The 142399-nt window shown below is 36.7% G+C and overlaps 2 protein-coding genes across 2 annotated transcripts; both read right to left on the bottom strand.

Moving 5' to 3' along the window:
- Positions 1-20712: 20712 nt before the first annotated feature.
- On the bottom strand, positions 20713-60299 carry LOC139122724 (BLOC-2 complex member HPS5-like). The gene is made up of 14 exons (XM_070688384.1): positions 59801-60299; positions 58061-58967; positions 55351-55560; positions 53415-54094; positions 53025-53139; positions 52512-52667; positions 50424-50546; positions 46203-46316; positions 45117-45232; positions 44568-44877; positions 40131-40296; positions 38707-38786; positions 27309-27385; positions 20713-25338 (listed from the first exon to the last, which is right to left on the bottom strand). Exons 1-14 carry the CDS (start codon positions 60297-60299, stop codon positions 25271-25273), a joined length of 3621 nt encoding a protein of 1206 aa, XP_070544485.1. The 3' UTR covers positions 20713-25270.
- Positions 60300-60565: 266 nt separating this feature from the next.
- On the bottom strand, positions 60566-80554 carry LOC139122725 (BLOC-2 complex member HPS5-like). Its single transcript, XM_070688385.1, has 11 exons — positions 80504-80554; positions 76965-77101; positions 73011-73121; positions 67396-67457; positions 66631-66814; positions 66029-66159; positions 65295-65418; positions 64702-64784; positions 63557-63631; positions 61953-62044; positions 60566-61149 (listed from the first exon to the last, which is right to left on the bottom strand). The coding sequence occupies exons 2-11, from the start codon at positions 77073-77075 to the stop codon at positions 60566-60568; spliced, it is 1557 nt and encodes a 518-aa protein (XP_070544486.1). The 5' UTR covers positions 77076-77101; positions 80504-80554.
- Positions 80555-142399: the final 61845 nt, after the last annotated feature.

Below are 142399 nucleotides of genomic sequence, written 5' to 3'. Positions count from 1 at the left end.
GATATGTTTTCTGGAAATGTTGTAGCCAGTGTTTGATCGCAAAGAACTCCTGACAAGTGCATAATTATTAGTTAAAAATAAAAATATTTTGGAAAAAAAATCCCTGCCGACCTACCTATTTTTGAAAACCATGTTATCGGAACAGCACAATTTATTATTTTTTGGCCTAATTGAAGAGAAAGAATGACAATTTAGACACGGTATACACGTCTTCTTGTGCGGTTTTACACGTATGGACTCAACTTAATGTGATTACACGGCTCCGATGCAGTACTAGCTTCACATGGAACAAGAAAAAAAGGCTCGTACATAAAACAAGGTTTAATAGCAGTATTCTTTATTTTTTTCCTATATTATAATGGGCCGTTCTTGAGCCCCTGTGGATCGACGACGCATTATCTAAACACTCCCAGAGGGTGAGCTACAAGAACTTCTGCGAGGAATGGATTGACTGGTACTTATACAAATTATGTATGACATGTTTTCTTGATTTTTAATTCCCGTTGGATCGTGATCTCGTTATGTTGGAATACCATTCGAATCACATCCAAATTTAAGGTACTCCCACGCATGCGCGTGATATAGAAAACAACATTAAATTTTGTATTAAAAGTGTTGCTGTTGATTCCATCTAAGAAATGATAACCTCGAAAAAGTGTATGCCAGTGTATACCTACCGTCATTGAACTTCACTGGTCGAATTAATGATTGACTAGGCCCATCGGGTTTTTAAGTTACCGACCTATTTACATGCATATCTATCTATCTATCTATCTATCTATCTATCTATCTATCTATCTATCTTGTATATACGTACGTATCTATGTATGTGTGCGAGCATGCATATAATAAGCATAATTCGATGTTGCCCCCATAAGATTCAGTGTCATATTGACGCACTGATGGACAAATGCGTAAACTTATGTGCACAAGCAGATGTTCCAAGTGTCTGTGTGCGTGCACACGTCCATGTGAAAGTAACGCACTGTTCGTCAAATTAACACCATATGGGTGCGTAGGAGTTTAATAGTGATCTTATCATCTAAGCGCCTAGACACTGTGAACAGTATAAAGGTATCGACGACATACGTCATGAAGCGATTCACGAACGCATTGGAGATTCGTCTTAAAGAGTAACGTCATGAATGACAGGTCAATCTGAGATATCGTCAGATGTGCCTTTATCAGCCCTGCCGATCGGTAGTTGTATTTTCCTCCCAGTGGAACACCTTCAAGTCACTGTGTGTAGAGAAGGAAGGATAGCAAGGGAGCTTTGCTTCAGGCGGGTACACATTTGGTCGTCATGGAAGTGAACGACACGGCTGTCAATTCGTCATTAACTACTAATGGAGACTCGTCTTCTTCATCACACACAGAATACGTCATAGCAACCGTCATTCTCACATGCATTTGTGTTTTTGGTATTCTAGGAAATGGAATAACAATTTGTCTTTTCATATGGTAAGTTTTAGCAGCTTGTACAACACAAAGACAGTTGAAGGAGATCGTATATACAGTGTAGAGCTTGCGTGTATGCTTCGAATTATGTCCAAACCGCAGTAACGCAAATCTCTTGGCATAACGTTTGCTGGTTGCAGATAATACTCCCTTGTCATGGTTGTCATTTCGGCGATTATTGCCCATATGCTTTTTGTCTCTCTCCCTCTATTTCTCTCCCACCCCCATCTCTCTCTCTCTCTCTCTCTCTCTCTCTCTCTCTCTCTCTCTCTCTCTCTCTCTCTCTCTCTCTTCTCCCATATCTCTCTCCCCTATCTCTCCCGCTTCCCCCCTCCCTCTCTCTCTCTCTCTCTCTCTCTCTCTCTCTCTCTCTCTCTCTCTCTCTCTCTCTCTCTCTCTCTCTCTCTCTCTCTCTCAACTGCTCTAAAAGCCCACATGCCTATTTTTACATTTATTTTAAAAGGCTTTTAGGTTTCAATTAAACGCCGATAAAATGTTGCCAAGAATGTGACCAGACAATTTGGTATATTTTACGGAATAACATGTGTCCAAACTATGCGTAGAAGTATGATGTAAACGTACATGGATACAAAGATCCATACATGCATGGATGCAGGCACATACATACATACATACATACGTATGTATGCATGCATGCATGCATGCATGCATGGATGCAGGCACATACATACATACATACGTACGTATGTATGCATGCATGCATGCATGCATGCATGCATGTATGCATGCATGCATGCATGCATGCATACATACATACATACATACATGCATACATGCATACATGCATACATACATACATACATACATACATACATACATGCATACATACATACATACATACATACATACATACATACATACATACATACATACATACATACATACATACATGCCATTACATAAACTTATAAGGCTTGAAAGTGCCAAGTGTGAAAACGTAATAATGTGGCATTGCTGAAAAGAACGGTCGGTGTGATGACAGGTGTGAACGCAAGAGTGGATAGAAGGTGAAAGCACAGACGGTGTCAGTATTCAAGCCATCTGGCTGAAACGTGACCGAATGTCCATTCTCATTAACGCTTTGAGTGCTGTAATTTTTCCCACCAAAGTTTATGGAATTTTCTGTATTTTTTTTTTATAATTTTAGACCAAACGGACATAACATTTCCTTGGCTACAGTTTTTCATCAAAATTTTGGCAAAAATCTGAACAAATTTGACTGGGGTACATTCTACAAAGACGATAAAAATTGACTTTGGCGTTCAAAGGGTTAAAGTGCAGTGCTACACGTGCATGGGCTAGTATTATAGTGGTTTCACAACATGACGTGTCTGGCCAACATAAATTAATTGTCATTGTCCTCACTCGATCGAGTAAATTACTCATAATGACGTACACGACAGGTTGCCGCCTCTAACTTTGAATTGTTCGCCTGCTGCTGTGCTGATAAAAGTGTCGGGGTTTAGTATAATATTTACGATGAAAGCAACGAGTAGCATTACAACGGTGAGACAGAGCTTATACGAAACATTTTCTTTTTCAATTTAGATCAGAATGTAAAGCTATTAGCGAAAAAAATCTTCGCAAGTCGTTAAAGGTATACTGTCACCAGTTCCAATTCCACACTTACCATTGAAAGAGAAAATCTAACCAATCACAGATTTTAAGCGGGTGGCCGCTTTTTAAAAACAGCGCCCTCACATGGGCATTTTGAATACCAAGGAACGCGCCTTTGACCATATATGGGCATATTTAGATTACAGGTGACTGTTTACTTTAAGCCGTCGGATGATAGTCGGAAGGGACAGACGTCGAAAAATTACATGTTATTTCCGAGATATGTCCGATAGTTCTTGTTACGGAGTCTGTCAGTCTAGAGATGTCCTTGACAATGACAACGTCTCGAAAGGAGTCAATATGGAGGGATTTTACATAAGCCTCGCTCATAATAGTTATATTTCTAGACACTTCGCCTATTGCAGGCAATTTTTTTATAAAAGGCATACGAAGACGTCACTTTGACTCTTCTAAACGCTGACCGGGCATTTGATGTTAAGGACGATAACCAAGGCAATAATCTACTCCAATCCAAGCGAGAGATTGCTTATCAGAACCAGATATGAACCGAAAACGCTCACGTGTTTCAGTATATATTGCAGTTGTGTAAATTTAAACTTTTGCTACATGTTTGCAACTCCATTGAAAGTGTTATGATCAGCGTCATTAACACTATTGACCATAGATTAATTCAAAATGTCATTAAGTATATAAATATGTAATTAGCTGAAATAAAAATAATAACTTTCTTTAATTGCTGTCATTGTATCACCACTAGGTGTAATTGCCTTTGGTCAAGTCCTTCAATCCATATATGCCAAACTGTGAAAGCTCATTAGATATATAAATTATAAATTAGCTGACATGAAAATGCAAAATATCTTTCTCTAATACAACACAATTGCATCATCCATATACATAGCAAGTTTCAGGAATTTTTTAGAGTCCTTCAAGTCTTATATCCCTAATTGGAAATTTAGTTAAAGATACAAATTAGTAACTTGCTGACATCAAAATGCTAAACAACTTTCATTAATACGTTATAATACTTCTTCAACGTACATAGCAGGTTTCATCGACTTTGATTAAGTCAATCAAGATATATCCCTGATTAGAAAAGTTCGTTAAATATGCAAATTAGTAATTAAAGGGTTAAAAAAAATCAAAACTGGCCTTTTTGTAATATTATATCATAATGTCTACAATGTACATACAGGTTTCGTCAACTTTGGCCGAGTCAATCCAGATATATATCGCTATTTAGGAAAAGTTCGTTAAATATGTACATTGGTTATTAGCTAAAGTAAAAATGCTAAATGACTTCCATAATGTTTTATCGTAGTATCTTCTATGTACATAGCAAGTTTTGTCAATTTTGAACAAGTCAATCGCGATATATATCCCTAATTAGGAATTTTCATTAAATATGCAAATTAGGAATTGGCTGTAGTAAAAATGCTAAATGAATTTCAATAAATTTGCGTAATAATATCTTCCATGCACATAGCAAATTTCGTCAACTTTGATCAATTCAATTCCGATATATCCCTAATTAGGAAAGTTCATCAAATATGCAAATTAGCGATTACCTTTATATCTTTCACGGCGAATAAGTTTTCATGTGGATCAACATTTGTAGCAAATATGCAACAAATGTGCAGCCGTTCTCTATGTTTAGACACACAGACAGACATCGCTGTGACATTAGCTCACATGTGTGAACAGTGAGCTAAAACAGTAAATTATTATGGTGATACAGCCACATTCTGCTATGAGTTGGTCTCAATCCATAGTTGAACTAGATCTGTCTGACGATTGCGGAGAGGAATGAAACTAACGGCACAGAATTTATATTACTTTGTATAGGAAATTACTTCAAGTACAAAGTAATGATATCTGTTACTTAAGTTTCATCGAGGACATCTGTATACTTATATATATATATATATATATATATATAGAGAGAGAGAGAGAGAGAGAGAGAGAGAGAGAGAGAGAGAGAGAGAGAGAGATTTAATATATGTTCTTTCTCTCTACTTTGACGAAATGAAGCCCCGAAAAAACAGGTAACTGGGATCCTTAATTATGCTCACAGAAAGCAAAGCAATGAGAACATCCTACCTCTACTGAAAATAGCGAAAGTTCGTCCGTATTCTGAGCTTTCCTATACATCATGGCTTATCTACCGAGCTGATAATTGTAATTGAATAAGTGAACAGATGGAATGAAATTGTGGTCTTCTCTTTTTTAACTGTTATGAGTTTGCTCCAAGGAGAATGTATAATGTTAACACCTATCGCCCGCCATTAACGAATTCTTTAATGCTAGGTCTAACTACAATACAAGAGTAAAACTTGATGTGAAAGGTAAATTAGATTCTTGAAATCTTTCTCAATGGCTCTAATAGAGAAAAGAAATAATTTCAGCTGTCAATCAATGAGACACTACATCACGATTGGAACTAATTTGGAATAATTGGATGGTGAGGTAATGTCGGTTTGATCTGCAAATGTAGGCTCATCTGCTTTTCTCTTTACGTTACACACTTGTTTTTACGAGTAATTTGTAATATTGCAACATTCAGCTATAGAGCAGTTAACACTTTTGATAAATTTGAAAAATATGAAGGTCCAATCATCCCAAATTAGTTCCAATCGTGTTCTACGAGAATACGAGCATATGGCGCAGATATGGGCACACTATTATATTATTAGAGCATAATCATTTCACTTTCTATAGAGTTTTTATCATTTCTTTTAACAGTGTGAAAAGGCTGCGATCTCCCAGCAATACGTTTTTGTTCACTCTAGCTGTGTCTGACTTTCTAATGGCTGCGGTTGCATTTCCTATGTCGTTGACAGCTGGTGTACATGGTAAATGGGTTTTTGGAGAAGCAGGTTAGTCACATTAAAAAGTTTTTAATTACTTGCATTGTTGAGTTTTCCTTTGTATTTTTTTCTTAAATTCTGCAAAGTGCTTTAGAAATCATGATAATAGTCTAGCGTAGTTTGGAGGTGATTTCAGCTCACGTGTTCACAAAACTAATATTACACCGATGTCTGACTGTGCGTCTTTCTGTGTATCTGTCTGTTCTATCTGTCTGTGTATGGGCTCGGGTATTTCAATAGCGCCTGATAGGATTGAAATCAAATTGGGAAAGTAGATTCTGTTTGGGTAGGGCAGGAAGTGATTAGTTTTGGTGGTATATAATTAATACTAATTTGCATGACTTTTTGTTAGAAATGAGATTTTCTCAAAATGACAACATCATATCTTCTAAATCTTGTTACAGATATTACAGATGTCAATGACACTGCTCATTTGCATATTTAATGGACTTCCCCAAATAAGAATATATATATATATATATATATATATATATTATATATATATATATATATATATATATATATATATATATATATATATATATATATATATATATATAATGCCGAAACCTGTAATATACGTTTAAGATACCATGGTGTGAAATCGTTGGAAGTCGTTTAGCACTTTAACATCAGCTAATTACAATATTACATAATTTATGAACATTTTGAATTAAGAAATGAAACCTGAAGAAATCAACGTTGATAAAATTTAATATAAATATTGATGAAATTATAGTAAAGAAGTAGTAAAGGCATTTTGCATCATCACTTAAGCTAATTTGTAGTTTGCATATTTAATGAGCATTCACGATTTAGCTTATAAAACTTGTAAGACTTCGCCAATGGCGATTAAATTGCTGCATAATTAAAGTAATGATACAATGATATATTCTCGGTGAAAAGCATTTAGCATTTTTGTTGCAGCTAATTTCGACGTATGCTAAATAATAGATTTTAGTGAAACTATGCAATTTGAATATTGCTAGTGATGTTTATCATAATATTTTGGTGAAGTTGAAAGTTCATGATCTAAATGATAACAAAGTGTGAATTTACAGAAAACTCTAACCTATACTGAGAGAAGGGAGCACTTTCAGTCCGTATCTGTTTTATTATCTCTCACGTTCATGCAAAGATACAAAAATATATGCATACTTAAATATATACTTATATACTTGTAAACTTAAATGCAAATATACACATACATACATATATACACATGCATACACAGGCACATAGACACGTACATACATACATACATACATACATACATACATACATACATACATACATACATACATACATACATACATACATACATACATACATACATACATACATACATACATACATACATACATACATACATACATACGAACGTACATTTGAAATATGAGGTCATATTATTTAAATAGGACAAATCATTTTACCATAAAGGTAATATGTGTCGTTGCCCAACAACTGTTGCCTTTGATACTTGAGTTTAACTTTGGTCCAAGAATTTGGAAAGAGTGCTCCTATGACAAACAAAACAACGAAAAAAATTATCTTGGCATTCAGAATTATTCTGCAGGAAGAGATATTATTGCTTATGTAAGATGCAAGTTGTACCTTATGTGGTGTTATAAAATGAACATAAGACGTTGAAATTTAGGTCGTGAATACGATTGAACAAAAAAAGAAACATTTAACGGCTTAAAGAAACTGTTCAGATGAGCGTTCGGTTTGCTCAGAGAAGACCTTATTATCAAAGGAACGTTGATGATATGACTTCAATTTTTCACTGATGCATCCGTTGTTGAAAGAGTTTACATCTCAGAATGTTACATATCCCTAGCTTTTCGCATGCATGCCCTTATTTGAACTCGCTGTCACACACTTTCTATTGGAGATTTATGTCATCTACGCTCTGTAAATGTAATCTTCTTACATTGAGACCTTGTAACTGCCACTAGCAGCGTTCATTTTTTTTTGTATTTTTGTGTTAAAAACCGTGCCAGATTAGTTCGTTTGACTTAATTTATAGTCCGTGGGCTGAATGGACCTATCGTAACCTCGCGTACACCTACTACACGGATATTTTTTTGAACCTACTAAACAAGAAAAATGATGTTAATATTGAATATTTTGAGATGCAGTTTCTGCGGGATTTTGTTGTGCTCATACCTCTCTGAATTGCAAAAAATGGGTCGGGACAGGGGGTACTTTATCCTCTTAGATTAAGTACAGCGTGAAATAACATTAAACTTGCAGTTTTAGAAAGCTCAGACGCTATTCTTTACAAGAAACTTTAACTTTAGTAAAATGAATGTGCGTATGTAGAATAGAACGATGTTTAAATAATTTTTAGGGCAACTTCGAATTTTACCCCGAAATACCCGGATTCTTAAGAGGCAACATTGAGACAGCTGTATGCAATTCCTACATATGAAACAAGAAATAACTGTAAACATCAGATATTAACAATACACTACTTCTCTTGCGTCAATATTGAGCTGTGTATATCAAATAGGGTACACATGGGGCAGAGGTATAGGGATACGATACCTTTCCTGGATGAAGTATACTGGCTTAAATTTGTTATGCAAATTATATATTTAGAAAGTTTAGATACTAGTATTATAAGTTTTATTTTCAAAAATGAATCATTGATAGAATTAGATTACTAAAAACGAATTTTTCCGGTTATTTAGTATTTTTACCAGAAGAAAATGTGATAACTATGGTTTCCTTCTCATGGAGCCAATAAAACAGATTTATATATTCCATTTACTAATTTTAATGTGCTGACGAAGGAAAAATACGTAAAAATGTTATATTTCATTATGCAGTGGTTATTTCTAGTCACTCAATTACTCATTTTCCCATACCACTATATCGTTGGTATATATTTGGTATGTATGAGCATTTGAGTCGCTTGTGAAGGAAAAGAAATTCACATTTTTAAAAGTAGACTAAATCTGTATAATGCGTCAACGTAATCAGAGTGCACTTTTTTGTCCAGAAAGTAATATGGACTCTCAATAATCGCCTATTTTCATAAATATGCCTTTTATGTATCTTTTCAGTAATAATTTCGAAAAGACCTCTTTGAAAACTTTCTTACGTGCCTTCCTTGTCTTCCTGATACATCTGGCTTCACAGAATTTTTGGGTTTGATGTGTATGTTATCGATAGAGTTGTGAACACAATTTTCTCGCTAATTACTCATTTTTTTGTTTTGTTCTTGTTGTTGTTGTTGTTGTTTTAGGCTTCGATTACAGCAAATGAATTCTCGTTTGTTATATATATATATATATATATATATATATATATATATATATATGATATATAAAAACTGATGACTATATATATATATATATAAATATATATATATATATATATATATATATATATATATATATATATATATATATATATATATATATATGATATATAAAAACTGATGCATCCGTTGTTGAAAGAGTTTACATCTCTGACTGTTACATATCCCTAGCTTTTCGCATGCATGCCCTTGTTTGAACTCGCTGTCACACACTTTCTATTGGAGATTTATGTCATCTACGCTCTGTAAATGTAATCTTCTTACATCGAGACTTTGTAACTGCCACTAGCAGCGTTCATTTTTTTTGTATTTTTGTGTTCAAAACCGTGCCAGATTAGTTCGTTTGACTTAATTTATAGTCCGTGGGCTGAATAGACCTATCGTGTACTCGCGTAAACCTACTACACGGATATTTTTTTGAACCTACTAAACAAGAAAAATGATGTTAATATTGAATATTTTGAGATGCAGTTTCTGCGGGATTTTGTTGTGCTCATACCTCTCTAAATTGCAAAAAATGGGTCGGGACAGGGGGTACTTTATCCTCTTAGATTAAGTACAGCGTCAAATAACATTAAACTTGCATTTTTAGAAAGCTCAGACGCTATTCTTTACAAGAAACTTTAACTTTAGTAAAATGAATGTGCGTATGTAGAATAGAACGATGTTTAAATAATTTTTAGGGCAACTTCGAATTTTACCCCGAAATACCCGGATTCTTAAGAGGCAACATTGAGACAGCTGTATGCAATTCCTACATATAAACAAGAAATAACTGTGAACATCAGATATTAACAATACACTACTTCTCTTGCGTCAATATTGAGCTGTGTATATCAAATAGGGTACACATGGGGCAGAGGTATAGGGATACGATACCTTTCCTGGATGAAGTATACTGGCTTAAATTTGTTATGCAAATTATATATTTAGAAAGTTTAGATACTAGTATTGTAAGTTTTATTTTCAAAAATGAAACATTGATAGAAGTAGATTACTAAAAACGAATTTTTCCGGTTATTTAGTATTTTTACCAGAAGAAAATGTGATAACTATGGTTTCCTTCTCATGGAGCCAATGAAACAGATTTATGTATTCCATTTACTAATTTTAATGTGCTGACAAAGAAAAAATACGTAAAAATGTTATATTTCATTATGCAGTGGTTATTTCTAGTCACTCAATTACTCGTTTTGCTATACCACTATATCGTTGGTATATATTTGGCATGTATAAGCATTTGAGTCGCTTGTGAAGGAAAAGAAATTCACATCTTTAAAAGCAGACTAAATCTGTATAATGCGTCAACGTAATCAGAGTGCAATTTTTTGTCCAGAAAGTAATATAGACTCTCAATAATCGCCTATTTTCATAAATATGCCTTTTATGTATCTTTTCAGTAATAATTTCGAAAAGACCTCTTTGAAAACTTTCTTACGTGCCTTCCTTGTCTTCCTGATACATCTGGCTTCACAGAATTTTTGGGTTTGATTTGTATGTTATTGATAGAGTTGTGAATACAATTTTCTCGCTAATTACTCATTTGTTGTTGTTGTTGTTGTTGTTGTTGTTGTTGTTGTTGTTGTTTTAGGCTTCAATTACACCAAATGAATTCTCGTTTGTTATATATATATATATATATATATATATATATATATATATATATATATATATCCTCGTTTCATATTTCTGTGTCCCTCTTTGCCCATAAGTTCATTTTGCTCAACACTGTAAGCCTATTCTGTCACTTTATTTAATCATAGAAAAATATGGCATTGTTCTATAATGATTACATAAGCTGAAAGTAAAATTACCTTTTGTGCGCACTTGTAGAATTGAATACGAAACGAATCTGTCGATCTGTAGGGTTATATACAAATAAAATATGATAAAACAAATGCTAAGTCCATGGTTTATCTATATGTTCACGACAACATATTTTTCCAGGTTTACTAACGTATTATATTTCTAATTAACGATGGATCGAGTCTAGAGAAAATGATTGTGGTACATGGGAGACGAAACTGTAAGACAGTACAGTTTCACAGTTTTTATTAAATTCATCTTTTTCTAATGGCCGGTATCTAATCTGTCTAAAATATTTAGTGAATGGAGTTTCATGCCAGTTAACTTCATCAAGGTAAGAACAGCGTACCTCTCACCCCTAGCTAGTGGTACGCCACAGGATATACAAGACAAAATTGACTCCACAGACATCATTTTTCTTGTTTGGCAGGTTCTAAAGAAATCAAAAATACCCGTGGGCTATGGAAGGGGTGCTCAGTGGGTCCCTTCAGCCCACAGACTATTACAATAGTTTTCTCATTAATTACACTTTCCTTTACATTTTCTCTAGGCTGTGTATTTTATGGTGCCTGGGTCACATTCTTTGGGCTACTTTCAATCAATACTATGACAGCTATCGCCTTGGAGAGATATTATGCAATCTGCCGCTTTTACCATATCAGTAAGACCTGTGAATCCACCGTGGTTGTAATGCTTGGGGTTTGCCTGTACACTTTCATCTGGACCTGTGCTCCTTTAACGCCGTGGAATCAATACGTGTTGGAAGGAATCCATATAAGTTGTTCTGTCCAATACACCACATCTTCGAGATTGTACAACTCATTCATCCTGGCCTTTATGATCGGAGAATACTTCGTTCCACTGGTCATCATGGCAATTTGTTATTTGAAAATAGTCAGGGAAGTAGGATCAAATAAGATCTTACTCGGAAACGTCTGGCGGGGCAATCGATTGTATAGCATTAAGAAAAGGATTTCACGCGAACGTAAAGTAGCAAAACTTTGCTTCAGGATTGTGGCTGTTTACTGTCTGTCGTGGACACCATATGCAATTGTTATACTCATTTTCCTGTTTGGCTTGGGTCATTGTCTATCACCATTCATGGTTTCTCTTCCTGCCTTATTCGGAAAAGCATCCGTCATTTACAACGCTTTCATCTATACTCTAACACACAACACGATCAGAAGTGCCGTAAGGATAGAACTCGAGCGTTCACTGCAAAAAACGACTCGTACAAACATTAACTCGACTGAGAATTTGTAATCCAATTATGTTAATAGATTTCTTAAACTGATGTCTATTTTTCATATTGTTATAGTAGCTGGCAAACTGTTCTTAATTTTTGCTCATCAGTAAAACGAAATGAGCGCATGAATTTGTATTGGTATGCAGGCTCTCTTGGTGCTCCCGCCTTCAGTGCCATTTTTATATTTTACTGATATTTTCTCTGCATTGTCACTGTCCATGAACCTCGTACAGAAGATATTTCTTGGGCGTTTAAATGTTAGCATCCGAACAAGTATTTGGTATTTTTAAGCAGTTTTTGGACTCTGAATTTCTAGCCTGGAGTAATACGGTTAGAAGGCTTACGTAACACACAGAAGTCTAATCAAGGTTAACATGCTGCCAAGGAGATCTTGATTTACGTCCTAAATGAATCCAAAACCGGTTTTGAAGAGATGAATGTAATACCTCCGGAAGCAGGGCAAGCGGCAGAGGGAATCGGCCATCTGGCGCAATAAGTGATATCAAAATATTGTACAATCTGCTACAGAAGTAATATTAATATTCAAGCTGATACTTCATTGTGCCGTAATTCAAACTGTTGTGATGTGATCAATAAGTAGGATTTATGGAGTTTGTACACTACCTTTGTTCAGTCCTAAAAGCTTGCAGCAAATAATATGGTTCCGTTCACGAACGTAAACGCCGGTCAAGAAATTCAAATTTGCAATGACCAAATTTTCGATTATCACACATTTACTCCAAAGCAAGAATCCTCTTATTTGTAGTTTTAAAAATTACGATTCTTATTACTTGTCATCCTTTTGGACACACTTTAGAAGGGTCTTGTGCAATCACAGGGAACTAAGGCTCCTTCTTTGTTTGTTTATTTGTTTGTTTGTTTGTTTATGAGTATTTGTTTTTTACTTATGTATGATTATTTCCATATAATAAAGAACCAAAAAAGAGTTGTATATTTATTCATGTTTTTTAATAAAGAACGGTGTTTGTTTGTTTAATAAAGCATAAAGCATACCCCGCCTTTGCCATGAGGACTAAGCACTCATGTGTGTCCACCACTCTCTCTGAATACTCACCTTTCTGTTTTATTAGAAAGATGAGTATTCAGAGAAGAAATTTGAAGTACTGCTGGACTGAAACCGAAACGCTTGGTTGAATTGATGCCGTCTCAATCTCAGGCAAGCGACGCCAGCAGTGTGTCCTGTTGGCATAGTACCACTCGATACTGTAGACGAATTCTGAGAGTGATGCACACGACGGAAAAAACTAACGTATTTTTCTTGTAACATCGCCGACGTTTATTGGGTTTGTATTTGTATTCAACCAAAACTGTCTGGATTAGGATTTTCTGCAGAAGTGAGTACTTATCTAAGCTGTCGTCTCCAAGACGATGCCAACATTGATTTGCATTCATTGCATTTATGGCCACTCCCAGACCCCGGGATCGCTATAGGGTGGGGATTTAGCCGAGCGGTTTTGACTGTGACGTCGTCGCCATGGGTGACTGGGTGCCGTACGATGTAAGTTGGAATCCCCTCTGGAATTACCAGAATTCTCTGAACAGGGTGCACCTGGGGCATGGGAAGAATGAAATGAAATGACTCAGATAAGGTTTTGAACAGTAAAGTGAAGTAAGATGGAGGGGAGGTACTACCAGATATCTCGAGACGGTACTACCAGATATCTCGAGACAGTGAGAATTATGTGTGAGTACTAGGGAGTTGTACAGACAACAAGAATATGTTTTGGGACAAAATAATACCCGAGTTTCGAAAAAGGAACCAGTTTCGGGACTTATTTGATTGCTAACTTTCTTAAAGTGAAAGACTTTTGCTCCAGCTTTCTATAATGACGATTTCGTCTTACCAAATCAGGCATGCAAATGAGCGGTCATGGTGCAAGTTTCCTACGGAGAAACAAAATATCTAATATATACTATTATTTGAAATTCGAAATGGTCACCATCGCGATGTTAACTCTAGGAGGAAAGAGACATTTTTGGATTCTCGAAAAACTATATAGTAACAGACTGCAAAAACTGCAAAGCTGAGTCCCAAAAGTGGGAGATTAGAAATTAATTGTAAACGTTTTAGGATCCGAATATCCGCCCCAGAGCTTGGCGCATTCTGCTCTAATGTGTGACTTCCAGGATGAATCATAATCAACACGCATCAGACGCATTTCCATGAAAATAACATAATCAGGCTCTTAAATCTTATGAGTTAATGTCGATATGAGCAGTCTTACTGAATCGAAGTTTTGAATAAGTGAGCAGACGAATATTTTCAAAAGATAATGGAAGTCAAATGATGCCTGATCACACAGTTCGAGTGGTAATTCTAAATCTATCTGATCCTAAGTCTTAATCCCAACTGGCAAACAAAAATGGTTCTGTTTCTTGGCACTGTCGTAGGAAAAGGGGATATTTGATGTAAGACTGTTTGAAATTGAACAGATCAAAGGTCAAAGTTGCCAAAATGGACGTAAGCCAACTGGCTTTATTCTTACACCATCTAAACTGAACTTGAGACTAATGATGTCCGTACCACATAGTCTGATGTAAAATCCGTCCCACCTCAGTCAACAAGGTTGATCGAAGGTCAATACATTACCCTGGTGTCAGACTTTTTCACCTTGTGGAATCATTTTATTCTTGGAAACGAATTTGCTGGGGACTAGATCGTCACAAATCTACCTGTAACCAATAAACCCTGTCTTAATCAAGGTCTAGATCCCCTTAGACAGGAAATTCTCAGTTTGTCTCCTACATGTGCAATAAGTTGACCCTTATTAGAGAAATCTTCTAAAAATACAAAAATTGTAGAAAAACATATCGAGATGTTGACTCTAAATGACACCTTTGTCAGCCTGATATTCGATTTGGATTCGTCAGTTACCCATTGTGGATTTGAACCCTTAAACTTAATCAACTCATTCTAAAGTCGGACATTTTCTCGTTCATATGTTATTATACTCTATGCTTGCCTGGCAGGGTTGCAGATGCAACTGAAACTTCATAAAATTCTATTTGTTACCGTACCAACGCTGGCATTCTCATATTAGTGTAAGTGAGGACCTCGACCTCCAAATGTCTTTGTTGGTGATGATTGGACGATAAAATATCATGTTATGCTGAAATACTCTGCCTTGTCCCTTAAACATTTAGCTGTTAACTTAGGCGCCATGCATTTGGTAAACAAGTGAAAACTACTGTGAAAGCTGCAGTCAAATTTTAACGCTATTTGGCCTTCCTAAATGTGTCCGGTCCGATCATAGTTCCATACTTTATGTCCAGAGTTTACCAACAAGTCATGGGTCAGCTAGGCATTGAACTGTATACCGGTAGGTCCTCAGATCAAAACCTATTGTTTTGATACCGAAAAATACTCTGATTCATTTGAGCTTTTTTTTTTTTTTGGACAGTACTTTGGAAAGAAATTCTCATCTGACGAAAACAAATATGGGAATCTTTGTAAAAACATCAGAATTTCTTGCTTAACTTGCAAAAGCATGCGAATTGTATTGGCCACAGAAAATCCCAAATCATGTCGGAAGGCTCTGAAAGCTAGAGACGATAAAAGCACAAACGGAAGTTTGATATTGGTCAAAAAGGTACTTGCTCTTCGTGAGGGTACGGGAAAACAATTCTATGTCTTTGGTCCGTATCACCATGGATGTAAAAAAATCTATTTTTTACATCCATGGTATCACATTGATGGGCAATTCAGTTATCTGAATTGCATTTTGATAACTCCTGACAGGCGGAAGCCAAACCAATTATGCCACGCAAATATCATAAAACCTTGCAAATGGCAATAATCCTAGAAATACAGTTTCACAACCTGTCAATGAAGTTAGCTCAAATCGTTGTAGAGATATCAAAAGTGACTCTAACATTTGTAAAAACACTCTAAATTTAAAATTGAGCGGGGCCTGGCTTCAAAAATCAGTAATTCTAAAAAAATCCGTGACTCTTATTTGGCACACCTCCAGCCTTAAGGTTCCAAGCCAAGAAATTGACCTTTTTGAAGCTAACAATTCTGTAGTGGTTAATAAGCTCAGAACCCCCGTAGATTATATATTTTCGGAAAGCCTAGATATAGGGGAACATTTTGGTTACAATAGTGTCACTTTCTGGCGTAAAATTTGTTTAAGAAGGTTGAAAAAAATTCTGAGACACACTTTGGAAGATCCTTAAGACAGCTTGCACTCACACAAATTTCGGCCACATATCTCAAAGTATTGAAACAAAACATAGGGAAAACCTATTTTTGAAAGGTTATGCAAATAACCTGTCACATGATAGTTATGTACATAATGGTGACACTATTGTAACCAAAATGTTCCCCGATATCTAGGCTTTCCGAAAATTTATAATTCACGGGGTTCTGAGCTTACTAACCACCAGAGAATTGTTAGATGAAAGAGGTCAATTTCTTGTCTTATAACAAGAAGAACTAATCAACGAAAATGGACACTTTTTTAAAGATGTTACAACAAGGACAGATATCATTCATTATTCTCTGCCATTACTGAGTCTTTTTCACTTGTTTGGTCAAAGTAATGTTGAAAGTCATGATCAATTGAACTTTGTTATGATCATAATTCCCTCATTTTCCTGCAGAAATTAAAACTTGGTAAAATCGATCAGAGATTATTAAGATGGACTTTGACGTTGCAGAAATGTAATAACCTTGACACCACACAAACGAAGGTCACCGACATTTAGTTGAAGACTGTCTCTCTCGTATACAGAGTCAATGTCATTGTATACACTCTAAATATCACATGTGCTTTAAAAAGGTTTTCTTGAAAAGTTTCTACTTGCTTTTTCATTAAAAAATAAGTCGATGTTAATTTCGTTACATTTTTTGCATATATATAAGCTTAATCTAAGAATTTGTAGGAAGCCTAATTACATGTAAATTTTCTGCTTCTTCAAGTTCGAGTTAAAAGATAGATATTCTGCACAGGGGCCATATATAGGTTGGATGGTTTAATTTCCTCGCTAGTTTTTGCAATTTTAAAAAAGAATTGATGCCGATATTTTGCCCGTGCATCATCTCATGGGATTGTTGTACTTCTTACTTTGCAAGAACGCATCACAGTATAATACCTTTGACATGCGCAGAGACTAAGTCTCCTCTGTTTTCCTCCATTTAAGTTTCATAATTTGTATTCAACATTCGCTTTAAACTTTCGAACATATATTTACAGACAAGGTCACATTTGCTTGAAATGAAGTATCGTTTTACACCATATAAAGACTCTAAACCTAGGATTATACAGACTATAGCTTTCTCCCCTGTCATACCCTCGTCGCATACACTTCCATTCGTGTCTTTAAGTATATTCAATATCTGAGTATGACCACTTTTATGGTTCGTGAATAACAACGGCCAATTGAAATTCGAACACATTGTGAGACTATGTAATTCCCCCTTTTGACGTTATTTTGAATGATGAACGGATGTGCAGCAATCGAACTCTGTACAATTTTTAGTACAACATTTACATGCTTGGAATCAATCGAGAATGTTGTACATTGGTTGCTTCTTTAAAAATTGTTCCCAGTGTGTAGAAGAAGAACAATTTACATTACATAGTAATGTATTCGAGGCTGTTAGTCTTACATTTATTTTGTCGTCAGGATTTGCAAACGTTTGATAAAATTTGCACCACAAGCAGTTCTTAAAATACGTGTCAGTCCTTAATAAGTCTTGTAAAATCTACTAGTATATGTCTACTTACAAGTATTGTCCTGCATTCCGATCAATTCTTCAGTATTAGGTAGAGACGGATAATATTGCTGTCGAGGCTTTGCAGTGGAATCAGCTTTCATTCGTTAACACACCTACGCTATAGAAGATGATTTGTTTATTGTCAACTGGCATAGATGAGCTATATTTGCCGTGGATTCACGCCATTGCAAAGACTTTGTTTTATTCCCGCTGTGAGAACTAATCGAATTAGGCGGGTTGATGACTAGATGACTTACTTTACGTTTTGGACAGGATATAACATAAAACTAATGTTACATCACTTTAATGGCCTCATTCCGAGGCATTTTTCAACGTAATCCGTACAAGCTGCAGTTGGGCAATTAAAAGGGGGATTATGTACAGCTGTCCTGAAGATTGTTGCGGATAGAAATAAAATGGAATATGCAGAGGCTTTGAAAGCTGTTTTCAAAGTGATTCGTCAATGATTATTAACCAGCAAAGAACCAGTACATTCAAGAATCCTAGTAAGAGTTGCTCAGTGACCAAAAAATTATGTGTGGCGTACGTAAGGAGACCAATGGTATCTCACCCGATCTGTACGAAATACTTAAGTATCATTCTACTAGTATCAAGAATGTAGGCATATTTTGTATGGCAGTACTTGGTTTTAAAAACTGCATGGTTACTCTAGGAATAGTTAGTCGGCTTTGTATACCTTATCTGAATGTCTTTACTTTGCGGCTGTAAGTCATAGCAGGGCAAGGTCACAACAAAATGTTGTAAAAGGCTGATTGCTCTGTCATGTCAACTAGACCTTGAATGTTTCAACTGGAGCTTTTATAGCTGTATCTTTTGATTTATTTTTCTCCAAAATGAATATGGAAATACTAAGTGTTAGCCTGTTGTATGTACAGCAGACAATGCTATTGTTGTTCGCAGAATGTCGACAAGGCTAAAATTTACTGGTCATAAAATTTGACACCACACCTTGAGGCAGTCTTATGGTGAAAACGGAGTCAGCATGGACTCTCTGTTGTGTCGCGCAAAACGCCGAATAGTGGGCATTTGGTGTGGTTTCGAGAGTACACAAAGATTTCGCTAACATGGCAGAAATAATTGAAACATTTTATCACAGTTTTCGGCGAGTGGAACTTTACAGTCCATTGCTATCCCAATGATGTCAAAAGTAACACAAATTATCACCTTCCGACAGTTTCACTGCATCCATACATTTATCAGAAGTATTCCTAGCCGATAAATGCACTGTTTTTAATTATTTTATATTTTTACTGAGTGAATCAACCAGCTAAACGAATAACGCAATAACTGAAACATTCTTGCAAGTGTGAATACCTTGGTAATCATATGTGTTTTTATAGAGTCAGTGTTTTCAAGTCACATTCATATGACCTTGGGCGGCAGATGGACCATTTCTGTTGGAAGTGGGCATGATAATTTCAAAGAAAGGTTCTTATACAAGTTAAACACTGGGTGTTTTCCTTCAAGTAGAGACTTCAAAGGGCCAAAGTCGAGTCGTTTCAAAATCACAGAGGCAACTAAAAACGTTTGTCTCGGGGTCCACTTTTTCAAGCTCCCCCTTCACGCCAACTCCTTCAACCCTTAATTCAAAGATATAATGTTTACATAGAGACTGGATATGTCAGTGAAATTCTGTGACTGAAACGGTGATTCACTCTCACAACTCTGCTTAATTAAAGTATTGTATAATGCACTTTAGTTAGGAGGCAGATTTTTGGGGCTGTCAATTTTACAATGCTCAACTGCTACTGCATATAGACTCATTTTCGAAGCCTGTGAAGCCGACGAAGTATTTTACGATCTTGGTGCTTTTGTGAAAATCGAAATTCATATTTTCTGTTTTTTGCGTTCACACTGGCATATGAGAACTGGGGCATAAGAAGTTAAAATATTGGGAAATTTTGTTCAAATTGTTTCCTAAATCTCAACTTTGCCCAGTGACCCCTAATGATTTTCATTATTAATCACAGGAAAAAACCTGAAAACAGTGAAAATGAGACAAAATTGTTTGACAAGACAATGTCGCTCTTTCTTGAGTTTTTCTTCATGAAATTTGTATTGATATGTAAAATTGTTTGGCAACTGGAATACTTGGGCAACTGTACACAACCTCCACTCTGCTTGGAACCAGACAAAACTTAACATGCGGTGAAATATTTTACGACCGCTACCAAAAATATCAAGTTCAATGTACAACTCTCACCAACCATGGGTAAATATACACTGTTAAGTTTACACCTCGTTCAAGCTTTGGTATGAGATCTTGACTGAAGGTGTCTTTAAAGGAATCACAGCTTTCCCTTACATTTGAAGCAATGTTTATGTGTCACAAAAAACAAATTTGTGATGGCATTAGGTCACAAACAGAATCATCTCTTTGCATTTGCAAAAGGGGTAACTTTTGACACTCGGTGAATTTATGAATGAATTCTATGTATTCTTGACATTATGAAAAGATCAAGAGAAAGTAACTGTGCCCTTTTAAAGTCACCTTCAGAAAAGCATTAGTAAACATTTAAAACTGTTTTGAGGTATGTATCACTTTAAAGTCTTGGTTTTGATGTGAAATAACTGGAGGAAACATTTATGATAAAAACTATGATTCCTCGATATTAACTAATCCAATGAAATGACACTGATGCAAATATTTACATGTTTTGAATTTCTCTTTATTGCACTTTCACAGTACATATGATAGTGGGGGTTCATATCATTCCATATCATACTTGCACAATGCATATCAAATACCATCATATTGCATGGTACATAACAATTGTATCACAGTGCACATCTCACACCCATGTAATATTTCATATATTGTACAAATGTGTTTAATTTGGATCAAAATTCTAAAAAACCAACCCAACCTCAGTGTTACGTGTTCTCGGTAACAACAAAAGCTCTTGCATTTTTGTACACATTAAGAAATTGTATCATTTTCAGAGAGGCACAATGGTAAGATCAATCAAGTAGGATGGAGTTCCTGTGATTGCAGTAAACCCTGGCAGCTCTGACAAATTCTGATTTGTGAGGAATACTATAACAGGAGCTTACTTTGTCAAAGTGCCTTATGAAATCCATGATGAAAAGAAATCTGCCATACATTTATCTTTGGCTTCTATTTGCACAATAATGCTTGAAGTCAGATGGATGTACAAATAGCACCATATATCACACCCATGACAGAAGTAAAAAAATACCGCAATTATATGGTGTCGCTCAAATTTGATCAGAATTGGTACATACCAAAGATCAACAATAAGTGTTATTTCTATCTGTTCAGTGCAGGAAAATTATACGTTGATGTTATGACAATTTCTGCACAGTACAACCAGAAAAACAACAAGAAATATTTAAACCAGAAAATTAAGAATGACAAAAGTAAATAAGGTCTGAAACTTTAGATACTGAAGGTCAACTTTAGCAACATGCATAGCAGAGAATCTTTCTACCATGGATGTACAAAAATAGACATCCATATGGTTTCAGCAGATCTGTTAATATGTCACAGTTCATAAACAATGACAGGAAATGAACAATTAGCTGTTTCAGTTACTGCTACCACTCCCAAACATAATAGGTACCCTGCATACAAATAGGTTAAAGGTCAAAATCCTCTTGTTCAGATGTGTGGGCTGATTCAGTTCACTGCCACCACTCCTGCACACTTGCAGTATTTCCCTTTTTCTTACCTCATTTGCACATTTTTGACACTGATGTGTTCATTTGAACAAATTCACATCTCAACCCCTACATCTACCTGTACACCAAATACTGAGACGGTAGCTTTGGCGGTATGGGAGTCTTTGTGTGTGACGGACATACATCCGCACACACCCACAAATATACAGACATACAGATGCCACTCAGACTCATCATATAAGCTCTTTTTGGTATTTATATATAAAACCAAATATGAGCTAACAATCCATCCCTGGCTTACCTTATCCTGAATACTACTCAGCAACAGATCTTTGCTTTAGTTTATGAGTTGTTTCAATCAACAAAAGTGTGAATACATTTACATTGTATTTTCAGTTGGTGCTGTACAGTAGTTTAATGCAGAGTTTGGTCAAAACATTTTAATTGTAGACGCTGTGCATTGGCTGTGAAGGGCCTCAAAGATTATGCTAATTTTTTTTATCTAATTTACTGTAGGCAGAATGTTTTAGTCATATTTTTATCATATTACAAATTTCTTCACATTCCATTAAATTCTCCTAACCTGACACATGTCTTGTAATACTCATGATAAGGAGGACATTCTATTGGGTGTGTTAATTACCCTATATGTTCAATTTGAACAAACATACACAACATCCATGATCAAAAATAATTCCAGTAATTTGTTGTATCATTGCAATTATCTTCTGCTAAATTGATGTCAAGTTTTTACACTGCTTATAGCAATTATATGAAAATGAAAGCTTGAAGTTCAAAATACTGAGACCTTTTCTTGCAGTCTACGCAATTTTTCTGCTGGCTTACGAAGAGCACAAATAAATGAATGAATGAATGAATGAACGAACTGACAAACGAAAAATGTGTTGCCAATAGCCTTGTTGGCATGGAGACTCTCTGAAAACAAGATTCTGTACTGCTTATATGTCAGGCAGAAGAAGTACTGTATATTATATTTTAGGACACAACAAGTCTTTACAAATTAAGTGAAAATGAGAAACCCTTTAGATCAGGCAGGAAGACATTTGATAAGAAAATATATACAAATTCAAAACTAGTTATCAAAAGCAAGATGTTTTCAAACTGTCGCCTATGTTGATATGTGAAACAGCACGGTAACATAGAACTGAAAAATATGTATGTGCAGACTTTTTCAGAGAAAGTCCAACAAGCTTTGCATTTTAAAAGCTTGCAGGGATTGAAATTCACAAATAAGTTTCATCAGCCTGGTGGGAAACTTTGTCAAAAACTTACAATTGCTCATTTTAGAAGTGAAATAGGTTTAGAATAGAAAAAGTCATCGTTGATGACACAGTCCCCACTTGTTAATGGGTACTTTGATTACAGGTCCTCAGAGAGGATAGAGTCCTCTTCATTAGGTCTGTGATAAAAATACTTTTGAATAAATTCGCTTGATACATGTCTGAGTTGTAGTTCAGGACATGAAAAAATCGTAATAATATGGCCGCCTGGCGGCCATATTGAATCGTATCACAAAACAAATCGACGTGAATATGTATGACATTGGTCAATGTCCTTGTACTAAGTTTGAATAAAATCCGTTGAGATATGCCTGAGTTATGGCTCTGTACATGAAAAAAATCGTAAAAAAATGGCCGCACGGCGGCCATATTAGATCGTATCACATGAAAAATTGACGTGCATATCTATGACATTGGTCAATGTCCTTGTACCAACTTTGAATAAAATCAGTTAAAGAATGCCTGAGTAATGGCTTTGTACATGAAAAAATCGTAATAAAATGGCCGCCTGGCGGCCATATTGAATTGTATCACAAAATAAATCGACGTGAATATGTGTGACATAGGTCAATGTCCTTGTACAAAGTTTGAGTAAAATCAGTTGAGAAATGCCTGAATTATGGCTCTGTACATGAAAAAATCGTAACAAAATGGCCGCCTGGCGGCCATATTGGATCGTATCACAAAACAAATTGATGTGCATATCTATGACATTGGTCAATGTCCTTGTACCAGCTTTGAATAAAATCGGTTGCAACATGTCTGAGTTATGGCTCTGTACATGAAAAAATCATAATAAAATGGCCGCCTGGCGGCCATATTGGATCGTATCAAAAAACAAATTGACGTGCATCTGTATGACATATGAAGTAATCCTTGTATCAAGTTTGAATGAAATCGCTAAAGGCATCTCTGAGATATCTGCGTGAACGGACGGACGCACGGACGGACGCACACACGGACGCACGCACGCACGCACGGACATGACCAAACCTATAAGTCCCCCCGGACGGTGTCCGTGGGGACTAAAAACACACGTTTATGAAAGTTTCCAAAAGGTAACATGTAATACAAACTTGTAATTTCCTTATCCTGCCATTGTTTTAAATGACACTATCTCTGTTTGCAAAAAATCAAATCCAACAATTTTAATTACACACAGAGGGTTGTCATTTTGCCTAAGGTTCTGAAACAGTTATCGTTGCATTACACATTTAAATCATGACATTTCTCCTCATGAAAGCCTTGAAGTAATGTTAAATTTTGCAGTAATTCATCACTCTGTGCATTTTAGCGATGATTTCAAGTTCCCTGGGAAAAGGTTTGTATTTTCTTGGCTTAACCACTAAATACCGGTACTTAGTGACATAAATATTACGGGACTTCATTAAATATTTTACTGAGCTGAAGGTAGTTTGTTCCTAAAAAATGAAAGACTTCAACTTTTGCTTAAAGTTTCCTCAAGCAAACTGTCAACCTTTCTCTTTCAAAATGCGGGGGGGGGGGGGAGGGGGGGGGTGTCACAATGCAAGTAGATGGTACTAGAGAAACAAATTGCTAAATATTTACAGATTGTGAATTTCAAAATGGCTGCCATCCCTGTGTTACTCTATGGGAAAATTAAAATTCCCGATTTTTGCAAAACTAAGCCAGTGAAAACTGAGGCGTATTCTACCTTAACCCTTTGAATGCTGTAATTTTCTCCCGCCAAAATTTTATTGCAAAATTTTACCAACTTTCATGAACTTTTCTGTAATTTTTTGATAATTTTGGACCAACTGGACATCACATTTCATTAGCTACAGTTTTTTCTCAAAATTTTGGCAAAAGTCTGAGAAAAATTGACTGGGGTTTATTTCATAAAGGAGACAAAAATAGACTTTGGCGCTCAAAGGGTTAATACATTTATAAGTGCTTTTTTCCATGAGCATGCCCAGTTTTGGGAACATTTTGGTCAGTGAACTATTATCCTTTATTGTTCAATGCCATCAGCCGCTATAAAGATATCAAAGACAAGCATTATTGCCATCTCTCTCTAGAAAGAGAAATTCCACAACACTGTAACGTAAATGCTCATGTACTGCCATCGCAGCAGATAGAAATACAAAGGTATCCCTATCTTGACAGCAAAATACCATATACTGGCTTGCCACATTGATGACCCTCTTTCCTGATGAAAATTAGTTGACAGGTCCCTTTAGTGAAGTGAGGAATGTTTCACATGTCTGCCTATCTTGATGAAGAATAATAAACTTGTCTCCCTTAGTGCGATGAAGCATAACACACTGGGCAGGCTTTGCTCGGAAGACACCGTTTATGGAAAGCATGTCCTAAAAACAACAGAAAAATATGAAAATGGTAAAATGAAAACTATTTATTGTTGCCAAGGGGACCATTATGCAGTTTGAAAGTCACCAAAATTAAACACTGAATTCTTTGTAGCTAATAGTCCCTGTCAAATCAGAGGTAAAAACTTTTCAACAAGAAAGTTAATAGCACTGCTGATATTCTCAGCCATGGTACAGAAGATAGGAAAAACTTATTAATTTGGTGACCAACCTTCCCAGAAAGATACAGAAAAAAGTTGTAGAAATTATAGTGCTCGATGTGGAAAGCAGAGCGTTACAAATAATAACACAAATTACTTCAAGTACAAAGTAATAATATCTGTTACTTAGGTTTCATGCATCCTGCAATCTTCAGACAGATGAAGATTGCAGAATGCATATATGTCATAATGTCATATATATCGCAAATGAGTTATGGAAATCCGCACAAATAGATGAGCTCTATTTCAGGCATGATGACATACCAAATACCAAAAGACACACTTGTCATTGTCAGCCTATACATGATACTGACAGAGACAACCTGGTATGCACGCATTCAAACACACTGACCATCCAACACACTATCATACCTCCTGTAGTCACATATTCTGATAAAAAGTTGGAAAATGATGCTATGTTTTCATGTTTCTGGATTCTTTTTATTTTGCACTGCCCTGATGGAGTAAAATAACAGCACAGTCAGGCTGGAATGATTCTGAGATTTCAATTAAATGTCGCAGTTATCAAGTGACGTCAGTATTAGTCCAACAAGCCACAGTCATCCTAAGTAACGAGATTATGAAATGCATGCAACACTTAATGAGGACAGTGTACGATCAGACCACTCATTAGAGGTGTAACAATGTGTCTACAAAAACCAAGTACATCCTGCCAGCATGATATAAGGACTACACAAGATATTCCCAAGAGAACTAATCCTATTATGCCATTTAATCCCTGTAATGACAAATATACCCCGCACCCCCAGCCTTCTCAATCATCAGATACAAAGACAATGGTAGAGTAAAACAGTATACACTACTGATTGATGAGTCTCTGGCTGTAAAATTTATAACTATTGTCATCAAAGTGAGGATGATAGAAAATAGTTTACAACTATGGAATACAGCAGTTTTTAAATCTTTCAGTCGATTGGCATGCCACTATTGAAGACTGCTGGTCAATACTCTTATAAATATTATCAGTTTCTCGAAACTTTCAATGACATTTGGAAAGAGAAACTGCATAAAAAGTGTACAGTTAAAATGTTGTCCCTAATGTGCGAAGTGATAACAAAATCACAAAACAATGAGAAAATACGCTCTTATGGCACTGTGTGAGTTATTGTCTGATGAATGTATCAGTTTGTAAAATTCATTACATAGTCAGAAATCCATATGAAATTGAATATCATTTTGTTTTCAAAGTTTTGGAAAGCTGCATCGAAAGGGAAATACTACATCAATTCTCAAAAGGTCCTTGACTTGTCTTGTAGCTTGAAATTTGTCACCTGGGAATATGAGCTTAATACAATGAATAGTAAATATTACCATAGAAACAGCTATCCCTTTAGGAAATATTAATATTTCTCACTATTTTACATCTATAGCAGTGTTTTCTCTCAACTGCGCGATTGCGCAATTACGCATTTCGAGCCATTGCCTGCCCTGGAAAAGTTAATGATAGCGCAGAAATTGCGCATAAAGCAAGAAAGACGTCCATATATTGAGAGCGACAACTGTGAATCAACAGTGACTGCCCCCTAAAATGTCATGTCTGCACCCAAATTTTGGTGAGCAGGGCACAAGTGCCCCTTTTAATGAACATGCGAGAGAAAACACTGCTATAGATTCAAATGTAACTATAAAAGGAAGTAGTACTTGGCCTATACAATATTCATATTCAATAACATTTCTCAAGGATTACACAAGAAAATGGGGTTTACAAGCTTGATACTGGTGAAAACTTACCACACCGTCCAACAATAACTGAACAGTCCATGTGAAGATCCAAGCGAGTCAATAACAAGCCACATAAATGACATTCACTGCAAATAAACAGAAATACCAGTAAATTTGAAGAACCCGTAACATAATGTTGAATTTTTCACAAGTGAAAAAAACAACTTTGAAAAAATAAAAACAATCGGAAAATCGCTGTGTTTGTGGCAACAAGTTTGCTTTGTTGATGTAATACATAGGTACATAATTAAATATCTTTCGAGGACTTTAATACAATGAGCATATTTGTTAGCCAACATGATCACTGAAATTGTTTTTGTTTTGGTGGTCTGTGTCTAATTACCTAATTTTACTCTAAATTTTCTCTAAATCACACCAAATAACCCCTTTGAGAGCCAAAGTCAATTGCTGTCTCCTGTATAATTCTGGACACCATGACATTGGCACTTTAGGCATTACTGGATAATACTGTTCAGTTCTCTAAATTAGAGTCTGATGTTAGAAAGTTTTAAGAGTGCTGATGCCCGACATGCTGTTTTATCAGATAATATCCGATAGAATCTATAACATCTTCTAACTTCTAGGTTAGAGTCTAATATTATTAAAGTGGGTTGGTGGAAAATGCCTATTTAAAATGTTTATCGTCTAAGTTAGAATCCAACATTAGAAGGGTTTGGAAGTGGCCAAAGCCCGACATGCTGTTTTATCGGCTATTACATCATACCAGTATATTGATGGTGCAAATACAGCGATTTGATAGGTCGAGTATTGGCGATATACCACAGCTGGCATACGCGCTAGCTCACAGCTTGAGGAAAATTCCTTTTACGACGTTCACCGCCAGAATTTCAATATACTGTTATGATATAATAGCAATAAATCACACCCAGCGACAGTATACCATTCGATTTCGACCATTTCACTTCATATATGCACTCGCTATCGCTCATGCATATGTCGTGTGTCGTGAACTGGTCACAATCTTGTTGTATACCATAGCTGGGTGTGCTTTATTGCTTAAATATCGGATAAAGTTGAATATATCTAACTTCTAGGTTAGAGTCTAATATTATTAGAAGTGGGTTGGTAAAACACGTCCAAATCACTGTTTTATTGGATAATGTTGATAATATTATCCATGTTAGAGTACACCGGTCTCGTACTCCTGGAACTCTCTAAATTTGACAATCTTATATGAATTGTCACCTTAACCCTTTGACTGCTGTAATTTTTCCCACTAAAATTTTAATGTAATATTTTACCAATTTTTGTGAACTTTTCTGTAATTTTTTTCATAATTTTGGAGCAAATGGATATCACATTTCATCGGTTAAGGTTTTTATCAAAATTTTGGCAAAAATCAGAAAAAAATTACTGTGGTATCTTTTCTAAAGGTGATGAAAATAGACTTTGGCACTCAAAGGGTTAATACAATATGACTCACACCATTTCTTTCTGGTTCAATTTTATTTTAGACCTTTTCAATTATTTTGCTTAAAAACTATAGCAAATAGAACGTGATGTCCATATGGTCCAAAATTGTTGAAAAAATTACAGAAAAGTTCATTAATCTGGTAAAATGTTGCACTAAAATTTTGGTGGCAAAATTACAGCACTCAAAGGGTTTATGAACTGAGAGAGAGCCTGCCTAGATAAGAAAATTAACTGTGTAGTGATATAGCATGAGCTTTCAAAAACACACTCAGTCTCCTTCATCAGATGCTTGGGCTGGAATGAAGCAACCAATTTAGAGTTATAAATGGTGATAACCAGTGATAAAAGTGAACAAGTAGGTATGAAAATCAAACAAAGGTGTCAGACAAAGCAGGTGGATGAAAAAGCACACTGAACTCTGAAGTTGTTTGTTACGTGCCAAACCCTGCAGTCCCTTGAGACCTATGTTTACATAGTCAAATTTGGTAATGTTTTCAAATTCTATTTTTGCTTTCATTTTTAGCTCACGTGTTCACACACGTGGGCTAATGTTATAGCGATGTCTGTCTGTCCGTCCGTGTGTGTGTGTCTGTCTGTGTGTCTGTTTACATGATAACTCAAAAACGCCTGAACAGATTCAAGTCAGATTTGGTAGACAGGTACCATATGCTACTTGCAAGAACTGATTAGATTTTGGTTAGTGTGGCTTGCATGTTAATGAAGTTATGCAATATCATTATTTTCCGTACAATGGTTTCCCTATGGAGACGGTAATGACAGTGTAGACATATATCAAGAAATACTGCACAAAATTTCATGAAACTTTTCACAGATGACAATCTCAGAACATTATGATGGTACTGTGAGTGTCATGTCAATTATCTGCTCATTTGCATATTTAATGAACTTTTGTATTTAGTGACATAACTCTGAAATTCCTGCACCAAATTTGATGATACATGCAACAAATATTGATCTGATATATATCTAATTGTACTGAGAAGCATTGGCCAGTGCAAGTTAATAAATAGCTGATTTGCATATTTTATGAAGTTTTGTAATTAGTCATATAACTCCGAAATAACTGCACCCAATTTGATGAAATCTGCTGCAGATACTGATCCAACAGATATCTAACTGTGGTGTAAAGCATCTAGTACTGTGAAGTTAATTAAGGGTTCATTTACATATTTAATGAACTTTGTAATTAGGTATATAACTCTGAAATTATGGCACCCAATTTGGTGAAACCTACTACAGATATTGCTCTGATAAATATCTAACTGTGCCATAAAACATTCAGCAGTGTCAAGTTAATTAAGGGTTCATTTGCATATTTTATGAATTTTGGAATTAGTGATATTACTTCAAAATTACAGCATTGAATTTGATGAAATGTTCTACAGATTTTGATCTGGTAGATATCTCATTGTACTGAGAAGCATTAAGCAGTGTCAACTTAATAAATGGCTCATTTACATATTTTATGAAGTTTAGTAATTAGTCATATAATTTCGAAATAACTGCACCAAATTTGATGAAATCTGCTGCAGATACTGACCCAACAGATATCTGACTGTGTTGTAAAGCATTTAGTAGTGTGAAGTTAATTAAGGGTTCATTTACATATTTAATAAACTTTGTAATTAGGTATATAACTCTGAAATTACTGCACCAAATTTGGTGACACCTGCTACAGATATTGATCTGATAAATATCTAATTGTGCTATGAAACATTGAAAAGTGTCAAGTTAATTAAGGGTTCATTTGCATATTCAATGAACTTTGTAATTAGTGATATTACTTTAAAATTACAGCATTAAATGTAATGAAACGTGCTACAAATGTTGATCTGATAGATATCTAATTGTTCCATGAAGCATTTGGCAGTGTCACGTTAATAAACAGCTTATTTGCATATTAAATAAATTTTTGTAATAAATGATTTAACTGTGTGAAAGTTGATTAAACCTGCTACATATAGTGAAATAACAGATATCTTATTGTTCTAAGAAGCATACTACTATTAAGGATGATAAATACCAAATCAATCATTTTTCTGTCGAATTTTCAAAATTCTCTGAGAATACGCATTAAAGCAAGGCCTATCATTGAGATGTGTCGCTAGTTCAAGATAAGTAATGGTTTCCGTGTAATTCACGATTTTTAAAAATAAAAACAAATGCACGTGGCTATCCCATGTCAAATCGGGAGGTTTTGTAAACATCGTGGACACATTTGCATCTCAATTTGCATAATCCATCTTGAGTGACACAACGTTGCGTAATTTATATAGTGACGCTGTTGGGCTTCTCCAAACACCAGGATTACTCCCGCCTGTCAACAATAAACCGTAACAATAATGTTTGTTGAAGCACAATCCCTCCGAAGCCTGGTTCAATAAGTCAGTTTTGAAATACAGAACTGTTTCCGCTCAAAACGCATTGCGGCCAAAAACTACGTGTTTTACCAGTATGTTTCACGTCTGTCCATACCCTATAGACTGTAAGATATGACAACCAAAACTGTTCTCCATCCAACTTAATATTACGACCGAAACCCAAAACTTCTGTTAACATTTTACATGTGTTTCAACACGCAACAAAGTTCCACACTAAAAACATTCTTCGATACTGCTCCTAATGAAATTAGAGCCGAAAAAAAACAACCAAAAACCATGACATTTTCTGGTATATAATGTCGGTCAGTACAATGTCTGACATTAAAAAACTGTTCCCAGACTCCCAACCTATGATGCCGAACATCAAATTATAATGTCCGTTTCTGATTATATTTTGTATACCTGATATAGTCCGACATCCAAAATTGTTCCTGCTCCGAAATAATTGTAACCGAAAAAAAACCGAAACATCTTTTTTCTGATGCAGTGATTGTTTTAAACATCGGTCAAACTCGGTAAAGTTCGCGTGGTAAGCTTATATATACTGTCCTCAGTGCATCTGAACGTAATGAGATTAGGGCTGAAAAAAAGGAGGTACGGTGGCGCAAAGCTATGTGTTCTTCGTATGTAGTAATTTCTCCCCGACTTAGAATTTCTCTCCGACTTTAATATGTGTCAGCATTCAATGTTAGCGTCGCATTCAATTGTTTCTCTCTGACATGTGTGTCCGCATTCAAAGTCTGCATTGCAGTCAATTGCGTCTCTCCTACATGGGCGTCGCAGTCAATGATTTTTGTCACCAACACATGAGGGCGCTGGCAAGTTTTGGTGAGCGTGACCCTCGCTCCATGACCAATGATTGCATCCGGAAAAAGTATCACTCTTTCAGTCTTCGTGATCTCGAAAAGCTCATTGATTTTGAAGGTAAGTGACAAAGTTATTCATTGTATTGTAAGCTTATGGGGTTAATGATCTAGCCACCGTCTAGCAATGGATATATATTGGCAGCTGTGGTACAGGCTGCCGTTTTACATTCGGACGCTCATGTGGGACCCATAGGATGCGTCCATACTGGTGAGCAGTATACCCCCTTGGTTAATTAAATTATATTATTATAGTAATCACAGTGAATGAAGATCACATCCAAGTACCTCACCAAGAGTTTCAGTGTCGTTGTATTTTGAAAATGATTGCGATGTCATACAGTTTGAGTCAATCGGGCAACATCCCCCCCCCCCCCCCGAACTTGTATTCCCCGAAATTGTGCGCAAAAAAATACACTGACCTCTCCTCGGACCGATCGGGAAATGTTGCCGGGTAACACACGTCGACTTTTCTACATGAATGACCTTGCTTTGGTTTGTAATTTCCACCGACTGACCGGAGCTAGGAGCAATTCAAAAACAAGACCACGGACCCTTATTGGCAGACGTTTGCAGCATATGCTTGTACCAATGATCAGATGATGGGTCAAAGGCCATCTCGATTGTATAGTATCACAGAGTAACATCATAGACAGAGTGGCAACAGCTATTGTTTAAGGCGTGAAGCAGTTACGTAAGCAATCCATGTTTGCCTCGCCTCACGAAGCTCTTGGCTCTCTTTTCGAAGAGTGCCGACCATGCACCCTTCGGTAATTTTGGATTTTCACCAATTGCTAAGCTAAAGTTTGTGTTGTTGTTGTCGTGTGGTGCTGATCGGAATTGATGTGCTGGCAAAAATGGGAGTGTTTTGAGCTTCAGGAAAGTGGGTTTTACCGTTTTAAAAATTCCTCTCATATTTTTATGAATATATAATGAGTGTGTTTGAACCAAATTGAAAGTCTTTTATCGATACTGTCTGGTTTTACTCAATGGTTTACGGTCAGTCATACCGTCTTTTACACGTGCGTCAAGAAAGGACATGTTTATGAAACTGCTGGCGTGTTATGTTTTGATTGGCGTGAAGCAGTGTTTCTGGCCTGAGAGCTCACAAAGTAACTATGGTTGCTATGCGACTGGCGGTACGATACCATCTCGTCGTATGTTTCGCATAATCTCGTGTAATTATCAACCACAAACAAAACCTCCAAAAAGTTTAACACCTTTGAAGCTCATTTTAATATGAAAAGCCAATAGTCTACCGAGATGACCATGGAACAAAGGGCATGCAAGTGTTGCCACTCTGTGATAGTATGCAATAATTTACAATCCAAATTCGTGTCCATATAATCTTTTTAAAATATTTCCAATTTTTGTTTGACGCAATTTTCAAGTATGGCAAGACTTTTATAGGAACATAAACCAAACAAAAATACAAAAATAATTACATTAACTCGAAAAATTACATCATCGCCGAACTTGCCATTTTAAATCGACCACTGGTTTATCGCATAGATGAACTCAACCAAGCTGAGAAATACTGCTGGCCTATCCACTGCCCTCCATACCTCAACGCAACGGGCAGCAGTCGAGAACAAACGATGCCATTTCTGCTTTCAACATGTCAAAGGTGGTGATATTTTAGTGTTGAACCGAAGTGCACGACCCGTATTTCATTATTTGTACAAAATTAACGTTGTGGGTTTTTAAGGATAACGCATTCTGTTAATATCCCCGTGGTCACAGACTCGCAATAAACTTTAAAAACAAGTTACCTTTGTAACTCTCCGAGACCTGCAATCAAATTGTTGTTTGACTAAACGTGAAATGTCGGCGTATACATTTTACAAGCCAAAAAAAAGACAGATAAATACATTTACACGAGCCACACAACAAAATGGTTTTCATCATACCGCTCCAGACAAGGCCACGTTCAGTGATCGTTGTCTGGCTCAGAACACACTTACAAAGCCAGAAAAATCAGACAGTAATTAGTAACTCGTTTTTTTTAACGGCACCGATAAGTTCAGACTGTTTGCTACAAAGTTGTTATGATATGTGACCCTTCAAAATAGTGGGTCACAAACTTTCCTTTGATGCAAAGGTGCGTAGAGATTTACATGCATGAATAAATGACACCCCTAGTGAGACAAATTTTTGGCCAGTCTACAGCCTAGAAATTATATGGCTAAAAACTTAGGTTGTGTGGCTGGGACAGTTATCTCTACATAATTTAAATATACATGTTAATGGAGATTTATAATGAGCTGTTTGTTGAAGGCATGATAAAGTTGCTGCGCTACTCGTCAAAAAACGGAAACATCAGTCGGTACCAACCATGGAAATCCTAATTATACATGTAAGCTTATATCTCGAAAATACCCATAGTTATGGTTGTAGTAGGAGGTTGAACTCGCCGCTTTGCGGTATTTGACGTCTTTTTCATCATTTATTAGATTACTTCACAACTTGTGAACGAACAATTAGTCCGATAGTATCACGTCTACGTGGCGTTGCAGTGTTTATCTAGGGAATGCACGCACGCTGATTTACATATGAATTTCGGACACGCACGATTACAGTAATGACTGCTGACGTCATTGTTTTTGCCCGCTGAAGCCATTTGCTGTAGCAACGTGCCGAAACGAAGGCTCCAAAAATTGGTAGTTTTCCGCGATTTATTTTATTTTCCTCAGACGTTTTCTTTGAACATCTGTTATTCCTGGTTGACATTATCACTAGATAACAAAATATGCTCGTTTTTAGGTTAATGCATGTTTAATTATCAAACGCCATGGCGTTGAAGTAACAAAAGAGTTTTTTTGCATTTTTCTCGAATTCAATGTGTGAATGAGGTGGCTTTCTTTGGCACCTTGTCAATTCACGCTCACAAACACTAACTGCTTGAAGTTCACGCTGTCCATTGGAAACATAATGAACTCAAAATCCGTGTCGGGGATTTCCTTTATGTGCTTTTGTTTTTTTTGTTATGCGCTCTTGAAGGTGTTAGACTAAGGTGCTTTTCAAGGAATTGTCACGCCATATAATTTGAATGGAGACGCCGAGAAAAAATCGCAGACACGGATTTGAAGGGTATTGTCAAGGCTTGTCAATGAACAAATTTCAACCGGAAAGCTTGCAGTGTGTTCGCTAAAGGAGGGGAAAACCGTTTTCTTTGGAAGGTTCAGCAAAACGCTTGTCACGTGACTCTTATGCAAATAATGACCGTGTACTGTGCTTGGTCGGATTTCTCTATAGCAGGGCTTTCAGAAAATATATACTTTATTGGGATTTGGGACTTCTTCAATTGAGAAAAAAATAAAAATCTGAAAGTGTCTAAAAAGTATTTATCATCCTCAATGAAACTGTTGTAAAACATGTGAGCACATTCAGTTCACATCTGGTTTTTGAAGTTTCCACTTGTTAAGGTTGCAACACCTGAAACTGTTAATACAATCTCAAGGTCTATTATATGTAATAAACAATCATTCTCTTAGTTTATGGTATCTTACATTGAAAATCAACAACTTACACCTTTCTGTACCTTTTTATGGTCAACATCAACAGCCAACATATACTACATAAGAGTTGGTCTATCTCAACCTAGAGCTGAAGGTAAAGTAAATGCTAAAAAAATCACACCTGACATTTAGAAAATGCATGTCGCAAAGCTTCCAGTCTCATTAAGTTAGGCAAAAAAAATTATAGGTTTGTTTCTGGTCATTAACATGTGGCAAAAATGATGCGGTGACGCAATTTTTTTCAATTTTTTTTAAATTTTTGGTGGAATTTGATACATTATTCCTTTTTTCCATAGGGGAAAAGGAAAAACAGGAAAAAAAAGAGTTGACGCGCACACTTTGAAATGATGCGCGCCATGACCAGAAACAAATCAAATTTTTTTTGGCCTTATATAAGCCTCTCTTCTCAGATCAACTTATCCCAATCCCCTTTTTATATTCAAGCACAGTATTAAAATTTGTACTTAAATTCTGCATGTCGGCAACTATATTGGAATGCGTCTGATGACATCATTCAGTCATTCCAATTTATCAATGAAGTCTTTGCACACATGTGATACTACGTATCAAGCCGATACTAATCTTGGGGTGAATTCAATGAACAAGCCATAACTTTAGAATCATAAAATGACATTAATGCCACAAAGGATTAGCCACTGAGGCTTAAACTATATTGATGCATTGTAACTTCTAAGCATGCTATTTTTAATACGGAGAGCCCGCCCTTGACCGTAAATATTACGCAGAACATGGGAAGAAGATCAAATCAGTTTGAGGTTCCAGAGCAGTCTGCAATTTTACGGATGAGTGAATTTTAGGCTTCAAATATCATACATTTGGCCTTTGTACCCTTTGAACCCTTTGAGTGCCAAAGTCAGTTTTTGTTGTCTTTATAAAATATACCCCTTCCCAGTCAGTTTTTTCCAAAGATATATAAAATTTTGATTAAAAACTGTAGTAGATGAAATGTGATGTCCATTTGGTGCAAAATTATCGAATAAATTGCAGAAAATTTTATGAAAATTGGCAAAATGTTGCACTGAAGTTTTGGTGGGAAAAATTACAGCACTCGAAAGGGTAATCTGACAGTGAGTTGATTCCCTAGAATAGTACTACAAATGTCCGAAAAAAATTAGATATCTTTGAACTTGAGTATTGACAGTGCAATGCTAACAGCTGACATCAAACCAAGATGTTATAAACTATAGGTGGACACCCTGTCTTTCAAAGAAAGTATTTGCCAGTAAAGTGGAATCATGATCTGACAAATGAGAATTTCAGAATTAAAGCTATCAAACTGAGGAACAATAAATATCAGTTTTGAAAGTTACAAAAACTGCTCAAAACAGCATGCAATGGTGAGCAGAGATCATTTCAGGGGAGATCAGTCTACATACCAGAACACAAAATGGCACCAGGTAGATGCATTTGGAACAATATGCTGCATTATTATTACCAGATTATCTGATTATTTAAATCATAGTGATAATAACCAGTTGCCATGACCATCATACTATTAAACTTCCGACAGCTGTCTATTAAAAGCATTTCAGAACTAGTGAACTCGCCCAGAGAGGTGAGTTCAATGTGCAGATAATGAACATCTTGTTCAGATATGTACATGTACCATTAGGCAAATTATACATGACTACTATCCCCCATACAGATTTAGACTTGGTGAGCATGACCTATTAGGGGCTAATCAGCCATACCCGCCACGTATATTCAGACTTGGGTTTACTTTTCTTGTTTGAAATATCACAGTCAAACAGTCAAAATTAATAAAATTACTTGTAGTTAATAAAGATGGTTTGGAGTTGAAATCTTTATTTGAAATATCAAGGTCAAAATTAATAAAATAAAATAAACTGTTGCACAAAGAACCCCACCCCTCATCCACCCAGGGGACTGATAGCTGTGCCCTGTGCTCAAACGAAACTTTGTAGTAGCCTAACTGCTTTTTTGTAGTTAAGAACTTATTTTAAGGCAACAGGATGTCTAACATTAATGCTCCACAAGCTGTTTCTTTTCGCTATTTTTTCAGAACTTTTGTTTTGTGGTTTCCCTACATTTCTGCATTGAATCCCTGAACTGTAATTTAATGCCAAGTATTTAGCATATCAACACAACCTATATGAGTATAATCTACATTGTTATTGTTGGCAATTGTATTCAAGTCCGGACTAAAATTCATTTGTAAACGATAAACAATGATCACTGCACACATACAAGCTGTGTTGACAAAAAGAATACTGGAAATTTAAGCATGACAAACGGATTAGGGTCAGACATGATATTTGATATACAGAAGCAGAATACTGAAAAACTTGCCACAAGTTACAGCTTATGTCCCTTTAACACCTGATCATTACAGAGGCCTAGCGGTCATTACAAACAGTGAGAGCGGCCATTTTACGTGTTTTGTGAAAGGTGTCAAAATCATTGGGCTGTTCTAACATTTGGGAATAAACATAGAGAACAGTAGTGGATGTTTCTGTGTGGGGAATAGTTGGAATGTTGCTGGCCCTTCTTGTCTTGCCTAGGATAATTATAATTTCCTGTACATTTTCCACAGTAAGAGACAGATTCACAGTCACAGCTCTGGTCATTTATGTTCTGTCTGTTTATTCTGAAGCAGCTAAGTTCCAGTAAATTGAACAATTTTTGGCCTTGTTCTCTTTACTTCTTCTTTCAACTGACCAGAATAAACAGACAGCTTACAAGTAACCAGAATAAACCAGAAAAAGAAACAGACAGAATAGAATAAACCAGAGTTATGACTGTGATTTTGTCCTTGTCTCATTTCATGATTAACAATATGATCATGCATGAGTCATCAAGAAACGTTCAAAATTAGAGAAACAAGTTACCTGAAATTAATTGAAATTTGAAATTCTATATGACTGCTATGCATTGTATTAATTCTCAGAGTGAAAATAAAATTCCTCAGATTTCCAAAGAGGAAAACTTATTTACTTCATGGGTGCAAAAATATGAGTTCATAAAAGCAACAGACCAGAAGCATCATGAGTGTCTAAAAACTGAAAAACTGTCCCACGGGGCATTCCACCTTGAATTTCTTTCAATTAAAAATTCGATGTCACTATTTATGCATTTGTGCTCAATGCAACAACAGCACCAGCAAAGCCCTAGGATGAAGCTAGATGAAAAATTGATGAGGACTTCATACCTGTCTATTTGAACCAGAACTCCGATATGAGTATCCGCATCTTCCAGTGATACATCTAAGGTTTCCAGTGTCTGCTTACACTGTGAAGGCAGATGTACAATAGTTAAATTTCCAAATAACAAATAAATGGAGAAGACCGTCTCCACTGGATGAAACTAGTAGTGTCAAGACACACATGAAATTAACTTGAGTGATTTCCTGTTCCTAAGTTATCATGCCAGAGCTGTCCATGTAGCTTTTCCTGAGTGAGTTAAGATACATGGATGGAAAACTCTCAATTGCAGACCATAAAAGACAGCTTTGAGCTGAATTTCAGAATCTCCCACACCTGTGACCGCTGGATTTGCAGACAACTGTCACCATGATGAATGTATGCATCTTGTTGAACTTTGACTTTCTTCATCCGTAATAGCCGAGAATTTTATTGTGTATATCGTATAGTCTGGCACAAACACTGTATTTAAGAAATCATTTCAACATGACAGATTGCTTAATGGGAGAGTTAATTAGTTGTTAATTGGTGATTCACCTCCAAATACTGCAACTCTTTGAATTTGACTCACATTAAGAGTACAAAACCGCCTTTCTACTTTATATAATTATCATTACATGTATGAGACTCAAACTGCATCTGTAGAGACATGTTTCTCACCATACAAATGTTTGGCTTCAATTTATGGTTTTTGTCCAAAACAATATTTAGTCCCTTACAATAACTGATGCGTTTTCAACATGGCATTAGATAGACTAGGCCAATGCTACACAGACACATGTCTTCACAAACACTGTGGTCTGACTCTTTTGTTCGACTCAGTTGATTGGCTGTTTTGTTCGCTTATTAACGATTATCAAGACATTAATCTACCATTGTGGAAAATTTACGCAATGGCGGTATGATGTAGATCCATGGTTTATGCAAAGATATCTTGTCATGATCAGAGAAGTAAGCACATCAGAAACTCTTACATTTGCAACTGTTTTTCTTCATTGAGATAAAAATCCCAATTACTTACACTGTTTAGTCAATTAAATCCACTGTTAACTTTAGGGAAAATATGAGAACTAAAAATACTGAGACTCACAAATGTCCTCATTTCAGTTCAACTTTGTCGTGACAGAGGTATCTCCACTGAGATCAATTTCACTATTTATTCTATCAAGTCAGGTTTTAACTTGACAGATAATGTTGACACTAAAAATAGTGAGCTTTATAACTGATCTCATTTCAGTTCACCTTTACCATCGAGATACATGGCTGTTTCTCTTTCTATATCAATTACACCCAAAACTACAATTTTTCTGACAAAAGACTATTCCAGCCATTGTTCTACAGTTGCGTAACAAAAAATCATATCAAATAATATCTATAAATCATGATGATACATTCTCAATTTGTATTTCACTCCCGATGAAAAGATGCTTACCAAAGGTCGCTGAAGATACACATTAGTATCTCTCTCAGGCCCAGTAAATGGTGCAAGTTGCTTCATTTCAGTCAAAGCATGGTTCAATACACTGCTGTGTACCACATTCACTCGCTTTGACCAAAGATAGGAGTCAATTTTCTCAAGCATACAGTTTGCCAGATCCCTGTAAAGAAAAGGTCAAATTACTGATTGATACAGAAAAGTAGTAATCAGAACATGTGTTTTGATTCATCACTTTTCCAAATGACAGTAATATTGTATACAAGGATAAAATACATCTGACAAAAAAAAAGGAAAAGAGAGTCCTTGGATTTTAATTTTGCCAATTTTGATAATAGATCAATTTTGATTTGGCAGTTTCATTTTAAAAAGCAAAAGGTAAAAATGATGAGACATTGTATTGGAAAATGTTTTGGGTGAATGAGTCAACTCAAATTAAAGTCAGAATGACACAATTTGTTGAAAAGAATATTTCTCTGAAAATTCAATCTTTTACAATCCAAAAATTAGTTATTTATACAGGCTTTATTGAAAAGCCTTCTCTCCAGGTAAAAGCACCAATGAGAAGTTGACTTCTGCCTAATACTGAAAGCAGATATGAAATCAATAGAAATTTCAATGTGACACGATAGCAGTAAGTAATTAAATGAAGAGAATTTCAAGGTATATGGAGACAACAATACTTGTACATGTATCACACAAAAAAGGAGAAAAGGGAATTTCTACACATGGGGTTCTTCAAAATGGGGTTACAATGCCTTTATCCTTTACTTTTCCCTGCTCGGTCGATCAGATTACTTTGAATCTGCCCCTCATTTCATGGAAAGGTTTGATAGTTTCCTCTCTAACTAGATGTGACTATATTTAATATGCAGGGAATTCTGAAACCATCATGGCATTTGGCTAAGAGTGACCACAGAGGTTTTCAAATCGACAGGCTCGTTGAACAGAAACTATTTTTGTTGCCAAAAGGTTAAATTCTTACTAGCCTTAGTACTTACTGTAGATGTAATATGGCTTTTTTACTCTGTATTATGCGTCTGTCAGCTCTAGACATAAATTTTAATCCATCCAATAAATTTAATATCAGAGAAAAACTTGATAGCTAAGATTTGAAATATTTTTGTAAAAATCAGTGACTATTTAAACTTAAATGTATACTGTAGTCTAAGTATGGCTGTAGCATTCAGTGTTGATATTAGGAGTTACAAAGCACATGAACATTGTAGCATCAAGCATGAATTTCTGCAAAAACACCCCCACAGGCACTCATCACTAACTCAAACTGTCAATGGACTTGCCCGCAAGAAAAATTAATCATTAGTCAAGCTGGCATGAGGATTCGTGCCGCTGAATGTTTTAAAATAGGAAAATTGAGCTCAAGGCTACTGTGGTGGCCTATGGGAAATTAATTAGTGGTCTTGTGCCCACTGTATTCAAAGGCGATATACACTGGTAGAAAATGGTTTGGACTCAGAGTACAGGGGTACAGTGGATTAAAAACTATGCTGATTTTATGGGTGAATTTAAAGAGCTTGGGAAAGACAGTTCTATGGAGAATATTAAGAAAGGTAATATATCATGCTATTCCGTTAGAAAGGATGTTTAAGTCTGAGGACAATCAACGAAAGTCAGAAAAAAATAGGTACAAAACCACAAAGCTTCAAACAGAATAAAAATCCACTTAAGGCAAATTACTGTTCCTGTCACAGATACTGTGAATAATACAGGGAAAGCAGTCTATCTGCCATCGATTAAAGGAATTCAATTCTCGCAAATATTGCCCGAGGCTATTAGAAACATTTGATCTTCACAAGGATGTGAATTGATCAGTTTCTAGAAAGGAAGAATGCCTGAATTCTACGAGATCAATTTTCAAATGCTTTATCTGAAGGTTGATTTGCCTTAAGATCAAGACGATGACAGATCTGAAGCAGTAGTGGCTGCACTGATTATTTCAGCAGATGGTCTGAAAATGATGGCTTCTCAAAATATATAAACGCCTATAATATAATCTGCCATAGAAACACAAGATATTTTTGAATTTGAAACCAGTGTGGTGATTTTTTAGCACACCATGAAAAGGTTTTCAGAGGCTTTATCTGAAGATTGATTTGCCTGAAGATCAAGACAATGACCGATCTAAAGCGGTAGTGTCAGAACTGATTATTTCAGCAGATGGTCTGAAAATGATGGCTTTGTAAAGTATATCAACACCGATAATCTTCTGTAGAAACACAAGATATTTTTTAATTTGAAGTCAGTGTGGTGATTTTTTCAGCACATCATGGAAAGGTTTTCAGTCATTATTGGGACAGCAAAGATGATTCATATTCATCCTATAAAGCTGTTTTTTGGATTGAAAAATTTCCCTATTTGAGGTGTCATGCAGCAATCTGGTTGACCAAATTATTCAAAAATCACATTGAAATGACTCTTAACAGCTTGTTAAGTACATGTGCACAAGTATTTTGGAGATAATGGTACTTGGAACTTGTCACTGTACCGGTATGTACAATTTCTTTTCAGATAAACTGCACATTAAAGGTATACTGTGACCTGTTCCAATTTTGCCAGTTACCATGGAAAGAGAAAATCTAACCAATCACAGAGTTTAAGCGGGTGGCCACTTTTTAAAAACAGTGCCCTCACATGCGCATTTTGAATACCATATATGGGCATATTTAGATTACAGGTGACTGTATACCTTTGATCTACTGGCGTATTAGACATAACATGTTCAATCACAGTCACTCAACAAAGTGACCTTGGTTCAATGCTTTGTAGACCATTAAGGAAATTTTGTAAAACATGCAGGTTTGTCCATAGAAAACTTCAATATGAATGCATACTGGCCAAGAATATGCATTTGGATTCAGATATGTATGAAATATGTAACAAACAGTATCAGTATAAACTTAAGAAAATATCATCTGGGTTGTAACTGTCATCGTTGCACTAATTGGTCTTCTGTGTCACTGTACAAAGCAAAGTTACTCTCACTGTTATCTTACATAAAAAGAGACTATTATTTGTGACAGTGGCCAACCCCAACTGTCAATTAAAGTGACATTCAGAATGTAGCAGGACATAATTGAGCAAGTCGTAGTACTACTCAGTAATTGGCAGCTCCGTGGGGAATCACCCTTGACAAGGTTAGTGAAATTAAGTTCTACAAATGTTAGAGAGAATATAAGTATACTGTACGCAGAACTTGTTCTATCAGACCACAAAATAACCTTATTGACTATGTTATGATGACCAATTAGCTGCAGCTACACTTATTTTACACTCTTTATTTCTGTAAATGATCAATGAACATGACCTTGAGATGTATCAGTGTTTCCGCAGGTCTGGGATCGCATCACATTAAAAGTTGACAGGCATTGTGAATGTGATACATGTAGTATAATTTTGATATTGTTGAATATGCAAATTAGCTCAAAAAGGCCATTTTTGGTAAAAAATCTTCTTCTTCATAACTGCTGGTCAGACAGCTTTGATACTTGGTATAAAGGTCCCTAGGGATGCCCTTACTTAGATTTGTTCAAAGTGTGATGAAATATGCAAGTTTGTATTTTTAAGGCAATTATCGCCATTTTTGGTCAAATACTTATTTAATGAAAACCCCTTGTCTGACAGCTTTGATATTTGGTATACAGGTTCATAGGGATGATCAAAATGTGATATATCCAACATATGATGAAATCTACAATTTGTATTTTTGGGGCAATTTTTGGTCAAAAAATTTGTTTCTCAAAAAGTACTAGTCTGATAGCTTTTACATTTGGTGTACAGGTACCTACAGATGAACTTAACTTGATATATCAAAATTATGATGAAATCTGCAATTTTGTATTTTGGGGCAATTTTTGCCATTTCTGGTCAAAAAATTTGTCTCTCAAACACTGCTCATCTGATGGCTTTGATAGTTAGTACACAGGTTTGTACGGGTTATCTTATTTATGATGCAGTGAAATAATGATGAAATCTGCAATTTTGTATTTTTAGGGCAATTTTTGCCATTTTTATAGGCATAGATGGCAGTTTTCTATGCTGGCTACTGATGAATGTCTGTGTTTATAGGGGGCTCTGTAAGAATGAGCCATACTGAAACAATTCTTCTGCCATAAGAATACACTGTATTGCAAAAGAATCTCTGCACTCACTATATCTGGTATTATGCTATGTACGTCTTCTGTACCATCTATATTACATGTAGCTTCAGGGACATTGGCCCTATGTTTTATATCATGACCAGTCATTTTGCAAACTTTTAAAATCATGTGTGACATAAATTTTCCAAGATTTTCCAGGACTCAATTTCATTTTTAAGGACTTTCAACGAGGCTTAAAAATTCAACGATTTCCAAGAGCATCTAGATAACCCTGTGTGCTTTATTAGCAGTAAATGAGAGAAGTAAGAAATATTACCTCTGGTGGCGCTGTATAACTGATGACAAAATACATGCATTGTAGAATTCACCAGGCAAGGCATTGTGGGGAATGTCAACTGACTGCAGCAATTCGAGTGCTGTGCTTGCATTTGTTGACTTCAATAGCAACTCAGCTAGGGAGCCCCATGCTAATGTTGGCGGAGATGGAGGGTCACAAACGTACGGCTCCACTGTTTTTCTGCATTGCAAGCAATAGTAAGTCCATGTCTTGTCGACTTTGCATTGGTAGAATTGGTTGAACAACTTAAGCAGCAACATCCAACCATCAATTGTGAAGTTCACTTTGGCTGTAAGAATAGAACAATGACGCTACAACTTACAAGATGTTGCACTCAAGTAAAGTGCGACAGTCTGAAACAGCAAGCTTTGGAAACTTAGATGAGAAGATCTGAAAATAGTTGTAAAGATGATTAATATTATATGATAAATCGTTAAATTCAATAGCTTTGATACTTCCCTTAGTAACCTTTGACCTCCACTTATGCATCATGGGATAGCATACACAGTGCTCATTGGAACTACTTACCTGGATCCCGTATGGCATTTTCAAGCAGATCAATGTCTGCCATTTGCACCAAGTATTCTAACCAGGTCGTCTTTGGCAACACGTGGCAACCAAGAGTCACGTATCCATCCCAATACCTGGAATCAAATTGACAAACAGAGTTTGTGAGTGTCTTAATACAATTTTGTTCCAAGTTTAGGAATGTAATTTTACATTATGAGAAACCAAGAAAATCCAACACACAATATGATACAGTAACAGTGTTTCATGCTGGCATTATAATGTAATTTTCTTGAGTTAGAATCCCAAGAGGCTTAGAATCCCAAGATGCTTGACAATAAGCTATGACAAAGCAAGGAAAAAATTCTGTAACTGAAATGGAATTCACTTTGTAATCATTGACAACCACCATGATATTAGTTATTCCAAAGACCATTGTTCTGCCAGTTTTGCAGGCAGCACAGGTTTCCACCATTATGGTCCAAATACATGCAGATCATACATTTTAATCATTTTTGCTGTTAATTTCTTGCAGGTCAAAGGTCAGGTAATGATATACAAAGATGTATCAAAAATTCTCTTAAGGTAATACACGCCTCGATACTGGAAGACTTAAACTTTTGTTCAACCTTTCCTCAATGAACTTTCAACAATTCTCCTACCAAATCAAGAATAAACATCAGGGCTCACCGAGCAAAATAAGGTTCTAGAGATACAGATTACCTAGCATTTACCGTATTTGAAAATAAAAAGCCACCATCCCTGGGTTCAAAAAGTCTAAATATGAGATGGCGAAAATTGTATCGACCAAAAAGCTTCAAAACGAGCCCGCACAAGTGGTAGATCAGAAAAGTGTTGCAAAACTTTTAGAGTCCAAAAGTCTACCCTTGAGGTGCATTCTACCTTAAAACAAAATATAACCAGAGCAGACAACTAGATTGAGCCTATACACAATAATTGATGTGGATTATTTCAGAATAGGTACATGTTTTTGCACAGTCCAGCTCCGATTAAATATTTGTAAGAGTCATAATGATACAATAAAGGCTGCTCCTACTACCGAAGCCAGTGTCAGACTGACTGACACAAAATTGATTCAATACGTACCTGAACTTTTCAAATGTCGATAAAAGCTTCTCCTTGTGTTCAGGGGTTGATGTAGAGGTAATTATGGCATCTATGATCTCTGTGTTTATCCATGTGAACTTGTATGATCCCGGTCTAAAAAGGGCAATGATCATAATTGAACAGCAGAAAATTAAGCCATGGTGTATAGGAGATTTACACATGATCAAAATATACACAAGCATTGAAAAATTTCCTGTATAATTGTAAAACTTGATTATTTTATGTAAAATCCCCGATGAAATTTCAGTTACTTCTTCATCCAAATGACTTAAATTACATGTACTTTGGAGTGGCATCTCAAATTGGATAATCACTTATTCTAGTCAAAACACTGCAAGAAAATAGCGCCAATGGCACTTGATCACAACTGGCACATTGTGAAACTACTCTATCTCTGGGTACACCTGTACATGAAATACTGAATGGGTAGGTGCTGCGGGTTTGGAGTTTGTCAGTAAATGCACACAGAAAACAAAGTCCCGAAGTAGCGAATTCCAGCCATTTTCAAACCACACTGTTTGTCAGTGGGGTAAGCAATATTCGCAAAAATCACATTTCCAGGCTAATAGACTATGTTTTACAAAATCACACGTCCTTATTACAAAATAAAACGATCTTTGTCTTTAAATCAATGCGCCAGTAAACAGGTCCAGCAGCTAGTTATGTCATCAAGTCTGTAATGTTACGGGTAATAACAAATGTGAGAAATCTAAAACATTAAATATGTTGTTTTTTATCAATTTTATTACCAAAAGCGCATGAAAATCTCTGATACTTTGAATCAGCCATCCTGCATATTTGTAACATTCATCAAAACCTCATTTCTGTTCCACAACTCATTAAATAGTCCACAATGCAGGATTGGTGTACATTCCAAAACTACATATATGAAAGACCCCTAAAATCAATTAGTTAAAGGGGGGTTAGAAATTTCCCAAAACTATCTAACCGCTGCTCCGTTTGGCTCCATTTTTCGAATCGGAACCTTGGAATTAGTCTGAATATCTCTACCAAATATCAATGCAGTCTGTTCAGTGGTTTTTGACTTTTTGTCATGTCGTTTACGGAAAATGGACACTGTCCACCACCGGTTGAAGCTAACCCTATATCACAACTTCCAGATGTGATAATGACCTATGGTCATTATGTTAAAAAATACCGCCAATGGCGCTTGGACATAATGACCTACTAGTATTATCGGCATTTATCAACAACCACACTCACTGTGAATTAGAAAGACCACGAAGTCAATGAGCAACATATAGCTGAAAGACTATTTTTCACATTGCGATTTTAAGCTCATTTTTATGAGACAAGCGACCTAGCGGCCGATATAGCTCCGCTGTGTTTATGAAGAGAATAACTATTTTTGACACATGTTGATGAAGAAGGAGGAAATCTTTGATAGCTCAATGCAGTGGCCAGAAAAAAGTGGCTAAAATAAGCTGCAAAAATACACATTGAAGATTTCATCATACTTTGAATATATCACATCGGATCATCCCTAGGAACATGTCAACCAAAGCTATCTGATGAGTAGTGTTTTGAGAATAAAATTTTCTGACCAAAAATGGCAACAATTGCCCCCCAAAATAAAAATTGCAGATTTCATCATAATTTCAAAGATCAAATTTAGTTCATCTATAGAAACCTGTATACCAAATTTCAAAGCTGTTAGACCAGTACTTTTTGAGAAACACATATTTTGACCAAAAATGGGAAAAACTGCCTCAAAATTCAAAATTGCAGATTTCATCATTATTTCAATAAATATCATTTAGTTCATCTATGGAAACCTGTATACCAAATTTCAAAGCTATCAGATGAGCAGTTTTTGAAATACACATTTTTTTGACCTAAAATTGCAAAAATTGCCCCCAAAATACAAAACAACAGATTTCAGGAGAAATTAAATATATATTACTTAGCTCATCTGTAGGAACCTGTATATCAAATTTCAAAGCTATCAGACCAGTACTTTTTGAGAAACACGTTTTTTGACCAACAATGGCAAAAATTGCCCCAAAATTACAAAATTGCAGATTTCATCATAATTCAATACATATCATTAAGGTGATCTGTAGGAACCTGTATACTAAATTGCAAAGCTATCAGATGAGTACTTATGGAAATACACATTTTTGACCAAAAATGGCAAAAATTGCCCCAAAAATACAAAATTACAGATTTCATCATAATTTCAATACATATCATTAAGGTGATCTGTAGGAACCTGTATACTAAATTGCAAAGCTATCAGATGAGTAGTTTTGGAAATACACATTTTTTGACCAAAATTTGCAAAAATTGCCCCAAAAATACAAAATTACAGATTTCATCAGAAATTCAATATATATTACTTAGTGCATCTATAGAAACCTGTATACCAAATTTCAAAACTATCAGACCAGTACGTTTTGAGAAATACATTTTTGACCAAAAATGGTAAAAATTGCCTTAAAAATGCAAATTTGCATATTTCTTCACAATTTGAAAAAATCTGAAATAGATCATCCCTAGGGACATATGTACCAAATTTCAAGGCTATCTGACTGGTAGTTTTGAAGAAGAAGATTTTTAAAGATTTTTTTACCAAAAATGACAAAAGTGCCTTAAAAATACAAATATGCAAATTTCACCACGATTTGAACAAATCTGACTGAAGTCACCCTAAGTAAACTGCATATTAAATTTCAAATAAATCATACAAGCGGTTTCAGAGAAGAAGATTTTTTTGCCAAAAACACCAAAAAATGCCCCAAAAATACAAATATGCAATTTCACCACGATTTGAACAAACTTAAGTGACGTCACCCCAAGTGAACTGCATATAAAATTTCAAAGCAATTGGACTTGCGGTTTCAGAGGAGAAGGCAATTGTTGACGGACGACGACGACGACGACGGACGACGACGACGGACGACGACGGACGACGACGGAAAATCAACCTATTTGATAAGCTCCGCGTCGCTGACAGCGGAGCTAAAAGAGACATGTATATGTATATGGAGAAAAAGCAGAAGACATATTAATTTTGTAAATTGTTTGTTAAGTGACAATCATATATGCATCTCTTGAAATTTTGTGGTTATAGGTATAACAGTAGTGTAAGAATAATGAGGTATGAATAAGTTAGTAAAGCTAAGTTGACAGTAATTAAGATTACAAATTATACACTAAGCTGGGGAAATCTGATTGAAATAAATGTTGAAAAGTAGCAAAGTCATGGTCATCTTTTGTCTAATACCTTGTGTAAGTTCATGAACTTTACATAAATCTTGCTATAGATTTGTTGCTAATGGGCAATAACTGTGTTTCAGATCATTTGAGAGCAATCTATCCATGACAGGTTTACTAGTAAATTGTAATATACTTCTATTTAAAGGAGAGAAACTTCTCAAATATTTTTTTTCCCTGTAATTTGCTGTGAGAACACATGGACAGATGCTCAGGACTGTATTATATATGCTGGTGCTACCTTGATAACTAACCTACAACTTGTAACGTCATTGTCTAACCTGTTCACCCCAATTTCCTGTAGACAGGTCCACACTCTCCATTGATAACAATGGGTTTGGGCCATACCATTGTAGTGAAAGACTGTAACATGTGAGGTTGTGGATACTTAATCTCTGGAATGTCAAAGTCTGTATATTGACTCAAGGATGTTTACTTAACAAATGCCTAGGGTCATCTCAAAAGTGAGAATCTAAACTATGAAATATGTTTTTTTTAATGCTTTTGATGCCCAAAAGACCATAGAAATCTCTTATACTTCGAATCAGCCATTCTGCATATTTCTAACATTCATCAAAACCTCATTTCTGTTCAACAACTCATAAAACAGTCCACAATGCAGGATTGGTGTACATTCCAAAACTACATATATGAAAGACCCCTAAAATCAATTAGATAAAAAGGGGGGTTAGAAATTTCCCAAAACTATCTAACCGGCGCTCCGTTTGGCTCCATTTTTCCGAATTGGAACCTTGGAACCAGTCTATGTATCGGTATCAAATATCAACGCAGTCTGTTCAGCAGTTTTTGACTTTTTGTCGTTTACGGAAATGGACGACATCAAACACCGGTTGAAACCACCTCTATATCACAACTTCCAGTTGTGATAATAAAAAATCACATTGAAATATTTCATAGACATTAAATCATGACAAAGGTGGTATACTTCATATTTCACATTACCTTGGCATGCCACATTGACAGGCTAACTTTGTAGGATCTTCAGGTGCATCCTGGGATAGAAGACAATCCACTAGGTGACCTTTCACCCAGGAGTCACTACACAGACCAGCAATAACAGTTTCCCTATTTTGGAAAGTAAAGTAATTTAGCTATTTGTTTTTGAGACAAGCTTAGTGCAAAGGCTTTTTAAAGTTCCTTTCAGTTAAAGATGTAGGAATATTTTACATAAAAATCTAAAGAATTTTGAGAAACCTACATTGTACCAGTGCATACAAAGTAATGGTTAGCAGTAAGTTTTATAATGCTTTTCATAGAGTATATTTTATGCTTCATGGCGACATATGAATTCAAAATTCAATGTTTTCAACAGAAATGCTCCTCTACTTGATAATCCTTTCTCTAATATTTACAGTGGACTTAAAAGAATTGCCAAAACATAAATAACTGCTCATTATCTGAATGTAAGAATAAAATTGTATCAAGGAGAGGGACTACAATAACAAACCAAAATTTTTGATAAACTCTTGTAATTTTATATATAACATAATGATTATTGAATCACAACCTTGTTTTTTTCTCTTATCAGGGCATCAAACCCCCTGTAACCTCCACAAATGTAATAATCTCCACAAATGTAATATCAACCACAATTGTAATAAAATGCACCCATAAATGTAATATCGCCCATAAATGTAACAAAAATCAACCATAAATGTAATAAAAACACCAACCACAAATGTAATAAATGGTAACCATAAATGTAATAAAAAAATCACCCATAAATGTAATACTTGTCAACCATAAATGTAATAAATCTATTTTGTCGTCGCAATTGAGAAATTAGCCCTTAAATATTGATCTATGTAATAAGGAAAGCAACTCCACACATTATTCATTTCTTACTTGTTTGTGTTTAGTGTGTTTTGCATATTTGAAAGTGTATTTTACGTTTCCCTGTTTTGTGTACAGAACTGATTGGCCATGGCTAGGCACAGCTGTAGTCTGAACGTCAGTGCAGTCTCTACTCCAGAGTGGGGAAGACTGTATAACACTACGATCCTTTAACGCCGTTTTTTCGAAAATTGCCGTACTTTCTTAATCAATCGCCTCAAATTCGTCTTCAGTGGATAAATTGTGTGGAATAATCGATAGATTGTCTGTATTCCTATGTTGTCCCACTTGAAGTTTGTTCCTTCACTAGGGATGCCAGCATGTCTAATTTTGTTCTACTGTGTTCAAGGTTGTGTTCGTATTGTTTTTTACTAGATTGAAATATATGTTCTCGTCAACATGTTTTGTGTCGTAAGTTTCTGTGATAAGGTTTTATATTTCTCTGTTATTTGTTCTGAGTCATCTGTCATAAACTTTGTGTGGTATCACTGGTGATGAGTTATTTTGACGCTTCCTTATTATGTAATTATCAGTGTCTAGAACTGCTGTTCCACTTCCATTATCTAACGGTTTGATCAGTACCTCGCCGTTTTCTGATAGCGTTCTCAAAGTATTCTATTCTGTGTTTCGGAAAGGAAACCTAGTTTCAGGAAAGTATGCAATAACATTACACTAGTCTTATTAAAGTTATTATTTACTCAGGGCATTGATAAACAAATGATCACATATGCAAGTTCAAGTTTATTACATTTATGGTTGAGTTTTATTACATTTATGGTTAAGTTGTTTATTACATTTGTGGTTGCGGGTTGTTACATTAATGGTTGACTATTTTATTACATTTGTGGTTGATTTTATTACAATTGTGGTTGATATTACATTTGTGGAGATTATTACATTTGTGGAGGTTACACCCCCAAGGTTTTACTGGGCATTGAACATATTTAGTTTGCTACAAGCAGTTAACCCTTTGAGCGCCATAGTCGATTTTTGTCACCTTTACAGAATATTACCTCAGTCAAATTTTCTCAGATTTTTGCCAAAATTTTGATAAAGAAGCGTAGCCATGGAAATGTGATTTCAATTTGGTCAAAAATTATCAAAATTATTACAGAAAAATTCATAAAATTTAATAAAATGTTGCACTAAAGTTTTGGTGGGAAAAATTGCAGCTCTCAAAGGGTTAATGTTTCTTACCTTTTCCTTGATTCTAACAACTGTTTTACATATGACATGAACAATGGCCGACAGTCATCTCCTTGACTACAAAGAATTGAGACTTCCCATGGTGCAATTGTTGGGTACTGGTCTACACAGAACTTCACAGCAAGATCAGGGTCTGTCTTGTACAGTCTGAAATGACACAAAGACCATCAACTCAAAAACATGGTTTTGATATGAAAGCTTCGCTTCTAACATAATATCTGATATCGTTCTTTCAACACCTTTATAAGCATGATTCATTGTAATATTTTTTATGGAATACATGACAAACTTAATTCTAAAGAATGACACACAAGTAAACATATGCCACTTGAAAATGGTGATGCATGATGTTTTGTAGTTCATCGAGTTGTGAGGACAACATGTGTAGAGTAGTTCACAACATGATCCATGAACAGATAATTTCAAACAGCGCCCTCTACATAGAGCAACACGTAAACACTGCTCACTGCATGCATACACACACATGACAAGCAAAGTGCCTACCTGTTCATGTGACTGCACAGATGTAAGAATGGGATTTCAGTACCAAGATGTGTCTTTACTTTGTTAAAATCTGTCTCTCCAATCCAACTTGGCTGTTCCATGCTTTCAGCAATCTCTGCACAAAGAAGTGGCATGATAAACCAGGATATTTTTACTTCTTTCAAAAGCGCAGTGGGATAATACACAAACAGAAGATCGGGGCTGAGAGTGGTAATGGGAATACATCTTTTGAAAGACCATGATAATTACCATGTTTGATGTTTGCTGAAAGAAACGTGGCTGATAATTAGGAGAATGAAAAGGATCTCTAATTTCCCATATGCTTTTTTTGGCTCCTGTAACTGTCAAACAAGAGAGTAAAAAGATTACTGGTGCACAAATAAGACTGACCTTGTGCTTTGGTGACAACTGTCAACCATGTTTGATGTCTGGGGCCTTTCCAGAAGCTCAAAATTTTGCGAACTCTTTCAAGATCGAGCCAGTAGCTATATTTGTGGACAAAAGAAGCTGTAATACCATCCCTGGCTAGATATTGATTGCTATCATGAAATGCAACATCAGCCTCTGTCATCTCACTGAAAGCTGATGCTTCCAGCAAAATATCTGTTCCTGCTGACGTGATATTGCTCAAACTCAAGTCCTGTAAGTATCCAGTTTCCATGGTAACCTGAGGTGGAGTTGATGAAGAGACACAAGTCTCAAGTAGACTTGTGCTGCCGTTGTCTTCCATCTGATAACCTGTGTTCTCATCAGCACTACTCGTTGGTGTAGTTATGGCAACATCTTCATCATCCTCGTCAGCCCCTTTCATCACTTTTTCCCCAACCTCCTGTGATGCCGCGAAGACTTCCAAATCAACACACATGGTGGCTAGGAACTGGATATCGGCTTTGCACCGAGGTTGTACTTTGTAGAGTTCATTTGTGAGTTCACTGCACTCCGTTTCCGGCAAACTTTTCCTACAGTGGTCAATCTCCTGCTGTACATCATCTAAGTACCTCAACCATTTGGCAAGGATCACTTTGATTTTATACACATCCATCAAAATTGGGATCTCTGCTAAGTCCTGTCTAGATTTCATAGATAAGAAAAGGTGACTCAATAATTTGCATGAACAAACTTTCCACATCCCACCAGTGTTGCAGCCAGGAATTTTAAACCAGGGGACACTGTGTCCCACTACTGTTTATTTTTGGGAACAGTTTGCATATTTTTGGGACAACATGCATCAGTTGTCTATCAAATTTTGTATTGTTTTAAATCAAATTATTTTCACAGAACAAAATTCAAGCTACCGGAATGGATGACGTCACTATGCTTAAATTTTACGCAATTGTAGTAGTATACTACATGTATATCTGCTGACAATCAGAGCTCAGTCGGACTACAAGAAAGTTATGATATGAAGTGCAATATTTTAATTACTTTTAACCATAGATCTGAATGTATGTAAGTATAAGCCTGAAAATAATCATGCAAAACAAACGTTATTGTTAGTAACAGATATCACGTGCAGACTACACCGAACATAGTCTACTCATGAGTGCATCCGAGGTGACCGCAGTACGCGAGAATGAAGAAAACACGTTCCGTTTTGGGGACATTGTCGCAAGTGCGCGTCCTGGCTGCAACACTCTCCCACATCTTCACTGACACATTTCCAAAATAAAGAAACTTAGTTTTTTTTAACAAATTTTCAGTAATAATTACATGTATGTTACAAATGGCATAAACGTGGGAGCAGTTTTACTATTTTTTGAACACTAGTTCTGTGAATCCTGAATTTTTGTCAAAATGCTAGATGGTGAGGCCTGATAGGTCTAAGCCAAAGTAGTGTTTATTTGGAACTTTTAAGATAGAGTGCACCCTGGGGACAAATTTAAAGGTACTTTTCTGGTCTAACACTTGTGGGCTTTGGTGAAAATCAGAAATTTTGTTTCCCCCATAGAGATCACACAAGAATAGTAGCCATTTTGAATTTCAAACAAAAGTAAACATCCGATAATTTGTTTCTCCAGCACCAAAATGGTGACGCCCAATTTTTATTCTTGATTTTGAAAGAGAATGGTTGAAGGTTTGCTTGAGGAAAGTTTGATCAAAAGTTCATGTCTTTTATTTTTGAGACGTGAACTACCATGAACTTTTCAAATTCCATCCTGCCACTGATAAGTTTTCTTTGCTGAGGTCAAACTTCTATGGCGGGCTATGGCGGGAAAAGGGAACAAATGAGAACAATTCTAGTCAGGAATTAAGTTGCTATCATACACCAAGTCTGCACTTATCAGCACAGCCATTACAAGCAAACAATTATACATTGTTGTCATACCTGGCTATCTGTGTGGCTTCTATAAGAGCACTGTAATTAATCAATGTGCTTTCTTCTGAGGGGGTATCTTCAGACGCCCTGGAGACTTCACTTGACATCTCTCCTTGGTGACTGTCTTTTGGTCTGACACCAATCAACTCTGGGGTCTTATTTGTTAAAATGCCACTGTTTTGTAAGAAGGCCTTGGTCTTGGAAAGTTTAGATGATATACTGGAATGTAACACATAGGTCAAAATCGATTCATTTTTCTGCATTATATTACAGTACATGTTATATCTTTATAAAAGTTCATTGGTATTTCATCATGGCAATCAAGGATTGTGCACTTATCATATACATTTTGTTGTGTCAGCGCAAAGTGGTGGTTACTGACAAAAATGTCTTAGAGTAACATATGTTTGACGAGGTAAAATTCAAACAAAGTAAAACCTCTATATAGGTAGGGAGGCCAACTGAAATTTTGAAATGTTCAATCTGCATTTTAATTAATGTAGTTTTTTAGATTTCAATGAGAGAAGCTAAACATTTTTTTAATTTTCGAAATTGGATGAACGGTTACAATTTTATAGCTTTTTAAAACATTCACTTTTACTCTTTCTGTAGAAAGACAATACATATAATAACAGTGGGAACAATGGGACAAAAATGAAGGAGTTTTAGCTGAAATTTACAGTAAATTTGCTGTAACTTTGTTAATAAAACATCTTTTTGTACCAAATTTGGCATGGAGATAGATTTCAATGGCACACACAAATGTATCCTAAAATTACGCGATTACGATGGTAGCCATATTGGATTTATCCATGGCAACGGATGAACGACACTTAACGAGAAATGACAAAATGAAAATATTAAGCTCAAATGGCATAAGTGATATACCAAATTGAAGGTCTTTTTGAGCTGATGACACTTTTGAATAGCTCTACTGCATTAAAACTACCTACAAAAAGTATTTTATCCAAATAAAGGCTTTCAAAACATCACAACTGGGGCCATGTGGAGTTTTGACATTATTTGGTAAAGGCTTCTTCAATTTTATCAGTGTCTGAACAATTTGAAACTTAGAATTTAATTTAAGGATTATTGGTTAAAACTATGTTCCAAAATTATTGATCATCTTTAAAATTCAGGAGTAAATTGAATGAGAAGTCGATGTTTGGAGGTGCTAAAAATTGCATACTTGTCATGGTAAAGTTATCAGCAACTAAGATGGTCTCATCATACCACCTGTCAGACATGCAAATTTCCTTTGTTACAAACATTTAAAAAATCAATACCCTTTCTTTTGCCAACACAGATGCAACTTATTCCCTTAGTTTCCTTGAAAATATTGTGTATGGCTGTCAAAAATCTATGTCGACAAAATCACAAAATTGCTATCTCCTCTGCGCAAAAGGGATTGATCTTCTCATTATTCACAGTGAGAAATTAGAGAATTATGATTATCAAAACTATGGTCCCAGAATTCTGATATATGGACCGAGCTGTTCTGTGTACAGAAGAAATTTGCTCCAGTTTAATGAGTGATCTCCGTGTGTACGGATCATGGAGAATTGTGGGTAGCCTCACTTACTGTGAAGCGTGGTCAATATCTCCGTCAATAAATACGTGAGCTGTTCAAAATTTCTCATTTTTCTAGCAAAAATTCAAAAGAAATAATGATAAACTGCGTACTAGAGGACGTTTCACTGAGAGTTGGTCGGGTTAGGTCTCGGAAAAATCGCTCTCAATTTTTTGTCTTGGATTTGGTCATATACACTGCCCTATGTTGGTGAAGAACCTTATATCGCGAGAAAGAGCGAGATCTGGGCTTTCAAAAATGAGTATTCGATGTAAGGGATGTTTTGATTGGCTCACCTTCAAAAATGCGTTTCAAAATCAGCGATGTAAATATTAGGTGCTGCCATGTTTCAGATCGCCGTTCCCGGTACCGTTTCTAGCTCAATTTTGCAGTTTATTCAAAAAGTAAGTAGTTCATATAAAGAAATAAAAAACATATGAGAGAATAGCTGCATTTTTAATTTTTAGCCTCATGTAATTTTTTCCACAATTTTCTTTCCCGTAATCAATGTTTTTCAATTTTGAACATGACTAAGTCACTGGTGATTGAGTGTCAATTCAGCACGTCCTGGGCGACCTGCTGGCCTCCCTAATATAGGAGCAGTTGTTAATATTTATCAAGACATGTTTCACATTCATATTAATTACAGCTACACGTATTATTACAAAATCAAGTTTTTCTGGGGAACCAGCAGAAAACAAAAATTTGCATGGTACGACTTTTATGCACTGACATGATGCTTTATTGATGAGTAATAATACAAATTGTCAGCAACAGTTCTGAGTTTTATGTGTTATCAGACAAAGCTGGTGTTTATGTCTGGCAGTGGAAAATGAATACAAAAAATGACACAATCACTAGCACTATGGATTGTTATTTACACATATCTATGTTCCGGGGACAACTGTTTACTTAAAATAAGAATGGAGAATGCTGTGTCACATGATGCAAACAGACCAATGAAAATGTTTTTCAATCAGAAATTTTCAGAAATCGATGTAACAATATTTCTGCTTGATCAAACAACACTGTGAACAAAAATCTTGATAAACCAAAATCCTAAGATGCAAGGTTTGTTGACAAGGTCAGGTTCACTTTGGTAAGCATACATGTAACACAGTACAAATTAAGCGGTTTCAACACACTTACCTTTCTTTGACCTCCGACAGTGACGGCATATGAATCTTTGGGGAACTGCTTGATTGTGGAGAGGAGCTCCCAGTGTGGTAAGGAACTCCCATGTATCTCACCATGGATATAGCCGATGTTAAGTGATGGGTTGGAGAGGAGCTTGGAGATGGGAGAGGGGATGATGGTTCAGAGGATGATGATGTCACTGTCTGGCCAGATGATGTGAGCTCTGAGGTGGCAGAGCCAATTTGAGAGACGCTTTGAGTTGGTGAGGATGATGAAAGAGATATGGAGTCTACTGGTGTCGAAGTTCTGCGTGAAGTTGGTGACCCTGTAGGAGATCCTTGCAATGACTTAGAGTCAACAGACACTGGCGACCTCCCAAGTGTTGGGGAACTTCCACCTACAGATGGTCGCCTAAATGACGAGAAGCTTCCAAAAGTAGAGGATCGTTTCAAAGATGGCGATCCTTCTGGAGTGGCAGGTCTTCTAAATGTTGGTGATGCTGTATCGATTGAGGATGATCTTTTCAATGACGGTGACATGTGCGGAGATCTGCTTCCAGTGGTCTCATCCTGTAACACAGATGGATGACTGCCTGACATTGGTAAGGACGATCGTCTATCTAGTGAAGTGGAGTCTGTCTGCCCTGAAAACGACTCATGGTCTACAGAAAGAAATGACCCAGGGCTGGATTTTCCTGTCGGACTGTCCCCTACTGTCAAAGATGCAGTACCATGGAAGTCAAATGCTGAAGTTGACGATGATGAAGATAGAGCACTGTATCTTGGAGACTGTGGTATACTTGTCAGTTGTGAGGGTAGCTCTTGCAGACTATCTATGGAACCAATGGATGGGCTTCGATGTCCAAGCAACGTTGAACTAGTTACGCCTACGTTATCAGACTCTCCTTGGGAAGATATAGCTGTGAAATGAAATAGATACTAGTGATTAATGTTGTAATAGTGTAGCTTACATATCGCTAGAATGTGTCAATAAATATGGTTTATACACAGGAACAATGTCATCAATTGGTCAAGAGATTAGCAATGCCGATAGTGTCATTAGAGTAGGAGAGAAGACAAAATGAGACACCATGAGAATAAACGTTATGAAGAACACAGCTGCTGTGGAATTGAAGATGTCTAAATTACTATCATTATTTTAACTATAATGGTCCAATTTCCAAATTCAGGCATTATTCATTACGAAAGGGCGGGCACCTTTAAAATAAACACAATCCTTTAAAGTAGTATGTGCATCAAAAGTGAAAGACTTAAACTTTTGCTGAAACTTTCCTCAAATAATCTTTCAACCATTCTCTTTCAAACTCAAGAATTAAATCGGGGGTCACCGTGCAAATTTTGGTACTAAAGAAACAAATAACCCAAGATTTACCGATATTTAGAATTCAAAATGGCCGCCATCCCTTGTTGACTCTTTGGAAAAAAATAAAATTTTCCAATTTTGAAAAACGAAGTGAAACTAAGTGAAAAGTTTTCTTACACTAACAACTTTAAAATGAACCCCTACAAGAGGTAGATCAGAAAAGAATTGAAAAAGTTTGATAGTCTGAATATGTGTCTCCGAGGCACTTTCCACCTTAAAACTGAATGAAAGCTTACACTGCATTTACAGGAGATCGCTATTTTCAAGTAACAGCTTTTTTCCTATTCAAAATTTTGTCACATTTTGGGAATTTTCTTTCATTTGATGAAAAAGTACACAACATATATAATGACACATGGCCACACACACCTGGCGATTGCACCTTCTTTTTTTTTCGTTTCTTTTTTTTACTGACTGTGGTGTTACCAGATGTAATTGCAGATGAAATTACTACACTGTCATCATTTGTCTTGGCATCTGGTCCTACGGCCGGACTTTCCTGGTTTTCTGGTCTATCAGGATTCTGTTCAGGCTCTGTGTCACTTTTCCTGCTCACATCGTCTTCAAGACAGCTGGCATCCTCCGCTGGAGGTTGGGCAGGCTTACCTTCCGTCTCTCCACCGTTTGACTCTACAGTCACATCAGTGTTTCCTAATGTGATTTCTGTCATAGAGCATTCTCCATCACTCAAAACAACTTTGTGTCCTAGTGTCGATGAAACTTTTTCAACGTTATCCAATGCATTGCTTTCATTGCTTTTTTCTTTCATTTCTGCTAAATCTGAGTCTGCACATACTTCACTCACTTCATCAGAACTTTGTGCACCTTTTCCATCCCTTTGAGAAGTCTTCTCTTGTTCTGAGTGCATTATGTTTGACTGCTCACTAGATTTTTCACTGCTAGAACATAACGATGAATCCTTGGGTGAAGTAATTGAGCCAGTGACTATGGTTGAAATATCAGCAATTGTGACTTCAGAGACAGAGCCTGAGGTAGAGAAATTTCCCCGTTTTGTCTCACTGCCCTGACCATTGGAGAGAGTCCTGGATAGTACTGGCTGAGTTGCTTGTTTTTCTTCTATCTCACAGTTTGACCACACTTCAATTTCTCCATCGTGCAAATCTTCAAGATTTGTCACCTCCTCTTTTCCTCCGCGCCATGAGCAACAAGTTCAACATCGTCATAGTAAAGGTCAGCCTCAACGTCTTGGGAGACGAGCGATGTTCCAACCCTGCGTTCTGGCACCTGAGGGTTGCCATCGTTAATCTCAGATGATTCAGTTTCAGTCACCAGATCATCATCATCTGATTCAACACTCTGTGTGTTTGCACTCACTTGGTAAATACCCGACTGCATCCGGATGATTCCCTCAAACGACGAAATACTGCTGCGCCTACTGCTAGTTGATGAACTCGCGTCATCCGCATTACTAATTTCAAGGTCATTGAGTAGTTCGGTTAACTTATCTACATATTCCTCCTGATCTTGTAAATGCTCCTGAATATCAGTTACCATGGTAACAGGTAAATATTTCCTAGCCCTGGCAGGAATTGCTACATCCTTGAAGTAACAGCAGAGCTGAGCCGACTGGAGCCACAGCTCATGGGTCGTTAGTTTGGCAATACATTTCTCCACTGAAGATAGAGCTAGTATCTTAACACTGCTGTCAGCCAAGAAGCAGTACAAATCTGCTTTGTAAATAGCAACCTGCTGAACGTCTGTAAGAAAACGTTGTAAAAGTAGTAAACAGGTTACAGTTCAACACATGGACAAATACAGTAACTGCAGATAACGTATACGATTTCATATAGATGGTAACCATGGATATAGATTGATTTCAACTGCAAACTTTTGCTAAGACGTCTCCCTTTTGCCACCTAGTTGGCCATTTTTTTACTTCATTGGCTTCAAGTAGAATTGATTGCACTGAAAAGGAATTCATTTTGAACAGGAAGAAACATAGATGACTAGAAACGTGTTTCACATTGGACGACTTTTAAAGATGGTAATTATCAAACAACATCAATAATAGTCCACGTTTGAATTTTGTCATTATGAAACCAAAGGCCAACAAAAGATGTTGAAACTGAAAGGTTTTAAGCATATTGCTGTGAATTGATATATCATCTACAATTGTAGATCTTGTTTTTTATCCTGTTTTTGACTTTCACATATTGTCCTGTACATATCTTTATTTGATGCTTATTCACTGTGCTTGTTATGTTCTTTCTGGTCAAAATATGAAATGCCTTTTCCTCTTGAAATATCACTAAACAATAAAATCTTAATGTTTCTGAGTTATTACGATAAGTGATTGTTATGTAGGTCAAGAACTTTCAAACTAAAACAATTCAATTTTTGAGTTGAGAACAAAATTCTCATCATGGATATGAATAACACAGGTAGTATTGTGTCAGAGTTAAACTTGAAATGTGATCAATACAGAATGTTTCCTTTTCTTTTGACAGATAAAAATCAATCTCTTTTGTACAGAGACTGTGATAAAACAGAGTTGTCTCACCTTGTAAGTCACTTGTCCAAAGTATAACCCTTTCATTCAGTGGATCAAGAATGTACACTGCTTTCATTGTCCAGCTTAGTAAGTACTGCTCCCTAGATGCATAAAAAAAATTAATGACGGTGGAACTCTCAGTGATAGTAAGTATTTACACATTCAGTGAACTTTGCAAAAGCAGCATGAAATGCCAAAAAGCTGATTTTTACTGTGGTAATGCTTGTTTGCGTTGCTTGATATCACTCCAACAATTTACCTTGCATAAACCAGACAAAGTCAACTCCAAAGAAACAAAAAAATTGCTATCACAACAGTTAAACCAAGTAGGTTTGGTCCCAATGCCTCCACCTTCCCTCTCACCCCCACCCCAATTTTTCAAAAGGAACACATTATCACTAGCCCTACAAATAAGAAGATGGACAGTTCTTCTTATATTTTGAAATGCTCCCATGATTAATATCATAATCTCTACCAGCGACAGGTTGTATGGACATCAAACAATGATACGGAAATTGTGTTTGACTTCAAATCCCTCCTGATTAACCAAGGTGAGTATGCATTGACCAGATGAAGGTTACAGCAGTACAAGTTGCATAAACAGCAATCAGGTATCTGATAGAGTGTATATCTTGACACACTTGAATATTTACCTATAACTAACTCAAGTATAGTCAGGAGGACCTTATATTGGCCAGATTTTCACACAAATATGATTTCAATGAAGCAGAAACTGATGTCCTCTCACAGAATAAAAAGGTACTGATGTTAAGGTAGTAAGGTAGTAAAGTGAAAGACTTAAAACTTTTGCTCAAACTTTCCTCAAGGAATCTTTCAACCATTCTCTTTCAAAATCAAGAATAAAAATCAGGGGTCACCGTGCAAATTTTGGTACTAGAGAAACAAATTAACCTAGATTTACCGATATTTGAAATTCAAAATGGCCGCCATCCCTGTGTTAACTCTACGGAGAAAAATAAAATTTTCGATTTTCCAAAGACTATGACAGTGACAGTGAAAGTTTTTCTTATGCCAAGGGCTTCAAAATGAGCCCCAACAAGTGGTAGATCAGAAAAAAATTGGAAAAGTTTGAGAGTCCAAATATCTGTCCCCGAGGCGCATTCTACCTTAAAGGTAAAATGCATCTAAATTCGCCAGATTTCCACACAAACATGACTTCAGGCACATACAGAAGGACATCATCTTACAACATGAAGATAACAAGGTACAGATGATGAAGGTCAAATGCACATACAAGACCAGATTTTCACATGGACAGACGGAATGATATCATTGCATAGAACAGAGATTTAAAAGTACAGGCAATCAAGGGAAAGTACATCTACATCTACATTGGCCAGATTATTACACAAAGTATGCCTGAAATACTGTAATACGACCCTGATCTTTTTATACATCTGGTATGAAAATAAAAGGAAGGTAGGGTAATTCACCGTATCTTCCTTAATGATAGCTGGCAACTTAATCTTTCTTTCAGATGATTTGGCAAAGAGAATGGCAGCCATTTTGAATATTAAAAGAAGGTAATTTTTGATCATTAGTTTCACTATTAATGAATAATTGATGACACATTCAAGCAATGTCATACTCACTTTATTGGAAGTAACCGGGGAAAACTGACAGACTGTGTTGGAAAGGTCTCACTGTACAGAAATTCTGGACTGTGACTACAAGAAACGAGACAAGTAATGTGAGATGCAGGTATTTTGAATGAGGTAAACGTGTATTTACAATATTTTTATGTTGTAAGAACATATCACTATGGATACTATTTATACATGTATTAAAATCATTCTTAGAATCATAAGCTACAATTCGGGCATTTTACAACATTTTCTTTAAATACTGATTAGACTTAATTATTGACAAAACAAAAGTCTTTGATCTGCAGGCATACAGAAATACTTAGTATTTCACAAGTACACTGAAATACTCAGTATTTCACATGCATATCAGAATACTTAGTATTTCATATGCATACTGAAATATTTAGTATTTCACAAGCATACAGAAATACTGAGTATTTCCCAAGCATACAGAAATACTCAATATTTCACATGCATATCGGAATAGTTAGTATTTCACAGGCATACTGAAATATTCAGTATTTGACAGGCATACTGAAATGCTGAGTCACTTCACAAGCACACTGAAATACTTGAGTTTCACATGCATATCAGATACTTAGTATTTCACATGCATACTGAAATATTTCACTATTTCACAGGCATACTGAAATACTGAGTATTTCACATGTATACTGAAAAATTGAGTATTCACATGCATACTGAAATACTCAGTATTTCACAAGCATACTTAAATACTCAGTATTTCGCAGGCATACTAAAATATTTGATGTATTAAACAGGCATACTGAAATATTGATTACTACGTAAATACTTTTGTTTGTTTTGCATCAGGGGTGCATACCACTTGTATTTGATCTGCCGTGCAAATATCAAAAACATTATGTTATTTCCTGATGCCAGTAAGTATTAAAAATTGCGGAACTATATTTGTTCTCTCAGCATTTGATGAAGCCTTTCCATGCATTTCCTTCAGGCCGCAGTTACTGACATTTGTTACTTGATAACTACTGCCACATGAAAAATCCAAGGCCTTGCGGGATGACACTTTGTTGATGCACAATTTTGTTTCTGATTTCTAGAACTTTTATGCTAGAATGGTCTTCACATGGGGTGGAACAACTGTAGATCAAATATCTTTGATAACCTACCCGTTTCCACAGATTGGAATAGACGGAATTGCCAACATCTGTTTGAACTGGTGTGTGCTAACCACTTCACCATAAATATCAGCCTGAAAGATGGAATATACGGTAAGCCAAGATTAAAGGAAAACGGTGCCTGTGCGAGTTTCTTATATACAAATTATGTATTTTGTGCACAATACCTAGATGCACCTCATCATCATAGCTGCAACATGTAAATTATACGATGTAGATTATGACAGACATGTTTTCACCATCGTACCTTGGATACAGTGTTAACGTTGGTCGTAGGGGTCCCTATCGATGTTTGAGCACAGTTCTGATGACTACATGTATGTATACATGTACATGTACATAGTAGAAATCTCACCAGAGCACATACTACACATTGGTATGGACTCAATACAGTACCTTTTCTTTTCTTAAGTGAAGGAGGACTCCTTGTTTCATTGAAGAAGTTGTCAACAAAAGTTTAGGTCTTTCATTTTCAAGGCTCATACTACATTAATACTGTGTCTGAATTTTGAAATGAATACCCTTCATCTCAAATGCGCAAAATAACAATGTTTTTCCAAACAAAATTAGTTTGTTATATTTACCTGCCATAATCTAGACCCTGGTCTGGCACAGTACACAGTTGATGGTTGGTCTTTGCCATTGTGAATAAAACAAGCACCATATTCACCATCCCTGAGTTTTTTCCCAATTTGCCAGAATTTTTCTCTGAAAAGAATCGTAGGTAGAATTTGACTTGCAAAGTGTCACCACTGTTTTTAGAAAATGGCCATTCATCATGCATTGGCATTGATGTGGTATCCTTGGAAATAAGATTTGTCCAGAAACTACAATATTTTCATTATGGTAGATCGCGCCTCAGGGACAGATATTTGCACTCTCAAACTTTTACAATTCTTTTATGATCCACCACTTGTTGGGGCTCATTTTGAAGCTCTTGAAGAAAGAAAAACTTTCACCGGCTGAGTTTTTCGAAAATCGATTGAGTTGACACAGGGATGGCAGCCATTTTGAAATTCAAAGATCAGTAAATCTTGGGGTAATTTGTTTGTCTAGAACTAAAATCTGCACGGTGACCCCCGATTTTTATTCTTGATTTTGAAAGAGAATGGTTGAAAGATTCCTTGAGGAAAGTTTGAGCAAAAGGTTGTCTTTCACTTTCAAGGCGCATAATACCTTAACATGATGAATACAACCAACCCGACAAGTACATGTACACATTGGCAAAATTAGCTGATTCCCCAAATCACAAATCTCATCTCATATTTTCAAGCATGCACAATGTCCCCATCAATAGCTTGGCAGGACCTTGACCTACCTTGCTGTACTGCAAAGATAACATCGTGTCAGTGTTGAAACCAGAAGCAGCTCATCACTGTAGTCCAACTGTACTATTCTAGAATCTCCATTCAGAATCAGTTCAGTTGGGATTTTAAAGAACCCTGCAGCCTGCAACAATGCAAAAATTAGCACAAAATAAAATTTATGAAAGACAATATGATGAATTCCACTTTGGAGGTTTCCTGGAGTTTTCATCTTATGCTTTCTTTTATCTCTAGCTATTCATAGCTACAAGTATAGTATCGGTGTAAAGTATATGCATACTGGTAGAACGGTATATAAATTTGGATATAAATATACTGTGTCTGTCTGTCTGTCTGTCTGTCTTGTCTTCTGTATGTATTTATGTGTGTACATATGTTATGTATGTATGTACTGAATGTATATCTTTACTATACATGTGAAGACGTTTATAAATTCTAACTTCTTATCTACTAATTTTAAAGCTAGACGATACTTCAAAACTGATATACGTAAGTTTTCTATACATGTACATGTACATGCACATCTTTAAGGCAGAAAAAGATAAATTTTGACAGAAGAAATCTTGTAGGACTCTGATTTGATTAGAGTACTAACCTTGGAAGAAGGGACATTCAGTGAGGTAACTTTTCCTGTCTCATCACCAATAAATACTTTATTACAATTGTTGTCCCAACATAATGCCGTGATAGTACTGTTTTTGTGTTCTGCAGACTGTGTCAGAATTTCTGGCTTGCTGCGTTTCTCCACATTCAACTCCCACACAACTGTGATCCCTCGACTACAAAAATAAAAGACAGATACATGTATACATGCGTTATCTCCCTCTCTCTCTCTCTCTCAATCTCTCTCTCTCTCTCTCTCTCTCTCTCACTATTAATACCCATCCGATAAGTTTAATCTCTCAGAGTATCGTTGAATCTCGCTGGCAGTACTTGGTACTTGGCTTATATGTACATACATGTACTGCGAAAGGTACAGGCCTGACATTAGCCTTGACAGCGCAAGAGCTGCTGACACAAGAGAAAAAGAAAACCCTAACTACATTTTTCTAAACATACTATACAAAATCTGATGATTTTTTAGACATATAGAAAATACATGTAGGGTGTGATGATGATGTCATTGTTGTTCTTGTTGTTTGTGCTAATAACAACATATAATCTGTGGTGTGCAGTTATCAAAAACAAGCGGTGTAAAAGAAATATTGTACTCTCAGCAATGTCACATGGTTTCTACACTAAGATGGAAATATAGTACAGGTATTATATGTGAGACCTCTGTCATGGCCTGTACTAAGGAAAGATCTGTAATTTACGTGACAAACAGATGTTATGCGAATATTATAAATGCTTTACTCACCTTGAAGTCAGAGCAAGGAGATTGTCATTGCTGGCAAAGGTGATATGGGTCAATGAACCTCCCTAGGTAAACAGAAACTAAGATTCAAGATCAAATAGAACACCAAAAATTCTCATATTCCTGAGAGTCTAACGCAGCCAAGTATTTCTCAGTGAATGCAACAGACAAAGTTATGCAATTCCCATCAAATTACCCACTTGCTATCCTCTGCATTCTATTTTCCATTTACAAAATACTAGAAGTCATATGCTTTGCTTAATTAAGGAAAAGAAAAGAGTGTTTATTGTCATGTCCAGTCTTTTGCAGGTTAATAAGTAAGTAATTTATTGCGTTTCAAGGCCTTGGGCCAAATGCAAGGAGAACATCCAGCTCTCAGTAAAGTTATCCATCACACAAAATACAGACATGAAATAAATGATACAATATTTACAAAATACTCACAAAAATAAATTGAAGATTAAATTCTTCATACTAATAGTTGCAGATGGCTGCTGTTTTCACAGCCATGGCTTTGTAGATATATTTACAAATATTCATTAATACCTGGGGATCTTTAGAACTCATAAGCCTTTTGAATTTATCATAGTTTGGATCAAGAAAGGTACATGGTGGTAAAAACTTAACTCTAATACTGTCGTACAATGAACAAATTAACAAAAAGTGATACTCGTCCTCAACGTCACCGGAGTTACAGATCTTACAAATCTACGTTTCGGTTCTATTCCTTGATGACGACCAACTTCTACCTCTAGAGGGAGAGACGAGCATCGAAAACGAGCTAGTGCGTGTATAAATTTGCATTACAAGTCAAAGTTAAATACTTTTCAGGTTCAAGAAGACTTTTAAATGTGCAGTAAGTACGTAATTTAGGTTTGCCTGTTGCATTGACTGACCAATGTTGTTTACAAATATCAACCACCCTGGAGTGAAAACAATTGAGAAAAACGTTCTTATTCCCTACTTCCTGAGCAATCCAGGCATAACCAAATCCATATGAATAAAGAATATTTTTAACTGAAGTGATCCATGTGTGCCTTCCTAGGTTATCTAGAATTCTTAGCATATTGTAAGCATGTCTTGGGAGTCTATTTGTAGGCATTTCGATAAGCTTTAGCCAGTAACTTATACATTTGCGTAAAGTATGTGAAAATATCGGCAAACGTCCACATTCCCCTATAACTGCTTCATTAGTAGTATTATTTGGAACCGCCAGTAGTCGTCTGCACCATTTTCTTTGAATTTTTTCAATACTGTCATAGTATTGGAATCCCCAGATTTCTGCACCATAAGTCAAAATTGGTATAATCATCGAATCAAATAGTCTGAAGTGAACCTTAAAAGAAAAACTGTCAAATTTTCTACTAGCTATTGAGAGAACATTCATTGCTTTGTTAGCTTGGCTAGCTAGGGCCGAGACTGCTTTCGACCATACATTCGTAGATGATAATAACAACCCAGATATTTGTAATAGGGAACTACATCGATTGCAGTATTACCAAAATACCATTTCTCTAGAGGCGACTTCCTACCTGCCTTACGGAAGATAACAACTTTCGTTTTGTTTAAATTAACTTTCATCTGCCAGTGCTTACAGAACTCATGCAAAATGTTAATAAGGTGTTGTAAATTGGCAATCGAATCTGCAAAAATTACAACGTCATCTGCGTAAAAAAGTGCAAATAAGTCGTACATATCTTGTGTCAGTTGTATTCCTATCCGCCCGGCAGAAAACAACATTGAATTGAGTTCTTCTATAAAGAGTGAAAATAAGATCGGACTAAGGATACATCCTTGTCTAACACCGTTAGGGCAGTCAAAATAATCTGAAGTGACATTATTTGATCTGACACACGCTTTGACTCCACTGTACATGGACTGTAATATACGGTACATTTTGTCATTTACACCGAGATATTTCAATTTATACAACAACAAAGAATGGTTAATTGTATCAAACGCCTTTGCAAAGTCAACAAACAAGCAATAAAGTTTCCCTCTTCTGACACTGAGATATTTCTGAATAATGGCATGGAGGACAAATAAATTGTCGACTGTGCTGTGATTTTTACGGAAGCCAGCCTGGCAATCTGAGAGAAGATTCGCGTCTTCTACCCAATTTGTAATTCTCTGATTTAAAACAGCAGTGAAAATTTTACCTAATGCATTCAAAAGAGAGATCCCCTATAATTGTTGACATCGCTTTTGCAACCTTTTTTGAAGAGTGGAATAATTATTGAGATAGACCACTCATGTGGAAAAGTACCGGAGTCAAAAATGAAATTGAACAGTTCAGTTAAAAGAGGCAAAATTACATCACTAGAAAACTTGTAAAACTCGTTGGGGATCCCGTCTGGTCCCGGGGCTTTACCGTCTTTTAGACTCTTCAGGCATTCAAGACTTCTTCCTCTGTAAATCTAGAATTAAGAGATTCATTGAGGCCTGTATCGGAATTTACTGAATCATCAATATTGTTAAATTCGTCTTCAAGAGAGGTTGACAGAATATGTTCAGTTGCTGTGTTATCTATGCTATTAAGTAAAGAACTGAAGTGATTGTACCATGTCTGAATATCAATACTCTCATCTCGGCCACGTCTTTGATTTAGCACTGATTTCAAAGCTGACCAAAAGTCGTTCGCTCCTTAAAGTTTAGAGCAAGCTTCATTTAATTGCCTCCTAATACGGGCCTGGTATTCTCTTTTACTGTCTCTACAAATATGTCTAAATCTGGCTTTAGCTGTCATGTAATCATTTAAAACAGCATTTGAACCAACATCTCTGAAAAGTTTTAGTTTCGCATACATGACACGTTTCGACTCAGTACACGCCCTATCAAACCATTGTGGCTGACTGCCAGTATGTTTTGAATGGTTTACTTTTGCAGAGACCTTCAGAGCCAGCGGACATTAGCGCTTCATTCAGCTTACCAATGGTGTCTTGAAAATTGGGCAAAGAATTTTTCGCTTTTTGCAATAATGACTGGACGCTTGCAGACATAATATTTGGCCGAAAAGAATTCTTACAATTTTCTGTCCAGCGAAAGCGGACAGATCCAGAAGTTGAAGTGGACGGATGTTTTTTATTCTGATGCAAATGAGTGTTGGCTGCCTCCAGTCTGCAAATGAGTGGAAAATGGTCAGATTCAACCCGTGGCAATACATTAAAATAAGTGACGTAACTAAACATTTCAGATGACGAAATATATAATCGACCACGCTACAGCCATTGGATGTCACACAAGTGACATTCCCAGCTTTATCGTCGTGTAAGCGACCATTCAAAACGTGGATGTCAAACACTTGCATAAATTTAACATATCTCTTCCTGCTTCATTAACATGCTCGTCCTTGGAATTTCTTTCCATCTGGAAAGTATCTGGTTCATAGTCTAAAATATTGATTGGTACATGTCTGATTGAGTCATCAACGATAAAATCTGAGAGTGACCCAGTTCTGGCGTTAAAATCACCACCCAACAAACCAGTGATTCTGGATTGAAAGAACGAAAATCAGTTATAAACGCTTCAAGTGCATCGAATTTGTCTGTCTTATCGTCTGGTTTAAAGTAACAGCAGCGCCATAAAGAACGTCTTTGTTGAAAGGGAAGAGCGTTTTATTGAGATGAAGAAAAATGCAATTTTCATTAGAACTCTTTATTTCCTTGACTTTGTTTGCAATATTGTGGTGAACGTAAACCGCATTTCCCCCACTCGGACGTCCTCTCTGGCTGCGTCTAAAAGCTGGAAATTTATAAGAAACATAACTATCTAGTAGTCGACAGAGTCTGTATCGCAACAGAAAGTTTCTACCAACCCAATTATGTCAAAATGTTTACAAAATGTAAGAAATTCAGAAACTGAGCGTTTAGCCTTTAAACCCTGATATTCCAGAACAGAAATGAAATGTCAGTTTTCTTTAGGCCCTGGCCGTATCCCTATGGATGTGAGCGTGTGTGACTTCACGACTTGCCCCGTTGATTCATCGACTTTATAAATGGTCTTCTGGCCGTTAGCTGCGGTATGTATCAGTTTATCAAAACGGACGAGCGCTTTAGAACCAACATGTTCGTCTAGCAGGATTTTACGGCGGGTCAGCAATTTGGCGCGAATATTACGGACTCTCTTCGTGAAGTCTTCGCCAATACTGATACTAGAGTTGCGTAATTTACTTGCCTTCGAAAGAATAAGGACTTTGTCTTTGAACTTTGTCAGCATTGCTATGATCGGCTTTGCTCCACGTGTTAACGGAGCGTAGTTCAAACGGTGGCACCTTTCGAACTGAATATCTTCTGAAATTTCCAGCTCATTTTTCAGCACATCTTTGACTTTCTCCTCAGCTTCTTCCCAAGTTTCATGAGCGTTTCCTTGTTCCAAGCCGTAGAACAATAAATTGTTCCTTCGACTCTGGTTCTCAAGCTTGTCTTTGTCTCGTTGGATTTGTTCATTTTCTCGTTTCAGACCTGCTATTACTTCTTTAAATTCGTCGTAAGATTTCTGTTTTGATTCGAGTTCTGAAATTCTTACTCTGTTATGGTCAGTCGACTCTCGTAATTCGTTCATTTCGTCTTCTATATTGTCCATTCGAGACTGCAATCTGTCAAGTTTAGCGTTCATTTCCCTCGAATCATGGAGAAGTATATCGAGTCTTTCTACGATACCTGCGATATCATTTTTTGTAGCAGAATCTTCTCCCGAACCTGTGCTCTGATTACCGGAACGGAGATTAGGACCTGGATTTCTCTCCACATTCCACCGATGACAAGTAGACTGAGAAGGCAAAGCTTTATAGTCAATGACAGCTTGCAATTGACCAGAGGTATCTGCAGGGCGGCCATCTTTGGGAGAGTTTGCTGACGTGTCGGGTCGCCGCCAGCAAATTTCCCGATTTTCACGCGATACTGTTCCGTGGCGATCCCCATTTCCCTGCGAGTACTTCAAACAGGTATTCTTGACGTTCAGGCAACTTCAAACACCACCAAAGAAACTTTTTGAGACATTTATCTGGACAAAGTTACGGAGCTGACTATTACACGTCTGCACTGTGCGACGCTCCCATTGTTCTCCGCAGGTTAATAAGTAACTTAAAATATGGCTCTATCCAATTGAAAGTTTTCATTCTTAAAAGACAGCCCTCAGCCTTGGAGTTAAAGGTTGACTTGTGAACCACAAGATTAAGTTTCCTTATATTTTGAATATATCCTATAATGTCTAATAAATGATGAATAATAAGAGGAGTAGAGAATTTTATGAAACCTTTGTCATTCTCGGACTTTAAAGATCGGCATTTAATAATGAAAAAGGTTGTCCATCAAATTACACAACAGTAACGACCATTGATGAACAACAAACATTTGTGTTACACCAGTTTTCAGGCACAGACCACAGACATTCTCCAGAGTCTTATGGTACAATGCATTGACATACTGGGTTATGCTTCAAGTATAGACTGTAAGACCCGTCGCTTTAGGGTGCTCTCTACACTCCAGATCGTAGACAGCGCCCTCCAGCCATGGATCTTTCAGTCTAGCTTCTGGTATAAATATGATGAATCACAACTTGAGTATCATAGCACTAATGTACTTGTATGTTGTATCATTCAGCCCATTAAGTTTACTGACCTTGTTTGCTAAGACTTGGAGATATTTGTGCGAGTCTCGGCGGAAGAGATATAAACCACCAGTGGAAGCCCCAAATGCTATAAATCTTCTTGACACTGCGACACATGTGTACTATCAAAGGAATAATTCAAGATGGTAGTTTGGGGTTAATGCTGTAAAAGAGGTTTATTATGGCATGCTTACCAATAAATACAACCATAACAGTACTAGAATATTCACATGTACTTGCAATCTGACACATAAATGCATTCTGGGTAAAATACAGTTTTGTAAATTCTGTCAAATCAGATTCTCACTACCTGTCATCCTTTTGGGAACACTTTAGAACAGTAATGTATATTTAGTGTTTTCAATTGTTTTTTAATTTTTGCTTTATTGCTTATTTGACATTGACCTGAAGTAAAGATAATTTTTTTTTTCAGGTAATCTTCCTGAAAGCAAGAAAAGCACAGTAAATAATTCCAATGGCACTCCATTCGGGTCACATGCATAAATTGAAGTAAATTATAAGATTTCCCATGGTGTATTGAGGTGGAAAGACAAAATTTGTCATATCATATTGGGCCCCTTAGTCTACCCAGAAATCCAACAATTTTACCAAACTGTCAATCCACAACAATCACACAGACTTTTAGTGATAAAAGTCAAAGCCGCTGGTACACTTAGCCTGCGTGTCATACATTTGCAATGCAAATACTCAACAAAATATCAAGTCTAGCAATGAAAAAAAATAGCGTCAATGACACTGTAGCTCCCATCCTGGACTATTTAGTGTTTGTTCTCTGGTCAGATATTTGAACATGTGTGAAAGGGATAAAGTGCATGAAGTGAAAATACTTAAATGTAATGTACCGGAGACAGTGAAATATGTTTAATGTATTTATTCAGAATATAAAATGGAAAAAATACAGAATTAGATATATCGAATACTGTGATACAACCATTAACTCAACAAGTCATTTCCAATGACATAGTCCCCACTTGTAATAGGAGTATTAGTCTTGATGGGGCAGGAAAATGTGGTCATTAAGAAGTATCACTGGAGTGTATATGTGTGAGATCTATGGGCACATAGGTCTATGTCGTTGTTCCCAATTTGAAACACATGAGGCACGTCTAAGTTATGGTTCTAAATCGGGAAAAAAGATCAGACCTCTAGCAGTATTGGCCAGCCAAGAAATACATATGCGCATTATAAATGAGGTACAAGATGTGACATCTTAAGGTCTAATATCCTATCAAAATTGGAGGGTATAGAACTTGTGGTTACTGAGATATGCATATATATGTATAATCAAGGTCAAAGGTCATCGAGGTCACATGACATTAAAAAAAAAATTATATTGCTAATTAATCCCTATATGCCAAAAAATCAGATCTCTAGCTCTATTCGCTTGCCCAGAATTAGATGTGTACATAATTAATGACGTAAAGCATGTGTTGTCATAAGGTCTCCCATCCTACTAAATACAAAGGACATAGCACTTGTGGTTACTTATTTATTGACATAAACATATATTTTAGGTAAAAGGTCATCGAGGTCACATGACATTTGGTCAAAAAAATTTCTCTCCTATAGTTATCCCTATATACCAAAAATCAGACATCCAGCTCTATTGGCTTGCTCAGAATGAGATATGTGCATAATTATTGAGGTACAGTATGTGGTGTCATAAGGTGTCCAATCATACCAAATATGAAGGGTGTAGCACTTGTGGTTACTGAGTTATGGACAAATATGTATATTTGAGGTCAAAGGTCACCGAGGTCACCTGACATTTTGTCAAAAAAATTGTATTGCTAAGTTATCCCTATATACCAAAAATCAGACCTCTAGCTCTATTGGCTCGCTCAAAATTAGATATGCACATAATTAATGAGGTACAATATGTGGCGTCATAAGGTGTCCTATCATACCATACATGAAGGGTGTAGCACTTGTGGTTACTGAGTAATAGACAAATATGTATATTTGAGGTCAAAGGTCACCGAGGTCACGCGACATTTTGTCAAAAAAATTGTATTGCTAAGTTATCCCTATGTACCAAAAATCAGACCTCTAGCTCTATTGGCTCGCTCAAAATTAGATATGTGCATAATAAATGAAGTACAATATGTGGCGTCATAAGGTGTCCCATCATACCATACATGAAGGGTGTAGCCCTTGTGGTTACTGAGTTATGGACAAATATGTATATTTGAGGTCAAAGGTCACCGAGGTCACGTGACATTTTGTCAAAAAAATTGTTTTGCTAAGTTATCCCTATATACCAAAAATCAGACCTCTAGCTCTATTGGCTCGCTCAAAATTAGATATGTGCATAATTAATGAGGTACAATATGTGGCGTCATAAGGTGTCCCATCATACCATATATGAAGGGTGTACCACTTGTGGTTACTGAGTAATGGACAAATATGTATATTTCAGGTCAAAGGTCACTAAGGTCACGTGACATTTTGTCAAAATATCCGAGATATCTGCATGAACGGATGGACTCACGGATGGACGAACAGACGGACATGACCCAATCTATAAGCCCACTGGACTTCATCCACGGGGACTAAAAATTGTGTCACTACATCCTTTTTGCAATATGAGAAACTAAATTTTATTTTTCGTGGCCTTATACATGGGAGTCTATGGAGATCCGCCTTATACATGGGAGTCTATGGACGTGTAAACTAAAAATACGCAAATTTCAACACGATTTGCCCAAATTTGGGAAAGGTCACTCCTATGCACTTCCATACCAAGTTTCAAATCAATCCGACTTGTGGTGTCAGAGAAGACGATTTTTTTTGACCAAAAATGGGAGAAATTTACAAAAAAATTCATGAAAAATAGCAAGTCCAAGATACTGACCCAAGATTTGCACAATCATTTCAGGTCAGCCCAAAGTACTTACATGCTAATTTTTATGTAATCTGCTCAGTGGTTATTGAGTTTTTCAATTTTGACTGTTTTTACATTTTTTCACTTAATTTGCATATTTTTGGCAATGACAACTTCATTTGAACAAAATCTCATCTACAGCCCATCATCCATGTACACACCAAATATCAAGATGAAATGTACAGCGGTTTTGGAGTTTTTGATGTTGACGGACAGACATACAGACATACAGACATACAGACACACAGACATACAGACATACAGACATACATACATACAGACATTTCCCTAGCCTATAAGAATAGCTTCCATTGCCATATATATATATGGCTATGGGAGCTAAAAACACATGCTTACACTACAAAAATTATTGTTTCTTATATGCAGCATACTACTGCAGTAAAGCATTATAATTTCATAATGAACCTAACATTGATTCTTGCACGAGGTCGCTATGATGCTACTATAAACCTTACTTTAATAATGCTCTAAATCATTATCACTCTATAATTCACCTCGCCCTGATTCTGCACCAAGTCATTATTATTCTGTTATTCACCTTTTGATACTGCACTCCGTCACTCCATATTATTCCATCATTCACCTTACCCCTATAATGCGCTAATTCATTTTATTCTATAATTTACCTTTCGTAATACTGCACTATGTCTTTATCATTCTCTTCTTCAATTTTTACCCTATCACTCACCAAGTCATCATCATATTTTTTTATTTTTCCTTTTTTTACAATTAAAGGTATACAGTCACCTGTAATCTGAATATGCCCATATATAGTCAAAGGGGTGTTCCTTGGTATTCAAAATGCCCATGTGAGGGCGCTTTTTTAAAAAGCGGCCATCCGCTTACAATCTGTGATTGGTTAGATTTCCTCTTTCTATGGTAACTGTGGCAAAATTGGAACAGGTGACAGTATACCTTTAACCTTTACGCTTAATCCTGCACCAAATCATCATCATTCTATTATTTCCCATATTTCTAATTATTTCCCATAATACCCTGATACTATACACCAAGTACCTATCATTCTATTTAACTGTACCTTGATTCTTGCAGAACTTTTGATTGGAAGTAGGAGATCATCAGCTGAGTTCCATTCAGCCAGGATATGACGCCCTCTATAGGTGAAAGAATCGCTCAGTGATTCTGTCATTCTCTTGCTGTCATGGTTACAGTATGCTGTTGAAGAAAAGTCAAATGTTGTCAAATTATGACTGAACTGTCAAAAGGGATAATTCTGATCAGTAGGGATTACCTGCTTACTCTAAATCCTATAACGTTTTATCAGACTTTATGGAAATATAATAAGTTTATGCCTGAGTACAAGCATGCACATTGACCGGGTTAAAGGTCAACAAGAGGACTGGTACAGGAATAAATGAACTTTGGTGGGAAAAATCATGAATCAGTCTCTCCTGATTCTACAGTTAATGAAGCTTATAGTCTAAATGTTGCCTTAAAAAATACAAAAAGCAGAAAGTACTCATGACTGAAATTTGTGAACCCTCTTAGGGGTGACGTCAAAAGTTCAATGAAGGATAAAAAACTTAATTCTTTTAGTTTGGGGGTGGGGGGGTTTTGACCTAAAAAAGTTTCTATCCTACAAATCGATTTAAGGTAAAAATTGCCAGGGGAATGAATATCTTGAAAAAATAGAGCAGAAATGCACACTTTCGTGTTGAAGCCAGCGGAGGGAGTTGTTTTAACAGGGTGCAGAGCTGCACCTGGCCTAGTTAGTGTAAACAATGCAGGCTGTTGGCCTCTGTTGCACCATAGGGTAGTTTCTCTACTGTCTATATGGTTGCACTCGGAATTTATAATTGTATTTTGTTACATTTCTGGTGCACGTGTAATCCGCCTGAATGGAGTACCGGTAGTGTGAACTGAGTTGTTACAACCACCAGGACAGTTGAGATAGTTTTTATACCTCTGGAAGGAGAAACCTGGACTTTATTGTTGTTGTTCTTGTTCATTCATTGTTAGTATGTTGTATTTATATTTGATGAAATACAAAGTGTGTTCCCAATCTTAAGCCCCACTAGCTTTATCTTTTAGCATTATTTTTATGATTTTACTTCCAAACTAAAATAAGATGGTGACAATGTAGTCATTTAGGTCTGTGTACACACTTATAACTACCTGCCGGGGCTATATATGCAATTTTGAACAAGAGAAAGATTACACTGCGATTAAATGTTCGCCCAAACATTAAATCACAGCTCTAGCCCCATGCAGAAAAGCTAAAACCTTGATACTATGCATATCTGCACTGAAATCTTCATATAAACTGCACAGAGTAGTCCGAATTGTAATGCATGAGGGTGAATGTTTTCAACTATGACATATGTTCTGATTCCTTTGTAATATTACCAATTCTTGAAAATGCCAGGAAATCAAAAATTAAAATTTTAATTTACATGTGAAATGTTTCTGAAAGGAATGGTTTCCTAATGCAGTAAAAGTTCATATCTCTTCAGAGTGTAGATTTCAGAAAGGAGAGAAAAGGTAGATAATTTGAGGTCAACAAATTTCAAGAGTTACAGCTAGTGGGGCTTTAACGATGCATTACTTTATTTCACCCCTAAATTGACTGATCCTTATCTTTGCTTTACATAGAAAGAGCCTTGCAACAGGTTCAATATAAGTCAATTAAGTTTCTAGGGGGGTGGGGGGGTTTGGGGAGAAACTAAGGGAATTAAGTTTTTTATCCTACATTGAACTTTTGACGTCGCCCTTATGGCCTTTGCATTATTTTAGAATGAAATATCACAACTTTTCCAGTACTTGTGGATAAAACAGGGAGGTTTCTTCCATAACAGCAGAGACTGAAATTGATTGTCTGCAGATTTGCTTTTTATTCATTTTTCGGTGACTTCAAATTGATGATAGTACAATAAAAAATGAAATATGTCCATACAACAATCATACTACAGGGAATGTGGCAGTATGAAAAATATCAGAATATACTTAAATCCAAGTTCACCATTCTTAGTCAATCAAAGTCAAAACACTGAAGTTTATCTGTCAGGGAATGGGATCTATGATGTTTTAGTCTTCATACTTTTGGACTTTGGATTTTTTATGGTGTTGCTAATAGTAAATAAACATTCTTATCATTGAGTCGGAAAGATTAATAACATGCTGAGTGCTGGATACTCATAAAAACCTTGGACCCTCTTAACTGCAAGGTCACATTATTCCATTTCATGTACAAGGAGTCTAGAACAAAATTCCCAGGAATAAAGGCATGCTTTAAAACTTGGATATAAGTATTCACTGACATACTGGGTGGTCACTGAAAATGGTGGGAATAATGAAAAGGAGTGTGATTAACCAAAAGGCAGACAACATCGCCAACAGTTTGCCTATGGAATAGACTCAAGAGTGGAGTACTTCTGCAAGTTTTGATTTAGATTTCAACATTCTTGTAGAGAATAATGAGCATGCATTGGAAATACCCTTGATGGCATATTTTTACATCTTCTCACTATATCAGGATGCTTAGAAACTCTATAGGCTTAGTCTGATTTTCTTTCCTATTAATTATAATATATGCTATCTATCATGAATTTATGATATATTGTATGTATATTCAAACTGACCATTGCTCAAATATCAACTATGCTGTACTGTATTTGCCTGATCACAAGCATATTTGCCTTCTTTTGCAAACTTCAATAAACTTGGAGAACAGACTGATTCTGAAATGGTAGTGGTGGGCATTTTCACAAGGAATGTGAAATATCAAACTGTCTCTATAAATAAATTTTTGAATATTGATGTTCGCTTCTTTGAGGGGTAAGTATCGTGTAGAGGTTATGGTAATGATTGTCTTTCAAAACAAATGATCAAACAGGAAAGCTTTCTATTTCATAAAATCTACCGCCATCACATATTTATGCTCTGTACGACAACAATTGATCTTTCCTGGGTAGGAGGTGTAGCTGGCTTACAATTGACCTCTGCTGACATAACACGCTGATCAGTCATATGACACAGCTGTGCCCCACGGCTGAATTTTACAACGTTCTGCGGCATGCCCTAGATCTTTATTCATTTCGGGTCATTAACACCCCTTTCACAATTACTTCTCATTTCTACGTTACGGTTTATGGTATAACCACATGCCTTTCAGTCACTCTTGCATGGCGAACGCACACGTTCGTTCAACCTCAGGGGGCGGAGTCAATAACAGAGAGAGCAAAACTTGAGACAGAATGTACATGTACTCACTTATGTAGACTTCCTAGCCTGACATTTCACGACATCTCGAGAAAATAAGACCATCATTTCAAACGGCTGGGAAATTAATCTGCATTCCGATTCCTCAATTGTGAACTCGGCGAGAACAATGTGTATGTTTGTTCTGTTATTTTACGCAAAGCCAGTGCAGTAGGACTGTCACACACACTGTGTGTTATATACTATCCAAAATACAATGTGGTCATTACGCAGTTGAAAATGAATGAAGAAATTTCAGAGAGAAGACGGAAGTGCTATGGTATTATACACTAAAGTTACAACATAGTCACCTCTTCCTGAAGCTTAGCGGGAAGTAGTGTATGGTCAGTGACAACTTACAAATGAAGCAGTAGGCATTGCATCGTCCGTCCGTCCGCCATGTTTCTGTAGTCATGTGACATTCCCGTGGTGCAACACTTCAGCAACGAGTTTGAAACTTCATCTGTGTTGTGCGCAGGCCTAAGGGACCGGTCGTTTTCAACCAACGACAGGGGGGTCATGAAAAAGAGGAAGTCGAGTGCGGGGGGGGAGACATTTTGAAATGTACCATCACAATTGAAAACAACACATGGTAACTTCTTTGTCATTTGCTACAATCCCCATCAAACGACAACGTCGAAGATAATTGAAGACTACCTTTGCTTTTGGGGGGCCGGGGGGGGATAAGAGGGGGCTTTCGTAGTCAAATTGTAAAAATATATACAGCATACTTCTAATAAGTCTCGTAGATAGAAGGTTTAGGTCAAAACATTACGTGTCTCTGTCAATATGCCTTCAGAAAACAGGGCAGTTTGTTTGTTTTGTTTGTCTGTTTTTGTGTTGTAATAGGGCAAATTTTAGCACACGTGAATTTTACAATAATCAAAGATACTTTTGTGATCGAAGGGTTTTTAGTAAGGTAGGGCGTATTATCGGAAAGATATTTTTTGTTTTGCCTTAGGCCCAAAAAATGTATCAAAAGTGACAAGGCCAGCATTATGTGATATTTTCACAAATGTTTTTTTATGTAAGATTTATTTTATCCTCTATCTGTCCGGCTTTGAACTAAAGTACGCTGCAATGTAACTTCAATTTTAACTGCATGCACTGTTGCTGGTCTGGTCTCTACCTCCCGCAGCGTAGCCCATCCATGCTTCTCGCGTAGCCAGCGGTAGAAATGGACAAGGGACCAGACAGTACTATTGCTGAGTAAAACTGACTCGAGTAGCTAGCTGGATCCCAGATGCGTTGACTTTTATTCTTTCTTATTCCTTCAGTGAAAACGTAAACCTTTACCGGGCAGATTTAGTCAGATGTGCAGAACGACATACGTTAGTTATCCTCGACTTGTTTTAAAACGAAGGTAATGTTGATGAAATGTGTACTTTGAACCCCATTTTCCGCCTCAACCATAACTTTGACATTCATTTTGTAGAAAATGTAGAGTTTTGACACCATTCCATGGGTCGAAATGAAGACTTTTGACACACGCATCCTCCCCCCGGGGGGCCGCCAATTTTGCGGCAAATTCAACAGGTCTCGTTTTGTAGTTAGAGCTCTCTCCTGAGTACACCTGTATTCGATTCAGCCTGCATTTTCTTCTTTAGATCCGAAATCACATTCTGAATCTATCTCTGGTCGGGAAAGGAAAGTTCAAATACAAAGTAGGTCCAGACACGTATTGTGGCAATTTAATGCACAGAGACAGTTCCTCACATACTAAAATCTATTGGACTCTAACACAGCAGACATTCAACATATACAGACCAAAAGCATATCAACTTGCAGTGCATTTTATTTGGATGAAAGTGAAGTATTTCTTTGGCAAGTCTTATAAGTAGGCTACAGATACTGGAAATTTCTAAAAGTGATTGAAAGTAGAGTGAAATGACAATGAGTGTAACTTTACTCATTTTGACGTGTTTCCTGTTAAGACTGAAGTACATTGGGCCTGTGCAAAACAGTTTTCTACAACACGACGTAGTCCTAGAGGGTCCAGATCCTTCACAAAGTTCTCGGAAGGCTCCTAGATAAAACTAAATGGTGTTCATAACAATACAGGTCTAGTGTACTGTTTTGACGATGAAACTTTAAGTCTTTAGCTTTCTTTTGTAATATAAAGTTCACGCGTAACGTGTGAATAATTGAATTTCTCACATACCCGAAGAGATAAAATACAGAGCTTTGAAATGCACATAAATCTTTGGTGAAGTACAGTGTTTTTCGATATTCAGTATCCATTGTGCATGAAAGATATCAACATATTCTGACCATAGATCAAGCTGAGAATTTTGTTAACAAATAATCAAAATTAATTACAAAACAAAATGGTGACAAATATCGAATCATTTAAAAAATGTAAACATTTTAATATTGTCACACCTCTCCGATGACATGATCTTAGTGATACTCTAGTACATGTATATTTGTTTTGCTTCTTATCTGGAAAAGAACAAATGGTTTTGCTACCTGTGTCATTCAGGGAGACACCTAAGTATTCCTTTGCATGGAAAGGACATCCATCTCACAATTTGGTCAACGGAGAGAGAGAGAGAGAGAGAGAGAGAGAGAGGAGAGAGAGAGAGAGAGAGAGAGAGAGAGAGAGAGAGAGAGAGAGAGAGAGAGAGAGAGATGGTCGGGCGTGTGGGCAGATTGATCAATAGAGCTAATAAGATTGGATAAGAAAGACTGTTAAAGTGACATGATGATCGATTGAAGTCCAAAGTGTATCAATAAATAGGAATACATGAAAGAAGTGACCATTTTATGACACGCAAAATAAGTTGCCAAATAGGGTTGCCAAACAGGGTTTGGACGTTGAAAAGGAATAATAGTTGTCAGAATATATAAACTTATGTAAGAACATTCTTCGTATAAAATAAAATTGACAAGTTTGGTAGATATCTGACATACCAGTAGTCTACATTTAAACTAAGGAGAATGAAGACTTTTTTATCTTTGAATGAATAATATATGTATTTTATATGAGATAAAACGACAATTTATGTACAATAGTTCTTAATAAACGAAAATTCACAAAATTCCTGTTCGTTTCACAGAGTATACGTTTAGCGTGAAATGTAAGGAGTTATCACACACTTCAAGATCAAAGGAAATTTACAAAAGGTGATGGTTGATTTCAAAATGAAGTATGCAAGTGACACACCATTCTTTCATTTCAATTCTTGCGATTTTATGTACCCTTCATTCCCCATAAGTTCCCAAGAGAGATCTAAATTTCTATCTCATTGTATGAAATTTCCTTCTTAATATGGATGCCTTCCACTTCTCTCATTATTGTGTGCCTTCGACCTTTGCATGTATGACAACTACACCATGTTCTGCCGTTAGATTGTAATGCGTTTCGAAAGTCAAAATATATGTGGTTCTACTAATATGTGTATACTATGTTAATACTATGTATACTATGTGTATACTATGTGTATACTATGTGTATACTATGCGTAAGTTAAGTAGAAAGTCCCTTTCAGGAGTTTGGAGAAGAATTGTATTCTATTTCGAAACAGCCAGCATTTTATGTGTTAATTCTAAATCTTGAACTAAATGGACTTTGTCTCGTACAAAGGAGGCGAAAACTACGTCAATATTAGATTTAGCGCAGATTATACCACTTCTCGTGAACAATATTCATTTTGATACAGAAGAATTAACCCATGTGCTAAAAGAATTTAGAAATAAGGCTTACAGGCTTTACAACACTGAATAATTGTAGAATTAAACCTGACTTTTAGAGACGAACTTGAAGGTCATTTATATAACCATTTCATGTAAAGCGCATGTGACATTCAGAAGATAGAGAAGTTGTCCGGGAAAAAAACGACTACACTTAAAGAGAAGACTTCAATAAAACATATTTGAAATAAATACCCAATGAACAAAGTTCTATACGGTACTCAGATTAAGATCTAGAAGTCCGTATTTAGCACAATAGATACAACTGTGTTCTGCGTCATCACGATCAACAACTGAGTTCTATGTCACCAACAACTGTGTTCTGCGTCATCAAGTCAATATACAAAGTGACAGTACGACACCAAAACTAGTCTAACAAATAGCAGTGGGGAAGGTGCGCCTCTGGGACAAATTTTAAATCTCGGTAAATGTTAGATGATTTGTTTCTCTTGTACCAAACTTTGCACGGTGGACCCCTATTTTTTATTCTTGATTTGATAAGAAAATGGTTGAAAATTTCATTGGGGAAAGTTTGAACAAAATTTAGTCTTTTGCTTTTCAGGCGCATATCACCTTAAGAAGATTCAGCCGATCCCTTTGTTTCAACGGCCCTTCCACCAGACGTCTTCTCGCTACTTTTGCCTTTCCCTTTACAGCATAAACCTGCGTATAACTGAACTGTGCGCAAGCGCAAAAGAAACGCAATGAAGATGAACACACCCTGCATGGTGTTCGACACAATGAACACGTAATCTAGAATATCAGATTGCAAAAATCCATTGACCAACGCGATGATCCGCGCGAAACCCATAGCACTCGACATTTTGAATGCAAGAACACACTGGCGAGACGTGTAGGTTTGTTGACGAGCCAATTTCATTTGCGTTTCTCTTCTGACGAGAGTGCAGAAAGCAACGCAAAACGCCACGAAGTTGAACAGAATAATACTACCAATTGGTAAAAGGAAGATGATGAGCATCGGGAAACCTCGACCAATAAAGCACACAGAACCTTCACCGTATCCGATTTGAAAAGCAGGTGGGGCAAACAGATCCACCAATGCACAGCCTATAACAACCACTGCGGGTATTAACCAGGCGTATATACAATAGTATCTGAATGTCTTGCCAAAGCTTGCGGCTCTTGACGTATATTTCTTTCGAAGCATGTGGCAGATGTCAAACGCCATGACACTCATCCAACAAAACGAAGCGAGCCAGGTATAATGAGAAACAATAGCTGTCATCAAACACAGTAGTCTGAACTGAATCAGATTCATTAATGTGATCAAGATTATCTGGGATAACGCCAGAGCAATAGACAGATTCAACAAGATTTTCCCTGGTAAAGACCTCATCTCCGGGAATTTGCAAATTGTCCCTATGGTAATCAAAAGGAACATTATCGACAAAATACAACCAATTAATCTTATTGTGTTTTTCAATCCGTTCTTCGAGCTGACATCGTAAAGATCCGACCATCTTTGGTTTTTAAGACAAACTATGGCAAACAGTCCGTCGCCTCTCAAGACATAATTCTCCCTGGATATCTCATAAGTTTCGAAATTTGCTCTATGGTACAGAACTCCCCCTATAATTTTAAATTGATAACGCGTTAGTAAAACGACAACCCCGTTTACGCAATTTAAGAATCTGGCGCTCTTATTGTCACGACTTTCTGAACAAACAAACAGCAGATTTGACTCATCAATCTTCATCTCTGCTGTTCGCTCTCTCTTGTAGTCGCATCGTTTGGAGACGAGAAAACGCGAGCGATCAAACCTATCTGATTCGAAATCGCTGAATAAACTTGCGTCGTTTTGGAATTCAGCTAAATAAGTGTCGTTCATTTGCATCTGTATGACGTCGCCTTTAGCGCAGTAGTTTTGTGAATATTCTGTTACATTTATCGAAGTCGAAATTGTCTGTCCAAGGTAGGATACTGTCTCGTTAATGTATTCACATAGAGGCACAGTAAGAATATTGACATCGCTAGAGTTTGTTAACGAAGTCGATATTGCTCGTGCGTGAACATGATTGTTATCAATCTCTAACTGAAATTCTGGTGACGTTTGATCACTTTTTGAATGAAAGAAAAGAAAGCTATGTAAATTCTGTAACACGGTGTCTAAGATTATCATACTAAATTCAGTTTTCAGATCAAACATCATGTTGACAGTGAGAATCCATTCTGATGAGCGATATTCTGTAATATTTTTGTGATCGGTATTCCAAGTATCTGTTATGGAACCAATATTCTCACTCTGTCTAACCCAAATACTGCCGTCGCCATGAGATGTTGTATCTGTCATTTTCGATGGTTCTGATGAGTTGTCGACATTCTGGTCCGATGTTTGTCCGTAGTTGTCCGGACTTTCATCCGATGCTTCAGTAGTTTGACTCACCATCGACCCGGTAAGAAATCTTCGCAAAGCCGCCTCTGTTGAAGTGAGCTCCGATCTGTGCCCCAGAGGCGATGATCCGATTGAATGGTCGACATCCAACATTGTGTACTTTCCCCAGAGCTGGCTTCTGACGCTTCGGAAACGGAACGCACCGTTGGCTTGGCGGAGAAGCTTTGCACTACACCCGATTCAGATGACATATGCCCCGATATTGGGAACCGGCTGGTTGAAGCAGGTGAATGATGCAAAATCGCTAGTACAAGCATGACTGTAGCGAGGCCATGGTAAGACTTTGTCGAGTCCATCATTTCTGTAAAGTACGAAACGATATCTTCAGACTATATTGATAATGGACCGCCTATATAAAATTCAAAGCACATAGTGGTCAATTAGATCATAAGAGGATGATAAGATTTGCGGCAATCTAACATAAAGTAAAATTCCTACAGGGACAGTTTCTCTAACTTTCAGTGATGTTGTCATTTATTATTTCTGCAGCAAACAAACGCATTGAACATCAGGTGGGTTTTCCAAAAACATCTTCCGTAACAACATTACGAACTGTGTTCCAAACGGAAACCACCTGAAAGAAAACATGTAGATGGGTCGAGTGTGCCTCAGCCCTAAACATCGTAATATAGAATTCGTCAATTTCTGTATACCTCTATGCTGAATTAGCTTATCCATTGATAGCAGTAAATGCTGGTGAAAAGCGATAATATAAGTGGTCTGTAAAAGAAAAAGATCCCTTCTAGAAAGATTTACCTGTTCTGCAATCCCAACGTCTTTCACAACTGAACAAAGCATATTTAACAGTTTAAACTTGTGGGTCACTTAGCGCTGACAAAGGAAAGAAGACATGCCGCTGAAACGTTGTCCAGACAACCACGAGGTAAACAATATGAAGTGGGGTATAGTATTTAGTTGACGAAATAAAATGTCGTGCTGGAGACAGGTGATGTCAAAAATCAGCTGATGGAAAAATGCTCTATAATTGTCCTTTAGAGGCCCTTAAAAGTCAATTGTTGTACAAGGAAAATTCTGTAAAGAACGCAAAGAACTGCCGGTAACATAATGTTACTATCAGTGATAACCTTTTTGATCAGTGGCGTGATATTACACAGAACGTTTTAAACCAATTTGGTAAATCGAATAATATTTATGATTTTCATTTCTATTTATGACTTGTTTATGTTTAAAGGGACAAAACTTGGAATACTTGCGTGAAGTCATCCGGGGTACAAAATGACATAAGGATAAGTGCCAAAAATTACCAATTTGCTGAATGCAAAAAGATGCTTTTCTTTGTGATATATACACAAAACGGAGTTTTCCTTTTCCGACTTGCTTTCCCGTGACAAATAAACCGCCACAGAAAACTTTTACTTTTCCTGTAAGGAAAAGCCGCAATCCTTATCTCTATTAAAGGCACCAATAATTCAAATTTCATTACAAAAGCTTGTATGAGGTCCAAACTGTATGTAACAGTGTATGTTCAGCCATGCATGGTGACGGTTTGCATGGAAGTTGATCTTTAAGAACGGACCGTAAAATGTTTCATCGAAGTTTTAATCTTGTCTGGCTGCAAGCAGAGTTGAGCACATAAACTACTTTTCATATCAAAAAAAATTCAAGAAAGTGGTCGAAACAAAGAGTGATTTTATCGCTTTAACAAACTTTTTTTTAACAAAGTTATTAATATATCAAGTTGTCTTGCTACACTCTTGACATATTTCATTTCGTGAGGTACGGAGAGGAAGTGAGCCGACTTGATCGCCGGATAAATGAGACCCTCGGATCAGGACGACCTGGCGCAAAGTGGAAGTGCAATATAGCGGAACAGTTTGAAATGTACCGGCGCAATAATTGCATGCATAATGTCAATTTTCGACGGCCTGTATCCAGATCGTTGTGGTTGCAGTTGTCGGTGTCGTGATGATTATGACGACGACACTACGACGCCGACTACGACGATGATGCCAATACTTGATGTCGGTTAGAATTGCATACAAAAAAGTGATACTAACAATGAATATGCTGAAGCGAGATGCGATAATTTCAAAAATTATCAAGAGAGAATGCCAGGTATACTAATACAACATTAGTAATATTATTTTATGTATTAGTTTCCTGAGAATTGTCACTAAAACAAATATTATAGCTCTCGATAAAGTTTACATGTATAGTTTCTCGGGATACTGAAAAGAAACTTTGATCCTTTATTGAAGAGCGTTTGTTGTAGCTTCATGCTGTTTTATATCTTTTTACATATTGACTTTGGTGTGCATATATGCTGGCCTAACACGCGTACAGATTAACTTGCGGTCGCTGTTCATTTCCAAATATCAAATGTATGCTTGGCTTTACTTTAAACCAAGCGACAAATGAAAAAACAAAGTTTACTGCTTTGTGTCTGAAAGGGTTGACATTTAAAATACGCCACAGGAGAATCGTGATCTACGGCTCAGTCGGCTTGAAAGTTCATCTCAACCGGGTACAACCGACCTGGATAAAGTATGCTATCCCTTACAATGACAACCATAATATCTGAATTTCCTTTCGGCGTATTAGCGATACATTTTAATAATTTTACTGGGATTGCATACAGTGAGTGCACTGATTGGGATTCAATTGAGAGTTAGGCCGGACAAACGAACTGGCCCCATTCACAGTGTTTACGCTATAAGACACGAGTTAGTACGGTTTACGGGTTAAGCTGGAATGTGGACGCATTTTATGCTTGAGTGTTTTGCATCTCAGTGCCAAGTTAGTTCCGCATGACATTCGAAGCGTAATCCAATATTATGAAGATATGGAAATTTTAAAGCTCGTCACTCACGGAAATGAACCACACCACCATAGGCATAGTCATAGACATCGGTGCGTAATTAAATTAATGGAGGTAGATAGATAGCTTGCCAGCCAGAAATACACATGCGACGACATGTATCGTGCGTAAACAGTGCTGGACAAGTTCTGCAATCGCGCAGAAGACACTGTGCTTGGATGCCTAGCAACGAGAACGTTGTGGACCCGCGCTTTCCGTGCGGCTGTTTTAGCGCCCGCAAAAATCCTAATAGGCTTATGCGTGATCTAAAAAAGCCGCAGATTTCCTCATTGTAGATGTCTCAGAATAACAATGTTTATTAGACCAAGAAAAATAAAAAAGTTTGTTTCTCATCCTAGACATGTCGCAAAAATGATGCGGTGACGCGTTTTTTTTCTCTCACTTTTTAATTCTCCAGTCAACAAGAAAGTGTACAAAACATGGAAACAACATAGGAATAGTCACGCAGAGATAAATGCACAGCAGTGTTGCTTTAGTATATTTGTATAGCAAAAGTTCTGCAGTTTGACTTTTAGTGCAGCACTCGAACATGCTCTAGGAGAGAATATGAAAAAGGTCGATCGGTTTTCATGATCACAGGCTTTTTAACAAGATTTATAATACACGCTGGATGAAACGTAAGCTTACATCGCGATATTTGTTTGATCATTTTTCATAAACGCTTAGCTGGAAGTCTGGGAGTAAATGTTACATAAAAACAGGTCCAATAATCTGTCTTATTCTAAGTAAATAAACGATTTACCAGGTCCAATAATCAGTCATCATTCGGGGTCAATAAACAATTTACCGGGTCCAAAAATCTGTATTATTCTAATAAATAATTTAACAGGTCCGAGAATCACTGCTTAGTAGTCACGCAAGTAAAGTGGTGTTATATACTGTGAATCGACAGCTTTTATTTCACCATAAAAAATATTCTTCAGTAATGTGCCAATATTGGCCAGTTTGACTTTTCTCAGTGTAAATCTTCATACGGTCTAACATTGTTTTTTAAAATTGCCTTAAGATCACCTTCACAAAATGCAAAACAAAACACTGCACAAACATATATACTGTACATTCATAAAAATATGACCTGCAAAGCAATTTAATTGTGAAAATAACAAAGTAAAACTAAAATGTGAAGCAATGTTATCTACTTTCTATACAATTACGGTCAGGCTGTTGATCAGGCAAGACTTTCACAGCTTTTTGAAACTCCTTCTTGACTAACCTAAAGTGAATAAAGCTGCCTTAAATGAAGATGAATATTTAAAACTTGCAAAGGAAAACTATAATTGGAATTCGAATTCATTGTTATAATTGCTCTTGCGAACTAAGATAAAAAACAGTGCAGAGTTGCGGCAAGCTACAGTGTTTACGCTAAGATAACATATTCCGATGATAAGAAGAAATTGCAGAAATGTTGAGACACGCTGAGTATCATTAATCCGTCTAAAAGATAAATCTCTGACACAATAACGGGATAACGTGTATATTAGAATGTCTTGAGTAAGTTACGTACATTTATGTTAAACTCAGTGACCATATCAAAAATCAAAATCTTGTATTCCATATGTGTGTGTAAATGTATGTCTGAGACAACGTCGAGGGACGTCAAGGCTTTCAAATTGATATTTTGTTTGAAAGTATCACTTTTACTAGTCATAATATTAGTTCTATTGAAAACGTCTTGTTTAGAATAAGAGTGACTTACGTAGGAAATTGACAGACATAAATCACAGAAGGCAGAATTTGCAAATTATTTTTTTAAGTTGTGTGCAACGTGACCAAACATGTGCATAAATCTGGAATTTTTCGTTTCCTTAATAGTACAAAACGTATGCTATAGATCCCAAATCCTTAAGTAATAAGCCAGCGAGGCACTTTCGCTGCAACGACCACTACAGTCTCAAAGGAAATTCGAACAGAAATTTTCGGATAAAGTCTATCTGTAACTCACCTCTGATCTATGGTTGAATCTCGCCCAACGCAACAAGCTTCATCGGATCTTCAGGTATGACTCCGCCCGTAAACGAGACCGGGGTATTTATAGCAATTCTGGTTTCCAACACATCACCCCAGGAATATGCTGATTTGGGTTCAGGACAATACCAATTTAGTCATTTCTTCTGCCATATTAGTTTTTCCTTCGCAACAAATGAGAAGCTTTGAAACTATATTGTAAGGATAACAAGTAGGGAATATGATAATATTCTTCTAAAATAGCTAAATCATGATGTATGATGAGCATGTTATGACAAAAATAACCCTTAAATAGAACAGCAAACCTGATTTTAAAAAGTAATAATCAAAGGGCGCATGAATAATTCATTCATGATGGCTGCAATTTTGTATAAACAAGTCCAAATATTACTTCTCGTGTACCGATATTACAGGATGCCATTTGGTTTGGGCACATGGTGTTGTTGACTGGCGAATTATAACCACGGGTATAGGTAATTCGATTTCCCGTTGAGGTTTTGCCCGAGTGCCATGAAATGAACTGTACTCCGAAATGATTTTTAGTTGCTGGTGCCATTGCTGTGTGTTTTGTACTGTATAATTATATCCGGGCAATTATTTGGCGACACAGCCACGCAAGTACACGCATCATCGCAGATAAGCAAATCAGGGGATGTTATTACCCCAAACAACATGAAAACCACACAATTTTTTTGGAGGAAGGGAATGGGGAAGAAAGGCTATTGGCAACATTTGACATTTGGTAGACAAGACATAAAGGAAGACTGAAAAGTTTGATCGCGACCGGTAAGAAGACAAGGAATGAAATCAGAGAATTTATGATTGAATCTTATTTTAATATCTTGTTTATTTAATGGACCGGATTTAGTGTTGAAATCGTACTTGCTTCAGAACCGTTTGAGTGATTCTTCATGTCACATGGTTTGCGGTCATATATGTTGTTCTAGATAATGATCAACATAAGCATCGTGTTTGATTAGCTGACCTGAGACGCAACCAATCGACATGTCTAACTAACTTGGAATATGTACGTGACCGCGAACAACTCGTAGAGATGTGTTAGAGCATGCGTATTTCTGTCGTGGAGACCTTTCTGTCATGTGACTTTTCTCATTTATAACAGAGCGAACAAAAAGTCGTTGCCCAGATAGTTCTTCAAACATTATTTTTGAAATTTCCCACCTACTCCGAAAACCTTCTTTTTGCCTGACAATGCTCAAAATGTGTTTTTACTTACAAACGGTCTTTAGTTAATCTATTATATTTATATTCTATCTTTAATTATGGAGGAGATGGAAATTGTATGAAATCCGTGACAAATCGCGGCTAACCTGTTTGCCGCAATGAGATTTCAGTAAAGGACTTTGAAATGGGCTTTTATTGAAATCTCATCGCGGCAAACAGCTTGTCCGCTATTTGTCACGGATTATATGAAAATATTATAACGTTGCAAATAGGTAAATAAAATGCACCTCGGGGACTCACGAAATCCGTGACATTACTCTGCTAACCATTTTTTTCGCCCTGAAACTAAATAATGGCAGTGGAAATGTAGGCCAACTCCATTATCAGTCAGTTCTTAAGGTCATTTACATCAAAATTGGAACGAACTTCAATTTTTGTCATTCTCAGTTCAGAAATACAGTGCTAAGAAAGAATATTCGAGATCGAAAAGGGTCTTGTGAACTGACTGAATAATGAAATTGCCTACACTCCAGCCGTCATTCTTTGATTTCGGGTGGGGGAGGGTGGTCGGCCGAATAATGCCATGTCAATTCCTGGCGTGGAATCTTAACAGCGAATTGAAAATAGAAATAATAATTGTCTCCACATTATTCAAACTTAGGAAGCCTTCATTTTTGTAGGGGCGGTAATAAGCCAGACAGTTGTGTTTTACTACATGGTACTGAAGGGGGTAAATTTTGCACAAGACGGTTTGAGGGGAGTCTTGTTTTATATGAGATTTGTGTACGGAGCAATTGCAATAATATAATACACAGAAATAGAATATGATTTTATTCCGACAATACAAATGTCTACACGCACAATACAGACATGATCAACCAACAACAGAGCTGGTTGTTATGGTAAACAAGCAGTGAACCATAAAAATGCCAGCTTTTTGAATAATAAATAGGATAATCAAATATATTGGTGTCATTGTGACATTGGTCATTTTTCACCCTGGTTCAGAAGGAACCTTAAACCTTTCTTTTTTACTGAAGCATTTGCTTCATAACTGTTCAGCGTCTCTAAACTACGGACACATAGGATTTTTATATATTATTCGGCTGACTGATTGACTGGCTCGATTGATTGATTGATTGATTGATTGCTGATCAGAAAAAATGGTGAATACTACTTTATATGAATCAATGTGCTTTTAAATGATAAAACTACAACCTTAGAAATTTATAATCTTTGTATAGTAACAACCGTCATGAATTTACAAGTGAAAATAACTCTAATGGATGTCTATAATTAAGTCAACCGTTATGAACTCTGTATGGATAGAACTACACTAAAAAGAAGATGAATAGTACAATCATGGTCACGACAGTTTGCCTATGCGATCAATCTTTTGATTCTACGGTGTCACTTTCAGTGTCAAGTTTACTACTCCCCATAGTGGGAATTAACATCCGCAAACTTGACACTCAAAGCTCCTTGTCATCAGAATCAAACGAGTGACCGTAGGCAGAAGTATCATAACCATATATATATATATATATATATATATATATATATATATATATATATATATATATATATATATATATATATATATATATATATATATATATATATATAAACAGATTACTTCAAGTACAAAGTAATGAAATTTATTACTTAAGTTTCATGCATCTTGCAATCCTCAGATATCTCAGTGATCCTCAGATCACTCTATCTGAGGATTGCAAGATGCATGAAACTTAAGTAATAGATTTCATTACTTTGTACTTGAAGTAATCTGTTTATTTATAACGCTATGCTTTTGCATTGAGCACGGTAATTTCCCACGAGGACATCTGTATACTTCGATTATATATGTATGTATGTATGTTGTATGTATGTATGTATGTATGTATGTATGTATGTATGTATGTATGTATGTATGTATGTATGTATGTATGTATGTATGTATGTATGTATGTATGTATGTATGTATGTGTGTATGTGTGTATGTGTGTATGTGTGTATGTATGTATGTATGTATGTATGTATGTATGTATGTATGTTCTTGTTCGTTCTAATGTGTTTCTATTCATCGAAGGTTATTAAACTACTACAGTACAGGTGTACTGATATAGACAATCGCAGCTGCTAACGCAAACGGAAATACATGACATTTATATCTATGCCAGAAATTGTAAAGTACTGCGATTGAATTCGTATCCTATCTTTTCAAAATTAGCTTAGAAATTGGTTTCATGTGATTTCAACGTTCAATTGTGTAGGGGTTGGTTCAAATAGGGGATTGAGTCTTACTACTCGGTTGGGGATCAAATTTTATAAAAGTTTGAGGAAGACATATTTTACATAACCGTTTGGCAGTGGTTTGGGTACCGGTCTCACTGTCGGAGGATAATGGGAACCCGGTGAGTCCAGAGTAACGGACTCGCTGTCGGAGGATGGTGAGTTCAAGCCTCCAGCACGATGTTGTGCCCTTGACAAGGCACTTTACTCCTCATTACTCCATTGGGCAGATGGTTATTAGCATCTGATCCTGTAATTTGACGTTCGCTTGCTAGATGGTGTATTGAAGAAAATAAGTTCTAAGTGGAACTATGAAAACAAGAACAAAATAGAACGAAGCCTATTCTTAAATTATATGATATGAGCACAATTTTAGCAGTTGGTAATCTCTAGATCGATGCTACTGCCATGAATTTCCAAACGAATGCTATCGGCATCAACACAACTTTAGCAATTCTAGCAATGCCTATGAATATTGCACAATGTACAAAGCATATTGGGTTTGAATTTTAATATCGGACAATATAAGGTAATATGTTTCTGTTGAGCCAAAATTTACAAAGTGAACCATGGTTTCTGTTCTTGAATTTTGAAAGAGAATGGTTTAACGTTCCATTAGAAAATTTCAGGCAAAATTTTACGTCTTCAGATTTCGCTCAAGGCACATACCATCTGAAATTGTCACGGATTTGTTATAATCTAACAACAAAAACGCATTAAACGACCATGTTGATGAGTGCTTCTATAGCTATCGGGAGAGGTAAATTAAATTGGTATACTTTGCGGTAACCAATCATCCAGTGAGACGTGGCTAGAGTTGTGCGTTCAAAGTCGCATTGCCGCAGGAAGGACTTGAGGTAATGACAAATGAGGACTTATCATACATAAGTAGTGGTGGTAGATATAAGTAATTTAAATACATGCAGTCTAATCAAAATGATAGCTAGTATTTAATCAATTTTGATGTAAAAAGTAATTTTGAGGACTTTTTTCCCCGGAAGGATCTCAAAATTAACAAGTAACGGGTGTTCCCACTTTTCTTTAAACGGAGAGGCCGCAAATTTATGTTGTCGAAATGGCCTGCAATTCATGTGTGATCATTTTCTCCGTCTGACAATGCAATCAGTGCAGCTATGGAACTTTTGGACGGATTCGTTTTATATAAACCAATGTGGAAAAGGGTCCCTGATTTTCCTGAGCTAATTTTCCTGGTAAAATTCGTGTTTTCAATCGATTTCACCTATGATAATATGATATATGAACCCATATGTCAAGGCTCTTTGAATTTTCTTTCCTGTAGAGTTCCATACTGGTAATTTGTTCTTCAAATTTATTTACAATCCGGTTGTTCTCATTTCTATGAAAGCCCTTAAGGGACATTCTGTAAAGCAAAAAATCTCGTGCGCACGGAATAATGAATCGTGCGAGTCGTGCTCAGGAGATCATCAATCGGAATAATACAATGTAGACCCAAGTAATGCTCACGAGATAGATTAAGCTAAGGAAATCATTTATTGTATACGACGTGTGAGTTGAAGAAAGTTACTTATGTTTTCAGTGTGATCCTAGTGTCACGTGGCGTGGTCGAGTAGTCGTTTGGTTCGTGATCGTCCCGGTACGTACAGTTCGTGGTGGTCGGTGCTATTCCGATTGCTCGTGTACGGGGCCGGTAATAACCCACTTACCGGCGTGGGACATCATGATTCGCTTAGCTTAATCACGACACTTCCACTTGGTTACAATATCTAGAAAGTTCGGTTGTCTACAATCATGAATGAGGTGGACCATCAAAGTCAAACAGGCTGGGCTTCTCACTGAAGTCAGTACGTCAAAGTCCCAGAGCGTCTATGTCTCAGTGTATAGTCGGGCGTAAAGTGCAGCGCATCTCTGTCTAGAAAGTATACAACTTAGATCGTCTCGAAATCAACATATTGTCATAGCTTTGGTATACATTAATAATTCACTAAAGACAGTCGGCAAAGTGAAAGGCAGGAAGGTCGCTCCTATCAGTACATCAGCCAACATAGCGTCTGGTCAATGCTAATGACTTAAGCAGTTTTCAAAACAATACGTTTACCAAAAGAGGATGAACGGTTACTTCAAAGGTCGGGAAAATAAACAAGGTAGATGATGCACCACGTGCAGGGGGTGACTGTCGGTCGGTTCATTTTCGGTCGTTACAAACTAAAGTCAAAGGTAAAATTCTAAGCAATCGCCGTGCTATATCACACTATCATCAAAACTTTGACCCTGACTGTCTTGATGCATGCCAAAATGGCATGGAATTGACACTTTATAAATGTATAAACAATCAAAATTTAATAGTTCGGCTTGTAGTCTATAGTGTATTCTATACGTACTGGTTTTGTCCTGTGTAGGAAAATTATCATGTCTGTAAGTTGAGAGATTTTAATCGGATACTGAACCATTAGGTTGATACACCAGTATTTCATAAATATTTCATTCGACTTATGCTCATGGGTGAGTATTAAAGCTATACCGCGTTAATGTACACAGAATTAACACTCGGATCTGATTAACTGCTTACTCCATTAGCAAGTGAAGTTGGAAGTAAATTTTGTTAAAGTAATTATGGATCGTCATCGGTTCACAACACATCAGTGGTAACTTGAAGACTTTTTGTACGTTGGTGAAGGCATTCTTCAGATCAAACCGGGGACAATGCGCAACGTCATCGCTGTTTTAGCTCTGGACCACTGCAGTTTTAAAGGTATACAGTCACCTGTAATCTAAATATGCCCATATATGGTCAAAGGGGCGTTCCATGGTATTCAAAATGCCCATGTGAGGGCGCTGTTTTAAAAAAGCGGCCACCAGCTTAAAATCTGTGATTGGTTAGATTTTCTTTTTCCATGGTAACTGTGGCAAAACTGGAACAGGTGACAGTATACTTTTAATGTTGGAAAATGTTGAAAGAATCAGATTACGCAATACAAAAGATTTGTTCGCTCACTTAGTGCTATTCTACTGACCTTTAATTGACATCTTCCCAATCACGGTACCAGACAACGACAAATTCGTATCTTGAAGACAATAAATTTACTGAAGTTTTATCGTCTTCTTTGTCTGAAAATCAAATGCTAAAGCCAGCATACAGCCAACACACGAGCTGTTTAATATCTATATCAACAACATGCATTCAAATTAACATCCATACAAGTATTGAAAACGGGAAATTTAAAGAATTAGAATAAAAGCAAGGACTCAATTAATTTCCATCTATTTTTCTAAAATGAACTGCGTGACCTTTTAATAATGATCACCGTAAAATCGAATCGTCAAATAACAAGTGCATATTAATGTTAATAAGAATTTAATACAATATTGAGGTAAACAAAGTCCGTTTAATGTTGATGATTTAAAGGTATACAGTCACCTGTAATCTAAATATGCTCATATATGGTCAAAGGAGCGTTCCTTGGTATTCAAAATGCCCATGGGAGGGCGCTGTTTTTAAAAAGCGGCCACCCGCTAAAAATCTGTGATTGATTAGATTTATTTTCTCTTTCTATGGTAACTGTAGCAAAATTGGAACAGGTGACAGTATGCCTTTAATGTTGATGATTAACGTGATCACCGTTATGACCTTGTCTTGAAAACATTGAAGAACTGAATAAACGCGGGATATTAATTCACACATTTTAAAATAAAGTTGCATTTTCAGTAAACTGCGTCGCCCAGCGATGTTGTAAGTACAGGTAATATAACCAATCTAATCTAGAATATCCATATTTGTCTTCCTGTCACATCTTATCTCTCGGTCCGAAAATCAGTAGTCAATTGTTATACATTTTCGACCGAATATCATGGCAACAACATGAATGACAACCGATCACATCAAAATATTCAACTTAAGAATTTGGCCTTGATTTCAGCAATTTTGAACAATGCGAGTTTCAATGTGACTACAAATTCTGAAATGCTGTAAAAATAATTATTTGTCCTGCAATTTCAGACAGCTGGCATATTTTAAAGCTTCTTGATGTTTATGCCATGCAAATACGATTTCTAAATAGATACGATAAATAAAAGTTGTCACTTTATGTAAATATCTTGATTTACTAGATGAGATACATAATAGGCAAATGATATGGCCACCATGGAATTGTCGGGTCAGTAATTCTGACTTCTTATGTTGGCGTTGAAATGTCAGTCTACAGTATTCCATGTTCACGGAATAATTTCTCGTGCTCACGGAAAAGTTTCTCGTGGGCACGACACGTTTTGCTTTTTAGCACGGAATAATATCTCGAGAGCACGGAAAAGTTTTCCGTGAGCACGAAATAATTTCTCGCGGGCACGGAATAGATTTCGTGAGCACAAAAACATTTCCCCTTAGCACGGAAGAGTTTCTCGTGAGCACGGAATAATTTCTCGTCATATCAGTAGAGCATAATTTCTCGTTAGCATGACTTATTATTCAGTGCGCACAAGATATTTTTTTTTGCTTTACAGAATGTCCCTTGCGGGCTTTCATATATTTGTCGAATAAATAGACTGTAATCGTCATAGAGGTAAATCGGCATATATAATTAAGGTCACTTTTGTTAATGTTGAGTTACTGAGTGCAGACTTTGATCTAACCAATCACAGATTTTAAGCTGGTGGCCGCTATTTAAAAACAGCGCCCTCGCAGGGGCATTTTGAATACAAAGGAACGCCCCTTTGACCATATATGGGCATACTTAGATAACTAGTGACTGTATACCTTTAACGCAGAATGCGCTTGGGAACAGATATTCGGACTCACAAATCTTTACAATTCTATTTTGATGTACCACTTGTGGAAGGTCAATTCAAAGGTGTTGCTGTAAGAAAACTTTCTACCGTCTTATTTTTCGAAAATCCAAAGAACTGTTTTCCCCATAGAGATAACAGAGGAATAGCGGCCATTCTGAATTTCAAATATCAGTAAATCTTATGTAATTTGTTTCTCTACTGCCAAACTTTTGCACGGTTACCCGTGATTTCTATTCTTGATTTGGTACGAGAATGGCTAAAAGTGTCATCGAAGAAAGTTTGAGCAAAAGTTTCAGATTTTTACTTTCGAGGCGCATGCTACCCTAAAATGGAGGCATCCTTAAGCTGACAGCTTTTTATATGCCGAATAAAAGGTCATTTAAGGTAGAACGCACCTCGAGGACAGATATTCGGACTCCCAAACTTATACAATTCTTTTCCGATCTACCACTTGTGGCTGTTCATTTTAAAGCGCTTGGTGTGAGAAAACTTTTCACCGTCTTAGTTTTTCGAAAATTGAGTTAATATTTTTCTCCATAGAGTTCACACAAGGATAGCGGCCATTTTGAATGTCAAATATCGGGAAATCTTGAGTAATTTGTTTCTCTAGTTCCAAAATTTGCACAGTGACCCCTGATTTTTACTCTTGATTTTGAAAGAGAATGGTCGAAATATTCCTTGAGGAAACTGAACAAAAGTTTAAGTATTTAACTTTCGAGGCGCATACTACCTTAAATACAAGATGCGTATCACCTGTAGTTCATCAGCGTATGCATCGATTAGCCTTGTGAGTACGAAATCATCACATGAGCTAGTCTGGCTCCCTTTCTACCGCTGGCTGCGCCATGAAGAGGGCATGGAACCAGACTCCGATTGAGCAAGTATTTTTCTTTAATTTGGTTACATAAAGTCGGTGCAAACAGGTAGTATGAAGTAACTTGTCTCTCCAAAACTCCTGGCAGTGGGGGCGCCTTAAGAATGATAATACCACTGCCCAAACATTTGCATAATTGTGATGGTTTACTACATTTTCGTGAGCAAAGAAGCCTGAGACAGTCAGATGAATTACAATAAAAATACAATCTGATGTGCTTGGAGCCAAATCTAAGAGCAACTCAAAAGAATGTTCTAAGCTTTGGTTTGTTTGGTAAATTGTGCGCCCTGACTTATCTCGTATGAAATCACCTCCCCTGTAGCGCAAAATCACGTGTAGTAGTCATGTAAGACTTTCTTTAACGGGCACTGCTGAATTTCAGTGTGGCTCTCTCGTTGCACTGCCTGTCACCGACTACAAATGCAAAGAAACGTATACGACTTTGAAACAATGTCCGAACACGAGTAAGTTGCCCGGCAATCATTCCATGGTTCTGTTGTTGGCTGACAAGCAGCGTAGAGGTTTCTCAAGATTTCAGATTAATTTTGCAATTTTTACAAAAGTCTTTATACCAATAATTATTCTACGTTCATATAATAAGGGAGCGAGATTCTTCCACGTGCTATGCATGCTATGCATGAGTGTATCCTCAACTCAGAACGAATTCTGCAAAATTTCTTGTCCTGAATGAATCAAATTCTAAAACAAATACGCAACGCATATTTTTCATACCAATTTTTTCAGAAAGTCGACATCTTGGTACAATTTATATGTATATCTATGTAGACGATGGGTTTGTTATCACATAGGAAAAATACTCGTGAGAAAATATTAGGTACACACGTCTTGTTACAGTAGCAATCGATTTAATAAATGCATGCTACTTACTAGCTCATGAACATCATCAATATGTGAGTTTACACGGTATACAGTTAAAATGAACGACGCAGCTCTTCTAGGACACCTTTTTTAATCATGTCACGACATTTTCGGCATCTTTGAATGGGTAATCGACAACACTACCAAAATATTGACACGTATATAACTGATAAGGAAAGAAATAATGTTTTTCACAAATGAACAACATTGTTTCAACTTCTTGTGGCATCAATTACTGTCAATGATTGTATGAGGGCGCCTTTGGCGTGGAACAACTACAACCATATCTCTCTTGGAAGCTGGATGGTGATATCAATCGTACAAAACTGAGTATCGGTCAAGCCTTCTTCAGCGCTGCCAAACCTTTTCAGCTCCCAGAAATGTATATTAATAAGAAGGTACTGGTAATAACAAGGGGCAGCAAATATTTACTTGTCGAGTTAATCATAAAGACAAAAAGTAACAAACACCTTTTATCGGCAATTGAAAGTGACGACTGTTAAAGTAAATACAACCACTAGTAATATTGTGATGACAAAGAAAAAAGCAAAGAAAAGATACAACACGTATTTGAATGAATAAATCAATGATCGGAAAATTACGATACAGTTCATGAAGAAAAGTTACAAGCAAACCGATTTAGTGATATATCTTTGTTTGTATAAAAATGATGAGTACAATTTTGATCTTAGTTTGTACAGAGTATGTTACCTGTGGATAAGAGAAGCGCTATGAGAGGCACTGGAGTTATAGTCGTTAAGGATATTAATTTAAAGGGATAGAGTCTACGGAACTGCGCTCAAAGGTCGCAAGGGACCCATGCGACCAATGCAATTACTGTATCCAAGGTACGATGGTGATTGATGAAAGTTAAAACATGTCTGTCATAATCTACATCGTATAATTTAAATGTTGCAGCTGCAATGATGAGGTGCATCTAGATATCATGCACGAAATACATTGTTTGTAGACAAGAATTTAACATGTCAGGCGCAGTTCCGACGACGGTTTCCCTTTAACAAGCGCCCTTACGATTATCTTTTTAAAGGCTTCACCGCAAGGCCCCATAACGAAACCAGAGAATATCGATCAAAATGTAAAGATAAGTGTGGGATGCAATAGGGACTTGTGGGACCGTTGATTTTTAATTAAAAAATTACAGGCCTGTGAATGTTGCTTATTTCTTTCACACCGGTCAGAAATATACCAAACTTTAAAAGAATAAATCATTCTGTGCGAGATTTTCTCTGAAACCATCTTACTATCATGCGAAATAGTGATCTGAGTCTATGCATTTGTAAAAGTTTACTTGAAATCAAATCTTTACTAACTATCATCATAATTACTTTCGTTATACAAAGCTAACTAATCAGCCGATTACAAGATGGGCCCATGAAGACACAAAGACTTGAGACAATATCGATACATTACATCAAAACGGTACACACGTGATTCTCTGTAAGATATACAAATATTAGGCTAAAAAGTCCACCTTCATAATCAGTATGAACAACACAGATATGCAAAGTGTTTGCTAATTTTGAAATCCTACGTACGTATATACGTACGTATATCAGAAATCACATGTTACCGTTATGTCACCATAACAAACTTCAGAAGAATCGATTATTCATGAATTGAATTACACGCTGTCACTCGCCGCCCGCGCGCGCCCTCAACATTTTATCACCATCGATGACGTAATGAAATATCTAAATAACAAGCATTTATGTTGATGTTGTCCAAAGATTGGACAATAATATTTCTATGCAATGGATTTCACCGACTCCTCGATTCAATAGCCGTTCCACTTGACGATTTTGTACTGTTTGGTCTCTTTGTTTTACAGCACAAACCTGCGTACAACCGAACGGTGCGCAAGCGCAAAAGAAAGGCAATGAAGATAAACACGCCTTGCAAAGTGTTCGATGCAATGAATATATAATCGAGAATATCGGACTGCACAAATCCATTGACAAACGCAATGATCCAAGTCAAACCCATTGCACTTGACATTTTCACAGCCAGCGCACACTGACGGGAGGTGTAGGTTTGTTGACGAGCCATTTTCATCTGCTTTTCCCTTCTGATGAGAATCGAGAAAGCAAAGCAAAACGAGGAAAAGTTGAACAGAACTATGCTGCCCACTGGTGTAATAAAGGTGACGATTAGCGGGATAAATCGACCAATCCAACACACAGAACCTTCACCATAACCTATTTGAAAACCAGATGGTGCAAACTGATCCACCAATACACAGCCTATAACAACGATCCCAGGTGTTAACCAGGCATATATGCAGTAATATCTGAACGAATTACCGGGGTTGGCGGTTCTCGACGTGTATTTCTTTCGAAGCATATTGGAAATGTCAAAAGCCATGACACTCATCCAACAAAATGAAGTAAGCCAGGTATAATGAGAAACAATAGCTGTCACCAAACACAGTAATTTGAACTGAATCTGATCCATAACTGTGATGAAGATTAGCTGGGATAATGCCAGAGCAATTGACAGATTCAACAAGATTTTCCCGGGTAAAGACCTCATCTCAGGGAAGATACTAATTGTTACTATGGTGATCAAGAGACATAATATCGACACAGTAGAGCCAATTAATGTTACCGTGTTTTTCAATCCGTTCTTTGATCTGATATCGTACAGATCTGACCGTTTTTTGCTATTAAGACAAACGATGGCAAATTCTCCATTGTCTGTCAAGCTATAGTCTTCAGGAGGTACCTCATAAGTTTCGATTAAAGCTCGGTGAATCAGGACTCGCCCTCTGATTTCGAACTGATTTCGAGCGAGTTTGACAACCACCCCGTTTACACAGTTAATGTATCTTCTGTTTTGACTACAAACAATAAATTTAAATCGTCAATCTTCATCCCTGATGTGCGCCCTCCCCTATAGTCACATCGTTTGGACAGGAGAAAACGCGAGCGATCAAACCTTTCAGATTTTAAACCGCCAAGTAAACTAGCGTCGTTTTGGAATTCAGCTAAATAAGTATCGTTCATTTGCATCTGTATGACGTTGCCGTCAGCGCAGTAGTTTTGTGAATATTCTGTTACATTTATCGAAGTCGAAATTGTCTGTCCAAGGTAGAATACTGTCTCGTTAATGTATTCACAGAGAGGCACAGTAAGAATATTGACATCGTCGCTAGAGTTTGTTAACGATGTCGATATTGCTTCTGCGTGAGCATGGTTGTTATCAATCTTCAAGTGAAATTTCGGTGAAGATCGTTCATGTGTTGAATTACGGAAGAGGAAGCTATGTATATGTTGTAACACGGTGTCTAAAATTGTCATTCTGAATTCAGTTTTAAGATCAAACATCATATTGACTATGAGAATCCACTTCGATGAGCGGTATTTGATTGCATTGTTGTGGTCAGTATTCAAAGCATTTTTAGAAGTGACAACATTCTCACCCCCTTCAACACAACTATTTGGTGTCACTTGTGATCTGTCGGCGTCTTGAAACGAGACGCATCTCTGTGATATGATATCAAATATCTCATCTTCATCACATGTCCACTCTTCTTGGAAAGTGCGATCTGGACGATTTCGATGCCTCAGCGTAATCTGCTGACCATTTCTGTCGTTGAAGTCGAAGAGGACGGTTAATGGAGGGACTCTCCGCCTTTCTTCTCTTATCTCTATACCGCAGCGAATCTCAGATATACTAACGTCATTGCAAACCGCGCAGTGGGCATTTTTATAGTGTATATTTTTGTCGTATAATGCAGGCTTAACGACTATAGATGTGTGATTTCTGCAGAAGTCCATAAAATCTCGGCTAGTCGTATTTGGTGGACATGAATCAACAACTTCTAAGCACTTTGAAAGCAGGCTTCGATTTGCTTCTGGTATGCGAATTGCGCTCTGACACAAGTCGGTTGATTTTACGTCAGACACGAACCTTGCCAGCCCATTTCCTATGTCAAATATGTGTTCCAATACTTGTTGACAGATCCATACCAAAGTTGTGAAGATAACGTCCGTTGACAGGACACCGTGACATCTAGCGCAATATACGTTTTCGTAGACAGTTCCGCCTTGGCCGATGACTGGTGTTATTCTGAGCACAGACTCGTTCCTTCCTGAAAAAATAACATAGTAAGGAATGAGGCTATTGAGATCATACTTATTGTATTCTAAGATGGCCTTGAAGAAAGCATGAGGTGCCAAGCCTGTGACGTCAAAATGCCGAAACATCACTGTCGACAGTCGATGGACGAGGTAACCATAGCAACGGGGAAGTATCATTATTAGTTGTTGGAAATATTCCCTCATTTGACATCGACACCGTCATCGGTGATAATGTTGTAGAGGATACTTAGGGGGAACCATTTGATTTCTTGGGGGAAAAAATTGAAGTGAAGGCCAAAAAATGATCCAGTAATGTCGTGAGAAAAAAATTTATCATAGCAGACCAAAAAGAGAAAAAAATGTCACAAAATTTGGGAAATCTGACTGTCATTCTCTCAATCTCTGGAGGTGCGCTAACATTTTTCAAAATACGCGAGGAAGTCTAAGCTTATTGTCTTTTTGCCAGTATGCGTGATAAACACAAAAAAGTTTGTGAAAACTCTTTCCACAAAAGGCTTTTGTTGTATGCTACGTCCTGTCAAACACATTTCATGGTTTATGTTGCAATCAAAATTGACATGATCAAAACTTTAAATAGAGATGTTTTCGATGGACTTGCTCAGTATAGTGAAAATTTAAAACATATGACAGGATTCATTACATTACTTTTAAACAGGATATATTATTATTTAGTATACGCATGCAAGATATTTTCTTCCGCTTCCTGGTTCTACTATGATGGCTAGGAAAGCAATTCAGGGGTCTGGAGTACAACACTCAGCCGATCAGTCAGCTCCTCATGGACTTTTTGAGCATGTTTACACTATTCGCAATAGAAAATCCACTCCAATCTCCAAACACTTCAACAAATCTGGTCACAACCTTACTCATTTTCAAGTAAGTGGCTTTTGTATAATGCTTTCTATCAGCACTCAACTTAGAAGAAAACATGAACTTTCATACATTACCACACTTAAAACACTGTCACCCACTGGAATCAACTGAAAAGAAGGGTGATTTCCCTTCTGCATTTCTTTAAGCCCCCTACTCCCTGTTCTCCAGTTAGATGGTCTTGTTGATCCGTCTCTTTAACATGTACCTAAGGGTTCTCCTGACAAGAACATTTCATGTTCCATCAAGACCTCACACGATCTAGGTTAGTACAGTCCCCTCTCCATTTTAGCATGTTGACTTTCACATTATCGTTTTCATTGCCTTTCTTTTACATCATTCCGGTATTTTATTCTGAGTAATGTATTTTTTTAATTGCCCTTTGAAGGTTTTGTTAGGTTTTGTCATGATTTTACTTTTCTGTAGTCGTTCCACCTTCCTTTGACATGTTCTATTTTATCCGCTTTTATCTATTAGTTTTTATCCTGAGGAAGGCAATCTGTGCATTGCCGAAACGTCGGTTTTATAAATAAAGATCGTTTGAAGATAGAAGAAATTGGTCGAGTACGCTTTTCATTTCTCCACACTGTGTCAAGACTTTGCTGTACTCCCGCTTCTTCCTGATGACTTCAATAGTTGAGCAGTTGGACTGAGTCTATTTCTTGGAATTCTATATTATTGAAAGTCATATAGTATTTCTATTTCAGCTAATCACTGACTTGCATATTTAATGATCTTTGCTAATTACAGATATATAGGCCTATCTGGATTTACTTCATCAAAGTTAACGAAACTTTCTATGTACACTGGAGATACGTATATGATAGATTATTAAAAATCATTTAGCATTTTTACTTCAGCTAATTACCAATTGGCATATTTTAATTTTTAACTTTCCTGATTGGAGATATGTGTCTGAATGATCAAAGTTGACGAAACGTATAAACTGAACACGGGAGCATTTTCTGTTCATATCTGCTTTTGAGTGAATGTACATAGTACCTTGAACATAGCAAAGTAAGCAACGAGGACGGACCTTTTCTGAAAGCTGTTCCGAGGCAAATGCTATGTATCCGTTCATTCATATCACACAAAAAGATTCCGAGCAATTTACATCTCCTTCCAACGAACGTGTTCTGTTGACGTCATTCTTTGCTCGTGTTCGTCTTTGTTCGTGTCTCTTTCTAGTTTTCGTTTATTTTCACCTTTCCTTTCCCACCAGAATATAAGTACGACACAAGCCAATTTTAGAAGAGATATCTTACCTTTTGTCATCTCGCAATTTTACCTTCTCGTGTCTATTTATAGACAGAGAAGGTATTAGAGTTGAAAACCAATATGCTGCTGTCAAGAACTTCCGTCTGTCAAGACTTCCGTCTGTCAAGATCCGTTGACGTCATGCCATTGTGATGGGTCATATCATAAACTGGTGGGGGTGTTCATGGCTCAGGTTGAGGTGTGGGAGAACGATTTTGAGCTATGACAAAAATCAAAAGGGACTTGGCAGCATAGCCACAGTGTTAAGCCTTTCTCCAAGGTTTCTCAGTTGACTACAATCTATTACAGACTACTGAGCTAGGGGTACTCACTTTGTGTTTGCTCACTCTGTGAGCGCTAGTGTTTGGTACTGAGTTGCGTGGATATCCCCTCATGGCTTCACGTGATCTGGGCCTGTTGCATAATCTGCAGAGATGATCATATGCCTCAGAGTCTGAAAACTGTCATTGTGTAAGCCTGTCGGCATTTTCCTTGCATTTTTTCCATTTAATTTTGCAAAATATCGGCGAGTACCTCAATATTTCAAGATAACCCTTTCTTCCCAATCGTTTCCTGGAGTTTCAGAGTCATATGAACGAAAATGAGTGAAAGTTTTAGACAGGAAAATCGGACGTCGGCCATGTTCAATGTTTACAGTACAATCAGAAGTTTACGTGGAGGAATTAACCAACAAACACTGTTCATGATGCCCGCCCTCTAGAGGCAGACCCTCCTATATGAAGTACCACATTTGATGCTTGTGGAAAGCTTGACCACACAATGGAGCATTTAAACTTTTAGAAAATGACAAACTGAATAAGAAGGTATTCAGAAAATGTCAAATACTGAGGAAAAATGCGCAAATATTCAAAATAAACAGGTTAACTGATTGGTCAGCTATAAAAAACAATGAAAATGTTTATGATCAAAAGTTTTTGAGATGCGCACATTTTAACAAATACAGAAATTATTAACATTATAAATATAAGATCAAACTATTTTTTCAGGGATGGGACAGGTTGGAAATGAGGGGTGAGAGACAAAGGCACTCCTATTGCTGCATGTGGATGCAGCCACACCATTTCATTTACAGCATACTTATTCACTATGTTGTGTTCAAGTTCCATATTGTGCTGACTGTCATACAATGATAACATAAGCAAATCAAATCAAATTAGAAAAGGATCAATGCTGTTGTGTGGATTTTGCTGAACATGGCTGATATTTCGCCCTATATATTTGGTATCCAGCACAGGCATATTTTGATGTAAAGTCAAAATTAACACTACACTGCTGACAATATATTTTACCGTTTCTGCATGAACTTTCTTTTTTAAATTATAGTATATTAGTACTTCAAACAGATTAACAGTTATCGTGATGTCAACCCATAATTTTACATCACAAAGACTGTAATTCTGCCAATTTTTTTTGTTTTCAGTCATTTTATAAATTTTGCACTGCACAAGATGATTGAACAAATTGCAATGTTTGAATTTGTAAACTCAAAGAATAAAAATCCTTTGGTCACAAATTAAATTAATTTTGAAAAGAAATTTACTCTTAAACACTTTTAGCATATATTCTTTACACGGTCATGTATTTCAAGGAAAATATGCCTATTAAAAACAGTAATTTCTTCACTGTCAATTTTTTTCAATACTATGACAATTATCAGCCATGAGGTTATACAAACACAAGACCAGATAAGCGTTTTTCATCATTTCCACAGGACTCTTTGGAAAATCCATTAAAAACAGTTAAAAGTGACTTGAAATGATCACTTGGTATACATTTAATTTACAGATGCCAGGTTGTGTATTTCACATGCACTCAGGTCAGTAAGAAGTGCATCATTACTATTTTGGACTGTTAATTCTTATTTCTGAATTGTTTAACTTTTTTCCACATTGAACTATCTTTAGGCAGTTTATACTGTAGCTTAGAATTTTTTTGATTGATGTATTTAATCATCTTTGGGTTCTTTGGGTCCATATCCCACCTCATGCCCCTACATCATCAACTATTTACCAACAACTCCATGCCAACAACAATTACCTGACCTGGCCACACATTAGAGAAGGTACAGCGTCATTGACGGTATTTTTCTTTATGTCCGAGTCATCCCAGTCTGGTGGACATCGATTCACTGTCCAGACACTATAATATTTGTGTGTTTCCATGCAATATGCCATTTCTGAGCCAAGACTTGCCATCGGGTTTTCTTCGGGCCCAAAGCACACGTCTGTGAAGTCATGACAACAATCTCCCCGTGCAACGCAATTGTCGTGGCATGCGCACAGTAAATGTTCGTGTCCATAAACGCCATCATTGTCGTTGCAAAGTGGACTTCCGAACCTTGAACAAGAGTCAAGGCGATTGTTTGTCCTGACACTTCGGCATTGCAATGATTCGTGATCTATGTATGATATTGGCGCGTGTGGATCGATTGTGGTCGCCATCTTGGAATTGGCACCATGAGACGTTGTTGCTGTCATAGTCGATGGTTCTGATGAGTCGTAGACATACTGGTCCGATGTTTGTCCGTAGTTGTCTGGGTTGCTTTCTACTGCTTGCACTGTCCACCCAGTCGGAAATCTTCGCAAACCCGGCATTGTTGAAGTGCGCTCGGATCTTTGCCGCACAGTCGACGTTTCAACTGAGTTGTCAACATATTGGTCCAACATCTGTGTACTTTCTTCCGTGCTGCCACGTGATGCTTCGGAAACGTGACTCTCTGTTGGCTCGGTGGAGAAGCTTTGCACTGTAGCTTCGGTTGGCATATGTCCCGATGAGGATAACAGACCCGTTGAAGCAGATGAAGGATGCAATGACGATAGTACAAGCATGAATATAGCGTAGCTGTAGTAAGGCGTCTTGTTCGAATCCATCCCTTTTCTGTAATGTAATGTACCAAACGATAACTTAAGATAATACTGTCAATGAACTCCTTTGGTAAGTTTGGTAAGTTCCATCAACACATCGGTCCAAGGGACCATTACAGTAAACCCCTTAGAAGGACAATCGCTTTAATAATTGATGATATTTTCATCATTTTCCCTCTTTAAAACAAACACATGATTTTGTTCTCATCTCTAGTGTATATTTATGAACAAAGCGTCAGCCATGCAAACTAAACGTGTTGGGTGTCGCATTATACTTCAAAGTTTACACCACAATGTACAATACAATTTGCGACAATATTGTTGACCAAACGACATCTCGTCTAAAATTCAAAGGTCCACTTCGATGAAAGTATCCAGCGATTCGGAACTCTAAATTGATGCGCTTACTATTTTCGATACATCTGACATTACTTAGGTCTTTTTGCAGAGATTCATATATCTCTTTTCACAGATTTGACTTATTGTGTGTAACGGTACTTTGCTGTCTTTTCTGTGCTTTTTGTGTCTGTGTTTGTAAATATGTTTACGAATTTTGACTTTTATTATTGGATTCTGGATGGGTATAATTTTGATTATTTTTCTTCTTGTGATAATAATTATAGTGCATAAAATATTTCATAATACAAGCATATACTGTGTCACTGTCTGCATATTTTCCGATATTATCACCGTATATGAACAATTTATTATGTAAAATAAGATCATATATGACCTGTCAAGGGTCACGATGTGATTGCAAAGTTGCCAGCAACAGATTACAAGCGGGCAAATAAAGTGCAATTTCTTTCAGATAAAACGAACTTTGTTCAGTCATAGATAACCATCGTACGATCAAAATGCAAAAAATATTTTCGGGTCTTTGCATAGTTTATTATTTATGTCTTGCCGTGCCTCTTTAACATAGTTAACCAACAACCCATTATTTATCTCGATCAGTATAATCATTATTAATACCGCCATTCTTTATGTCAACAACTTTTTTATTAATATATACCATGATCAGTTTGTTTAAACTTGTCTGCGAGTCTGTAACTTCATTTTTTTGTTGCTCACTGCTACTAACTGACAACTTATCAATGTATCTTCGATCTTTGTGGGATTCAGTTTCGAAATGTTATTGAAGTTAATTCTGTACAGGGGTTTTTGATATTGTTGAGTATCAATCGACCTATATTGTGAAATTCCTAATTTGCAACACTTGGAAAGAATGGTGTACCGATTATGTTTATATGAAACTCCGTAGGTCAACTGGAACCCTACTGCCAAACGAAGAGAACTGGAGACATATTCATGCTGTAAATACTAGACGAAAACGATATCATCGGTATTGTACTATGCTTGTTTTGCTGTGCATTTTTGGTGTGGTCAACAAGATAATTTTTATCTCCTCTCAGCACTTGCTCCCGTTTTCTGCGAAGGTGGCGAGCGCTAGTGCAAGCCCTGTTTAAACGATAGTGCCTCATCTTTGGGTTGATATAAAGGTTAGGCCTGACTTGTGAAGATTGGTAAATAATAATTGCTTATGATAATTACTAAATCAATGTATACCAACATGCATGCATGCGCATGTATGTATGTATGTATGTATGTATGTATGTATGTATGTATGTATGTATGTATGTATGTATGTATGTATGTATGTATGTATGTATGTATGTGTGTACGTGTGTACGTGTGTACGTGTGCATGTATGTATGTATGTATGTATGTATGTATGTATGTATGTATGTATGTATGTATGTATGTATGTATGTATGTATGTATGTATGTATGTATGTATGTATGTATGTATGTCTGTCTGTCTGTCGTCTGTCTGTCTGTCTGTCTGTCTGTCTGTCTGTATGTATGTATGTATGTATGGATGGATGGATGGATGGATAAATGGATGGATGGATAAATGGATGGATGGATGGATAAATGGATGGATGGATAAATGGATGGATAGATAAATGGATGGATGGATGGATGGATGGATGGATGGATGGATGGATGATATATACTGCCGTGAGTGTGTGTATGCATTGTCGTGGGTGAGAGGCTTTAAAACTTTCTTAACTTCATAATTGGAGGAACTTCGAATGTTTTGCGAAAGTCAGCAATGTGAAACATTCAAGCATGGGACGTTTTTTTAGCCAAATCCGTTAAGCGCGCTCTCTTCTTATTCTGCAAACACCCCTAAAAGGCTCAATTTGTTTATTTCCGCTTCAACTTTCGAGCTCATTTGTGATCAATTCAGTTTGCTCATATCGGTACTAATTCTTCGCTACAGTGCCTCAAGGGAAATCAGTCATTACACTTGATCGTTTTAACTATGGCAAGATATAAATTTGAAATTCAGGTTGACAATGCCCAGTTGACAAGTTGATCACGATTCTCCTGAGGTACATTTGAAATGCCACGCCTTTCAGAAACTAACATTTCATGATCCATTTGTCCCTTCTTTTAAATCGAAGCCAGTCGAAGAAGTCTTCCGTGTGTTTATGTTTGGCGAACGAGAGTACATCTCTAGCGTGGGATCGAAGTATAAAGCAATAGAGCAGAACCTAACTCTTGGACAACAAACACCAGCCCTTGAACGGAACGTTTCACAACTATTTCTTTCCGGAGCAGTCATGAATGAGACTAAACGTTATTCAGAGCTGTAATACCTGCCAAATTTGAAAGTTCCATATAACTAATTGTGGTAACTGATAACTCAACACATGATGCTGTACAAAGTCTACTGGCCTTCTCACTTAAAAATGTTGACACATACTGCCACTTTTCATTCCAGCATCATCATTGTTGTCGGTAGAACTACATTCCATGTCACTCTAACTGGTAAAGATACCATCACAATAATCATCATCCGCACCACAGACAAATATAGACACAGACTGGCAATGCGGCATGCCTTTTGTTCCATGGTCGTCTCGGTAGACTATTGCCTTTTCATATTACAATGAGCTTCAAAGGTGTTAAACGTTTTGGAGACTTTGTTTGTGGTTGATAGTTGCACGAGTTTATGCGAAAAATACGACGAGATGGCATCGCGTAGCAACCATAGTAGTCCATGAGCCAGACCCCCAAAATTGGTCGATTGGTACCATTTGGGTGGGCAAATTCCCCCATACATTTTCTGAAAGCCCGAAATCTGAACTTTCTGAAAATCTTTGGTGGACATGTCTCAGAAGTAGCTTTCTGTCTCAAAAGTTGTTGTCATGGCAACCATACTAAAAATCTTAAAAGTTAAGAATACTACACAAAACTGACTATTTAGTGAACAGCAAAAGATATTTACATGATTTCATGACACATACTGGTACCTCACATTATGGCCTTTCAGTTGACCCCATGACCTTGAACATTCTGGGTCAAGGTCAATAGGTCATGCCCATAACATCTCAGAATTTCTGTAAAATCAAGCATTTTTCACAAATACTTTTCTGCTACGTTTACATAACATATAATAGAAACTCAAAAATTTGCTCAACAATAGCCCCAGATGTGTGCTCTTTGAAATTAATATGTTTTGTATCAGGGATGATGTCGTTAGTGAGTAATTACCAAGGCAACCATATGTGTGTTTTCAGTTATGCATGTAGCCTATGAGCCAGACCCCAAATTTTGTCAATTTGTTTCCATTTGACTCGAGTGGGGAACAAAGCCGCCTTTTAAACCTGAAAAATCTGAATTTTGAGAAAATCTTCATTGGACAGTTTGCTGAATACGCTTTCAGTGTAAATATTGTTGTCATGGAATCAGCATTCAAAAGCATTAAAATTAAGCATACTATGTAAAATAGATTATCAAATACACGACAAAAGATATTTGATTGATTTAAGAATGCATATCAATAGTTCGCATTGCTTCTTAATTGACCCCATGACCTTTAGATTTGTAGGCCAAGGTCAATAGGCATTGCCTTCAGCAACTTAGAAATTGTTTAAGGTGGGATTGTTTTGCAAATAGCTTTGCAACAGTTTTACCAAACCGAACAGTACAAACATGAAAACTAGTCAGCTATAAGAGCTAATGCGATCTCTTTAAAATAACTAGTGTTTTTTTATCATATACCTTGTTGACAGGGCGGCAATCACCATAGCAACCATCAATGCATTTTCAGATACAGTAATAGAGCGACATTGGACATACCTTTGCATGTATATTAATGGTTATAAAATCATAACTTTTGTGTGATAAGTACACAGCAATTAAAGTCATATCGACAGTAAAAGAGGTCAAAAGGCAAATATACGTAAGTGTGTTTGATTGTTTAACAACGAAATTTGGCAAAGTTTTATGTTTTTGTTTTCATGATAGAAGTAACATGTTCACTTATCAAAAATGAGTATCTGTGTCGGACCAACGTAGTTAGTGGGAGATGATTATAAGCTTGTCAACGAGTAGACAAGTAGTCTGATCTCAAGAGATACCAATATACTATAACTTTTTTCCGGATTTCATGTTGAGCTACCCTGTATCTCCAGATAAATGCTTTTGGTTGTTATTTTCCATTGGGGCGGAGCTTAGGTCACATGGGAAAAGCTTTAACAAGAGGCCTAGCAGACGATAGACTTCTGCTGTTATGTATTGCTTAAAAATAAAAAGGGTCAGGTTTTGTTTGTAAACAAACTTTGTAATATTGATACATCTGCTTATGTTGATTTTAGGAACACTGAACAAGGACATCCTTGCAAATGCATGTATTACTATTATATAATAATGGGCTCTTGTTTTTCATCTCTACCATAATATGCAAGTATTAGCAAAATTTGAAGAAACTGAAGTACCTAGGAACCTTTAAAGATAATTGTGAGAAAATTGTGCTTTTCAAACAAAAACGAAAAAGGCCCAAAAATTTCAGTATGAAACTTTTCTTCTCAACTTGAATAAACCCCACTCCGGTTGTCCCTAGGAACCCACATAACACATTTCAAAGTTGATAAAAAGGAAGAAATGCCCCAAAATACATATATGTAAATTTCACCATGATTTGAACAAATCTAACTGAACTCAGCCAAATGAGTTGCCTACCAGTATTGAAAGCATTAGACCAGCACTTTCAGAGAATAAAACAATTGTTGATAGATGACGGATGACGACAGACAATCCACCTATCTGATATGCTCCACGTCACTGACAGCGGAAGTAAAAACTGCGTAACCACCTTAATTCCTGAAAAATGATCGCTGTGTCGTGAATATCTTGGTCCAGTTAGTTGCGCTGATTTAATGACAGTTGGTTTCAATGTTACGCATGTTGCTACAGCAAGTAGAATCACAACTTCAGTTCGCCTTTTTTGAATCTATCTATTCGCCTTTTGTTGAAAGTTTTGAATTTTGTCTAGGCATGTACAATACACATACATATCATGCGCATATAATATTCGAGTAATTAAGTAACAAAGAAATCATCAACATATAAAATAATTCAGCTTCATGCGATATTTCTTATAAAACTGGAAAAGTGAGTTGTGTAAGTAATAAAATAAAACATCTTGAAATTAAACTTCACTAGTACTCCAAGGGAGTGATTCATTTGTTGTACATCCTATTGGTTTTGTGGTCATATACTCACTTATTTTTTCAGACATGGAAATTCACTTAACCTTTGGTGATTAAAATACAATTAGTCACCTCCTGAATAATCTTTAAACTAATATTTATTTCAATAAAGTAAAAAAGATTAAGGGGCATTTCTTTTTTCACGCAATATCATTGTCTCGATTTAGTTTGTGAAAAGTTTTGTTAAATCTAACGTAAAGGATGTTTCAGAGGATGTCAATCAAAACAAGCGGGCGAAAAATGTGCAAATATTACGTCCACGTATCATTTAAGGTGCTATGGCTCACATCTTAATAAGCTCGGGGAACTCAACTTTTGGAAAGGTTTGTTCAAAGCAACTAAAATTCGCAAATTTGAAACTGTATTACATATTGTATAATCTAGACCGCGGAGAAAAAGTGTTCCCACAAGAAAACACTTAGTAGACTTGAATCTGAAAATTCAGTTCAATCTACTATTAAATGCAATCTGAGTATAGGGTGTCACAAAGGGATGCTACAAATGTAAATACTGGAGTCTATCAGAAAAAGATGTATAATTTGTGAAAGAACAAAATAGGTAATAAAGGGGCTAAACACGAGAACCCCTACATCAAGCAGTAGACTAGAGGCCAAACATAAGTCTTTGGGAAAATGCTGTAGAAAGGATGATGGCTATAACGTCTAGGGGTTTTGTAGCTGCAGAAGCACACTGCCACCGCAGCTGCTATACAGTACCCGACAAAACTAACGCAACAAAAGGCAAGCCTCGGACAGGCCACAGGCTTGCCCCAGGCAAGCTCAGGCTCACATAGGCTTGCCTGGGTCTGCTACAAAAACCCTTGATTTCACAGAATGCACAGTCTGAGCTTGTGTTTGATAGCTGGCATACCTTTACCAACATTACCTTGTCGTGATTGGCGACAGCAGCTGGAAAATTTGTCGTAGCTTATGCTTCGTTGTTATAATATTCGACAAATATTCGATATCATGGCTAATATGAACACATTTTGTAAGACTGAAGGACAGCCAGGGGCGTAAACAAGTGACAAGATAGAGTTCAGTTCAGATACAGCGCTGTGATGGAGATACTTGTAGAGTACAGTAATTTTTCCCCATTTAAATGAAAATTGGTCAAGGAAAGAAAATTGGTCAAGGAAATAAGAGCCGATATCGTGCAACAAAATATTTGGAAAATGGAATTCGATTGTATGGTCGTAAATGTCCAGAGTCGTTCATTGCCGTCCACACGACGTTAGGTCGTTATCATTCAGCTGTCAGTGAATTTGATTCTGCTGGAGCCATTCACGTCATTTCCAAACCCGTCGAATATGTTCCGACAAAGATTAGCCCAAGAAGAAAATATTTCCTTCCTTCGCTATATATGTCGTTTTACGTTTCTGCCAAGTTTTCTTTTAAAAAGTACGCCGAAGTTTTCTTATTTTGTTCTTTAAAATGTATGGACAGGCATTATTTCTCATCTCAAAATAGTATACCGGGTATATCCCAGGACAATAGTAAAAAAAAACACCCTAGCTGTCTTTATTTTGGGCACATTACTAACGCTAGGGTTTTTTTCCAGAATCTGAATAACAGAACTATTATTGTTCAGAGTTTTCCACTGACTTTTGACAGCAGGGCGTGACATCTGGCCACATTTTAGGTAACAGAAAAAATTGTATAGCCTGTCCATTTACCACTCAGGCTTCCGTTAGGAGATGAAGCCATGCAAGTGGTTCTGAAAGTTTATTTTTAATTTACTAAACAACAGACATCAAAACAGGTCCAATAATCATTATCATTCAAGGTAACTAAGAAATTTACTAGGTCCAAGGGATATATCAAAAATGGCAAAAGCAATGGGGTAATCTTGAACCACGAAATACTTTTGGTACCACTTGTCCGGAATGGGTACGCGTACCCTGCCAGCTAGCTGCCCCATCAAAATTGACCCAAAGCGACAAATCTAATACAACGTTACCGGAAATTTGATAAATATCTGATAAACGTTACGTCGATGCGCAGTTAGTTTGTTCAAGCGTTTGGTTGACAGTTGATGTCTTGATATCGATGATATAATGCGTTGATATGCAGTCAGCAACAAGCTGCCCTGGTTACATTGTCCACTGGTTCCGTAAAATTAGATATTAAATGTCTAAACCTTCGCCAATTTCAAAATTAAGACTTTCTACAGCTGAGTAGCATACACACGCAGATCTAGATCGCTTAAATTTGATAATTTTCTCTTGATACATTTTCAGAAGCATTCCCTTGTCTTACTTGTTCAGCGTCGATTTTCATGATGAGCGTCCATTTTTGCTCACGTGTTTACACACGTGAGCATATGTCGCAGCGATGTCTGTCTGTCTGTCTGTCTGTTTGTCTGTCTGTTGGTCCGATATCTCAAAAACGGCTTATCAGATCAGAATCAAATCTGGTACATAGATTCAGTTAGCAAATGGCAAGAACTGATTAGTTTTTGGTGGGTGTGGCTTGCATACTTTTTGCTCATTGCATTTTGCCAGGGAAAAGGTAGAGGATCATAGAAAGTCAACATATAACTTGGTCGTTGGTCATTTGTAATTAGTAAGTTAACGATGAACGTTAATATGTTTGTTTTATTTAGTGCTATTTACTTTTGATCAAGCGGTTCAAAACAGTAGTTTTATTATTAGCTCTATCAGTCAGATTTTATTTTGTTATCTATCGTTGAAATATTTACGGCTGATGTCCAGCAGCATTAAAAACTTATTTCTGACTGTCTATTTCTTTGTTAGATCAGGTGCAGGCCACGCATATAAAGGTATAAGTACTGGGGCTCAGTACATTGTTCAAATTGTCACGTTAAAGTTCAGATGTCATGTCACTAATGATTCGTTCGAAAAAACATTAAATGATACATGCTTGTTTACAGTAGTATGAAAATTCTGAAGATATACATTATTGGCCAATACGTATAGCTATAGCTAATAGCTGTAGGCTGTTAGCTAAATATAAGCTTGTTGATGTTGCTTATTGTTGATAATTATGATGTTTAATACAAACTGGTACCATAAAATACTCTTTCCGTGTAAAAACATATACGTAACACCATAGAAATCACCATTTTATTCTATGTTTAACCTTGTTCGTTCATTGACCTTGACCTTGGTTTGAAAAGAGCATCAGACAATGTGGTCAAATTTAATACCGGTAGAAGCCACAAGTATCGTTTATCAAAGACAAGAATGCATCTTTGCTGACAAGAGTGCACCTTGCTTGAAAATGTCAGAAAGTGCACAACAAAAGAGACACTATTTCTGTGCATAGTCACCTGAAATGTAAACTTTCCATGTTTTGAACTTTGACCTCATTTGGTTGTGTACACCTGACCTTGACTTTAAGGTAACATCTTGAGTGAAAGTTAGAATGTGTAACATATCCTATTTATGTTATCAATTTTGGTATGAACATTTTCATAAAGCAGGATATTCACTTTTGTATACAATTGTACTTACTAAATAATTCAGATGTCTGTTTCTATGGCAACGGTTTTCACCCATTACTAAGCTACCAAAACTTTTCAGAAAATTCAGAGTTTCAACTTTCAAAAATATATAAAGTGTGAGATTGCCCTCTGCTTGCCCCAAATAGTACCAATTGACCATAATTGGGGCCTGGCCCATAGAGTACATGTGTAACTGAAAACACACTGATGGTTGCCTTGGTAATTACTCACTACCAACAACATCCCTGATACATAACATACTAATTTTCAAAGAGTACATATCTGTGGCTATGTCTGAACAAGTTTTTGAGTTTCTATCATATTTTATGTTAATGTAGCAGAAAAGTATTTATGAAAAATGCTCTATTTTATCGAAATTCTGAGATGTTATGGGCATGACCTGTTGACCTTGACCTAGAATGTTCAAGGTCATGGGGTCAATTGAAAGGCCATGATGTGAGGTACCCGTGTCTGTCTTGAAATCACGTAAATATCTTTACCGTTCCCTAGAAAATCACTTTTATCTAAAATTATTAGCTTTTAAGATTGTAAGTATTGTTGCCATGACAACGACTTTTGAGACAGAAAGCTACTTCTGCGACCTGTCCACCAAAGATTTTCAGAAAGTTCAGATTTTGGGCTTTCAGAAAAGTATGGTGGAATTTGCCCACCCAAATGGTACCAATAACCTATCTGGCTCATGGACTATAGTTACTTTGTGAGCTCTCAGGGCAAAAACACCGCTTCACGCCAATCAAACATAACACGCCAGCAGTTTCATAAATATGTCCATCCTTGACGAACGTGTAAAAGACGGTATGACTGACCGTAAGCCATTGAGTAAAACTAGACAGTATTGATAAAGACTTTCAAATTTGGTTCAAACACACTCATTATATATTCATAAAAATATGAGAGGAATTTTTAAAACGGTAAAACTCACTTTCCTGAAGCTCAAAACACTCCCGTTTTCGCCAGCACGCCAATTCCGCTCAGCACCACACGACAACAACAACACAAACTTTGCCGAACATACTTTCGCTTCACAATTGGCGAAAATCCGAAAATTGCCGAAGGATGCATGGTCGGCACTCTTCGGAAAAGAGAGGCGAGAGCAACCTGAGGCGAGGCGAACATGGATGGGTTACGTAACCGCTTCACGCCTTAAACAATACCCGTTGCGAGTCTGTGTCTATATTTGTCTGTGTCCGCACCAACAACTTTAAACTATCATATTAACGAGCCATCTAAGCCATGTACCGTGGCTGCATGTGCCGTGGCTATATTTTTAATTTGCGATGCCATTCTGCATATATATATATATATATATATATATATATATATATATATATATATATATATATATATATATATATATAATATATATATATATATATATATATATATATATGCAGAATGGCATCGCAAATTAAAAATATAGCCACGGCACATGCAGCCACGGTACATGGCTTAGATGGCTCGTTAATATGATAGTTTAAAGTTGTTGGTGCGGACACAGACAAATATAGACACAAATATATATAATATATATATATATATATATATATATATATATATATATATATATATATATATATATTTGCGGTAACTAAGTTGTTCGTTTATTAATATGAATTTATTCTCTACATACTAAGCTAAGTGTGTATTTTCTATCGGCTCGAATATCTCACCAATGAAAGAACGTTTGAAATTTGTCTTAATAGTGAAATTGTATTAAATTCAATGCAAATTAGAGTTACTCTGACAGTTTTATGAATAATCCCTGGCTTAGAGAATATTTTGATGATGTCAGCAAAAGTACTCTATGTATAAAAAATCTGACACTTAATTAAGGCCACCCACCAGCTTTACGTCGATTAATATACTTAATTATTCACATATTTTGTTCCGAAAACAGGCGGGAAAATAAACGGGGTCCAGACACTTCGCACCAAACCAGATCGCCCCACACAACTTCGTCCCAAAACCATTTCGTACCAAAACCACCTCGTCCCAAGTACTACTTCGCCCAACCCCACTTCGTCCCAAGTACCACATCGTACTAAAACCACTTCGCACAAAGTATAGTACCATCAACTCGTCCTGAAACAACGATGTTACCACGTATCATAAGGTTAATTGTTTTTACCTACAACTTGGAAGCATTAATGTGTTAGGACATTTTGGCCACCACGAACCATTTATTGTTGCATGAAACCATAAACGATAGAATAAGAAAAAGAAACACGCAAATGCTACAACTCAGGTGCCGTGCGCGGAATTGCACGATGTCAATTTCGCGAAATGCGTACACCATTTTCAGTCCAGGATGACAGGAAGGTGGTTATTTTCAGCTTTACCAGTTAGCGATAAGTTTCGGGCAAACTGGTTTGGGGACATGACTTTTGGGACGAAGTGATTTTGGTACGAGGTTGTTTTGGTGCGAAGTGGTTTTGGTGCGAAACGGTATGGGACGAGATGGTATGGTGCGAAGTGTTTTGGTGCGAAGTGTCTGGGAACCTAATAAACTGAACCAGTGACTTACGTATGAAATCGAAGGGCATATATCATATAAAAGATGGTCGTGGCCAGTTTCTGCAATGGCCTTCAACGTGTCCTAAATGTTAAAAATAGTTGAAGTTTGGTTTCTTGTATTGATGAACGCTAGTATAGATAGATATCCTCAAGGATAGATCTACTGCGGGATTTGCTGTATCACGACCAAGACTGCCAAGAAACAAATTTTAACCTGTACAGGGGATTTTCAGTGAAAATCATTCAGTTACTTACCTGTCGTGTATGGTATGGTCTCACCACATGCGATAACTTCATCAGATTTGCAAGTAAGACTTTCGCCTGCAAAGTTACCAGTATTTATAGCATTTCTGGTCTCATACTAATTGCTGCAAAAATGGACATGATGAGGTTTTGGATAATACCAATTTCGCTATTTGTGCTGTTAGGCCAGTATTTCAATCATTATAAATGAGAAGCATTGAAGCGATATACATGTAGCAGTGCTACAATAAATAAATCATGAAATAGACAAGCTGTACACAGAACGATATTGATGACTTCATCGAATACAGATGAACTAAATTAAATAATTCATCAATAATTGTTGAAGTCGTAGGAAAGACAAGTTCTGTTATTACCTGTACTGCATCAAGCGAGGCAAATTGCTTCTTGGTTTGGGGCTATGCCCTAACGTAAACATAAGAGTTGAACACAATTCCAAAGAATTATAAACCACAGGCCTTGTATTTCAACTTCAAATCAAGGCCCTTTTGTTAACAAAGTTCCGCTTTGCCGATATAAGATGCAATAAATCAAACATCGGAAAAAATTGTTGTATACATTTCTGCCTGTACGGCTAACATTGTTTAGGGATGTTCTCAATCCCTCGTTCTCGGATTAGTTCTTGTTGACATTGAGCACTTACATGTTGTTAGCCCCTTTGTTTTCCACAGAAATGTTTATAAAGTTAGTCAATTTGTTTTAGATTAAGCTGATAAATGACCTGCCCTTTTAGAACAACTAACAACGACAATAACTTAATATAATGCACGCCACCGACACCAATTCCCATCCATACGACATACATCTCATCAGACAGCACGACACCAGTAAGACAAAATGTCCCAATACCATAGAAGCGTAGCTGTGAAATGTAAAGATGATGGGCAAGACTTTAACCTTTCATTGTGTATTGTCACATAGAAAAGGAAGAAATTCTAAACAAACAGCAATTGATACTTTTCCTTCAGCTTTTGACACCTTTTCCAATGTTTGTTTTTTCTTTATTTCTCCCCTCAAACAGATATATGTAAAGCTGTTATTTACGTGTCGTGTCACACAATGTTTAAACTTGAATAAAACATTCCATATATCCAACTGTATATTGCACCGATTGTTTTCCGGTTAGTCGGATAAATAAACCTATAATATGCGTTTGGAAAGAAGATAATGCAAGCGATCAATACCATCAGAATATAAACTTCTTTGCAATTCCTTGTATTCGCCGGAAGAACTTTCGTTCATTTGCATGTACTAACTCATCTTTAGTGCAGTAGTTTTGCGAATATTCCGTAACGTCTATCGAAGTCGAAATTGCAAGTCTTAGGTTAGCTGTTATGTCATTAATGTATTCACATAGAGGCAAAGTGAACAAATTGACATTGGTAGAGTTTGTTATTAATGTCAATAAAGCACCTGCGTTAGCTCAGTCGTTATCACTGCGCAAATTAAATTTTGGTGAAATAAATTCGCTTTCCGAACAATAAAAAAGTATACGTACTTATAGACATTTTGTAACTTATTATCGAAGATTTTCATATTAAGTTCAGTCTTCAACTGAAATGTCATGTTGACAGTGACAATCCATTCAAATAAAATGTTTCATATCACATTCCATGGTCAGTATTTGTGGTGTTTCTTGAGGTTACAAAATTCTCGCAAGGACCAACTGAAGGACTTGGCGTGACCTTTGATCTGTCTATATCTCTGATCGGTGTACACACATCTCTGATTTTATATCAAATATTTCATTATCACTACATGTCCAGTCTTCTCTGAAGGTTTTGCAGGAAATGACTCGCTCTGTCACAACACCGATGTTCTCCCTTGTCAGTAAAGTAGAGAGAGAGCGGTGAATCCGGGAACTCTGCCATGATACAGTCACCTGTACTTAAAAATGATCTAAATATGCCCATATATGATCAAAGGGGCGTTCCTTCGTATTCAAAATACCCATGTGAGGGCGCTGTTTTTAAAAAGCGGCCACCAGCTTAAAACTATGATTGGTTAGATTTTCTCTTTCCATGGTAACTGTGGCAAAATTGGAACAGGTGACAGTATACCTTGTGATACCACAAGAAAGCACAGATATCCTTAGGTTACTACAAACAGCGCTGTGGACGTTTTTGTAATGCACGCCTTTGACGCCATGCTCATCGCCAACAAACGTTTCGATAGATGCTTGACTTCTGCAAAGATCCGCCAATATTTCGTCTGTTATAATTGGTGGGTAGAAGTCAACAGCAAAACATTTCAAAAACGGGTGTAGGTTTTCGTTTGGTATCTTCGTAGTGACTTTACATTCATCTGTCTTCAGATTAAGAAGGCTGTACACGATCCGTTCAAGTTTATTATCAACGTCTAATGAAGGGCTAAAACCGTCAAGATATCAACACGCTTGTGTAGTAAAGATAACGTCCGTGAAAGGATACCATGACATCTAGCGCAATATATGTTATCATAGACAGTTCCATCAGGGCAATGACCAGTGTCACTTAGAGTATAGACTCAGTGTTTTTCCTGAAAATTTAGTACAGGAAAACAGTACACGTGAATTATACGGCAATTGCATTATATATAGAAATGACCATAACATTAATTTTTAAATAGGTGGTATGCAAACGGCATAACTTTATCATCGAAGCCTTAAAAGCCGTGCTTCTAGTGCAGTCATTCAGCACTGAATTAACGATCCAGAACAAACTTTGGGCCTTTCCCAACAACGAATCCTCTACAAACAGCTGAGGTGACGCCATTAGATTACATATTTTCTAAAAGCTTGAATATTTAGGAATGCTGTGCATGGTTTGTATTTTGTAATCAATGTTTACATAAGATCAAAGACCCTTATACAGAAAAAAGCCAAGTTATGTTTCTATTGCAAGAGTGGTGTTTGGCTCTATAGTTAAATAATAACACATGATAACCATGATAACAAGAGCAAGATCATGATTTGTAGCCCAACCGTGGGCTGGTGCTCATGACGGTAATGTTGATGATGCCAACTGAGCCATCGGCGAGGGTATCATCAGTATTACCGACATGAGCACCATCCCATGGCGGTGATCGTGACAGTTTCTCTGTTTTGAACATAATTTTGACCAAAATGGCCCCAATATGCATTATCTTTATTATTCTTTCTAGAATGAAGGCAAAGAAATTATAGAACAAATGTTAAAAGTTGTTACTTAGAAATCCATAAAATAAATAAAAAACAGTGAATTATGTTTTAACATAGACCCTCTCGAGGGTCTATGGTTTTAAATAAAAAAACTGTGGTTACCGAAATGGTTACTATGGCAACATAAAACAAAAATGAACATGGAGTTCATGCTGTTATAAATACACTTAGGAGAGCATTTGCATAGTAACTTGGATTACTTTTAATGGACTTAGGAAAAAATTGAAATTTTAAAACGCAAATAGGTTACTATGGAAACACAGGGCAGTAAAAATGGATATCATATTTTGTCTTTCTAGCCCAAAATAATCCTTTGGTATAATATTTCTGTTGATTACTGGATTTTTACACTGGATATTTGGTCTTTCTAACCTAAAATATCCCTTTGATATAACACATTCTGATGATTCCTGGATTTTAGATGGAATCTTTGAAAAACTGGTAATTTTTACTCCTGAATGGTTGCCATGGAAACATCTCACATTAAAATGAGTGTGATTTTTTTTGGTGTGCTAACCAGAAAAACCCTTATTATCAATTTTACATCAATCAATAGTTCTTTAATAGGAATTAGGGAAAAAGTAACATTTTCAATCCCAGAATAGTTACCATGGCAACTCAAAACATTAAAATAAGTCTGGTTTTTGTGTTCTCTGACCCGAACTCCCCCGCTAGATAATTTTTATATCAATCAAAGTAAATTTTCATTGGATATTAGAAAAACTGAAATTTTCAACCCCTAAAATGGTTACCATGGAAACATGGGGCAGTGAAATCGATATCATATTTGGTCTTTTCGACCCAAAAATCCCCTTATGATGAAATTTTCACGAAAATTGAAACTATATTATTCGCGTTATTATTTCTATATATAACTTATATTAATTATTATTATTTATGAGTGCGGGCTCGGGGAAAGCCAAAATTAAGGGCTCGGCAAGCCTCCCCCATTTATTTCCGGCTTTCCTCTCGCCCTTGCCCATAAATAAACGTTAATGGTCAGTCAGCGCGTTGCCCGTTATTTCTACAATACAATACAATACAATACAATACAATACAATACAATACAATACAATACAATACAATACAATACAATACAATACAATACAACACAACACCAGGATTTATACCCTGGTCGTCCTCCGTCACGCAAACCCCGCGTCTATGTCATTAATTTGGTGCTTCGGATTTTGTTTTTACGTTTCTCTTCGATGTGCTCGTCAATAAAAACAAACAACATGGCTGCCCGTATAGTGCTGATCGCAAATGACGTCATTTTTCTCTCATTAATATACATAAAAATACTTTTCCGCATTTTCCGCATAAACGACGGAAATAAAACCTGCAAGTGTTGCAATGGATACTAAACTCACACTTATTTCAATTTTTATGATTTGATGGCACAGACTACAAGCTGCAATAACAGCCGCATACGCAACGACAAAATTTATCCGAATTTCAGTCAGCGTTGTTCGAAGTCGCGCGCAAGCAGCTATATTTAGTTACTAGCATGAAATCGCGATCAACGCTATTTCTCCGCGATCAAAATACGTCTGACGTGAAAATTTGTAAACATTTGTCACAATTTTAAAGACTGACAAAATAAGTCCACATAGCAAGTTTTTAAAGTCCTGTGTTAGTTTTTTTACCATTATTAGGGGTTCATATCCGTATAGACTCCCGCCGCCTGAACTTTCGACGCACATTGTAGGCCTACTTTCATGCGATAGACACGTAGTTTCCACTGCAAGGCCGGCCGCACGCTTAACCTCAAAAGTTTATGTAAAGAAATCAGTGTTTTCATAGAGTGTGACAATGATTAATAATCCCAACGACGAAACACAAGAGTAACGCGTTCGTCGATTCCGAAATACGTGGATAAATAAACAACGAACTCGAAGCTGGTCGCATTACAGAGGTTCCGTATATCGTAACCAGGGTACTGCATACTGAAGGGCGTGACGTTACACAGTGTTCGTGCTGTTGAGATTCAGTCGATTTTTGTTCTCAAAACATAACGTAACTTTGTCCGAGTTAAAGTCTTAGGCCTATACTGTCTTTGTAATCGTGTATAACTTCGTGTTGTGTGAGGTCATCGGGCATTTGCTCCATACACAAACGTAAATACCATGTTCCTCGATCACGAGACCAACGACTTCATTGACAACTCACCCACGGCGTATTGATTTTATTCTGAAATTGCTTCAGAAGTTTTAACGTGGAATTGTTTTATTTTGCAAAAATAATGTATTCTTGGCTTTTGCATGTGATAAGTATATCAAGGAAATACTCGTGACATAGTGACCGTGTCACCATTCGTGTTCGAATCGTGGTGACACGGTCTTTACGTCACGAGTATTCTCCTTCGCCAAACAACGAAAAAAATTATTGAATCATTTCTAAATACAATACAATACAATAAAGTACAATACGATATTTATCATATATATACCTTCATTATTTGAATTGGGTGACGTCAACCTGCAGTTATTGCGAGCAGAATATGATTCTGCACTAAATGCACAGAACACCACAAAATGTTAAAAATCATGACAAATTACAGACTATTTTCTTCAAATGTAAGATGAGTATATTTCAAGCATAATGAAATCATGATCAAACAAATAAAGACAGTGGAAATACATTGGACTTTTTATTTCGACTATTTCACTTCTTACTCATTTCAACAATCAATTATGAATATAAGACTGTGAAGTTATCGACAATGTTGTTTTGATATAACCTTCGAAGTGCATGATGTGTACTAAACACTTGCAACATTTGGACCGCTTGGATGTCAGTTTGAGTCACAGAAAAAGAGGAATCTTTTACAAATTCTTGTCCCTTGTGAATGTGACTAACGCCAAAGTTTTCCGTGATTGATGGAGATGTCGTCTACCAAAAATTCCTGGTGTGGCCAGACAACAATAAGATCCTTTCAAAAACGTGTGGCTGTTAAGTCATATATATTCTTGTGATGTGAGTAACAGTAAATGGTTTGAACTATTTTCGATTGCGAGCGAAGGGCACCGTACCAAGCACATAAATCATTAGCAAGGAATTGTTCTCCGTAACATAAATCCTGAACCATACCACTTGAAATCTGTCCCGACATGGCAGGTCATGGTTTGCACTTACATACCTCAGAGGGGACCTTATGACTCAGACACAACTGATTGAACATTTCTATTATCAAGTGTATTAAAATTGAGATTTAATTGTACTAGGTGAATTGTCCTAGAGTTATTTGGGCAACAAAACTAGGAAGTTAATAGGTGGTCAGTGATCGCTGTGGTGTTGGCGGCTCCCAAAACCAACGACCATTTGAAATATGTTGACATAAGATTGGTTAAACGTGAGTAATGCATGATGTAGACTACACACTTTCGGAAACTTGGGATCCTTTTAGTGTCGTTTGGACTCACAGGAAAAAGAGTAACCTTATGATGCTTGTGAGTGTAGCCTAACGCCAAAGTTGTGTGTGATTGTTGGAGACTTCGTTAATTGAAGGGAAACCCATTAATTTCATATTGTAGTGTCACCAATCATGATGCACATGGCAAGTTTTGTCAACTTTTGTTGAGTTAATCAAGACATACATCGCTAATTGGCAAATTAGTATGTAAATGTTAAGTTCCATCGTCATAAAGCTTCCATACTGCTGGATTTTCTGTTCTTGATCATCATCCATGGGAAGATCTATATAATATAATATTGTCATTGCAAATCAGTATTTACTAAACAGGTCACACCCACCTAAAACCAATCAGTTCTTGCCATTTTAAAACAGAATATATAATTTTACAGTTTTGGTTCTGATCGAATAAGCCGTTCTTGAGATATGCGCCAACAGACAGACAGACAGACGGACGGATAGACATTAGTAGGGCAATAGCTCATGAATGCTTTTTTATTTTAGTCTTGTGAACAGCGCCTAAAATCTGCCACTTACAGACAAGTTGTTGATAAAAATCTAAATCTATAAAAAATAACAGAAGAGAAACCAAAATGCAGAAGACATAGCATAGAAAACACACATCGATAAGGATCAAAGAAGTGACGTTTGTTTTTAAACGGGTCAAAGAATCATAACAAATGTCAGTAGAAAGGCGGAAAAATTATCCAGTAAAATCTCGCTTGGTTATATCAATACGGTTGCATGGCACATGAATTAATTTTTTTCCTTGCACTGAAGAAAGATAAGATTTTAGAATGATTCAAAATCTGTACAGTTAAAATATGATGACAAATATTTTCGTACAAAATACACTTATATCAATTTGCCCGACGCCAAGGAGGGCAAATTGTCTCCTGCTGCGAGGGCACATAAACCCATGTATTCAGGCAATAATATTTTTATTACATGCCTCTTCACAGATGATGCATTAAATATGACATTTAGGGTAGGGCATTCTCAAGCAATTTTACCATTATCGACCAGCATCAAACAGATTTTAACGAAAGTCAAAATAGCAGTGGGCGCATGGATATTTTACATCTAGCGTAAAGCGTGTACCTTGACGTCGAAAACGTGGAAGAGCTTCACTGGACCGGGTAACCATGGAAACCGGTCAGTACATCGTTCAACGGCCCGCTAACTCCCCGGATGTTCCTATTCAAATCAATGCACAATTTTGCACTTACATCCAGGCATGTACTAAACACTACATTTCTGTGGTAAGTTAATAACTAAATTACACTTACTCACTTCGTACAAAGCCGGTTATGTATGCCGCGTATGGGCACTTTGGGTAGAGTGCTTCGAGAGGAGGTGCTAGGGGCGAAGTGGCGTTGGACTAGAGATGATACTTGGGATGGGGTAGCTCAGTGCCTTGTAGACTGTCGACATCCCTTGTGCCTTTTCTGTCTCTTTAGCTCTCGCACATACGACGGTGGGGGGGGGGGGGGTGCAAGCGTAGCGCCGAAGGCACGAGCCGGGCATTCCGAAAGCATACAATTAAGCCTTGTGCTCTACAATACTCGCGGCTCGCGCCTTCAGCGCTTCGCTTGCGATTCCCCCATCCTTATATGTGCGAGACTACACCAATAGGCGCATGGGGCTGTCGACAGTCTAGGTACCTTACTGTGACGTTAAATCTTCGAAATTGTTTACTTTCAAGACATTTAGGGCTGGTTTCTAGGCAACATGGTTTAAGGATGAAGTGATTCTTGGATGGAGATGGTTTTGGTTCATACTATGAGGTTGTTTTGGGACGATGAGATTTTGGTGCGAAATGTTATTGTGGAAAGTTGTGACTAGATATTGAGGGGTGGGGTGGCCTAATTTTGGTGGATAAGGGGGTTGTTCCGGTTTTGGCAATAGTACTAAAAGCTGAGTGCTCTTGAAAAAAGTTATGTTTGTATTGCTTGTAACTCTTAAACAAGGTGATTATTTTTAAACTGGGGTAATAGCAATTACCTAAGTCTTCTGGTATTTCGAAACCCCGAAATAGAATCAAATTACGACCACAGTTCCGAATTTCGTCAGTGTTTACATTCTTACCCTGTTTTGTGGAAGTCGTACATTGTCGCATTTTCACTGCGGATCAACATTTCGGACGCTCAACGATGGAAAGATCTGATCAGAAATTACTTCGTATATAGAGATATTTCTTGAAATTTACTCGTACTCCATTGCTCAGCTGCTTACATCAGGCTCCATTATCCTTATAAGAGGTTAACAGTCACTGACATCGATAAAGCTCTGCCTTATTTGAGCAACCTTCCGCTTCTCCTGCTAGGGGTGAGTAAGGTATATAAGGACATAATTGTCTATGAATTTCAAGAGTGTTATATCCACGTTTTCAAGTTGCATTTTCATATAAACTATATAAATTACTCATTTCTTACTTTCCTGAATATCCAGTCCAGCAAAGGAAGTGTAACCTTCATTTTCGAAAACTAATTTTCTTTTCAAGCTGTGTAATTATAAACCAGCGAAACGCTTCAATTAATATTCAACAGAGAAACTTAAGATGGATGAAGTGCTTTTGCTTTGAAAAAGGCATTAATTTCTGTCCTTGATCTACACAGTTGACTGCAACTATTGTGTATGAGCTTACCCAGAACAAATGAACCACATCGCATATGTCTCAAGCAGTTTTGTAGCTATTTTATTTGCATGTCCATGCTGAAATAGTATAGTGAGCCATGTGTGGAAGTGATAGTGTTCATGTGATATATACTAAGCAATTTATTCAAAGTCGGTGTGACATCGTTATGCAATGTCAAGCTGTACTTCGTCAGGAGTGGATATTTGTAGGGGATAATTGTCAAGGCTTTGTATTTTAAGTTGCTATTAACTTCTGAACTGATGTATATTTTACCAGCCTCTGGCTTTACCAAAGTATATTTCACCAAAGACATTAACAACTAGGTACAGCTAGTCATGAATCCCAATTTACGAGATAACAGAGGATATTGGTTAACAAATTGCGGCTTTCAGGGTGGTTTAGCAGAAAGCCTCCATTATGCAGTGGTAGTAAAATAAAACAAATAATACTGTAGCACAAACCAGCATCTGTGAACTTTCATCTTGTTGGCAAGTAAATTAATTACATATGACTCCACGTGAAATAAAATTTCGGTCCCTTGCCTACTTTCCTGGCTGGACTTATTTTGCTGCCAAAAGAGTCATTTATCACAGGGTAAAATCAACACCGAACCAAACCATCTTGCTTTAAGCGTAACCTTTTGTTAATCTACCCCTCAAGTTATACACTGTCTGTGAATAACCTGTACTAATATACTCAATTAATGTTCAATATACTGGATGCCAGGGTTTACGTTCATGAGTTTTTGTATTGCCAATGTGGCTTAACATTTACATTCACTTGATAGTCATGATATATGTTGTGGGCACTGATTCAGAGTATTAGAAATTAGAACGGTTCTAAATACTCAATGTACACTGCACACCCGGTACAGTACAGGTAGTAACAATAGAGTTTGTGGTTGTTCTGCTAACTTCGTAATGGACCTGTGTCTTCTCTAAAATGCCTCTTTTTGGCTGTTCGAATGAAAATAGTTGATTCGACAGAAATATTAGATTAGATCTATGATGACTTAATCAATTCCTGTAAACTAAGCTAGACCATATGAATGTCTTAGTAAAGTTTTAGTTAGTGTACCGTAAAATCGCTCTTGTCTATGGAAGTCAGCAGGGCTGTGGTGGGATGCCGTGCGACGCCGGGAACACACAGCACGGTACGCAGGGCTGGAAGAAAACTGCCCTGCGTGCACGTCGACCTGACACAGTACGACTCCACTACATCATATGGAAAAAAAGTGCTGAAAATGCTCAATTTAATTGAGAATGGTTTAAGGCGGTGTGGGGCAGCCCAAAAATGAAACTGACGCAGGAGGTAGCAATGACAGATTTTCTGGCAGGAAACGACTTTTTCATGAATTTTCCGAAAGGGTATACGGGAAATCTCTCATTTACCATTTTGCTCTGTTGCTTGCGATAGTCGATCGTCGACATCTTCTACGGAGTTTACTTTTTCATTTTATTGCTCCGTTCCAATGAAGCGCAGCCTTTTGGCCCTATTCGACTGCGGATGAGCTATGGTGGTAAATGGGCTCGCTTTAAATGCTTGACTTCGGTTATTACTGTTGTGTTTTTTCGGCTTGGATATGTGAAACATTGTGAGTACATACTATGATACATATATACAGTGAAAATGCCCTTTAGTCGTCAGTGCGCGGTGGTCCAAAGTTATATTTAGTCTTAACTACAATCTACACGTTAACACAAACACACGTAAACAGCATATTAATGGTATGTTGCCATATGCTGTCACCTAGTGCCAGCCGATCTCATTTATTCTAAAAAAACTGTATGCGAAACATTACATACTGAAAAACAAGCGTGAAATAATGCAAAAATACCGTCAAGGACAGTGTGCTCACAATTGGTTTGAATTGGTCCATTCAAGAAATATTTAAACCAGAAAAACAAGAATGACAAAAGTAAATAAGATCTGAAACTTTAGGTACTTGAGGTCAACTTTAGGAACACGCATAGCAGATCAGAGGAATGTTTCAACACAGTCCCTCTTAGTTTGAGCAGGGTCTGCCAGTATGTAAAAGTATGAACAATGACAGGAACTGACTCATTGTTTAGGCTGTTTCAGTTACTGCCACCACTCCCACACATAGACGTTACACTGCATACAAATGAGGTCATGCTTCATAGAACCTCTCCTTTAGACGTGTAGGTTGTTTAAGTTAGTACCACCACTCCCACAAATTTGCAGGATTTTCCCTTTTACGTATCTCATTTGCATATTTTGGACACTGACATATGCATTTGAACAAATTCACATCTCAACCCTGGGTCTACCTGTACACCAAATACTAAAATAGTAGGTGAGGCAGTTAGGGAGTTTTTTATGTGAACGGACATACATACTACACACACACACATACATACACACACATACATACATACATACATACATACATGCTGCGACATTAGCCCACGTGTATGAACACGTTAGCCAAAAATGAGTGCGAAAAACATTGTCTCGGAAACTATATGCAAGAAAACTAAGTTTAATGGATGTTTGACAACCATTAATTAATGATAATAAATTAACCAAGAGAAAATTTATTATGACCCGCAGCCCGCAAATACGTATCTGGCACCAGTCACGTATTTTCTAAAATCCACTCTGAGCCTACGTGCCCCATAGACGTGTGTACATTATTTATTATTGCCTGAAAACATTGGTTTATGTTCCCGAGAGCAGGTTACAATTTGACCGACGTTAGAGGGCAAATTTTTAGGAAGTCGTCATTATTTACGGCCTGAGGGGTCGAAGGAATGTGAAGGGGTTCAATCAAAAAAATGAAAACTTCAAAGGGTTGCTCAAAATGTGGAGAGGAAGAAGAGGAGGGGTACTCAATTTTTGATGCAAATTGAAACACCTCTCATATTGGATCATGACACACATGCATTTCTCTAAATTTTCTATGCGAGAGGGTGACACCCCTCTGACACTTTCCCCCTCAGCCTGTCGCGTGTTCTCCCCATGTACTTTCAAATTCTGCCCAGTCAGATATCCTAGTGAAAATCCTGTCATTATACCCATCCCAAAGTAAACAATACTATATGGTTGGATACTGGTTATAGCGTGAGCTTTTACATCTGTAGTTTTTTTTCACTTTGAATATCATTTTGTTGGTTTCACCTTTTTCAACCGTCATGAGATAACCAATGTAATCTAGCAGGGTACTTCAGGATTTGATAGTTCTTTATTATTACTGTATTTTTGTAAATTTTACAAATACATGTATAGGTATTTAACTTTTCCAATGGGGGGGGGGGGTCAGCCAAAATTTTTGAGTTAAAAAGAGAGCTGGTATTCAAATTCATCATGGTTGGCAGGGGGAAATTACTCGAAATTTCGGAGTTTCCGATGAAATTCCTCCGACCTCCATTATAAATAATGACGGCTCCCACAGAGAGATTAAGGAGCATAAGGCCAAAGTGATTTAACATTGATAATATCCGATAAAGGGTGCTTTTGGCATCAGCCACGTCCCCACTCGTCTTTTATTAGACTCTAACTTAGATGTTAGACGATAGTATCGATTTTATCCGATATTATCCGATAAAACAGCATGTCAGGCATCGACGCACCCTAGGCTTCTAAAATTAGACCCTGACGTAGATGTTAGAGTCTAAAATTAGATGAGCGAGGTATTGGCTGATACCCGGCGTTGTGTTTTATCGGATATTATCGGATAAAACCGATAATATCGTCTAACATTTAATTTAGAGTCTAATATTAGAGTGGTCGGGAAGTGGACGATGCCCGACACGCAGTTTTATCGGCCATTGTAAACGTTTAAATCGAAGACACACGAGTGAATGTAGTCAACTTGTACTGAGATCAGGCTTACACTATTTCCTCCACATTATATAACCACATTCAACAAAAAATTAAAGAAGACCTTGTTTCATGCCAGATAAGCTTACTTTAATACTTACAATAATGCAAAACTTACAAAATAGTTAAAATCAATTTTAATTTGCAAAAATTAAAGAAATCTTATTAAATGACAATACTTGGCAATCAGATGAGGAGCTTTTCCTGCTTCTCCATTTCATCCACACTCTGGTAAAAGCCGATATTCTCTACTGCGTTGATTCAACAATCCTGCAATGAACACGCTTACACAAAACTTACTAGCACTCTGCAGTGTTTTCTTGATCCTATGTAATTAACACAGAGGTAAAATTATCGTACCGCATAAGATTAACTCAAGACAGCTCGTTTCGATTCTTCGATTTCAGCATGTCGGGCATCAGCCACTTCCCAACCATTCTAATATTAGACTCTAACTTAGATGTTAAACGATATTATCGATTTTATCCGATAATATCCGATAAAACAGCATGTCAGGCTTCAACCACTTCCCCGTTTGTCTAATATTAGACTCTAACTTAGATGATAGACGATATTATCGATTTCATGCGATATTATCCGATAAAACACCATGTCGGGCATCAGCCACTTCCCAACCATTCTAATATTAGACTCTAACTTAGATGTTAGACAATATTATGGATTTTATCCAATATCATCCGATAAAACAGCATGTCAGGCTTCAGCTACTTCCCCATTCGCCTAATATTACACTCTAACGTAGATGTTAGACGATATTATCAATTTTGGCTCACGTGTTCACTAGTGTGCTAATGTCGAAGCGATGTCTGTCTGTCTGTCTGTCTGTCTGTCTGTCTGTCTGTTGGTGCGATATCTCAAGAACGGCTTATGGGGATCAGAATCAAATTATTACATAGATTCAGTTTTAGAAAGGCAAGAACTGATACGTTTTTGGTAGTTGTGGCTTGCATATTTTATGCTCGTTTGCATAATTAATGGTTTAGAAAAAAACATACTATACATTGGGAATGACTGCATAGAATTGGATGAGATTTGCCACAAATATTGACCACACAAGGATTTATTGGCCACGAAAGACATACGGGTGCGCAATGAAAGTTATTATTAATTGCTCATTTGCATATTTGATGAACTTTTCTAATTAGGGATATATAACTGAATTAACTGAATACAAAATTGACGAAATTTAGTATGTGTAGTGCAGATACTATGATTTAACATTACTGAAAGTTGTTAAGCATTTTAACTTCAGCCAATTCTTAATTTGCATATTTATGAACTTTCCAAATTAGGGTTATATATATTATATTTATTGATTGCCCTCACCAAACTTGACCAAACTTGCAAAGGACATCGAGGATACTTTGATAAAACATTATTGAAAGTCATTAGACATTTCAGATCATCCAATTACCAATTTGCATATTTAATGGTCTTTACTAATTAGGGATAATTATCAAACTTGACCAAACTTGCTATGTTCATTGAAGATACTATGATACAACATTATTGAAAGTCATTTTGGATTTTTACTTCAGTTATTTCCTAATTTGCATATTTAATGAACTTTCCTAATTATGGTTTTATATCTTGATTGACCCGACCAAACTTCACCAAACTTACTATGTACATAGAAGATACTATAGTACAACATCATTGAAAGTTATTTTGGATATTTACTGCAACTTATTCCTAATTTGCATATTTAATGAACTTTTCTAATTGCGGTTATATATTATCTTGATTGCTCTGACCAACGTTGACAAAACTTGCTGAGTACATAGAAGATACTATTATACAACACTACTGAAAGTCATTTTTAGGCAATTACTTATTTGCATATTTAATGAACTTTCCTTATTAGGGTTATATATCTTGATTGACTTAACAAAAGTTGAGGAAACTTGCTATGTACATTGAAGATCTTATGATACAGCATTATTGAAAGTCATTACGCATTTATACTTCAGCCAATTCTTAATTTGCATATTTAATAACTTTCCTAATTCAGGACATACCTTGATTTACTTGACCCAAGTCAGCAAACATGGCAAAAATTTACGTTCACACACAACTGCTATATATACTGAAGCAATATATACTGCAACACGTGCGCATTTTCAATACATATCGGATATCCGACAATATTCGATAAAACAGCATGTCGGGCATCAGGCACTTCCCGACCCTTTTACTATTAAACTCTAACTAAGATGTTAGACCATATTATCGATTTTATCCGATATTACCCGATAAAATAGCATGTTGGGCATCAGCCACTGCCCCACTCGTCTAATATTAGACTCTAACTTAGATGTAAGAAGATAATGTTGTTTTTATCCGATAATCTCCAATAAAATGGCATGTCTGGCATCGGCCACGTCCTAACCCTTCGAATATAAGACTCTAACTTAGACGATATTGTGGATTTTAAACGATAATATCCGATAAAACACTATGTCAGGCATCAGCATTTCCCAATTCGTCTTATATTAGACTATACCTTAGACGTTAGACGATTTTATCGATTTTATCAGCTGATATTCTATAAAACAGCATGTCAAGCATTGGGCACTTCCCTAGCTCTGGAAACGCAGCTATCTGTTGGCGGGGTAGCGGGCATCGCTATGCGGGTCAAAGGTCAACCCGTATCCGTGGCAGGGTTGGCCTTTGACCCGCATAGCGATGCCCGCTACCCCGCCAACACATAGCTGCGTTTCCACAGCTAGCACTTCCCAACCCTTATACTTTCAGACTCTAACTTAGGTGTTTCTTGATATTATCGTTTTTTGCTCACGTGTTTACACACATGAGCATATGTCGCAGCGATGTCTGTCCGTCTGTCCGTCTGTTTCTGTGTGTCTGTGTGTCTGTCTGTCTGTCTGTCTGTCTGTTGGTCCGATATCTCAAAACCGCTTATCAGATCAGAATCAAATCTGGTACATAGATTCAGTTAGCAAATGGCAAGAACTGATTAGTTTTTGGTGGGAGCGGCTTGCAAACTTTTTGTTCATTTGCATAATTAATGATTTTAGAAAAAAGGGATATACATTAAAAACGACTACACACAATTTGATGAGATTTGGTACAAATGTTGATCACACCAAGATATATCAGCAGTGGGAACCATTAAGGGTCGACATGAAAGATAGTTGCTAATTTGCATATTTAATAAACTTTCCTAATTAGGGATATATGTCTGATTTGACTCGATCAAAATCAACCAAACTTGGTATGTATATTAAAGATTCTATGATTTAACATTATTGAAAGTCATTAAGTGTTTTAACTGCAGCCAATTCCTAATTTGCATATTTAATGAACTTTGCTAATTAGGGATATACATTTGAATTGACTGGACCAAAATTGATGAAACTTGCTACATGTATTGAAGCTACTTTGATACAACATTTTTGAAAGTCATTAAGCATTTTTACTTCAGCCTATTCCGAATTTGCATATTTAATAAACTTTCCCAATTAGGGATATATATCTGAATTAACTTGATTGTAGTTGTTGAAACTTGCCATATACATCAAAGATACTGTGATATAACATTATTGAAAGTCAAAAGACATTTTTACTTCAGCCAATTCCTAATTTGCATATTAAATGAATTTTCATAATTAGGGATATTTATCTGAATTGACTTGATCAAAATTGATGAAACTTGCTATGTGCATTAAAGACACTATAATACAATATTATTGAAAGTCATTAAGCATTTTCTCTTCAGCCAATTCCTAATTTGCACATTTAATGAACTTTCTTTATTAGAGATATATATCTGAATTGACTTGACCAAAGTTGACAAAACTTGCTACATACCGGTATATTGCAGATACCATGATACAACATTGTTGAAAATCATTAAGCATTTTTACTTAAGCCAATTCCTAATTTACATATTTAATGAACTTTGCTTATTAGGGATATATACTGGGATTTACTTGATCAAAGTTGGCAAAACATATGTACATAGATGATTATACCAGGTTAAAACAATATCAAAAGTCATTTCACATTTTCATGTCAGCTAATTTATAATTTGCATATCTAATGAGCTTTCACAGCTGGACTTGGCCAACGGTAATTACACTTGCTATATAAAGTGGTGATACAATGACAGCAGTCAAAGAACTTTAATATTTTTATTTCAGCTAATTAAATTTTTGTATACTTCATGACCTAATCGGCGGTGATTATGTTATGTTGATCATAATACATTCAATGAAGTTGCAAACATGTGGCAAAGGTTCAAATTTACACATAACTGCAATATATAATGAAACACGTGAGCATTTTCAGTTCATATCATAACACGATTGGAATTAATTTGGGATAATTGGATGGTAAAGTAATGTCGGTTTCAACTGCAAATGTATGTTTATCTGCATTTCTTTTAAGTTATACCCTTGTTTTATTAATAATTTGTAATATTGCAACATTCAGCTGTAGTGCACCAAACAATTTCGAGAAATGTGAAAAATATGAATATCCACGAATATAGCAACACCATAAATCTCACCATCAAATTTACCATAAGCTACAGTTCAGAGAAACTGCCATTCCAGGACACCACGTTTATCAACGAGAACGGTAAAATAACGACCACAACATACACAAAGCCCACCGACAAACATTCGTATCTATGGTCAAGGTCCTGACATCCAAAACACATTTTCAAATCAATACCACGGAGCCAATCCCAAAGTTACCGACGCATATGTAGTGACGCCAATAAATACGATACAGCAAGCGAGGCCCTACACAGAGGGACCGTGCCCTACACCACCATTTAACACATCGCGGGTACAATCATTACGTCATAAAGAATGCTATAGGGCGCTAGACTCAAATTAATATCATGCTACCACTGACGCATGAACCCAAGTACATACCGAGGACAGAATACCACTAGAAATTTCTTTCAACCCAAAGTACCTAACACACCTGCAATCATCAACAAATACTGGGACTACTCCAGGCGACTCCAGACACAAGAGACATCATTATCTGCAAACCACCCATAGTTTCGTACAGACAACTTAGCAATCTCTCCGAATTCTCGTCAGAGCCAGAGTCAACAACAATAAGAAGAACACAAAACTCAGCCCATGACTATGCAATAGATGCGGCCACATGCAACCAGTGTAAATCATCCTGAACACAGATAGAGTCAAAGACAATAAGGGAGCCTTCAGTAATTACCGGGGGGGTGGGCCGGGGGAATTTCGCGCACACCTGTACCGTAAAATGTGACCCTCCCCCCTATCCTTATGTCTAAAATGTGACCCTCCCCCTTGTCCAACATTCTAAAACTTGACCCTCCCCCCAACCACTGCGGTATTCTCCCAGGAGTAACTGAAACAGTATCAGCTAATTTACATAACAATTGGTTCGATTGTCATGTTAGGGACAAATCACAGAGGGCACAGAGGGCTGGTGGTTTTTGGAGGGACAATCGCAATTTATCACGCAAGAATTTTTGAAGAAATATGGTATTTCATACATTTGAGGGAAAGGCAAGATGTGGCTGATTTAGTGCTTCATCAAAAATATCAAATCATAATTAATACATGGAGTCTATCAGGCAAATTATTGACAATTTACCCCCACAAAACATGCTATATCTGTATATTATATATGTTTGATAATGTATTTAAATGTACTTTGCTTGAATTGGGAAGTAAAATGTGCATTTGTGTACAAGAAATTGATTTCTGAATTTCATCTAAAAAGTTGGTTCACTATCCATGGTGTCTATGATGAAATTATGAATAGTTTTTTCCAATACAAAAATAGGTAAATATTTGCATTTGTGTACTCTTGATTATTGATATTAATGTTCTTGATTAGACTAGAGTGGTTACAAGTCTATGGTTCTGTAAGAAATTTGATTTTGGAATTTCACCGAAATGTCGATTCACTATGCATGGCGGTCTATGATGAAACTATGAATAATTTTTTTTTCAGTACAAAATTAGATAAATCTGTGCATTTATGTATGCTTGATTATTTACATTATTGTTCTTGATTAGACTAGAGTGGTTACAAGTCCATGGTTGTGCAAGAAATTTGATTTTGGAATTTCACCGAAATGTTGATTCACTATGCATGGCGGTCTATGATGAAACTATGAATAATTTTTTTTCAGTACAAAATTAGATAAATCTGTGCATTCATGTATGCTTGATTATTTACATTATTGTTCTTGATTAGACTAGAGTGGTTACAAGTCCATGGTTGTGCAAGAAATTTGATTTTGGAATTTCACCGAAATGTTGATTCACTATGCATGGCGGTCTATGATGAAACTATGAATGATTTTTTTCAGTACAAAATTAGATAAATCTGTGCATTTATGTATGCTTGATTATTTACATTATTGTTCTTGATTAGACTAGAGTGGTTACAAGTCCATGGTTGTGTAAGAAATTTGATTTTGGAATTTCACCGAAATGTCTATTCACTATGCATGGCGGTCTATGATGAAACTATGAATAATTTTTTTCAGTACAAAATTAGATAAATCTGTGCATTTATGTATGCTTGATTATTTAGATTAATGTTTTTGATTAAACTAGAGTGGTTACAAGTCCATGGTTGTGCAACAAGTTGATTTACTGTACATGGTAGTCTATGAGAGAACTATGCACAACTTTGTCCATATAAAACTGACAATATCTTTGCATTTATGTACATTTGATAATTGATAGACACTTTTCCACCTGTTTGCATATGTTTTTTTCTCTTGTCTTTCATCAATTTAACTGTTCAAGGTGTTAAATGTAGGATATCGCTGCATCTTCTTTGCTTGTCAAACTTGTGATAATGTGTATGTATTTTCTTGGTGATTTCCTATTCAGGAAGTATCATACAGACAATCAAAGTTTGGCCATAAAATCAACTTCTGTCAAAAGTGACCCTCCCCCAAGATAGGATTCTAAAATGTGACCCTCCCCTTGAACTGTTTTCTAAAAAGTGACCCTCTCCCCGTTCCCCCGGCCCATCCCCTGTAATTACTGAAGGCTCCCTAAACTGGTTCAATTCACCGTATCGTTGGCACTACATTGTATAACTTGCAACACCAGCGATATCATATACGGCATCAGCTGTTCACAATGTGCTAAGCTTGTATACATCGGAGAAACTGGTGGAAAACTAAAAAACGGACATACGAACATGTATATAATATAAAGACCAAAAAGACACACTCGCATGCGAAGCTTCAACATGAGGGACCATAATATTAACAATTTCACGATATTTGGAATATGCAAAATATCATCAACA

Source organism: Ptychodera flava, chromosome 22 (assembly GCF_041260155.1).
Source record: "Ptychodera flava strain L36383 chromosome 22, AS_Pfla_20210202, whole genome shotgun sequence".
NCBI lineage: Eukaryota > Metazoa > Hemichordata > Enteropneusta > Ptychoderidae > Ptychodera > Ptychodera flava.
Note: the sequence above shows the minus strand (reverse complement) of the source record. Positions and strands in the feature narration are given on the sequence as shown.

Bases quoted from the DNA above. Each gene is read 5' to 3' on its own strand.
- LOC139122724 (XM_070688384.1), bottom strand. From the start codon at position 60,299: ATGCACTCAGAACAAGAGAAGACTTCTCAAAGGGATGGAAAAGGTGCA. The intron at 44,878-45,116 runs GTAAGTAGTTCC...CTATTCTTACAG, and splicing joins AAATGCCATACGGGATCCAG to CCAAAGTGAACTTCACAATT. The intron at 27,386-38,706 runs GTATGAAGTCCT...GTTTATTTGCAG, and splicing joins GTTCTGGTTCAAATAGACAG to TGAATGTCATTTATGTGGCT.
- LOC139122725 (XM_070688385.1), bottom strand. From the start codon at position 77,075: ATGACAGAATCACTGAGCGATTCTTTCACCTATAGAGGGCGTCATATC. The intron at 66,160-66,630 runs GTTAGTACTCTA...GCATTGTTGCAG, and splicing joins TGAATGTCCCTTCTTCCAAG to GCTGCAGGGTTCTTTAAAAT. The intron at 61,150-61,952 runs GTGAGACAACTC...GTTTTCTTACAG, and splicing joins TTGGACAAGTGACTTACAAG to ACGTTCAGCAGGTTGCTATT.